Source organism: Strigops habroptila, chromosome 8 (assembly GCF_004027225.2).
Source record: "Strigops habroptila isolate Jane chromosome 8, bStrHab1.2.pri, whole genome shotgun sequence".
NCBI classification, from domain to species: Eukaryota; Metazoa; Chordata; class Aves; order Psittaciformes; family Psittacidae; genus Strigops; species Strigops habroptila.
In genome coordinates, this window is record NC_044284.2 from 28155942 (window position 1) to 28300120 (window position 144179).

Sequence of the window (144179 nt, forward strand, 5' to 3'; positions counted from 1 at the left end):
AGAAATTAAAACCAACAAAATAAGGAAACATCCAGTTGTTGAGATCTGATAGTACGCTTGAATCATGCAGTCTGCTGCCTTTTAACAGCTTCTCCTGGAGGTTCACCATTAACAGCTGAAATTCTTACCAGCAACCTGAAAATATGAAAATACAGAACTTTTAGATATTTGCCTCCCAGAATGGTTGTGTTACATAGCAGCTCCGCACTGCTGCTTGCTGCTGCTGGCACTGTCCCAGTTCTTCTCATAGCAGCTATCTTCGTGCCAGAGTGTCACCAGTCAGCATCCTCAACACATCTTCCATGCACTACTGTGGCACTGAAAAGCATCATAGGGTTCCTGAAAGAGCTTCTGGAATATGTTGTCTGGTGCTGAGTTCCCACTGAAATGACTGAAATGAAACGCTTCTGAGCTGCATTTAAGAATTACCTTCTTCATTAAATTCCTTTCCTAAATTGGTCCATAATCTCAGTTTAGAAACCTCCTGGTAAAAGCTCATGGCTGCTATTGTCTATGAAATTATACAATTCTTTGTTTAAATTAATTAAATAGTTATGTGGAAAGGGGAGCACACCATCTGTAATAAGCTAACCTTGCTGACACAGTACTCATAATAGGTTCTTTCCCAGAGGTTTTTATTGCAGTTATGTAAGAAATCATCGATTTACGAAGTTCAAAGAAACTTTCAAAATAGATCTTCTTTCGTTATATTTTTGAGCGATGTAGCAGGAGACCATGAAGATATTGTTCATAGTAATTAGTTCTGTGAAACCTTGGGAAAATATGCCTAGGGACAAGGGAAACTTTTATTTACAGCAAGTTTGAAGAATACTTTAAAATGAAGGAATATATTTAAAATCCAAATTAAAGTAGCCGCTGACTCTGGAGATCACTGCAGTTAGGTACGTGCCTATTCTCTCAACAATAAGTCATAGAGAATAATATGACCTCAACTACAAAATCATAATGCACTTGTGTAACGCAGTCTAGATTTTTGGATCCTCTTTCATCATACACCAGGTAACTCCAGAATGAAACCAGTGGGATTTACGACATGGGTAATTCCAGGTTGTAACTAAAGAACATGGATTTGCAGTCTGGAGCAGGAGATGGCTTCCTAAGCCTCCAGTGTGGGCACTATGTCCCAGTAAATAACACAACTGACAGTGTCTCACATGTTGGAACAACAGAATTATTGTGCCAACCAAGACCGTGGAAATGAGATCTGGGAGCAGAAGAGGCCTGAAGGGTTTATTGGAGTTGTTTCAACTTGGGATAGAGGACAACACTTGAAATGAGCTGGGGAAATGAGCTGTTTCATAATGCTTTACCTTTCTTAGGGAGCTAGCCATAGAAAAAGTACCACTCGGGGGGGGTTGATGTGCTTTTTTTCATTACTCTTGCTACGACAAACACTTAAATAAATGTATTTTTTTCAATTCAGCTATCTCCCTGACTTCAGGCATTTGTTGCCTTATGTTCTAGTCTGTACTTTCTAACCTCTTGCTCATGTATCTGTTAATATTCATGCTGGACCAATGCTACAATTCAATGTGAATAAGTGCACAGAAAAATGATTTCTTTTGCAGTCTGCTCAGTGCGCTCCAAGTGGCATCCTGACCTCTAGAGCAGCAGATTCATTAACTTTGGCAGAAAATCACAGTTTCTACTTTGAAACTATTGATTTCCCAAGAAAATACTGAAATGCCTTGTCATTAACACCTATTTAGACAACTACAGCAGTGGTACATCCAGGTCATACAAGATTAACCAATTAATGCTGCCTTTTTTTTTTTTGGTAAGAGGAGGCCCTGTGAGCACTTACTTACACAATAACCACTGAACAGTTAATTTTTCATTTTTATTTTTTTTCACCAGCATCTATAAATAAAACTCTCAGCCTCAGGGAAAAAAAAATCCTATTTTCTCTGTTTCAGGAAAAAGTCTGAGTAGTCAATGGATCTTGCACCATGCCAGCACACATTCAAGATCAGTTAAAATCCAGTAAAAGTTGTGTTAAGGGAACTAGAAGGATCCGTAGTCATTTACAATTGTAATATTTTTGAAGATTTAACACAGATACTTTTTTTTTTTTTCTTCCCCCCCCCCCCCCCCCCCCCCCCCCCCTCCGGATTCTTAACACAGGCTTGTGTTCAGAAAACTGACAGGATTGAGATTCCGCCAGGCACTTCACTGGCCTGTCTTGTAAAATCTGACAGGTATTTTTTGTCTGTAGCTTTTGACTCTTCTATGTGACCAGGTACTTACATCTTGACTGTTTAAACTTGATTCCATCCCTGCCTTGCTGTTAACATCACTTGTGGGCAGACTTGCTGTAGGAGTGGCTGTGCTTCTGCTGGTGCTGTGTCCCTTCCATCTCCTTGCTGATCTAACTGCCAGCCTCATTCCTGTGTAAAATCTAATAACTTCGTATGTGCATCCTTTTTTATCATGCTGCTCTTCACTGCCTGCCACTGTAGGTTTTTGATTTAGTGTAGACATCATCACATTTATTTTACACTGAACATTGGCTAGCTGCTGAATGACTTTACCCCTACTGCTTGATACCCAGGACACTCAGCAAGCTTAACATGAACGCAGAGGCATGACGGATTTAGTTGAATACTGTAAGCTGTTTCACTACAAGCAGTAATGCTCAATGTTTACTATGCTGTAACAGTGAATTAGTTACAGTGCTTTTGTAGTCTTGAAATTATTTCTGGTTCCATTCTGTAATGAAACCGTAGGTAACTTAGTTTTAACCAGATCTTTTTTTCTTTTTTCCCTCCTCTAACCAGTTTTAGTTATAGTTTTATCTAGTTCTACTTAAGAAATTACGGGGTTTAATTTTGTACAATTCCAGTGTTTCTGAAGTTTCAAGTGTGCCATCATTTAAGCGTTCTGTAATAACAGATGAAACCTGTAAACATGTGCTTGTTGGTTTATAATTGTATTTGTATTAAGAGTTCAAGTTTAAAACACAGTCGTAATCAGTGGCACGAAAGAGAAGAGGACCACCGACTTCATAACATTTGTCATTTGAAGAGGTGAAAGTCTTTGAATAATTGGAATTGAAGTTAACAGTAATGTGCATGTCCTGTCACACTTGCTGGTGAGCGAAGATTTGAAGGACGGTTTTCTTATCTGTGACTCCAACAGTTATAAAGTGTAGGTAGTTAAGGTCTGGCGGCTGGAAAATATCGCGCTGTACGGAAAGAGAGAGCCCCTCCCCGGAAACTTTTACAAGCCCCATAGCATGGAGAGGGGAATTGTGGGGCAAGGCCTGGCGATACCATAAAAGGCAAAAATTGTTAACCTGCCTTCTGATTGGATCAGCATAGGTACTTCCGCGTGGCCGAAAGGTATATAATGCTTGCTGTTGTTCAATAAAACGCTATTTGATCATCCTCCATATTGGTGTCTGTGATCTCTAGCCCTAAGCCAGGGGGTTGGCTTAGTTCTGCAAGTCTTGGCTGAAGCAACGCAGCAACAATAAAGAAACTGCCATTTATTCTTTCCAGTATCTCTTCATACCAACGTCTGACATTCTGTGAGAGGGAAAGCTCTTTCTATTCTGCCTCTCCCAGTTCCACAGTGAGATTGTGTACATATGTGAAACAAGCCATGGGTTCACGTATCTTTCTCAATACTCTTACACCAGGTGTACAGACTTCCCCCCTCTGCAATTCAAAGCTGTAAAACCAGAACAGCCATGGTGGGGGTGCATGGGATTTTGAAGCACCAAAAAGTGGCTGATTTATCTACGTTAAGGCATGGAACAGTGTAGTAATTTTAATCCTTACAACAGTAATGCATGAGGTGTGTAAAAATAACATAGAGATAACTTCCTGAAATTATTACAATCCTGCAAAGTGAACACAAGGATTCATGTCTGACTTGTGGGGAGTGTTGTACACAGCCAGTGCCAGGTGACATGATGTGAAGTGCCTTCTTGAGCAGAATTTGAAGTCTTCATAATCCATTATAACAAAGATGGTCTGTAGTGATACCTTCTTGAAGAGTCATGCTAAAGAAAACTGTACCACATGCTAGTGTATTTCTTTCAGCTACATGTTTTTTCAGAAGAGATATTTTAGGAATACTGAAACTAGCAAAATCTACTTTAGGTACCTGTGCTAAATATGTTTAAGTAGCTTTACTTGTTAAATGTCTTTTTATGACTGAAGATGGAGAACAAAAAAGAGAAAGGCTCTGTTAATTCTGTAACATATCTTGTTGAAAAAAGTGAACTTTTTTTTCATAGACATATTCAAATTACTGAGAAAAATGTTGTCAATTTCACTATTTTAAAAAAGGTTTGGCAAAATATACAAGCAGAACTATCCAAAATTAGGTATAACTTTCTCAACTTGTAAGTTGAGATGGTATAGATGGAAGGTCCAGTGTATAAATTTGTCCACAGCCTGTATCTCATCACTCGCTGGGTCATAGACATATTCACGTAGTAACTCATGAAAGACGAGCCATTTTGTTTTGCAGAGAATATTGTTATATTGAAGCATACCTATAATTCCAGACTGAGCAAATCCCAATTTTGGAGATCTTCGTGGAAGATGAGGAAGGCCTTGGTCATCAGTGGCTGAAGCTGGCTTATTGGTGGGAGAGGACCGTTGCTGGGGAGCTTATCAGATAAATTGCAGTGTGAACTCTGCCAGCATCAAAGATGCTGAAGTATCTCCGTGTAATAGAAGAGGTCAGTAAACCCCAACAAAATTGCTTTATCATAATTTTTCTTACTTGCTTTATAGTCTTGACAGAAAAGAGGTTCAAATTGCTAGATCTAAGGTATTATCAAATAGAGAGATCACTGGTTTAGGGCCGCACATTGTAGTCTTTGTGCAGGTGTGCAGTAATAGTATTAATGCAAAATATAGTTCAGGCTGTTAGTTAAATTCCATCTAAATACGGTGTGTTTATGTTAAAAAATGTGAAGTCAAATAGGAATGTGTACAGAGAATGACTGTTAGGGTGACAGGGAAAACAACCTCATTTATCGTTTGCTTGGCATACTGAAATTAAAAGTGAAGAGGGTAAGACTTTTATCTCAAATACCTTAAGGGGTTAAAGTTGGGAGAAAATAAATTATGATCCTGTTTCTGGCACAGTAACCAATGGGTCAGGAGTAAATGGAGACTAGAAGGAAGATTAATTTTAATAGCCTGGAGAGACAGGTTTCAGATCTGTCTCCCAGTGATTGTGGTATTGTAAACGTCTCAACGTTTTAACTCATATGTTTAGCAAGCTTATGAATGCAGTTGTACTGTAACTGCAAAGTTGATGTGGGGTTGCAGATGCTGATATGCAGCAGGAAGAGGGACAGGCCACACCATTTCTCTGGGCATGGAGTTTTATTTGGCATCTGACAGCAGAAACAGCAAGGTGATGTATTGCTCGTAGAAAGCCCCAGCTTCTCCTGTGATGAATTCACAGCAGACTGAGAAGCAAATTCACCTAGAAGAGCCACCACAGAGAACCACGCAATGGTTAGAGCAGGGCCATATGGCCCTGATGGGAACACTGGCCCATGGGCACTCCTTGCTAGTCCTGGCATCTGGAGGGATAAAAAGATTTCAGGGTTGCTGTGTTGAGCAGGAAGAGGTCTTGGCTTGCCAAGCAGGCCTTGTGTTCAGAGGGGAAGGCAAGACATAGATCATGGGGGTGAAGAACGTAAACTCTGATGGATTTATAGCTCAGATAAGGAGAGGGAAGCTTTGCTTTGAGAGAGAGATGGATGCAGATAGCCTTATGGATCTGTGTGGCATTCCACGTATGCTGGCACCCGAGTTCTCATGTAGGGCTCATATTTTGTGGCTTGCTGACTAAATCTAGCTTTGAGCCCAGCCCTGTTCCTACAGAGAACACCAAACGGGTCATCTACTATTATTCCTGTGTGGTCTATCTCCTGCTGTGGATAAGAGCTGTCTCAGCACTGCAGTGAAGTCTTGGTCTTATATCAGTCTAGAAAATAGATATAGTCTCATCCAATTAGTAATGAAGGGAGAAGCTCTCTAAAACTGTGCTGTCATCTAAATACCCCATTCATAGTGTTTCTTCCCTTGCAGAAATATGCCTTTTGCAGTTCAGAGGGCTCGCGGTGGTTATCTGTGAGGTTTTGATACTGTGAGAGCCACCAGATTTCTGGTGGGGATGTAGTGACAGCCTGCACATAGCTGAAGAGGCTGTGATTAGTGAATGTCACTGTGGCCTCTGCTGTTCATAAGTAGCTTCTCAGATCATCACCCAGATGAGTTGGGAGCTCCTGAGATCCTGCTCATATGCTCTTTTGTATGCTGAATATAGTCCTACAGGAATTGAGGTCAGTGATGAAGCCTGAAGCATCAAAGTGAAATTGTGGTATCATGCTCAAAAATGGCACTGTAAAAATGAAAATAACATCACAACAGTCTGTATTCCATTTGTCCATTTCAAATGCAACCACTTTATAAATTAAAAAAGTTATTTCACTAAAACCAGTCCTACTAAATCAAGCTTAGATCTTTAGCTCACACTTGGATCTGAAAGTCAGAGTTTTCTTTTTGATGCCCTGTCATCAGTAATAAATGTTTTGCAGCCCCTAACTTGCACCTTTCGTGGCCTCATTGCCTTCAGTGGGTTGATCAGATGTAATTAATTCACTCAGGAGTTGTTTAATGATGCGTAAGAAGGCATAGATTCTAGTTCGATCTCATAACTGCTTTGCCTCTGAAATCTAACAGGATTAAAACACCATTTAAAAATGTGTGAGCAGTGAAGCCAGGATCCCTATGGATATGTGTCTCTTGGTTGATTGACTATTTAATTGATTTATATGAAGATCGTGTTGTCTCTACGTATACCTATAATCCCTTTCTGCTGAATATGTTGGCAGTTACATGCTAGTTGCTGCAGAAATTCCCTGGTAGGAGCAATAGCTGTTAGGACAAAATTGTTCAAAACTTGGTTTCTCTTTTACCTAGTCTCCTAGTTTTATGAATTCTTTTCTTTGCATCTTTTGCATTTTGTTGGGGGAAAAAAGCACGGAGACATAGTCATGAGCTTGATAAACTATGATACCGTAAAATAAAATAAAAAAGTAAGACCAAAAAAGTAAAATAAAGACTATGCCCTTCAATATAATTTATAGGACTGTGAGAATAAGAAGAAACAATCCAGAGATGTTCACAGAGCAATCTTGAAAACTGCCGAAAGGATAACAGTATTACGAAGGAAATGCTGATGACTAAGACAAAGAAGATTGTTGGCAGTCAGATCAAGGATTTGGGCTAGAGAACCACACTTTTATTTTTACAAAACGTGTTTTAGTTATTTGGAAAATAGTTGTGGTTAAATGGAAGAGTAAGGTTTGAGGTTACATTTGTTCATGAACAGGGGACAAGTGTAGGCGTTCTCTTTTTTTCTTGAGCTACCCACAGTACAAAATACGTAGGAAAATAGTTACTGGATCTTACTTAGCTGTCAGATTTGGTTCAAATTGTTCCATGAGCTCCAAAGCGGTTATCAGAATACTTACTCATGTGTTGTTCATTGAGGGAGTGAGGCTAAATCCAATCCCCCAAAACCTTTGAAAAGACTTACTTTCACTGTGCCTTTTGTCACACTCTTTAGACTTCATTCATTACCTAGTCCATGCCTACCTGTCACTGCCTTAGTGTTTGAGGGAGCAACCTCTTGATCTCCAGTTTGGTAATTCTTTATTTTAAGTAACTATGATAATTTCTTCAACAGAGTGATTTTTAGTAAGGACTGATTTTGACTAATTTCTCATATGCGCATATTCAATTAGCTATCTATAGGTCCTAGAAAATATAATACTGTATCTGACTAAACAGTTACCCAGGGTGACAAAAGCTCTATTAAATCTTTGTGGGTTTGCCAGTTGTAAAAGTGATGCATGTGTAATTCAGGAATATAATAAATCAGATCTTAAATGTCATGTCTCTTACTGCTCACTAAGTTTTAGAAAACTCAAGCTGCAGTAATTAAAAATTTTTCAAAGCATTATAATTTATGAAAACCGAGAAACAGGGAAGTCAGGGAACAGTGCAATACCTGGAAGTGAAATTAATCTACCTAATTTTACACAGTCAAGAAAAGGAATAGCATTCATGTGTGTGCTCATTACAACCTTTCAGCAAATTCTCTATTATTATTCTTCTCTGTGTTAAAACCTTGTGGGTTTTGTCTGAAAATTTTGTAATTCTAGAACCAGTCTTAAGCACTAAGAATCCCAGTTGCTGCTTATTCCATAACTCACTAAAAGAGACTCTCCAAGTGTAACCGTAACTATAAAATTAATAATATTAAAATAATATACTTTGTCATGTATAGCATGGATATTGCTGCTGCAGTGCACTAACAGCAATACGTGCATTCAGACTACGTACATCTAATGTAATTTGGGGAATATGATTTTTGCAATTATAGCTGAGATTAGAACAGACAACCTATGTTAAGTTCAAAGTCATGTCCATTTTGCTGCTTCTGAATCTTCATTGCAGGAGAAATTTAGATTGCATTAATGTGCTTTCTGTTCAGCTAGAGGAAAATTCATTACAAAAGAACTCAATCAAAATGGGTAATTTTAATCAACTTGGTATATTTCTCCTAGGCTACTATATTATGAATCAATAATAGTAAATCCATAGTGAAGATAAACTTGCAAACTGTTGCATGAGAATCCAGTGACTTCTGTGTCTCAGGGTCTTGAAGAAAAATGCAGAGAAAGAGTAATGAAAGTTTAATGTCTGAAATCCTTACCATGAAAATGTATTTTCTGTTTCTTTTCAAAATCGGTGATTAATTCAGAAATGTTGTATAGATTTTTTTTTTTTTTTTTAACTTTAAATATTCACTGTAATTCATTTCTTTAGTCCTCCCTGATTATTTCTCTGCCCCTCTTTTGAATGCCCTGTCCATGATGCGGATTTCTGTGAATGAAATGTGGCGGCAGAATTTGTAGACAGGAGGTGGAAGGTGAAGTAGTTCTGGAAGGTGGCTGCATAATCATGAGTTCATATCTTTTAACTCCCCTGTTTTGGAAGCTGTTCACTTAGGAATCTCAGAAGAGAGATGTGTCTTCCTGCCAGACAGAGGATTTGAAGGCATCTTTCAAGATAAATGTAAATATGTAAAATGAAATGTTTTATCTACAGCAGATGATTTCTGGGAGAACAAGTTGAGTATATTTCTTTGGTTGATGTAAAGGATAAAACTCAAGGTGAAACTGGGAGAACAGAAGTTGACTAAAATACATCTATCTCTTACAGAGAATTTCCCTAATTAAATTGAAAAGTTGGCACATTCATCAAGCCTTAAACATTAAAAAGAGAATAATTTATGAATCATGCCAATCCCTGTTTAATGGTACAAGTTTCAGATAAAGAATTTCGTAGACCTTTTGGGATCAGATCTCAAGAACTAGGACCTGGAATTCTTATGAACAAGTCACACGAAGTTATTTTAAGGTTGGCAGCTTGTAATGATGACAGTCAGGACAGTAGAAGGCAGACAAGTTACATTCCAATCGTGCATCTCTCTAGGAAATACTAAATGAGTTGGATTCATTGCTTTATTGCTCATGTGTCTTTCTGTGTGAGCTTATATAAGTAATAGATACATTCCCAGTTATCTTGAAAACACAAGAGAGCCAGATTTTGCATGCTTTACATACGAATCATCAAAGTTAATTGTGTGAAGTGGAATATCACCTAGTTTAATCCACATGCTGAGTTTATTTAAAACAGAGAAAACACATGCACTTGTGAAATGTGAGGTAGTTTAAGATTTTTGTATTCATTTCCTTAATACTGAATACCAAAAGAATCAGTGTACATTTTGGTTTTGGAATAAACCCCAAAACAGTTTATGGACAATAGTAGAAATTTGCTTTTTTTCCTAATCAGTGAGTACACTCAAGAGAGTACTAAAGTCAGAAACTATTGCTGGTAATTAAAAAATAGACAAAGAATCACTGGGAGGGGAGGAAGTGGAAGAGAGAAGGGGAAGAAAAATAATAATTAAATTGAATCAGTTGTTAGAAAATTGAAGCCACCCTGATTTTGGTGGTATTGGCTTAACTGTTTACTCAGCTGTGAGAGGAGACACTAAACATCCTCTCCAATATGAAGATGAGTCACTTGGTTTTCAATAGCTGGCCAATAGTTATTTCAGGTCAAAATTTTTCTTCTTGTAAAGTGAAAAATCTTAACAGATTCAAAAATCTGTCTTCCTTTAAATCTATGAAACACTGAGAACTTTAGCCTCTTTTCTTCACCACCTATGAAAAATGTATAATAGAATCATAGAATAGATAGGGTTGGAAAGGACCTTAAGATCATCTAGTTCCAACCCCCCTGCCATGGGCAGGGACACCTTCCATTAAACCATGTCACCCAAGGCTCTGTCCTGGACATGAAGCCTGAGAAATTTTGTTTGACTCAATACAAGTAATAAAATTACAGAAATAGGAATATTGCTTGGCAGCTAACAGAAAAGGAAACTGTTATGGTCATTGTTAGTGTGCCTGAATATTGTCAAAATTTTGCTTGTGGTATTAAATATGATATATAGCAGGACTGTGTCATTCCATAATTGAAGAAGTAGCTAGTATGGGTGAGTGTAAGACAGATTTATTTGGGTTACCTCTGAAGTGATTTTCAAGGCAAGCAGGTGGTCCCATACCAAAGAATCAGATAACGGTAGAGTCCCAATGCTCATCCAGTCCTTTAAAGACTTGTTGGCTAAGGTGAATTAAGACAAGCAATATTGTTTTCAGCCTAATAAATCATTTGTGGGGCAAAAATGTTGAGATCACAGTTTATCAGCAGAATTAGGTGGTAACAAAAGTACATACTGGTAAGTTTATCAAACTCCAAGTAATTGGAAGGAGCAGCGGTTTGATAGGTTTGATAGGCAATATTTCACTGCAGCTTTGATACAAACTCAATTCTGCAGCTTGAGTGGTAGTGATTTTAACAAGGTTTTAATAAGGAGGACCTCTGTGACTGTAGCTTTAGTAGAGTTCATGTCCTTTATAGCATCAGTAATTTAAGATAATTTAATAGGGACTTGCAGAATATCAGACAACCTTAATGGTAGATGACATTATTGAAACCATCTTCTATAGATAAAGATTCTTTTAAGTATCTAGTTTCAATGAGACACTAAATATATGTCCTTTATACTTTTATTATTGAACAAGAAAGAAACCTTGTTCGGCAATCTTTTGGTGAAGAGAGTTGTTATGTTTCACTTGGTTTAATGTGAGGAGAACAATTTCTCATCTTTGGTCTGCTTCTGAAAAATTGTTATTATGACTTAAACAGGAAAGCGTTTAATAATTTATGTAACATGTGATTTAAAACATGTGCCTAAAGAAGTGGTTTATAGGTTGTTCACATTGTGTTCAGTAAAATGCATAAACCCATTTCTAATCTTGGTCACATCCTCCATCCTTCTGAAAACATCAGAAAACTTCTAGTGATTCTAGTAGAACAGCTTTACTTGGAAATGTCATCTGCATTACAGTACCTGGTATACACTGAGGACATGTCATGGCTGGAGGGACAGCCTGTGTATTTGAATCTTAAAAGTGTTGAAACCAGTGCTGTAACATCATACTGGATTTTATGCTGGTTCCTGAAGATGTATATGACTGTTCTCTACAACTATGTGCCTCTCTATATATGTTAACTCTCTGCCTTCCACGGTTTTGAATCTGTTTATTAATGTTGTCTCAAAGTAAGCAAGCTATCAGTGTTTTCTAAAAATAAAAATCCGGATAGAGAAGTGAAATCCTTTTATAGATCCCACAGTGATGAAGGCTGTGGTTGCATTTACCCTGTTTTGCTCATCAGATAATCTGCATGGGTGATCATCCTCAGATAAATGCTTGGACATTAGTTTGTGTTATTTCTACTGCTCATACAGCTCCTTGTTTTATGATTAAGAACTTTTTTTTTTTAAAAATAGAGTAATATGCAAAAACAAGCAAAATGTTTGCTGTGGTCATATTACTGTTAGTTGTTAGAGATCCTCATCTATTCTGGAGCTCTTTCATCAGCTTATTCAATAAGGCAATAATTCATTTGTCTCTGGACCATGTAGCATTTCAAGAGGCTTTTTTGGTGTCAATTCCTCTGAAGTTGACTGAATTTGTCTAGGGAATTCTGAAGGTTACAAACCCATATCTGGTTTCCTGGAAATTTTTCAATTTTCATTGTTGTTACAAGGCTTTTTCTATATTACCATTACATAAATTGAGAACATAGGTCTAGTCATAGTCATAATCACTTTTCTGATTATCTAGAGAAGGGAAAAATGCTTGAGCATTAACAATTTTGAAAAGTACATTTAAGTCATTATTCATTTATAGGGTTGCATTAATTTCTGAATAATGCATCACTGTAGATGGATGATTCACAGCAATATAAAGTCTTTTGTAGTCATTTAGAACCTCATTATATGAATCTATCACTCACTGTTTCCACCCACTTCTTGAACTGATGAGGCAAAATCAGTATCATGCAGATAAAAGGGAGAGCCTGAAAAAAACAAATACAACAACAATTTTGATTGGGCTAATGTTTTAAAATTCCCACGAGGTTATACTTCCATTTTAAACACAAATGGATCAGGGCTGAATTCTTCCCAGTTTGAATAAGGGGTGGCATTCAGCTGCAGCACTCAGTAGTGATCACAGCTCTTCCTAAAATGGGCCTCTGGTCACCAGTAGCAGGAAAAATGGCATCTCCGGGTTGAAGAATATGCTGATTTAGCACATGAGCCTGCAATGAGTCTTACTTAGCCACATAAATACATCAAAATAAGCAAAACCAAAAACAAACAAAAAACCCCAAACAACCAAAGAAAAAAATCCCACAATAAAAAATGAACCCAAAACCAGAACAGTAAAGACAGAAAGAGACACCTGCAGGCACCAGAAACCACAAAGAGATGGAGATTTGGCTCCAAACTGCTGACTCTCACGTTGCTTTACTTTATTTCCATTTGATTAGTGGAAAAGGTTTTTCTATTTACTTCCTCAAATAATGTCACCTATGCATTGATTTTTTTCTTCTTTGTTTTCACTTCTGAAAATATAATCTTTGTTAGAAGTAAGACTGTGTTATTAATGGAAAGATGAACTTGTGAAGGGAGGCTAAAATGCTTCATCAGCCAGAAACAATGCATTTGGTTTCATTTACCTCCCCACAGATAAGATTAGAAAGATGAACAAGTTCAGGTGAAGTACAATCAAGGGCTTTGATGAAAAGAGACAAAAAGTCTGCTAAATTTAATATGAACATTTTTAGATTTTTATGAGTTATTTTATGAGCCATTTTTTTTAACTTACTAATTTGCCTGCAGTTATCAGTTTTCACATTGAAACTATAGAGAATAGGAATTTCTATGCAAATACCTTTGGGCAGTTCTTATTTGAAGGAAATTTTATATTTCAAACAGATTTTTTTGTTTTCAATCTTGTGCATTTTTTAAAAAGGTGAATGATTTAATTCTTTTATTTCTGAGTAGACAATTCACCATCCCTCCTTTTTACATTTAGAATATCCTGATGCTCAGAATCTGTCATGGTCTCTGGCTAGTGCTTTTTTTTTAACTATATTTAGTTTTATATAGCCCCTATATCTTCTTGTCTGCAAGGTTTCATACCTTCTGTACTTTCTCTCCAAACAATCATGTTAAGCAGGAATGCACCAGTATCTTTTTTTTCCCTTTTCTTTTTTTTTTTTTTTTTTTTCTTCAGCTGGGAAACTGAGACAGGAGAGATGCTGGTGGTCAGAAGTGGCTGGGTCCCTAACCACTGAGATAAGGAGATGGGTTTTTAGGAGGCTGAACTCTGCAACTGGAGGTGTGGATGGAAACATGTTTGTGTGAGGTATCCACAGTAATGGTCTTGTCTGTGTTTGGTATGTTTTCTTGTTTTGAAAGTGTGCATCTAGCAACAGTTGCAGCTCCTGGCCAGAAGGGTATTCTGGCCAGGTTCTGGTCTTCTGATATTCTGTCTGATATTCTGATATTCCATGTTCAAAAACATTTTCCATGTGACAAAGTGAGCTGGCAATTGTGTAACTAAGATTTCACAGCATAAATTCCTCTTTGGATTAACCTTTGCTGGACAGAAGCTCTTTCACTGTTTTGCACTTCAGCACGTCTCTCCATTTAAAGCCCACTTTGGAGCCATGTCTTCTTATATAAGAAATCCTTCCTCCAGGCATTGTTTTCTCCTAAGTACAGAAAGGATATGCACTAAAGCAATGTGACAGTTTGTGGTGCCTTGAAGTGACTGCAAATTTACCCAAATACCCAAATTTACTCCACAGATATGCTTGAGAACCTGTTTGACATCTGCTTGCAGTGATTGCTGTGAGGACTAACTCCCACATCCTTGGGCAGTCACAAAAGGCTAAAGTGAAAAGATAGATTGGTGGTGTTACACATGCTAGTAGTGATTAAAGAGAACCTCTTAGGAGCCTGCTTTCTTGATATTGTGACCTTTTAAGATCAGGAGAGATCAAATCCACCATGTGACTATAAGATGTGGAAAAGCAAACAGTGAAGGCTCCCTGGAAATAGCTATTGGTACGTTTGTTCTTAGTATTATGCATACAAAGGGCTCACATTGTTTATTTATTTATTTGCTTTTAAGTAATGGGGCACAAATATGAAAAGGCTGCATAGTACAACTTGCTTTTAAATTAGCAGTGCTCTGAGATCAGCACCAAGGACCCCATGTATTAATTCAAAGGTTCTCATAAATAAATTTCCTGTGTGTTTATAATTTTCACTGGAAGTTCAATTTTTTTAGAAAGACAAAGATATTTTTGGTGGCTGGACTGAAATTAATATAGTACAGCTTGTGCATTCAGGATGAGTCTTGAAGGCTTTGTGTAATGCTGGGCAGAGCCTCTTCTTCCTTCCCACAGTGAGACTCCCAGCATGACATTTTGGGCTCCAGACAAAAAGGACAAATCTGGCCCTTTTAGCCCAAACCTTGCTGCAGCATGTACTGTAATCCATAGGGAGTATGTTATCTGCTTCATCAGCAAGACTGTACTTACTCAAGAGATTACCAGCTGCGTTGCAGATTGATGGAGATGACAGAAGTGCTCTCTGCTAGTAATTCCTCTCCGTTATTACCCATATCTGCCATTTTTTCACTTCTGAGCAGGAGGGGACAAGCAGTCCGTATGCGAAGTGGCCTCCTGCATACCTCACTATGAACAAGCCAATTTCTCATGTTTTAACCGAAAATGGTCACTGAATGTCAACCTTGACATTCCCCATTGAGATCAGGGAATATGAAGCACTATGCAATTAACTGTTCCTTCCAACGGTCTCCCTCCTAACTGTCATCGTCTTCTAAAAATTTTTTAGAAGTGGTTTATGAGTGGTTTATGAAATAATACTACAGGGGGTGGCATGGCTGATAAGGTCTGCATGGTGTTTTTACCAGTTACTTCAGATTATTGAATCTATTACTGTGTAAATGAGATTATTATTGCTCCTCCAAAAATAATCAAATGTGCACAAGTCAGAAGCAATACATGAATATGTAAATGATGCAGAAGGCCATTAATACCATAAAATTTTGCAGCTTAGTGCTTTACTTGGAAACCACAGTGGTTTTATTTTGTACATATCCAAACACAGACAGCAGATTCGTTTCCCTAACGAAAGCCAGGTTATGGAGAAATTATATTTCTATTACACAGCATTTGCATAGAAATGATTGCTTCCTGTGGGGCTTCATGTAGTAAGAGAGCAAGAGAAGGAGGAAGTTCAATGCTAAAACACCATGATACTGTGATTCGTTTTTAAACATAGAAACGGGGGGACTTGTTATACCTGCTCATAGTGGTAATGATGATATCAGTATGAGGCTCCTTTAAAGCTAACCTCAGATGTAATCACCTTGGAGTAACACATGTTATTTGTTTGCCACTTTCCAAAACCTGATAAACTGATAACTGCCCTCCCCCCCAAAAAACAAACACACAAACCAGTCCCTCACAAAAGTCTATTTTCTAGTTGCTTTGGAAAAATAAACTTACTTTGCATCCTTGATGAAATGTGCAGTAGAGAAGCCAAGAACAGAACTTTCACACTTGGGAGCCACTGTTCTCCTGGGCATGTTTCAGGTACATCAGTAAGGACATGCTGGAAAACTTTATGGAATTCAAATCATTGAGCATGTTTTTAAAGGGTTATTAAGTACAGAAATGCCAGCTGGGACTCAGGAAGTCCTTGGTGGAGGTCATCAAAAGCTGGGCAAGGAGGCTGCAGAAGTCGCTGTGGTGCTTGCAGGTTGGTAAGTGGCAGCTAAGCACCCATTTGGCGACCACTGGAGTGGAATGGAGCCACTCTCCCAGCACAGCCCATCCCTGGTTCTGTGGTGCCTGTGCAGGAGGGGACGGGACTGGAGTCTGGGGATCTTTGTCCAAGGGTGATCTGTGTTTTGGAGTGTTATAGAGGAAAAATGAAATCTTGTTCTTCTGACAGTTTTGCTAATGGGCATGCTTTTAATGGTGGATTTAAAATCTCATAATTTAGATAGGCCTGCTTAGCTTTTATTTGTAATTGTTCATGCTTCTTTCCTAATTACTCCTTGCCCACTAGAGAATTTGGATGTGTGGTTTACAAATCAAGTGGGAAACGGGGGTTGAGGCAGAGGGCAGTTGGAAGCCATGCCAGGTGATTCAGCATAGTTGCTTTTGAATGGAGAAATGACAGGCAAATCAATTCATCATGCAAAATTTCTTGAGATGTATAATATGCAAACACGAATCAAATCCTTCGTGGTCCCGGTATAAAAGCATATTTTCTCTCATTAGAGAGATTTTAAAGAGAAGGAGAATATTCTCATTACAATTTTTGTCGTGAGGACAGATTGCTTTCTCTTTTTCCATTCTCATTAAAACCTCTGTCAGAAAGAATTCATTTGGAATTTTAATGCTTTATATTTCTTGTAATTCACGATGTTTAGACTGTAAGAATCTGACCTTTCTACTACTCTGTGATTTGACTGATTACTTCTTCTTCAAGTTACCACCCATTTTTTTCCACGTTACAAAGAGAGGTAATTAAGGAAGATTTACATGTCTGTTCATCATTTCTTTCAGTGGTGTAGGTCAGACGTCCTGTTGTTGCATTGAAGTTAAGAGGTATTAATCACTTTGGGTGAACTTACAAAGCATCTGTTCCTTTTTTTGGTGTTTATTGTTCTCAGGTAGTCTAAATGAGAATAAAATATGCAAGACTACTTTCAGGCATGAAAACTAATGATTAAGACAGAAATTCACTATAGTGGAGACTTTGCGCGGAGCCTGGGTGTTTGCTGTGATTTCAAAATAGCTGTTTTTAACAACTTCATGGTCTTTCCACTCCAACAACAAATTCCCTCTATTTGCTGAATAACTCACAGAGAAATTGAATGTGTTTTATAAACACTTTCTAACCAAGTTTTCAATTTATTAAGGTTGCTTTTCATGATTCTCTGTTGCAGGTGTTTATATAGCCATTTTACCAGCATTAACAAAGTATCTCCATTAACATATTGGCCTAAGCTTTGAATCTTGCTAAGGTGAAATCCTCTCCATAGCTGACATATTAAACTATTTGCAACATGCATTACTGAATGAAAGTCCTGAATAAAATCTATGTGCTTTGGAAACCACAGTAGCCTAATTATAATACTAATCCAGAAAGGAGACTATAGTTTACATGCACTTTTTTTTGAGCTTGCCAAGTTTGTTAGATCCAAGTGGTATAAGTTAATGTAAAACATTACAAACTTTCCATGTGCACACAGTTTTTATTAATACAGAGGAAAATTTGTTGTTAAGCTTAGTTCATCTTTCATTTGTCTGATAATGTCCTCTCTTCAGTGCTTTTTGTTTGGTGGAGAAACGCTTTCTTTTAAAAGAGGTTCTCCCCTGTGTTTGAACAACCTGATTTACAATTTTCACTCCAAAGTTATTTTAACTTCTTCTTTTTAAAATTACGATTTTGTTAACATTTTGGTACTAATACATTTGCATGAGACTAGTAGAAATAAATGTAAGCAGAATGGTGGCACTCTGGTGTCAGAGGTAGAAACCCCATTTACTGTTCAGCCCTAAGGCTGAGTGTGAGACCAACCTTTCTTGGTAATTAAGTAGGAAATTTTGTTGTGTGGGCTGGTAAATATGTATAAAACCATTTCTGTGTATAGCTTCTCAGACTGTTACTGAATCTGAACCTGTGAGCTCCACACAAGTGCTGTGATGACCACCACCACAAAACTCACAGCTGCACCCAGCATTTTGGTTGAAATGGCTCATCTGAGCTTCAGCCTAGACCAGCCTCACATGTCTTACATCTTCGGCCAGAATCACATTGCAGAGCTACTTCTGCTTTCTTCTTACCACTTTCAAGATTTGGTAGAGAGGAGGAACACTTTTTGTAGGCTGCTGTATTGCTCTGCCCGCAGCTTCTTGAAAACCGTGTTTATTCACATTTGAAAACTAAATTATCTGTATCATGCTTTCTTCATCTTTTCCCAGAGTTGTCTGACAGCTTCCTTGAGGTGCTGTTGTCCAGGACTGTGACCGTAGGTGGACAACCTGATGCTAAGCTGTTTGTCAATGCCCTGCCTTCACGCCCGATGTGTAGGTCTCCTGTGTATTGGTACCAGTGCTCAGTGACACTTTATTGGCCATAAAAACTCTGGAAAGGCAAATGGTTCATATGCAGAGGTAGGAAGATCTTCAGTCTTCCTTGTGTAGGATCCTGTAGGTTTGTAAAAGTCTGTTAACGATAAGGCTGCATTTCAATGCATTTGGAAGACTGCAGTTGTGACATGACATTTCTTTTCCCATGACAATCACTGTCTCAAAAATAGCTATTTTTAGCTATATTTTTAGCTATAGCTATGTAGTATCTGCAGAGACTCGCAGGATGTGTTTTCCTGTGGCTAGCTGGTGACATTATTTATTACAGCCAAAAGGTTTAATGGAGCTCATGCCAAACACACACTTTAATGGAAACATTAATTGAATAATCGTTAAAGTTTATGGACCAAATTCCTAACTGTGCCCACGTGCAGGGGAATCTAAACACAAGTAGCGCTTCTGTTCATGCCTTCCACTAATTCCCTGGTGCATATGAGATGTCAGCTTCTGTTTTCATAGACAGGTGTGGACACACTCTCACCAACACAAAACCATATTTACAGTAACCTTTTTTGCCCTCTTATGCTAAAATAATCCAGATTTAACTCTGCTTGAATATAAAAGGAAGGAGCATAGTTGCTAAGGCATTTGAGTGTGAAATGTTTTGAAATTTTAAATTGGTTACTTTTAATGTAACTTGTGCATTGCTCTGCTCTGCAGCATACAAGTCATGGCTCTTTTGCATTTGTAAAATGCCCACATCTCTGCTGGTTTAAAGTTAGAGAAAAAGGTGAAGTGTTGTAATTTGGTCTTAAATTTGAAGGTTTCTAATTTCAGCCACTTTACCTTATGAATTTATTTCACTTTATAACTTCCTTTCAAAATTCAGCATAGGAGCTCTGAGACAGATAACAGGAATGATCAATCAGTTGGTCAGTTTGGGAAGGAAAATGCTGTTTGTGAAGTAAAATCACAGTCTATATTGAAGAGAATAAATTAGAAATTAAACAAACTCATGGACTTTTGTTACTGAAAGAAAATGTTTCTGAGGGACCACCTTCTTTGGACACATTAGATTGTGAAAGTTTCTTTTAATTCCTCTCTGACTGAAAAGGTTAGGGAAAAACTGAATTAAAAGACTGTTTTGGATAAGAGATTTGCTTTGGACACCAGAGCTGTGTGTTGTAGGTGCCACTGTCTTTGCTGCTTACAGGGGTGAGGCATCTGCTGGAAGGGGCAGCACAGAGAATGGCGCTGGAGCTTTTTACTTGGGATAGGAGATTGGGTTTTAAATTCTTTAGATACACCTGTGATTCTAATTGACCTGAGCCATCCTCTACCTCAGCTAAAATCCAGAAATACTTGGAAGCCAATGTTTCCAAGCAATGTTTTGTTTGCCTAATACTTCCCTTTCTCTCTGGTTGTGCAGCTTTGATGATAAGTCCTCTTTGTGTTGCCCTAGTAAGTATGATCTTTTGAAAGTCTTCTGGGAAGAACAGGCTAGATCACTGTATCATCTGAAAATTACAGAAGAATTCAGAGAAGTGAGATCTCTTGTTTCTGCTTTTGCTCAGGAAATTCCCAGTGAAATCTGACTGGGGCAGGTTTGTCACCTGCACTTGTACTGAATCTTCCTGATAATTTGAGAAGCATCAAGAGAAATTACTTACTATTTTCATCTAATTCTCTTGAGCATCTGAAGAGAGTTAGATTAAACTGCAGAGGGAAAACTCTGCGATAGCCAAGAAAAAAACAAGAAATAGTACCTGGAAAAGGTGAATCTTTTGGCAGATGGAGTTTCAGAGACTTATGAAGTGCGACTGATATTAAATTTTTTTGTAAGATCAGGTACAGTATGTACTATTTAATTCTTGACTTGGTGTAGCAGTAGTTTTCTGAAAAATAGGGTAAGATTTTGTATTTTCATTGGCTTGCTTAGACATTGAAAGTAATCTATTGTTTAAATGGCTGTTGCATACATCTTTTCTCCCCTTGCTGATTTTCTTAAATTGCTAGCTGTTTTTGGAAGCCCGTGTCTTCACGTTTTTCTTTAAAGTTTATATTTCAAATCTGTGTGGAAAATTACCAATGAAGTAAAGATATTTTCTCTGGAACCTGCAAACTTTGCTGTGTCTTGATTCCTGCAAGCAGCAGCAAAGACTGTTTCCCATATAACTGAACGAGAGAAGTCACTGCAGAAGATTTATTTCTGCTGCCCCATTTTTCTTATTTATTCCTAACATTCTGCCCATTTGCCATGAGCTTCTTCACATTTCAGAAACAACTAGTCTTCTGTGAGAACAAATTGTGCTATTTACTTCTGTCCTCAGAGGAAACTAATGGTTTTGTGGGTGAAATGTCCAGGACAATAAGGAGAACTGGTGCTGTGTATTCCCAGCCAAAGAAATACATCTTAAGTAAATTGCTCTCAGCTGAAATCATGGGATGTCATGGAAGTAGGAACTGATTCGTATTCTGCTCTTTATGTTTTTGAAGCATCAGAGCCTGCCCGTGGGGATGAAAAGGACAGCCTGGACATCGCTGTGCAAATAGTTTGCTTTTTGGGGGAAGGAGGGGAGAGAAATGGCAAATGGATGTTTACTGCATGTTTTGAATGCAATGTTTATCCTTCATCTTAAAGAGGATATATCTCTGTTACGAACCAAGAGGGAAACAGCAAATTTAAAAGGAGGTTAAAAAATAGAGTTGTTTGAAATTGCAAGTATATCTGTGCTGTCAAAACCACACTGAGGTGTGGTCCCAAGCCTCAGTCCTCCACACTTACCTGTTAATATTTGTGATTTTGCTCAGTGAGGCTTGGCTTCTTTCAAGCTAAAATAAATTCCAGGATTTTTTCCCTCCTAAGTTTTTTTTATTGACTACATAGTGCTTCAGAGCTGCCCCAAGACTCCTTGATGACACTCCATGCTGTTTGACCCATGCTTAGAGCCACTCTGCCCAGCTGCAGTACAGTCCCCTTGGTTTAGATCAAGCTGAAAAATTAGAGAACCCTGTTCTTAGAAACACAGGAATGTGTTAAGGAATACCTGGACCCTAGAAATGTGGTAAGGCAGATGGCTTCAGAGGAGACCAGCTCTGAGCCCTGCTGCCTGGTGTCAGAGATCATCTCCTTTAACTGCTGCTTTAATCTCAAGACAGCATTGCTTCTTGGAGTCGCATTGGTTCCTTCCACAGCTTCAGAAGGGTATTTTTCAATTTGAAAACAGAAACATCAGAGGATCATTTCAAATGTAGGTAGGTGCAGCAAGCCACCTCCTGACATGTTTCAGTACTGCTAAAAAAGCAGTTTTAAATATCTCATCAGGCACCTCCAGGCCTTTGAAATTCAGGCTTTTAGCATTGCTATGTGTATTTAACATGATTACTAATGTCTCCCAAATGATCTTTCCCTACATTTATTTAGCACGTTGAATAATTTCATTTGACACTTTGTTGACAGTCACTGGTATATTCTCACACTGAGTTTGGCAGCAGGTGAATCCTGATTAGAAATTTGCCATTTCCTTTGCAAATATGTACATCTGTACACAACATAAAATGATTCCTGATGTCACTGATACATAAAGAATCTGATAATCAGGAAAGCCATTTCCCCCATGAGGTTATTATAAGACTTTTATTTTTATTTTTATAATTCTGGGAATAAGTTGTGACTGCAGCTATAAAGACATTTCTTTTGAACAATTTCTGTTGGCCTCTTTCCTTCAACTTTCTTTGCAAGAGAAGTAACCTGTGTGGTAAATACAATTCTGTTCTTTCCGCAGAGCAGATACCCTGTAAGCCTAATGTGGATTGCCTGGATTTGAGGACAGTCCAGGCAAAATTCATTTCTGAAATCAAAATATACTTCTAGGTGGCTTATGGTATCACTCTATCTTTGAGAGAAATTTGAAAGTTGAGGAGCTGAGTTTTGCAGAAAAAAAATCAACTGGCTTTCCTTGACGGGTATTGAAAAGGGAAAAATTCCATGTTGTTCCGCACAAGAAGCGTGATTTACTGCCAAGCCAGCAGAGCAAGAGCTTACAGTAGCTGGTTACTGTGCAGTTCATGGTCATTACAACTTTGGCCATAATTTGAAGAAACTTACAGAAAGTATAAATAGCAAATTCAAGTATACTATTGAAATTTCCAGAACTGTGTAAGTCACAGGAGTTCATTACATCAGATGCTATACTTTTCTCCCAACATTTAAAAAAGAAAAGGCTCCTGAAAAGTAGCAAAACCAGAGTCTTTTAATTAAAGTTGTGAACAGCGTAATTAGTTTAGTTCTCACAACATTTGGGAGAGAGCTAACGTGAGATATTTATATATGTACATATATATATGCACACATACAGATGCATATATAATCTAGCCTTTTCAGTTTTTGGTATCATTCATCTGCATCATTTGAGCTGATGCAGGTATATTTAGAAAGCTGGTGGAACACTTCTGACACAGCCAAGGTTCACATTTTCGTGCTTGCAGAACAGTGAGAGTTCATATCTCAGTAGTGTTGGGGTCCTCAAATCCCATGCCCTCAAAGTTTGCTCTGATACATACACTATGTTGCTAAGGCCAGTGTTTTCTGCACATGCCTCTTGGGTAGCTGATATTTGCAGTGCTCTCACTGTTTTAAATATTGGGGGTTAAGGTACCTGATTAAGTAGAGAGGTCATCTCTGTTACCCAGACATTGCAGAGCACAAAAACACCACTCCAAGCTCTGGCTTTGCTATTCAGAACAAAGTCAGAGTTTCACTGGGTCTAGGTAAATCAACTGATAAACTGTCCTGCTCTACCGCAAACAGCATCTTCTGTGCTTAGTGTCTTCTGACTGTTACCCTCCACCTCTGATACTTGCACCGGGAGCTGTGGCTCCCCAGCTGAATGCATGAAACCGACAGCACTGACCTTGTCGCATCAGCCTGCTTAGTAAACAGTGAAGAGGCCAGTGAGTTTGCCTTGCTGCTTTCCCTCAGATCAATAACAAATACTAATAGACTTAGGGTAATAGTTGGAGGCAGTATCAAGATGCATCCAGTGACACTCAGAGAGTCATTGCCTGATACACTGTGACCTGCTTTAAAGACCCAGGGGATTTTTTTTAAGATCTAATTCTAATTCTGCTTCCTCATGAGGTGCTGCTTCCTTCATAACTTGCACTGCAACAACAGATTGCTGCTGTCCCTGGCACGTTTCTTGTAGGGCTGGGAGGAGTGAAAGCCTAAAGATAATTCTCATTTAGAAAGATGTTCCTTTACATTAAACCAAAACAGAAAAGCATGGGTTAACTGGGGAAGTATATTTCAACAGGGAGACTTAAAACTTCTCACCAACCTTTTCTAACAGACCACTCTGTTGCAACACACTGGCGGGCAAGGACAATACTGCAGACCTTGAGGCCAGTGCCTGCTGTCGAGCATATCAGCAGTGCTGCTGGCCTGCAGGGGATCAATAGATATTGCTTACAACTGGCTTATTCTAGGGCTCTGCTTCTTTGCACGGTGGAGCCAGATGATAGAGAAGTAGCAGTGCTGGGGTTTCAGCAAGCTCCTACTTTGCCCATCCAGCTCTTGGTCATGCCTGAAAGCCCCATCCACTGCCATAGCTTGGTGGCAGTGGGGTTGCATGAGGCTTGCAGATTTTCTGGAATGTTTTACCCTCTTAGGCTTAAATATACAATTAGATGTGTACAATTAGTTCTCTGTTACTTATGTTTCCTGCAGCTAGCTATATGTAAAATGGCTATAGTAAGAAAGGACAACTAATTGCTTCATTGAGCTATCAGACCCATACTCAGCACTCTCAGTTTCATTTTTTGCTCAACCAGAAGCATCTTTTGCCACTTTTAGGATGAGAAAATAGCAATTCCAGTTGTTCATCAATTTTTTTATTTCTGTTTAAATTGCAAACTGTGTGGAACAAAGACTGTCATTTCTTATGTGTTTGAAGACTTGCTCCTGTGATAGAGTCCTTGAACATTTTTGGGGGCTATTTAGGATGTAAACCATAACTATACATTAGGCGAAGGGAAGAGAAGGTTTTATTTAATTTTGCATATCCACAGATCTGTAAAATTAAACAAATTGGAAAACAAAAGCAGCACAAGCCTTCTTTTGATATTACAAAGCAGTGAGCATGCCAGCTGTTACCCAGCACTTCTGTCTGCTGGAGTCCCACAGCAGTTAAGAAAAATGGGCTTTATGAGACCCTCAGAGAAATATGTCCTGGCGACTTCAGAAATTGAATCAGAATAATATCTGAATGTGAGGATTCTGCCATGGAAATCCAATTATGGTCTGTTAAAGGATTTATTGTGTTGCCTTGAGAAGTTACTAGCTCTATGGAAACATGTCCTTCTCAGAGAGCTCTCTTGTTGGCCTGGTTTCCCCTTCACAGTGTAAACTCTCCATACAAATGCCTTAGGTATGGTTTGAGGCTTTGACCTGCTGTAAAGACACAGTTATTTTTTTTAAGGTCTAATTCACAGATTAGACTGAATCTTACAGGCTTGAAGGAAAGTGTATTGCTTAATTTTTCTTCTCTAGTGCAGTCTGCTGTTAATTTTGTTTCTGTTTCATGTTTTCAAAATAACTGTACCACTCTGGAATTTGTTTTCTGTTTCTTAGATTTGGTGAAGCACATTTATTTGTTTCTTAGTTTTTATAAGGTTGGCTGGTTTTTTCCTAGAATGGAGTTCTCACTCCTTAATGCATTTATCCTTCCTCTAGCAGGAATGCCTTTTTTCCCTGTTTGACTTCCAACCCAATAAAAGAAGAGCTTGTAACAAAAGGTTGCTGTTAGTTCTTAATCTGGCACTGCAAATACAAAAGCATCCTTTGGGTGTGGCTTCATTCTCAGGCTTTTTTCAGAGAATATGTATGCTAGTGGACTAACTTTATGAGGTTTGGAGAAATGGTTTGAAATTATATCTATCATTAAGCGGGAGTCACAAGGATCAATCTGTCTGATGACGGTTGCTATAATTTTGAAACAATTAGCTGTTAAAAACAGAGATTCTGTCCAAGCAGCTTCTCTGCTGATGGCTAGCTAGAGTTCAGGCAAAGCGACATCTTCCAGGTTTTGTCCAAGTGTTTTGCAGGGCTTGTGAACTCTTCAAAACAAACTCCGCATGTTTAAATTGTGATCAGTATGGGAAAGAAGGAAAAAAAAAAGATTATTGGTAGTACCCTATAAATTCCTGTGACATTTCTTGAGAAATTGTCTGAATGGAGATGACTGATTGAATGGTTTGTTTCCCTTGTATGAAAAGTAATAATTCTAAAATCTGCTCTGTTTCCCAAATATTCTTGGGTTTCTGGTGTGTGCCTTAAAAGTGATGAATGGTGGGATTTGTACCTCCAAGGTAAATGTTTAGAAACGATGCAACAGAAGAGTTTCTTACATGCTGCCTAGCTGAGGAAGACAGCTGCATCTCCTATGATCAAGTCAGACAGGCAGGCAGACGCCTTCCAACAAACAGGTAAGCTCTTTCTTTTGCAAATAGGTCACAGAATCTTAAAAGTAGAAAAAATATATAAAAGGAAAGGAAAAATAAAAAAACACCATTTCAGCTCTGAAACTATGCTATCTAGATTTTTGTGACCAAGCTAGAGAAGCAAGCAGAAGCTTCAAAACTGTATACTCATTCTCAATACTTCGATGTCTTCATATAGAAATGTTTGTATGAAGGGTGTTTAAATATATATATAATACACATACAGAATAAGAAATATGCAATGGTCAAGTAGCACATACAGCTGCACACACACACAGCACACCAGAAGCTCTTAACTTCCAGAATATACCAGCAGGCTCTTTGCATGGAGTCTTGTTGACTTACTTCATACCAAATCTGTAAAAAATAAGAAAAGGAAATGAAACTTTATTAATAGCATACTTTGAGGAATGGGAACACATACACATTATAATATGGTATGACCATTTGACTGTATTTTATTTATTGAGTGGTGGGATGTTGTTTCGTATAGTTTCATAATTGAAATGTGAAGTTATGAAATTATATGGTTAATGATACTTTTTGCTAGGTGAGCCAGAAATGCCTCAGACAGCTAGTGGCTTGTTTTATGTTAGTCTAAACTATTTTCATTAGCTTCCCTAATAAAACAAAAATCTTGAAAGTGTCTTTTGCAATGAAACATTGAAAGTAAGAAATAGAAACTATTTCCTTTGAAATGTTAAAAACAAAAAACCCACTTTGATGTCTACTAAAACTTTTTTCTCAGGTGAGCCAATCTCGTGAATTAGATATAAATAGTTCTGTTGACCTGAATCTGCATTTTCCAAAAATGCATACTTAGACCAACACTTTGTCCATCATTAGCAGTGTTAAGAGTAACACCTAGCACAGAGAGACTGACACATGAGTTTATAAGACCATGCATATCACTGTTAGTGGATCAGATCTTCTAATAATTGTTTGTCTAAATATATCTGAACTGCTAAATCTTCATGTTCACTGCTAGTGAATTGGTTTTCTACTTTTTCTGTTAACTTTACATTAGAAGTTATTTTGAAGACATCTCAATAGGCAAATAAAATCCTGAAAATTTCTAAATGTCCAAAAAGTATTCTTTGTTCCCAATGTCAGTGTGGAAAGTGATTCCAAAAAGTAATAGAAAATATTACTTTTTAATTAACACAAGCAACCTGTTGGATTTCTAATACAGTACTTCCAAGAAAATAATTTTCCATCGTATTTTGTGCCCAAGGATTTCTTTCTCGCTGCTAGTGATTTCCTTTCTTGCTTGATTCTGTTTTCTTTCGTGCAAAGTCACCCACTGAGCTCTAACAGCAATATTTTGTGATTTTATACTGAAACATCTCACATGCTTATAGTTACATTAGTCACTGATTGTTAGATGATCATTAGATTTAATCCTGAGTTTTCAAGCAGTCAGTGGAGATGCAGCTTCAGATGTCCAGTTTTACTTGAAAAAACTAGTCTGGAAGGCAGGAATATGTTTGGATCAGTTGTATGGGTGTGCTTTCCTCACTAACTTTGGCAGGCAGTGTTTTCAACCTTATGAATTTGAAGTCATGGGAGGTCTAAGTAATCAGGGGTGCTTGGGCTCCTGTATTTTCCTGTTGTTTTTTTGTTTGGTGGTTTGGGTTTTTTTTTCAGTTTGGTTGGTTGGTTGTTTTTCCCCCTAGATCCTCTGCAGTAGCACTGTAGCTGAAATTAGCAATGTAGCTGAAATATCTCTGCATGTTCTGCAGCACTCTGCAAGTCTTCTGGTTGTAGGACTGTGTTCTCAAATCAGAACGTGTAGCGATGCTGCTGTCTGTCTATCCTTCCTTTTCCGTCTGTCTTTCCCTCCTTCCAGTCCCATTGGGAGATCAGTGCCAGGCTGTGCAATACCTGCATGGGTTTTCCCAGGTCAAAAGAACCAACCAGCTTCGTAGATGTTGAGGGATATGAGTGTGCCAAAGGATAAGAGTCTGCCAGGATGGTAGACTTCTGCTTAGATGCTGCACCAAGTTGCAGTATTGATTGCACTTTTTGATTTTTAAATTTGTTTTTTAAAAACAAAAGTTATAAATGTATTGCTGTAAACAAGCCTTCCTGTTGTTCTGCAAGAGACATTGCTGCACACTGTAGTTTAATGTAGCATGACTATTCAGATGTACATTGTGAAGTATATTGACAAAGCCTCTGTAGTTTTTTGAAAAATCCCGTACATGGACCTCTAATTAAGAGTACATACGCCATGAGTAAAGAATCATTTGTATTTATGTATATGAAAGCAAATCTCTTATTTCAAAGCAAGATATTTGATTTGTTTATTTTCTTCTATTTTTAATACCCTTTTCTTTTGGTTTTATATAATGTATGTATCCAACAACATACTCTGGCTGAGACTAATTTAGTGGGAGAGGCAGACATTTTTATTTTTAGATACTTGATCTGAGTAAATGTTGAAAAATATACAGTAACCCAAAGTTTTCTTTTCTCTTTCAGCATTTCTATTTCCTAAGGTTTTTCTTTTCCTTGCTTGTTGTGAAGTCAACAGACCTTGACATTTTGACAGCTTACAGGGTTTTATTGTTAAGGGGGACACCAAATGACAAAAATACACACATAGATGTATCTTCTAGTACTCCTGTTAACCTCACAAAGCGTATTTTTAATCTGTCACTGATTTTATTAGAAGATTTTGATATGCAGAATTTCTTTTCAATATATGTAATATATTCAAATACAGATTCATCAAAATAGCCAAAGTCATGCATAACTATGCATGAAAAGCTTGATTTGAACTGAAAAGAGACGAGGGATCACAGTTAAAGCAGCTATAGATTTTCTTGGCACATCTGTTTCTGCAGCCATTACACATTTCTGGCCCCGTAATACCTGTCCTAAGTTGGATAAACATAAAAAAGAATGACAGTTTTGTGCAAGTGGCTCCAAATAGCAAAATTTTAGTTCAGCTGAAGCCATGTCTTTCAGCAGCTTTGAGGAGTCAGATTTTTTGGAATCCAACTATGTTACTCAAATAGTAGAGTTATTTAAAAATATTTCTATTAAAATACTTCCTTTTACAACTTTTTTGTACTTTAAGGGTCCTCAGTAAAGCACATTGCATTTTTTTTTTTTGCATGCCGAAATAGAGAGGGAGCAGATCATTAATTTTATATCTGATTTGCTATGTGCAAACACTTGAATTCACAACGAACTAAGGAGTGAACAAAAATTTTGTTGCTTTATCCAGTAATGTGTGTTTGTTTATTTTGGAAATATATCCACTGTCATCCTATTATGCTGTCTATTTCATATTTTATAATAGAAAAGACATGCTAAATCCATTTCAGCCCATGTTGGGCAATGTCAGTGTGAACTATCCAGTGTCACACATTTTAGTACTAAGGTATAGGGAACTAGAATAAATGGGATTCCTTACCTCTATTCCTTTCTCTTACAAGTTTTTCCATATAATTTTGTTCAGAATATTGTGCAGATTTTAGAGCATCCAGGCACAATCCACTCCATAGCTACTGCCATTGGAGTAAGGGTGGGGTTCCCTCTGAGCAATGTGGAGAAGACAAGCCACCATCAAAGAGAAGGTGGCTCTGTGTTAGATTTAGCTGATAAATAATTTTAGATTCTACATTCTTATCATCCATGTATATGCACGTATTTGTATGATATTCATGTTACCTCTTATTTACTTGTATAGGTATAGGTTACATGAAATAAGTTGTCCTTTCATATATTTAAAAGATCTGTCTAACCCCACGATTCAGCATTTCAAACTTGCTGCAAAAACTACTCGCTTATGTTTTTAATTTCCTTAAGATGTGATTTTTTCCTAACAGCAGGAGTATGCTAAAATGTTTATCAAGTCTTGCTCTTTTCCCCAAGAAACTCAAAGTATAATTACATTTCATAATTATCTGCCTTTGCCTATAACAGCATTGTTCACCCTCTGGACCTGTTGTTCTGTTGCTGTTCTTGTGCAGTGAAATTCTCTTCAGCTTACTTAACATTAATCCCATCAGAAGTGACTCAGATAATGTCATCGGCTATGACACAGCATTCTCAGAATTTCTTGTTTATGCTGTGATATAATGTCCTCTTAGGGGTAATTAAATTATGTCAAGAGGATTTTCTTAGTGTGAATAGAAAGAGAGCATTTAAATGCAAGATTGTTTAATTTCAGCCTAAGCCTTGACTGCTGCCATTAGATAGATGACTGTTTATCTTCACCTCTTTGTTCATTGTTTTGTGATAGCTCTTTCCAAATTGAAGGTGCTGATGGCTGGGACAAGGGTTAAGGGCAGAGAGCAGTGGCTGGAGCCTTCTCTTGCCAGGACGAAGCTGTCCCAGCTGGGCAGGGAGGCTCCTGCGGGACCTGCAAACATGTTGTGCTCTGAGAACATTTGGTGCACCATTCCAAAAGACCTGACCATCTCTCCCCATTCACAAAATCAGTTATTCTGCACAAAGGAGAGTAATAGTGTTTTGGCTTATATTTAGCTCTAATGGTCCAAAGTTTGCTGGTGTCTTGCTAATGGGAGTAGCCCCACAAATTACGGTGGGAGAATAACACCCAGTGGAACCAATGGTGTGAGTAAAAGAGCCATAATTTAGTCATCTATTAGTTTTTTATTAGCATGCTAATTTATACTGCAGTAATCTGTTATTTATGTATGAGTGCATTAACTGCTAGATATATTGCATCTAGTTACTTCATTATCTATTTGAGCTGCAAAGCAAACCATTACATTTGTTGTATTATCTTCTTCAAACTATTACTTTTGTAATTTTGAAGTTAAATGTGTTACACCAGTCTCTGTTAGTAGTAATTCTTCATCTACTTTTTCTGAAATGATGTGGAAGCATAATAGCAGCAATAGTTGCACTTCCTAAATAATGAATTTGATCTAAAATATGGTAGAAAGAATATCTTCATTTTGACACTGTCTTTTATTCTGTAAGCAGATTTTGTTTAAAAGCATTGCAGAAAAAAATACTGAGACATTTATGAGAAATTAGATCTGTTTAAGCTTCATTCTGCAAGTGAAAGCCATCTTCTGCTCATTGTCTTTAGATGCATCCAAGTAAAAAAGATAAGAGGCCATGAAATCTACATGTGATGTAGATAGATAGGTAGCCCCAGAATGTGAGGTGAATTTGGAGGTTGAGTTCCTTCCTATTCATGTTACGATTAGTCTGTTTAAGTGAAATGAGTCTGTACCTGTTGTGTTCACCTTCTCAAAGCCAAACATGATTTCTGCTTTGATAGCAAGTTTTTGAATTTGCAGTGAAGGCAAACTAAAGTTCTTGGTGCATGATAGACTCTGTCCATCTTCTTTTTGAAATAGATGTTTTTATTCACCTAAAGTATTCAAGATCTACCTGAACATCTGTGGGTAGCATTTAAAAACAATGTAATACAACGCTGAAGTTAGCTTTGTTGTTAATTGCCTCCCACAGAAGTTCAAGTGGGTTTTGAATTGTGTGAAGAAGCTACAAGAATATCTGAAGTGTTCTGGTACTTAAAAAAAAAGATTGACAAATTGCATTTGTACATTGAAAGCCTTAGCATTTCTTCATCAGTCATGTAGACTTGCTCACTATTGTGCTTTTCAGAAATGGAACTTGGTTTTCAACTGTGAGTGGAATATTGCTTCATCATGTAAGACAATTCGTAATTCTTTCCTTTCAGAATAGTTTATTAGAATGATGGAAAACAGTCAAACACTTATCATGTTAGGACTATAAATAGGAAAAAACTATTAATATTTAGTGATAGTATTTCTGCAGCAGACCAAACAAAATTCTCTGTAAAGTGAAATAAAACACATAATAGCTGAGCCTGCAAAGGAAATGTCCAAAACTTCAGACGCAATTATCTTTATTTTTAATAATTTGTTAAATTGTGTGATCACTATAGCAAATAATGTACATGGCAAATTTTAATGCTCCATACATCATTTTTGGATGCAAAATATATGATCTGGTGGCCTTTTCCTTATGGTTTCTCATAACTCTCATGGTAAAATCATCAAAACTCCTCGGTGCAGCTGTGGTCTACAGAGATCAGAGGCACAAAAATAATGTGTCAGCTTTCCCATAGAAAAGATGCATTTTATAGCATTCCCTTCCATAAGGGTTGGTTGCAGCTTGAAACTTAGCTTTAAAGTTTCAGTCAGTGCATTTTGTTTTCTGTTATTGTCTTCAACAGTGATAAATTCCTGGAGGATTGGTTTTGTGGTAGGGAGAAAAAAAGTATGGAAAAAAGCACCACTGGACCAGTGTTCTTGCATGTAAAAATAAAATTTTTAAGAGCCCTCTCGATACAGATAGCAAGGTATTATTGTTAAGTTCAAGGAAAAGCAAGCAGAAGAGCACAAGAACACTTACTTGTAAGAGGAAGTTGTACAGATCTAGCTCATTAAAAAGTTTGAAGAGAGAAAATACAAAAAGAGCAGAAAATGCAAACTGATTCAGAAGGGTCTGTACACAAGCATCTATGCAAACATACCACTGCTCAGTGGCTGTGAGAAACAGTCCAGGTCACCACTGATGGAGCAACTTCACGCCTTGCGTGCATTTCTGCTCAAAAAAGGGCTTTTTGCTTATAGATTTTCTCCACTCAGACTAATAAACATCACACTTTTCTCCAGGAGAATTATTTCTGCACCAGCAAAGACCCTCAATATGCCAAGTGAGCTATCAGTCTCATGGCAGAAGCAAGTCAGGCAGCAGAGCAGGAACACAAAAGTGTCCTTGTGAAGAACTCTGGCAGGTTTTGTACATATAAGGTCTACAGGATGGGTAAAAATTCAAATTTACTTGTAAAAAAATTTTCTCATAGTGGAATGATTAGAGAGCTCCATAGTCAGCATTGCCCTTAGTTCTTGATTTCACAATACTGAGAAAAAGAAAAAAAACCACCAGAGGGAAACCTAGTATGATTTATTAATACCAAAACCAATGAATCAGCGTGATAAGTCTGCATAGATCTCTTGATCACATCACGCAGTGATCCTGTACATAGGTGTGCACTCCGAGGTCTGCATTTCTTCTCGTGATGCTGCTTCAAACTGCGAGTTCAACGTTTTTGTGAGATTGAATTTAGGTTTATGTTATTAATTTGTTCACTGATTTTCTAGCCTACTGGAAGTGCTTGGCTGCTGACTTGGCCCTCACCAATAGGCCAGGAGAACTGCTTAACTCTTCATCCCAGCGGCTGCCCAGCAGGCCTTTCTGCAACAGTTTCAGGGAATTGACGGAGGATCTTCAGCACTCTGAATGAGGTTTATGTAATGTATATAAGGCAATATTTGCCTGCACATATTAGAAATGCTTGAGGACAGACAGGCTGTGTAATGGATTTTGCTATAGGGGCTAAGCGCAGGTCCTCACTTGTGTACATAAGGGATTTGAAACTGTTCTGCAGTAATATGTGTGGCTTTTTTCTTTATTTTTCTTTCCTATATTTAGTGTTCACTGATGTTGGCAGTTATTTATTAACTCTGTAGAAGTTATTTGGGAAAGAAAAGTGAGAAAGGGATAGAGTATCTCAAGGCAGGCTACTGCTTAGCCAGTGCTCGGGACTTATTAAGGGACAGTGGTGGAATGATTTTTTCCTCCTCCTTTGCCAGTGGAAAATACCATTAAACTAAAAGTGGAAAATTCCCACAAAAGAGAAAAGGAAGTTATTTGGAAAAGGTTGATGGAGACAGAGGGATGTGCGATATTCATCTAGAGAAACTAGACCAACTTGCTACCATCAAATGCACATGGTTTTCATTCATTCCTGTAGAAAGCTTCATCTCTGCTCCTAAATTATACAGTAATTCTGTTGTGGATGGTTTTTCCATTAGGCTGTCAAAGGGGCCAAGTGAAATGGCATTTGCTGTTGTCTGTCCTGATTGCTTGATGTGGTTAATTTTCTAAAAAGTATAAATTTTGAAGAGAAGGCAATCTCTAGCGATAGAGAGATATTTTTAGATACACTCATATTGATATTGGTTATTTGGTCTGTGCTCACTTCTGCTAAGAAAGGCTCTGATACAGCTCTGTGCCATCTCTGACCATGGGCACATGTTCTCAGTGATCTCTCCATCCCCTGGAGGTCCATGATGCTGATTTCTGCTAAGCCAAGCTCAGCAAGACTTCACTTTAGTCTCTGCTCATCAGTTAGCCTATTCAGCACAGTTGTTTGAGTAGCCTCTTGCGGGAAGTCAGCTTATTACCTGTCCAGGGAAATAACTGTTGTGGTAAAGCAGTGCCTGCTGGAAAGCAGAGATGAAACTGTTCTCTTGCATGGGCTTCTCTGATCAAAGGCATCTCTAGTTTTAAGCAGCAAATTGTACTTCAATGCTTTGCTTGGTGAGCATATCACCATTAACTTGTGTAAACATGCATGAAAGTCAAGAGAAGATTTTTCTTTTTAAGGTGTATCAGATCCTGCAGTATCACAGTGAAGGTTATTGCTGAAGGAAATGGAAGATGTTCACCAGTCCATAAATAAACCAGGTGCCTCCTGACTTTCAGTACTATTTTAATACCATCTAAGCAAAAAAAAAAAAAAAAAAAAAAAAAAGAAAAAAATGAAAAAAAAATTTAAAAAGTGTAAGATATATTTATTAACATTAGAATTGAATTGTAGTATCATGGTATAGAAATGAACAATGCACCGTTCAGGTTTTGACCATTATTTCTCAAAATCAGATGAGAGATAGATACCATATATCTGCAGTTCAACAGCAGAAGACTATCCACTAAGGACACTGTCGGCAATACAACAAATGCTTGAAACCCATTTTTTTTTGTTTGTTTAAATGCAATTATAGACAAACAAAAAGAAAAAGAAATTTTGCTATTCTTTACGATTTAGTGGTAAATTTCTTGAAAGTATAGCTCAGCTGTCAAAGTCATGCTGTTGGTACAGTTCCTTTTAAAATAAGGCTAAACATTCATATATGGTTTCTTCATTTCGAACACTTTATTTTAATAGTATTATTATTGTGTCACAATGTTTTTCACTTCCTGAAAATAAAAACTTGTTACAAAACTAGTGACATTTAACTGGAGTAAAGATCCTGGACTTAGTCACTAGAAAGGTTATCTGACATCAGGAATGCTGAGGTTTCACCGCCCCTGTCTGGGCGGTATTTGCAAAAAAGGAAAAGGACAATTACATTGAAATTTTGTCCATTCTTTCTGCACATTTATATAAATATGAATCAACTATGTGCAAAGTAAGTAATGCAGCTTTTTTAGCATTTTAACATGGCATTTTACATTTATTGACTTTTTTAGAACTGTAGAAGAGAAACATGGAGCAGGAAACCACTTTCACAGAAAGTCTTACCTTCCACACTCCTTTCTCTGTATTTGCACTGTAGACCACTGTAGTAGGGGTCTGCAAACCAGGTAGTTAATAAAATTGAATTTAGGAGTGAATTTGACTGGATGCTGAATGCCCTAACATCTGTATATTTGACTTTGGGTTGGGAGGGTGGTCATAAAATTGTTAGGCTGTGCTTGAAGTTAAGTTGTTACACTTTCTTCTCTGCACTTTTAAAAGGGGTCTTATTATATTCTTTTCCTTCTTTCCCATTTCTATCTTGTAGTAATACTTTATCTGTTTCATTAATAAGTTTCTGGATATCACATTTATTGCATTCTTTTCCATTTTCCCTAGCTTCTTATCTTTGAAAATGGGTGTAGTGGGAGGACTTTCAGAGCTGGTAGATTTTGTTACGGTAAAACTGCTAACAATGAATGTACTGGCAGCGGCTAATACATTAAAATACAGGGGTTTAGTGGTTTGGGGTAGGCTTGCATCTAACGTGAGCTATTCAGGTGAACAGCACTCTGTTTCCTCCTGCTGCTGGATGGCAATTTTGGAGATGATTTGGAAGATTCCCAGCTCCATGTTTCCACAGGACTACCAAGACAGTCAGACAAGGAATAGTTTGATGTAACATGGTTGGGTCTGAAATACTGGACATCTAAAGTCGGATTTCTGGGTTTTTCTCCAAACACAGCACTTGGAGGTGGCTTCTTTTCTGATTTACACTGTCCTGAATCCAGAGTCATTTGAGCGGCTGAGTGATGTCTTTTAACGTACTACTCTCCCAGCTTCCCATCTTGAAGTTATTTCCAACTTGCCTGTAATATATGCAGCCCTGCTAAGCTGTTAAATAAGAAAGAAGCCGCAGAGCACTAAAAATATTTAAATTGCTGTCTTTTCAGATTCTCTTGCTGCTGTCTAATGGGCCTTCAAATGCGCCTTCATTGTTTCTCCAAACACATTGTGCTGTGAGCCCTTGCAGATAGATTCCTTCTGCTTCCAGAACTCGTCTCTGTACCCTGCCTGAGATCAAAATGAATGCTTATTTCAAAGTAATAAACAGGCTGCATTTTCTGGCAGGCTGTATTCACTAGAGTAATATTGTAATGTAATTCTTTTCATGTGTGTGTTTCCCAGGTTGTCAATTAGTGGGAGAGAAATTGTCACTCTCCCATTAGTGGGAGAGAAAGTGTCACTCTCCCCACCATCTTTATTTCTTTGACCAGGTTTTTTTTGGTACACTGTTTGTCAAAATGTCGGTTGTGTAAGCTTGCTGGGGGGTTTTACGTGTCTGAAAATATTCTTAAAATATGTTCTTTCATTATCTGGTGTACATTTAAACCAAATGTTTTGAAATAATGTTGTTAGGTTTTGGGAACTTCTGAAGCTGACAACAACAACAACAACAAGACTGGGAAGTTGAAATTGCTTGGTTTCAACAGCAATGGCTTCTTTCCTATTGTTAAAATATGTGACTTAGAAATAAAACCAAACTATTTTTACCCCCTGTCTGCAAGTGTCAGGGTGCAGGGCAGTGCCACATCCCCCTGTCTGCCCTGGGGTGTAAGGTATGCTCAGGATTTCGGGGGGCTCCACTTGGGCTGAACTTCCTCATCTCGTATATTTTACTGTGTCTATGCTCCTCCAGTAGAATGGCAATAAAAGTTTTAATTGTACCTGAAAGTTAAACTAAATAGCCACTCGGTCACCTTGTGCTAAAAGCTCATTTTATTCCATGGGTCCTCTTAAAGTTAAATATTTATAAGGTATCTATGAAGCAAATAAGAATAAAAGCATGATACTTGCAGTAAAGGGACTGAGGGATTAAAGTTTCTCAGCAGCATTTTCTCACCATGTACAATAGTTCTGTCTGCTGTTTGGCTGCAGTGGTTTGAAAAATGCTGCAGATTTGCTGCAGCACAACCATATTTTCATTTAAAGCAGATACCTAACACTATCTGTGGTGAGCACTTAAGCACGACAGTGATATGCTCATACACATTTTGCAGTAAGTGCATAGCTGCTACTTTTTTTTTTTTTTTTGGTAGTGAAACAAATGGATTTTTTAATTTTTTTTTAACTAAAAAAATAAATCTAAAAACTGATAAAATATCAGGTTTGAGAAATGAAGTATTTATTTTGTCATCATTCTTGAAGATAATTACCAAAATATTAAGCATGTAGTATTTTAAGCCTTGCTACTACAGATGTACTGATTTATTAACTTTCATGATTATTTAAAGTTATCTCACAAAACCAAAGGAAGCATGCCGAGTATGAAAACAGTATTCTTGGTAGATTCTGGAAAGAACACTACAATATATGTTGGAAGTTTTTATATGCATTATATACTAAAAAAGAGAAAAAATATACATTTTATCAGGTAACTTAATATTTTCCTGGTAGTATAATCAGTTTGGTAGAATATGGAAATGCATGTCTGTGTATATAAATATTTCTCACAATAGACACATTCTGTATGGGTATATGCTATACATAGAATCATAGAATCATAGAATCGTAAGGGTTGGAAAGGACCTTAAGATCATCTAGTTCCAACCCCCCTGCCATGGGCAGGGACACCTTGCCCTAAACCACGTGGTCCAAGGCTCTGTCCAACCTGGCCTTGAACACCGCCAGGGATGGAGCATCCACAACCTCCCTGGGCAACCCATTCCAGTGCTTCACCACCCTCACTGTAAAGAACTTCTTCGTTATATCTAATCTAAACTTCCCCTGTTTAAGTTTGAAGCCCTTACCCCTTGTCATACCACTACAGTCCCTAAGGAAGAGTCCCTCCCCAGCATCCTTGTAGACCCCCTTCAGATACTGGAAGGCTGTTAGGAGGTCTCCACACAGCCTTCTCTTCTCCAGGCTGTGAAAGCCACATTTTTAGCAGCTGAAAATATTTCCTCTCCGCATTGTTGTTTCTACACAACAGCAACGACAAGAAGAATATTATGATGCATTACCCAATATGTAAAGGAACTTTGAATCAATCTATGTTGTAAATTTATAGCCTCAAAGTTCAACATTTTCAATGTGTAGTCATTAAAAAAAAAAAAGCTGCTTTTGGTTTTGGTCCCCCTTTATTTAAGGAAAAAATATAATTACTTTTTGACCCTTACGTGTATTTGTATTCTCATAAATATGCTTTATGGCATGGTGGAAAGTATATTGCCTATGAAGCATCTATTAGTAATAAATTAAAAAAATCTCATAGGAATTATCTAGCAGTAGGCAGAGAATTCCAGCTCTGTTCTTCTTTTGCAAGGGAACATTGAATAGAAGGAAAGTATGAATTACCTCTCCAGAACTGTAATGGAAGACTCAATAAGAAATGCATTAAAATGCATTATGAGAGGCAAAAAGCCTGACCCAGAATACTTCTCATAAGATATTAATGAATGGTTCTATTTTCTAGGTACTGGGTGAGTAAATAATCACTCTGGTCATGCATGTGGTGCTGCCAGCAAAAGCCTGCCCTGGCTGATGGCAACATTCATTTTTTGAAAGTTGTGTAAAAGCGTAAAAATTTCTGAATACCAAAAAATTAAGCTTGTTGGAAGTCAGTATAACAGGACATAATATACATCCATTAAGGGGAATGCTGATCCGAAACATGTTTTCACTATACATGATGAGAAACAACAAACTTCGAGAAACAGTCAGAATAGTCCATTGCTACAAAAGACATGGGCATCTTCTGGTAGTTTTCTCTCTGTGTGATTCCAGAAATTTCAGTGAAGGCCTACCTGACTTACACCCAATGAGAAAATCCAAGTCCAAAAAATGCTGAGAAAATGTAGTGATTATTTTTACTGATCCCATGAAAGAGATGTGTTTAGCTGGTCATTAACACCAGGAAAATTGAACTTGCTGAGGATTTGGGGAGTCACTTCTGGTGCATGTTTGCTGACTTTTCTCACTAGCCTTTCTGAACTACTCTTTACAGCACCTTGCCCCAGGTCTTTGCCTCCACCTCTGCCAGTGCAGGGAAGGAAAGGAAACTATTCCCACAATATTCAGCCATTTACCCTGGCAAGCGGTATATAAATGCACGTCAGCATAGTTGTGTAATATTTATGTGGAGTAATAATATTGATATATTTGTATATCAACATGGGATGTGTGTGTATGTCTATATATGCATAATTATTTTAAATTATTTTTTTAAATTATTTGCAAATTAGTTTTTTAATGGAACCATCAAAGCAAAATAAAATGCACTGAGACTTAGATTGTCTCATTAGTTTGAACTACGGGAATGTTTGTTTTCTCTCCTGGACGTAATATCCAGTGCTATAAATTATTCTCATATGTTGAATGTCTCTATGCTGCAGGTTATTTTGGGGTTGGTTAGTTATCCATGATCAGAGAATTCCTACCAGTTTCATCTATGCCTTTGCTACTTTTGCTGCCTCATACAAGAGCCATAGGTGATGTTCTGCAGCCACCTCTTGATGCGTATAACCAGCTCATGGGGACACTGGCCAGATGTGTCTGTACAAGGTGACCCCACCTCCTCAAAGGGGGTGCTTCACCCTCCACATGCCAGCCAGGCTGTCAGTGCCAGCCCACAGCCCTTCTAGCTCAGGGGTGTAATGCAAACATATGGGAGATCCCCCTTATCAACATGCTTGACCCATCCTGTTCCTGGAGCATTCACATAGTTAGGAGAAAAAGCTTTAAATAGGATATTTTTCATCTTAGAGAATAAAGAAAAAAATACCAGTTATTCTTCAAGCACTCTGTTATAAAATAGTACACAGGGATTTACGGCCTGGTTCACCTTAGCACATAACTTTTGTTTAAAACAAGCCTGGCTAAATCATGTTTACAAGCAGATCTGCAGGTCTAAAAATCACTGGGTCAGATAAAATATTTTAACCATGGATATTTTTGTAACTGCAAACCAGCTTTCCTCACGCACTTACGCACTTTTTACAGCCTAGAGGCACGTGACTGAAATGTCACCCACTGCTGCCGTACTTGAGCAATGTTAGTGTACTTGATTCAAATTTATAGCATACTATAAAATACTGCCTGAGCAGAGAGGTGTTGCCCCAGGGAAATAAGGCACGTGAACGAGCAGGCTTTGATGTTTTGATGCCCAATAGAACTAGCATAGAGATGCTCAGAAAAGGGACTTAATTGGACTTTGCAGTCCCAGACTCTTCTGAATCTTGCCTCACTTACCCTCTCAGCAGTATTATTTATCATGGTTTTTTAGTTTCAATAAGATGATCTTTCTTTATGTTCATCTTAGTAATGCTCTTTAGTTTCCGAAATCTATTAATTCCAGATTATTTTATTAAAAACAATTATTTTTGCTTTATTCACTGGGTGCTGCCATGCAGAACGTGCTGAGATGAAAAGAGCCTGCAAGAAGCTGAGCATCTGTAGGAACCTGCACAGTGAGGAACCAGTGCAGCTTTCCTTGATGGTGAATAACCATGCCCTAATGCTGTCTTCTTACCATTATACATTAATGTTACGGTTTCCTTGGGAACATGCCACTCCATAGAGGAAAAATTAGGTTAATCTATGGAGAAATAGTTCTCAAAATGAGCCAGACTGTTGGGTGATTTCAGTGGCAGAACTTCTCCGTGTTCCTATTTCAAAGTTTGCTACCTTTAAAGTAAGCCTCTGTGCCTTAATGCTGCATTAAAAGAAATGGTCGGGGAATAAACTGTCCTTGGGAGTGTTCCAGAGGCTGATATGCATTCATGTAAGTGGGGAAAAAGCAAGATACGCACAGAAGGAATGGTGGTATCTCCAGCTATATTCAGTGTACCTTTTGAAATTAAATCTTTAGCCTTGCCTGTAATAAATTCAGTGTCAAAATAGACTGTGAACTGAGACCCCAGTCACTAGTTTCAGTCCACTTCATCCCTCTAGGTATCTTGCCCTTGTGTGCAACCTCTACTCTCTGATTTTCTAAGACCTCCAATGCGGAAGGATTCATTATTAATTTTATAATCAGCTTTTTATTAATATCTGTACGCACACTAGCTAAGAAAATATTTACTTTTCATGTGGGATATGATAGTGAAAGAAGTGGGGTGGGATGTGTGGTGAAAAAGGGTATTTCAAAAGAAAAAGAAAAACCCCACATTTGTACATGTGCCAAGTCTGCAAGTGCTATATGAATTATAAATCACTCAGATCTATATAGTTTGAAACTATTTGGGGAAACGGGGATTGATAACTCTTTACTAGTTCATGCATTGTGATTACAGAAATTGAATTCTCTGTTCTGAATTGATTTGGAGACCAGTATTAATGAGGAAGATTGTTACCTGTGTCTATGCTGAAGCAAGAAATCATCTAATGCAAGTATTTAAACCAAGGTAATTAATAGTTTAGAATGTTCTAAGTCATACAATATTACAGAAATAGAAAAATTCAGACCATACCACAATTTTTAAGATGTTAATTTTAGATTTATGTTAATCTTAAAAAAAACCCCATTGTTTGTATAAACACATGTTCTTTTGAGTGATACTAATAACATGGGAGGATTTGATGATACGTTTCCAAGTACATAACATTCTGAAATGTAATACTGAAAATTTCTTAACAGACGCTCTCCAGAAGTGCCAGGCACATGTAGTTTAGGGCTGGTACCAGAAGTTAGGTGACCAAGGGACAAAATGAGTTGCATGTTGCCTTACTGCAACCCCGAACAACCCACTTGTCGCTTGCTTCCCTCCTGCATTGCCAGAGATGGTCTGTGTGATCAGAAGGAGGCAGAAGAGAGAGACATAAGGAGGTGTAATTCTGAAAAAAGTGCCTATCAAATTAAGCAGTATGTCATTGCTTTCTTTTTAGTTGGTATTGCTGGTTTATGTTATCTTGAGTTTTCTGAACCCTAGCAGGAAAGTGGAACATCCTTAAGGGTATCTATCCATCACCTGAAGGCAGCACCCACAAGCACAGGCAGTAGAAGAATGCTCTCTCCCTCAGCTCACCTTGGAGAGAACTATCCCTCCTGTGTCCTGCCCAAGCAGGTTGACATTCCGCTTGTGGTACATCTCTGCGGGTGATGGGCAAGTGGAGGAGGAAGGTGAATTCAGTGAGTGACCATGGAACTGGCAGGGCAAAGGCCATCGTAGACAAGTTGATTCTTCAGACATAATCTGGAATATTGGTATGAGTTTCAGAGTTTATGTATTTTTTTCTTGCTATACTGAATTTAATCTAAAACTCTACAAACATCTTACAGCATTGTATCCTAGATCACTATTGTTATATTCAAAAACAAAAGGACAAACCAAGTGACTGAAACTGTCTCTGTGACAAAAGAAGAAAAAAAAAAAGAAAAAAGTAATTTCACCAAAGAAAACTTTATCTTGATTTATAGGGTGCTGTTATGCAAGGGTTATGGAAGAAATGGGACGAGGATAACAAGAAGGGGGTAGTTATCCGAGAGTTCAAAGGTAGGTAGCTGATCAAAGGTTAAATACAAGAAAAGGAATTATTCTATTCAAGTTAAAGGTAGGACTTTGTAACCTAAATAGATGTGTAGCTTCAATTAAAACTTGGAAAAGGCTTTTGTACTGTGGGTAAGAAGTTCTCAAAGTCAGGCAAACTTTTTTTTTTTAATTGCTTGAAACATATGGGAAAAGAGTGAGAGATGAGGCTATCACTGAAGGATGGGATATCTCAATTTTGATTTGAAAATGTTTCTGGTTATAAAAAGTAGAGGGCAGAACCAGTTAGATCCGTTTAAAATTGTGGCGTGTAGAGGTGGTATGAAAATACTTCATTTTCTAAAGTTAGAGATGGAATAGGTAGAACCAGGAAAAGCGTTTTCTCAAGCCTTGTAGCAGCACAGAGCGTTGAACAGAAGGCAAAGGCTGGCAGTGAAAATGAGAAAAGGAGTAGCTGAGGGGGAGATTAGCTCAATTATGAGAGGTATTTCATTAAAGGAATCAGATGGAAACTTGTAGAGGAAGCAAGAGCTGCCTGGTATGAAAAATAACAAAACATGCTTCCCAAGCGTCACTGCCTGCTGCAATGGGAAATGAATCCAAGAATATTGGATAGGAACAAATTAATCTAAAAGTTTGCATATGCAGTGCAGGAAATTCTATTTTCATTCATTATTAATATATATAATATATATAATAATTTAATGTAATATATAATATATTTAATACAATATATTGCCATCCAGAGGGACCTTGACACGCTTGTGAGGTGGGCCGATGCCAACCTTATGAAGTTTAACCAAGCCAAGTGTAAGGTCCTACACCTGGGTCGGGGCAACCCCAGGCACTGCTACAGGCTGGGCAGAGAAGAGATTCAGAGCAGCCCTGCAGAAAAGGACTTGGGGGTGTTGGTTGACGAAAAGCTTAACATGAGCCGGCAGTGTGCACTTGCAGCCCAGAAAGCCAACCGTATTCTGGGCTGCATCAAAAGAAGCGTGACCAGCAGGTCGAAGGAGGTGATCCTGCCCCTCTACTCTGCTCTTGTGAGACTCCACTTGGAGTACTGCGTACAGTTCTGGTGTCCTCAACATAAAAAGGACATGGAGCTGTTGGAGCGAGTCCAGAGGAGGGCCACGAGGATGATAAGAGGGCTGGAGCACCTCCCATATGAAGACAGGCTGAGAAAGTTGGGGCTGTTCAGCCTGGAGAAGAGAAGGCTGTGTGGAGACCTCATAGCAGCCTTCCAGTATCTGAAGGGGGTCTACAAGGATGCTGGGGAGGGACTCTTCCTTAGGGACTGTAGTGGTAGGACAAGGGGTAATGGGTTCAAACTTAAACAGAGGAAGTTTAGATTAGATATAAGGAAGAAGTTCTTTACAGTGAGGGTGGTGAAGCACTGGAATGGGTTGCCCAGGGAGGTTGTGGATGCTCCATCCCTGGCGGTGTTCAAGGCCAGGTTGGACAGAGCCTTGAGCCACATGGTTTAGTGCAAGGTGTCCCTGCCCATGGCAGGGGGGTTGGAACTAGATGATCTTAAGGTCCTTTCCAACCCTTACGATTCTATGATTCTATGATTCTATAATATATAATATATATAATAATATATTTAATATGTAAACTTAGAGGGAAAAAAGAAGCTTATAGAAGGTGGAAGCGAGGACAGGCAGCCTGGGAAGAATACAGGAGTGTTATCCTGGAAGCTAGGGACCAGCTTAGGAAAGCTAAGGCCCAGTTAGAATTAAATCTGGCAAGGGATGTGAAAGATAACAGGAAAGGATTCTATAGGTACGTAGCAAATAAAAGACAGACTAGGGACAACGTGGGCCCTCTCTGGAAGCTATCGGGAGAACTGGCTGCCGTGGATTTGGAGAAGGCTGAGGTTCTTAATGACTTCTTTGCCTCAGTCTTCACTAGCAAATGCTCTGACCACACCACCCAAGTCTTGGAAGGCAGATGCAGGGACTGTGAGAATGAAGACCTTAGGCCAACTAGGGGAGAGGATCAGGTTCGAGACCATATTAAGAACCTGAATGTGCACAAGTCCATGGGACCTGATGAAATCCATCCACGGGTCCTGAAGGAGCTGGCGAATGAACTTGCTAAGTCACTGTCCATCATATTTGAAAAATCCTGGCAGTCATGTGAAGTTCCCGATGACTGGAAGAAGGGTAATATAAACCCCATTTTCAGGAAGGGGAAGGTGGAAGACCCAGGGAGCTACAGACCAGTCAGTCTCACCTCTGTGCCTGGCAAAATCTTGGAGCAGGTTCTCCTGGAAAACATGCTAAGGCACATGAAAAACAATGACGTGGCTGGTGACAGCCAACATGGTTTCACTAAGGGAAAATCCTGCCTGACCGATTTGGTGGCCTTCTATGATGGGGCCACAGAACTGATGGACAGGGGCAGAGCAGTTGATGTCATCTACCTGGAGTTGTGCAAAGCGTTCGACACTGTCCTGCACGACATCCTTGTCTCTAAATTGGAGACATCAATTTGATGGATGGACCACTCAGTGGATAAAGAATTGGCTGGATGGCTGCACGCAAAGAGTTGTGGTAAACGGCTCGATGTCCAGTTGGAAAACAGTAATGAGTGGTGTCCCTCAGGGATCAGTGTTGGGACCGGTCCTGTTCAACATCTTTGTAGGCGACATGGACAGTGGGATTAAGTGCGCCTTCAGCAAGTTTGCCGACGACACCAAGCTGTGTGGTTCGGTTGATACGCTGGAGAGAAGGGATGCCATCCAGAGGGACCTTGACATGCTTGTGAGATGGGCTGATGCCAACCTTATGAAGTTTAACCAAGCCAAGTGCAAGGTCCTACACCTGTGTCGGGGTAATCCCAGGCACAGCTACAAGTTGGGCAGAGAAGAGATTGAGAGCAGCCCTGCAGAGAAGGACTTGGGGGTGTTGGTTGATGAGAAGCTTAACATGAGCCAGCAGTGTGCAGTTGCAGCCCATAAAGCCAACCGTATTCTGGGCTGCATCAAAAGAAGCGTGACCAGCAGGTCAAAGGAGGTGATCCTGCCCCTCTAGTCTGCTCTCATGAGACCTCACTTGCAGTATTGTGTACAGTTCTGGTGTCCTCAACATAAAAAGGACATGGAGCTGTTGGAGCGAGTCCAGAGGAGGGCCACGAGGATGATAAGAGGGCTGGAGCACCTCCCATATGAAGACAGGCTGAGAAAGTTGGGGCTGTTCAGCCTGGAGAAGAGAAGGCTGTGTGGAGACCTCATAGCAGCCTTCCAGTATCTGAAAGGGGCCTATAGGGATGCTGGGGAGGGACTCTTCCTTAGGGACTGTAGTGGTAGGACAAGGGGTAATGGGTTCAAACTTAAACAGAGGATGTTTAGATTAGATATAAGGAAGAAGTTCTTTACAGTGAGGGTGGTGAAGCACTGGAATGGGTTGCCCAAGGAAGTTGTGAATGCTCCATCTCTGGCGGTGTTCAAGGCCAGGTTGGACAGAGCCTTGGGCGACATGGTTTAGTGCAAGGTATCCCTGCCCATGGCAGGGGGATTGGAACTAGCTGATCTTAAGGTCATTTCCAGCCCTAACTATTCTATGATTCTATGATTCTAATATGAGGGAATGTATAATTTTGAAACATCGGAAAAACCTTTGATTCCCTGCTGTAAGAAAGTGTTTGGCTGTGGTTTAGCCCCATCCCACTGGATGGGGCTGCCCAGTGTGCCCCCACACAAGGGGTCTGCCCAGCCGATGGCACTCCCTCGGTCTCTGCAGGGACCCGGCAGCCAAGGAGGATGAGGATGGGAGCTGGGATGCCAGGGACTCCTGGGAACTAGAAAGAAGAGTTAGCGGGGTGATACAGCACAGGAGGAAGAGGGGAAAGCTCTCCTGTTGCATGCCAGCAAAGGATCTCTGGTTAGACTGGACTGTGGATTGCTCTCCTTTTGTCAAAAGAGCGAATCAGCAGCAGGCAACAGAAAAATACCCAACTCTGCAGTCCTGATTTGTGGCTGTGGAGGACTCAGTCTGCTGCTGTCCAAAACCAACAACTAAAAACCATCTTAAGACAAGAGGCAGGAAAGGCATGTGTCCTTTCCGATACCGCAGAGATAAAGCACAAGAAAAAGACAAAAAAGTGTCCTGGAGTAAAAGCAGTTACTGAACTCACTGTGAGTTGCTAAAGAATCATTTTAATATTTTTCTCCTAGAGAATCATTTTAATATTTCTCCTAAGATTTGCAAATGTTATTATAATGTTATTACCCAAGGAGATGATATTTTTTAGTGGTATTAACACAGGAAGAAAATCTTTACCTGCCTCGATTAGCTTTACCCTTTAGGAACATCTGGTGAATGCTAGCCAAGTCAAGTCTCTTCTTGACATTGCTCCTCCCCAGCATGGGAAGGGAGGGAGTGGAGCACCCAAGTCCCAGTGCAGCGATAACAGTGTCACAGTTAAACAGCAAACCCAATAGTGTTTCCTACCAGGACAGATTTATTTTTTCTGTCTGTTCTAATCCAAACATCCCAGCACAAATGCTAAGATACAGATGTCAGGATGGTGCGAGGAATTGCATAGATCAAATAGGAGACAACAGAGAGAAGGAAACAGATTTTGCAGCTGTTACTTTAAATGAATGTACTGAGCTGTGCAGTCTTTTCAGAGGAGACAGAAGGTCTCATTACAGATAACATTTATTAAATTTGTATCTGGCAGTATAAATACTGTTGAGAAATGCTGTTTATTTTCTCATGAATCTGTTAAAAATTATAACCAGTAGAATTAAATGTATTAGTGAAGCAAAAAGGTTGAACTAAAGAAAAAGTCCAACTGTTTCTCAAATTTCTGTTTGCTGGCTTCATTTCAGACATTACAATCAATACAAGGCACAGTGTCCTGTACACAGCTGATTTAATTCCATCTCCTGTGGCTGTGTTTGGAATATTCAGATCTAGATAAAGGTTGAGTATTCCCAGTGTTATACAGTAGATCTTCTAGCTCAGTTCTTTGCATGCTACAGACCTGGAGGGAGTCATCTGGACCAGATTATTTGCTCCATTCCCATGGTATTTTTAAAAGGCAATATATGGCAAATAATGTTTTTAACAAATACTTTTTTGCCATCCCACCTGCATGTCACTTTTATTTGCCTTTACTGCAATGAGTGCTCAGTGCAAATTGCTTCAATTTTAAAAAATATCTGGTATCTATTAGTATTAGCTGCTTTGTGACCTGGCTCTGAATATAGGGTTTATAGCAGTGGGAGTAAATGGCGCACTATATCCACCTGAAAGGTCTCGAGAGATTATTAAAAGGGAAACACTGGTCAGAGAGCATTTCTAAATTGCTTATTGCATAATTATTATAATGTGCATAATGGCTTATGTGCATTAAACATTCATCTAAAATGACTGAGAATAATATAATAAATAAAACCCACTTCTTTTACATCATAATAGACTTTAATATTAATAATGTGAGAATATATATATTGTCTAAGGGTACACACTTATACATGCACTTAAGTATTATATATATGTAGCATATACCAAATGTGTATTTAAACACTTAACCTTGCCACATAGGATAATTTTAAGTGTTGTATCACACTGGATTCATTTTTAACATTTCCATTTCAGTTTATCATCATTCAAAAAATTCGTATTTCAGTATTCATATTACTAATAGCGGTGAAAACACCATCAAGCTTGACTTAATCCTTAGAACAATGTAAGATTGGTATTTTCAGCAAATGTAAAGAGGAACATACCAACTCTTCAGTCCTGGTGCAACTTCTTATCAAAATTTCCTGGATTAGCTAAAAAAAAAAAAAATAAAAATACAACACCAAAAGTTCATCAGCTGATAGTACAAAAGACCCTTGCATTTTTTATAAAGTAGAACTAAAATATTAGTGCATGTCACTGGTGTTGGGACAAGCTTTAAAACATATGACCATGTTAGTTTGCTCACCACCTTGAGATAAATACAATGTAAGGAAGGAAGAAAGAACTCATCCCAGTGGGGAGGTAGAGGTGAGCTCCATATACCACAGCAGAGAAGGCATTTGTAAACCTCACACCCTGCCTATGCTTTTCTGAATGGTGAAATACTGCTCAAGTTTTGCAAGCCAGACCATGCTCGCACTGCCTTGCCAGATGCTGCCTTCCAGCTGCTTATTCCAGGCTCCGAGGAAAAATCCAATTAACTGTGCATGTGTGGCAGCTTCATTAGAACAGGCACAGCCAATTGTGGCACAGTTTTGTCTTTTACTTTAGCTGAATAGTAATTTCAGGGCCATCAATGTCTCTTTAGCACAGTGGTGTCTGCTCCTGTTCAACAGAGGTACTCCACCCCCAGACAGCCCATCCACTCACTCATGTACGTTGTACCCAAGAGAAGTCCTTCAGCATAAGTAAGTGCATCATTTGGAAATCCTTTGGAGTCCCACTGAAGCCAAATGTGAGCTGATTCTTTATAATTTCCTTCCCACACCAATTAGTGGCAGTTTTCATTTAAGTGGGCACTTATTTTTAGCAGTGAAAGAGCTGCTTTCAAATTGCAACAGTTTCAGGGAGGAAGATATAAGCGAAGGGAGGTAATCTTGTGTTGAACAGCTCGCTGCTAAGACCCTTCAGCCGCAACATGAGACATGAGGAAAGATCACAACAGCATAGAATCATAGAATAGTTAGGGTTGGAAAGGACCTTAAGATCATCTACTTCCAACCCCCCTGCCGTAGGCAGGAACATCACCCAAGACTCCATCCGTCCTGGCCTTGAGCACTGCCAGGGATAGAGCATTCACAACTCCCTTGAGCAACCTGTTCCAGTGCTTCACCACCCTCACTGTAAAGAACTTCTTCCTTATATCCAACTTAAACTTCCCCTGTTTAAGTTTGAACCCATTACCCCTTGTCCTGTCACTTCAGTCCCTAATGAAGAGTCCCTCCCCAGCATCCTTGTAGGCCCCCTTCAGGTACTGGAAGGCTGCTATGAGGTCTCCACACAGCCTTCTCCAGGCTGAACAGCCGGCTCCTGGGCAAGGCCTTTCAAGGACTTGAGCCTCCCTCGGTGGCTCTCACTGCTCAGAACTGAGGCTCCTGGACGCGGTGTTTCCCTTCACTCCAGTGTTGAAGGTGTCCTTTCTGGAGCTGCTTGCCTTGGCATCTTCTAAAAGGCAAAGAATGCAAGCATTCCAGCTATTTTTTAGTTTGTGAGAACCAGAAATACTTATAAACCCCACTATTTCGGTGGAATATGCTGTAACAATATTATTGCTGAAATCTGTAGTTTCCGTCATCTTCCCAGGTAGCAGTAGTGCCAGATGTGATACTGCAGGAATTAATCCTGTGGCCTGGAGGCTTGGGTTCTAACTCAAAAGCATTGTGGAAATGCTGGTATGTCATTGTTGTTTCCATAGGTTTTCAGTCATAATCTGTTCAAGGTAAGTCACCCTCTGGTTATTACAGGACAATCCTCTGGAAATGTCCTCCAGCTATGCATCTGGTGGGGCTGTAATTTAGAGAACTGTGCGTCGATGGTGCTCATCACATTGTGCTTGCTAGAAAGCAAACTTCTAGCTATTTGCAGGCAGGCTTGTGCTCCAGGTGGGTGTGGTATGGAAGGATTCTTGGATCCTTCCACTTATCAAGCATGAGAAAGGTAATTAAATTTGAATATGACATATTGCTGTAGCCACTACTAAATGGTGCAGGAGGCTGCAGAGAGGTCTGATATACTTGCTGTTTATGAAAAGGAGTGAAATGAAATAAGTTTCATATTTTTTCTGATTTCTCTCTTTTTAAGACCAAAAGTAGAGCGTTCCTAGCAGAGGACACAGAGGCCAGGTAGGAATTCACCAAGAAACCCCACCTTGGCCTTGCAACTCAAAATGGCACATTTCGTCAGAGCATGTTCTCCTTTGGGTTGGCTGTGTGGGCTCCATGCACAAGGGCAACCGCTGTGTTTGCCAGGCTGGTCGATGAATTAATAATAATGGGCTGTGGAGTGCTTCTTTGCTATGAGGTGTTGGAGGTCATGCTGCCTGTCATTGGAAGTGTGGTTTTCTTGCAATTTGTGATGGAGTTATGGACCTGGCCTCCAGCTGTCCTGTTGCTGGCTAGCCAGTGGCCCCGCAGTGGGGAGCTGGAGCACAGCTCAGCTTGTGCAGTATCTTCACTGCTGCAGCAATAAGTAACTGCAGCATTAACCATTCCTTATGTGGCTAAAGAAACGTATATTCCTTAAAACAGGTGGGATTATCCTCTGGTATCTGAAAAACTGTCATCTGCAGAGGGATTCATTGGACATGTTTTCTGTATCTGCTGCTCTTTTATAGCCATAACACATTTCTTTGCCTTGCCGAAGTATGTTAGCCAAAGCTGGAGGGATCTGCACAACCACCATTAGCCTTTAAGTGCAATCGCCGTACATTTCTATGTTTTCCAAGCCTTTGCATGCCAAAGTTCAAACAACTGGAATGCCAAAGTTCTTGTTTAATTACAACTTCTAATTACATGGCGAAGTGAGACAGTTTTACAAAGTTCATTAAGCTGTTACTTGACCTTGATTTAATCTCTAGGCTGTGTTTTTGGTCTGAACATGTATACATATGTATGTATAAATACACACACACACTGACAGTATATCCATGTGTCTGTCTCAAAGGCCAATTTCAGCTTACATATGACATGAAGGACCCTGCTGGAAGTTGTCAGGCTTAAACTTCCATTTTGTTACAGAATTAAAAAGACACGATGTCTCATTATGAAGTGAGCTTTCATTTGGTTCATCCATCCAAACAAATGGATATTGGCTCAGTGCAAAAAGCTATGTCTAGTGGTCCCTGCCTCTGACTGTGCTCAGTACCAGTTTCAGGGCAGGATGCATGTCAGGCAGTGTTTTCAATACACTCTCCCCATTTTCAGCAGTCTGTTGGGTCTGTAAGACTGTCTTGCTGCCTTCTGGTGCAAGCCCTCAACAGTGTACTATTCATAATGTCTTCATAATCTGCTATCTTAATACTAGAGGAAAGTTAACTGAAAACTTTAATATACCAAACAAATATATGACTTTTTGCAAATACTGTTTTCTTTGAATTTATTTTGCCCAGGGAAGCAGCTAATAAAGTTCTGAAAAAGGATATTGAAAGCAGAACTTCATGGCTTTCAGGGAAGGTATTGTGCCTTCAGTGAGAATCTTCTGGTGCAGTGGTCAGCAGAATTGTGTCAATCTCTGGTGGTGTTATGCTATTTTATGAGCAATTTTTTTAAGTGCTAGAAAGTCAAACTACTGAGAGAGCAGTAGTCAAAAAATCCCATCCTGTACACAAGTAGTATGTTCGTTGCCGCTCACTTCCTTCTGTTGAAAACTGCCACACTACTCAGCATGGCTTGAGGACTTTAATGGGATGTCATGCAGCAGGAGAAGTCTCCCAACACATATAGGTATCAGCCGCAAAGACAAGCATTACCTGAAGAGCTACTACCAGCCAGCATTGAAATGCCCCCAAGTTCAATGTTCTGCTTCTGTGGTCTCCAGAGAAGGACTGTGCTGCTGCACAGATGTTCCAGAAGTGAGTGGTGGGCCAGGATCTGCTGGACTGCCTGTGCTTCTACAAACCACAGGAGGGAAGAGACATGCCAGGGAGCACTCCCTAAAGTGGCCAGCCCGTGTCTGAAGCTGTGATTTCTCAGCCTGTGTGAGTTCCTCATGAATTACTATTCTGAAGACTTGGTAAAAGCCGCCTCCTGTGGCAGAAACGCAGACAGCTCAGCTGAGGTGCTGACCCTCTCTAAGCCAAGAAAACAGATCAGTGAGGTTCCCCAAATAAATCTAATGAGAAAAATTCTGAAAATAAGTCGGGTGGATGTAAAGTGGTAGGAGTTGACATGAGAAGGAATGGGTGGAAGGGTTAGTAACCTGCAGTTCCCCTCTCTGCGGTGATGGGACATGTCATTGCGTCAGCTTACTTAAGTAGCTGTTCACCACTAGCTCCAGAGAAACAGTGTAGTGTGTTCCTTCAGACAAAAATGTTTGTCAGAATGGTAACTTAAATGATCATTTTCTCTGGATTGCCAATTTCATTATTATTTTATGGGGAAGTTTCAATAAATTCAGCCCTTTAATGACATTGATCCACCTATGAGATGTTTGCTACTCAGCTGTGTTACCACAAAATTTTAAAGCAGAGGGGAATCCTTTAGGTAAATCTTAAGCACAGTCACTAGAGATTACTATTACCTTCAACAGCAGTTTCTTCACATTAAATTTAATTGTAAACATGCTTTACCAATCTGTTTAGATCACATGTTGCACTCTTGGGATACAAAGAGTCTTTAATATGAACTACTATTATAGTAAACATACAACAGTATTTCCTTCAGCTAAATGAACACTCAGAGACCAACATTTATTAGTTAACCTTGAAACTTCAGGTTTAATCTTACATCTTCAGATCAAAACAATGGGGAATACAACTGTTTGGCTAAAGTTATACAAAAGCCCCGCTGACACCTCCCCCCCAAAAAGAAAAAAACCCTATGACTTCTGCAAGTATCTTAGTATTTTATAGATCAACAAATTGAAACATCATTTCATGCTAAATCAGTAATCTGAAAACATTTGCTTTGTCTGGCCTTAAATGCTTCTCTGTAGTAGTGACTTACATAGCCATAATTAAAATTAAGATGAATTAAATATATGCAGACTTATGGCCCCAAATCCATTCAGGTAACACCAACTGTATCTTTTTTTTTTTTTTTTTACAAAAAAAAAGATTTAGCATGCATGAAGTCAGCCAGAAATTCTATTCCGAAAAAACATACATTCAGTTCTCAGTTTTGAAAGATGAAGTTATACAGAAGCGCCATGCTGTTTAAATTGTAGATTTTTGCATCACATCAATACCTTGTAGTTGGCCTTCAGCAGTACTGAAATGTGACTGCTTTGTACGCGTAATACGTGAATATGAACTAACTGTAACTAGTATGTTTTTATAGTAAAAAGTATTCTAAGATGACAGAAATGCAATATGAAAGTTGGAAAACTGAAAGATAGTTTTAAAATAGTGAGAAAATTCAGTAGTATGGATGATGTTATTTTGCAGGCATTTTAGCTCCATTGCACGGTGTAGCTTTTGCCTAATTCAAGTTGAAGGTTTGTGATTGTCAGGAGCTGTGAATAAAACAGACAGAATGAGCAGTTAGCAACTCTGCCCTGAAGATCCACTGCTTTTTCTTGTTCATCAGAGATAGTGGCTTCTTGGTTTAGGTAAGAATAATTTATGCCTCTTCATTTGCTTTTGTGTTTGTATCACTATAAACGTAGTTTAACTAGCATAGATTTCTGGATTTCTAATCATGAGGCTCCGATCCCTTCCCTTCATTCAGAGGCCCTTTTAGAGTTGACATTCCTGTTCCTATTTTTTTTATTTTTTTTTTTTTTATATTTAAGAAATTTTAAAAAGCCAGCAAGGCAGCAAAACTTGGAACATCCTATAATTCAACTGTGCATATGAATTACCCCCTTTTTTTTTTATCCAAAAGTCAACAGCAGAATGAAACATTTTCATTTTCTTTTGCATTTTTAACTCATCTTTTTGGTTATGTACAAAACTCACATAGTTCCAGCTTTCTGTGAAAGAGAAAGAACTAAGACTTAACAGAATACTGAATTTCAAAGGAAGAGCAGTAAGATCCCAGCAATACAAGAGGTTAGGCAGACTCCCTCAGTAAGAAAACTGGCAAGACTGAATGCCTCAGCCGTTCTGTTCATATCTGAAGGATGCTTCACAGAAGCACCATCTCAAACAGCAATACAGTTATACATATTTATTTCAGCTGCTTTATGAGTGCCTGACTTTATTGTCCAGGGAGGTGGGAGGGGGAAACGTCCTGGACAGGTATCACCCATGCATGTGGAAGTCCCAGGGCTCTGAAGTTGGTAGAAAGTGTGCCGATAACTTTAGAAGTGGGATTTGACTCATATGTAAGAACCCTGTGCTGCAATGCCTACAGCCAAGATGTGATATAAAAGACTAGGAAATGATCGTAGGCAACCAGGGCTGGGAAGTGAAAATGCTGTCAGACAAGACTAACAACAATAGGGTCATGTTGAGGCAATGAAAATACTTATAGTTGTTTTTCCTTCCTTCAAATTTCACAGGTCGCAAGTGAGCTATTAGGAAGAGTGGAAACAAAGCATAACCTAAAATTCACATTTCCACTGTTAGAAGCAGTTTAGGTTCCTAACAGTAGTTTCTGTGCTTAAAAGCTCTACCACACCTACTGCAGAATAGGTACTGAGGTACTGTATATTAAACAGTGTATGGTATAATCATCACCTGATGTATCTTGTTAAATACACTTGAAATATGGTATTACAGCTGAGAGCTGAATCTCCAAAGGTTTAAGAGCACATACGCAGGCATGAAGGTGGCATTACCCTGCAAATGGCACCTCACCTGCTTGGTGTCATTGTAGTCCACGGAATGAGATGATGCGATTGTCCCACCATTCTGCGATATGGTCACCTGTATAACGTCGAAGGGCACCCCCAGGACTTTAATTTCAGTAAACATCAGGTTGTTTGGATCAGAGTAACCGTGATGCAAAACCGTAATATCTAAAACATTCTGAAAGGAAAGGAAAAACCAAAAGAGTGGAGATTGACATTGGACTGGTACACATCCACTTAAACTTTCCACTTGTCCTCTTTTGGTTGGTTTTTTTTTTTCTAAATACCAATATGTTGCTACTTATTTTCCATATGTTGAAGGCTTCCTTTTTCTTCACATTGTTAATTTGGCTAGGTCCTGGGCTCTGCTGTGTCTTTAATTGCCACTCTTTCCCTAACACAGCCTCATCTGCTAGCTTCTGTGAGACTGATTGAGGCTCTTGCTCTTGCTGCATTATGCCCTCCCAGAACAGCTCCTCCACCCCTCCATCACCTCCCTCAGCCCTTGCAGGTCCCCTCTCATTTCAGTGGCTGTGATTTTAAGTAGATTACTGGCAGCTGGTTTCTTTGAGATGTACCCAGGTCTGGTAGCTCTCCAGAAAACAAATGCTGTGTTGAGCAGCCCAGAGAGGTACTTGCTGGTTCACAACCCACGTGTGAGCCCATGCAAATGTGCTGTGATACAATTCTGCATATTTAGTGCTTAGAGGGTATTACTTTAAGTGTGAGTATTTTTCATTGTTGGTTGATTCAAGACCTCTTTAATTAGGCTTTTCTTTACAAGCTTCTCTTAGGAGCAGGAAAAGATACATTTGTTTTATAATCTCCTTGCCAACTGCAAATACTGAATATTAGCAAAACAAACTTCTCTTCCTTAGCAATTAACATCCAATTATTTGACAAAGACAGAATTAAATGAGAAGAAAGAAGATTAGAAGACATTCTGGCACCCTGGAAAACTAATGAAATAACAAAGTGTTTTTTCTATTACAATAGAAAAGCATTTCTTTTAAACCAAAAGTCATTATAATTACAGTCTAATTTAATTCCAGATATTCAACTGGTTATGATAAAAATTGAAACACAATATCCTAGAAAAGCCAGTACTTAAAATAAGCACTCCCATTCATTGAATCTGTTACCCAGGAATGGATGCCAGATTTTCTGTGTTGAAGAATAAAGAGAACAAGCAATACCAAACTGAGGCAGTGATCCACACCAGCACTGTGCAAAGCTGTGCTGGTGCTAAACCACGTTCTTCACTCTCCTGTGAGGCTGTTTCTTGCAGGCTTTGCGGAGCAGTGTGGCTACAGCAGCAAAACCCACCACCTCCTGCAGGACACTGAGCTGTTCCTGTAGAACGGGGTCAATGCACACATCCTAGGATGCCTGGAGAACTGGGACTCAGGTTTACAACTCATAACCACAAACGCATCTTGGCTTTGTCATCAATGGGAGGGCGTGAGTAGAACTCATTAATGGGACAGGTCTTGTTCCTCCCTCTTTGCCATTTTAGAGTGATTTATTTTGTAGTTGCCAATGACTGTGTAGTCTGTTGCATCTCCTCAAAACTATAAATAAACACAATAAAATTCTATGGTGCACTACTAGGAGAGATGCCCTCCTTCTGACCCTATGAACATTTCTTTCTTTTGGGAACAGCCACATAGCTTGAACAACAAGGTAGAGAACAGCAAAGAAAACCCTGAACTTGCAAAATGGATTGGTAACAATTTTAGGTGTCCATTCTTGACAAGAAAACCAAATTCTTTGCTAGGCAGAGGTATTTCTCTGTAGCTTTAAGCCAAGGTCAAGGCCTTTTGACCTTAAAGCCTCCTGTCTGCAACCTCCAGCTTCTTTCTCACCGGGAATGCTGGTTTTCCTGGCATAGCTGTTCTGACCCCTCTACATGTTCCAGAGGTTCTGCACTGATATGTGCTTTCACTGATAGAACTAATTTATGAAATAAACTTGTACTTTCAGAACTATATCAGAAATTACAATGCCATAAATGTACACTTTGTTTAACAATACACTATAGTTGATAACTTCAGAATCATTCTTAAAGTTGTTCTTAATGCAGTTTAATCATATTACTTGTAGCCTATTCCATTGTGAGTACAAGTTAATGTTAGGGTGAGCTATCAAGATATTATGAAGTTCCAAACTAAAAAGCCCACAGTTAAAAATATAACATTAATCACCTAAAGTGATCATTAAAAGAAATGTGAGCTAACATTACTTACCTGATTAGCAGTAAATGACGTTAGCAAATATACACCATCTTCGTATGCATCTGACAAAAAGAATAAAATAAAATGTATTTGTTATTCACCTTAACACATTATCAAAATTTCAGTTCAAAAATTGTGTCCATATACTTTACACAAATATATGGTCTGTATCCACACATAAATAAACTTTTGTATTTCCAGAAGACATATGCTTTTAGACATAAAATACGTTCAGTATAGGACAGTGTGCTAATTAAATGAGGACGAAGGAAGAACGTTTGAGAGGTATGATACAAAACAAGGCAAACAAACAGCATTATAAAGATCCAGGGTGTTAAGACCAGAAAGACAAAAAGTGTTTCTCACTGAGGAAGGTGTGGAAGTAATTTCCCACACCCAACCCTATTCCAGTGACACGACCATGGTAGAAATTGCTGTTGTATATTTTACCAATCCTGTTATTAAGCACAAAATTATAGAATCATAGAATGGTTAGGGTTGGAAAGGACCTTAAGATCATGTAGGTCCAACCCCCACTGCCATGGGCAGGGACGCCCCACACTAGACCATGTCGCCCAAGGTTCTGTCCAGCCTGGCCTTGAATACTGCCAGGGATGGAGCATTTTGGGCAACTTGTTCCAGTGCCTCACCACCCTCAAAGAAATTCTTCTTTATATCTAACCTGAACTTCCTCTATTTAAACCCATTACCTGTTGTCTTGTTGCTAAAGTGATGCTGATAATCATGAATGCTGTGGGTTCTTGCCTTTCTGCCTTACCAAAACTAGATCACAGGCATCCTGGTGAGGGGCACCTTGTAATCTATGCTGATTTTATTTATCATCAGAGTTCCATAAACCTAGCCATCATTTCTGAATTCTGGTGCTAATGGGCAGTGGTCTAAGTGAAGCAGCAAAAAATATACACTAACAACATCCTGCAAGCTTCCCTACACATCATTATGCAAAATAATACCATTTTCTGCATTCCTTGCAGTAATCTTGGATGATTGCTTATTGTTCTTACAAGGGTAATACACTGGATGGAAAGGATAAATGACTTTTAAATATCTCTTATCTGAAGACGATTTAAATTCAGTAATGTTGACAAAATTAGTTAAAGCTTCCCACATAACCTGTGGTTATGGTTCTCATTGGTTTGAGAACAAATCCTTATTATCTGTGTTGCCTTTACATCCCGGACACAATTTCCTTTATATAACATATTAATTCTATAAATCATAGCATTATGCAGTTTAAATCAGGAAAAATAATTTTCTGTAATGCTAATCTGAAGGTTTAATTTCAATTTTGCTTCTTGAAGGCATGTTCAGATAAGTCCTCCAGAAATGTGATTGCTTTGGCCAGAGTCCATCATTTCCGTCTGCTCCTAATGCTCCTCCCCCAGTACCCCACTCTACACTGAGGACTCCTAAGGAAAAAAAGTAACCACCAGCACTTCTTTCCCAAAGCAAAGGGTTTGGGATGCAACTTCTTACAGCTTGGAGTTTCCACTAGGACAACTGAGCTGTTGTTGAAAACCACAGACAAAAAAGCTCATACATCAGCTACTGAGCATTATTCAGTTTTGAAGGACTGCTGTAATTTGTATCATCTCTCCCCAGTTCATATCTGTTTTTTTTGTTTTGTCTGTCTTAACCTGGGCTCTGAATATCTCCAGGGTGAAGGCTCCACAGCCTCTCTGGGCAACCTGTTTTAGAGCTTGACCATCCATGCTCACAGCAAAAAGGATTTTATGAGGCAAAAAGCATCATACATACCAATGCGAACCCCATCATCCCAATAAAGCTGTCCTTCTGCAATCAGAGTGTCATTCAAAGCGACAGTGAGTCCCATGGGGTTTTTTCGGCTATAGAAAACACAGTATTTTTTTCTCAGTTTCCTCAGGTAATCAATCACATTTCATATTTCTCAAATGTTAGAATATTTTAAATGTATGCCACTCAATTTATCTCCCATAGTCATCTTCCTAAACCAATCCTATGAAATTTAAAGGAGACCATGAAGAGGAAAGAAAAACCAGCCATAAAGCTCCAGTGCCATCATAGCTGTTATCTTCTCTGAGGACTGGTAGTATTTAATTTATTTGTATTTGTGCAAAACTAAATTTTAAATTTCAGTCAATCTTACCTGTAAAAAGTTGTATTAGCAGGCTTTTGCCAAGCAAGGATGTATCCACCCCGGATATGCAGATTGATATGTTCCAAAGGAGCTGATAAAAGTCTGAACTGTCCCCTAAAGCCAGTATCTTCATCCTATGTACAAAATAGTAAACAAATCCTCTACTGAGTTGCTCCCTCTTTACTGGTTTGTTTGGGTTTTTTTATGATGAAATTATCATGTTTTGCTAGGCTGGTGAAGTAGGACTTTTTACTGCAGAAGTAACTACCTAATGCTTTTAAAAGAAACTGAAATTCTGGATCTATAAAAGACTGCCTTGTGCATAGGTCACAAGAGCTGAACTAAGGGGACCTACCTGGTGAAATACAAACTTGTGATTAATGAAATGGTCTGTGATGCCTGCTCTTCCAATTACCAAATCTTTTCTAATTTTCTGTGAAAGATGAGATGGCTAAATGTATTTTGTATTTCTCCATTCCAGTATTCCTTACAAAGTCATTATGTATATCATTTGAGGCTTAAAAAAGTCAATAGAAGGACCTCAAATTAATTTACTCTAACTATGGTCATGTTATTATACATTAGTATGGGATAATAATTACACGAATCAAGGATTTTTTTTATTAGCTGAGTAGATGTTAGATTGCTAAGAAGCAATATTGAATGTAACTTTGTAAAAGGGAGGGCAAGGGTTCACACCTCACCACCACTCTCAGCACACCCTGCTGCTGTCTGAGCAGCATTGTGAAGAAGGCATATAAAATACAATTTTTAAAATTACTTACTGTGTAGTAATCATACCAGCGGGCATTGGGGAAGTAAGCGTTCACTGTTACAGCATTCTGGAATTAAGAATACTTCATTTAGGTACCTTAAATGAAAAAGTGAAGTTTAGCTAAAGTGACATTAGTATTTTCCTAAGTGCTTAAAAATGTACCTGTTGCATCACAGGACTGATGAGCAGTGCAGGTCCCCAAAGGAACTGCTCGTATATTTCCCAGGTTGTTCTGTCTTCCACAAACCTGCAAGTTAGCAGAATAATGATTAGACATTGCATGCTGAACTTTTCCAAAGTGTTCCTTCTTTAAAACATTTTTGTCAGCATTTGAATGTACTATTCCTAGTGTCTAATATTTCCTCATCTTTATTCTAGTATTAATAATTCATAAATCAGTTAATGCTTGCCAGGAATGCACAAAGGTCCTAATGTGAAACTCATTAGAGAAATGCAAGCTATTAGCTTGCCTTTTTTTTTAATTTCTTATTAATTTGCAGCAGCTTTTCAGTGTATTTAGATTAGAAAACTCAGAAAGTCTGTTGTGCTTGACCAGGATTAGCAATAATAAGATTAGGTAGTGGACAGACTGGGAACCACTTTCTAATCTGTGCCACTTTTTTCTTAGGCAGTTGCTTTGAAAAGAGGAAGTCAATACATGCAAACAACTCAGTCTTCCTCAGCTAAGACATGCATGTAGATGCAAGAGCACATCTAACTCCACAACAGAAGAAGTTAAAGTTTTTGCAGTCACTGCCCCCCTGACAAGGGACAAAGAAAGTTTGTATGTATAGCAGCGTTAGGAAAAAAAAAAAAAAAAAGATCTGCTATATAAGCTTGGACATAACAAAAAAACCAGGTTTTTTTTCCCTGCAAAACTCTCATGATTTAAGAGGGCTGGAGCACCTCTCGTATGAAGACAGGCTGAGAGAGTTGGGGCTGTTCAGCCTGGAGAAGAGAAGGCTGCGTGGAGACCTCCTAACAGCCTTCCAGTATCTGAAGGGGGTCTATAGGGATGCTGGGGAGGGACTCTTCGTTAGGGACTGTAATGGTATGACAAGGGGTAATGGCTTCAAACTTAAACAGGGGAAGTTTAGATTAGATATAAGGAAGAAGTTCTTTACAGTGAGGGTGGTGAGGCACTGGAATGGGTTGCCCAGGGAGGTTGTGGATGCTCCATCCCTGGCGGTGTTCAAGGCCAGGTTGGACAGAGCCTTGGGCGACATGGTTTAGTGCGAGGTGTTGGAACTGTTTAGTGCAGGGGGGTTGAATCTTAAGGTCCTTTCCAACTCTTACTATTCTATGATTCTATGATTTATGGCAGAATTGTCTTTTTCTTAAAAGTTTTTGTCTAGCTCTTTTTTGCAACAATTTTTCCTTTTTTCTTTTTTTGTTTTTTTGATTCTACGTACGCCCATCATTCTGTTCCTTGCCCCAGAAGAGGTTAAAGGTGAGATTTAAAATTTAAATTTTACTTCCAGAAAATAAGATGTTCAATTTTGAAAAATGAAGAACTAGTGCTGATCAAGTGAGACTTGATAGTGAAAGCTTATACTCTCAATCTTGTGGGTTTTTTTTTTTTAAATAATAATTGCTGTAACAAAAAAGAAAACTTTAGTGTTAGGAGGGTCATAACAACAGAATTTTCAATGGAAATTCCTGATAAGAAGAGCAAAGGAGTCCCACTTACTCATGGAGCATGGGGCGGACCACAGTGCTGCCATGGGCATGGGCATCATACATTAACGTGTACAAATAGGGTAACAAGGTGTATCTTATATTCAGCACATTCCTGGAAATCTCCTCAAATGTTGCATTCCAAGAAACAGGATCTTGCCTCTGAAAGAGAAGAGACGTTTATTGATCAAACTGGGTTGTTTTGCTCAGAAAAGCTATAGAAAAACCCCAAACCACCCAAAATCAACATAGCAAGAGAAAGACGAGGAAATTTCTCTGCCAAATTAGAGCACCTTCATTTATGCTTCAATTAAGGAGTAAGTGACATGAAAACCAGCAGGTATCACTGTCAGCCCTAAGAGGGGAAGTGGAAAAGAGAAAGGTGAGAAAAACCTCTGGGGAGTACTGTAAAAACTGTTTAATGCAAAGTGTCCCAAAGGCATGACACATCCCAGTGTACATAATTTATTATCCTTCTTTTCTGCAGGGCAGCACTCAGGACTTGCAAGCAGAGAGCAGAGCACTAATGACTGATGTCAGGGAGCACTTCCAATCTTTAATAAATGTATTGAACAATACCTTGGCAAATTGGGTAAGACTGGAAGCAACATGATAACCCTGAATCTGCATTTTTAAAGGCTTTAAAAGACCTATCGAAAGGTATGCCGCTGCAAGATAAAGCACACAGTTTCTGAAAAGGAGACTTTAATCCACTAGATGTATGCTACATAAATAGCTCTACTCTGCTAGACCTGGAGCTTTAACTGGAATAGAAGTGTTGTTTCCATATTTATTTATTTTTTTCAAATTTTTCCAGTTATCTTGTTTTACAGCTTTCTACAATATAGTCCTTAGCCAGCAGAGACTGACATTTAGGCAATTATTTTTCTTTACTCATAAAAGAAATACAATATCTGATGGTGGCAAATGTGCAGAGTACAGAAATTGCCAATTCTTACTCCAAAATCTTATTACACTGTTCCATTTTCTCATTTGGTGTATAATTATGGTCAATTAGGGCTGAGAGCACTAAGATCAGCTTTGCTCCCGTAAGTGTATTTGCCACCAAAGCGCTCTATTTTAGTCTTGCCGGTGTAGTGCATTTAAATGAAAACAATACGCAGGGTAAAATATGTAGGAATTGGATTCAGTCAAAGCAAACTTAGAATATGCTTACTGCAAGTGGTCCAAACCCCAGAGCAGCATAAAGCCTCCCAGGTGAGGGGGAGCCTTATAGGCAAGCTAGCATATAAGTAAAGACAATTTTTATTTGATAGAGACCCAAACATCTTTTTGTGTCTATTTTACTTGGAATGTAATTTTTTAGCCACGTGAGCTTGTGCGATGTTCTGGCTGGTCTCTACATTGTGTTGCAAAGGCCCAGCCGTTAACAACTGTTAAAAAATTGTGCCTCACCCTTGTTCCTTTCGTATTGTGATTCCTTGAATATGGGTAGAATGCGCCTAGTTCCATCCAGCGAATACACAGCTGATACTCTGAGTCTTCGAAGAAGCCACAGATATCGGCTCCTGTCTGAAAGTTTCAAAATGACCCGATTGGGATACAATAAAATCATGTACAGCATCAAGGTGATTAAATGTAAGGTAAGAACTCATTAGCTTACATAAGATATTCCAAAGAGACTGAACTCCATCATACCTGAAAGGAAAAATAATTCAATATTACTGGCAGTTGTTTTGGGGTTTTTTTGTCCCCCTTTGGTATGCTAATGCTCACATAGATAATGCTTGTTGTAATGCTGAATGAGAAGAAAAAAAAAAAGCAGCACTAATCCCAGTATGTCATGTTTTTCTGCTACTGAGAGAAATGGGAGCTGATTGGTTAGGAACACAGAAAAAAATGAGGGCAGGACACAGGGCACAAAAGTGGTTGGTCCCAAGGAAATAGAGGAGTTCCTAGCACCTGATGCAGAAGTAAAGAAGTGAAAAGAGGAATTGACCACAAATTATGGTTCCTCAATTAAATTGCTTACTTGAGATAAAACCACATAAATACTAAAAGCAAGCAGATGAAGGAGAAGAAGTAACTGCATACAGTAAATTGAATACAGATACTTTTCTTTTTCATACCAATAACAGATTTAGTTAGCTGATTCCAAGCTGCAGTATTATCACCGAGCCAGTGTCCTGCCCATCTTCCACTGCTGGGATATGTGGAACGGGTGATAACGACCCCACGCTCGTTGGTGGCACTCTGCAAAGCTCTGACATTGAAAATAGAGCAAAACCCAAATTACATGAGAAATATTACATGGGAGTTTATTATATAAGATTATCTGAAACTAAAGGGCTTATATTTTCATAGTGGAGGGCATTGCTTTGTGCATGAATATGCATACATCCAATGCACGTGTGCTTTTTATGGCCATTTACTGCAATTCGCACATCGACAGTAGCTCAGCAGCGTCAGCCAACCTGTAACTGGAAAAAGAACAGGCAGGCAAGGACATGTTAAAATCATAGAATTATTGAACGTTTTGGGTTAGAAGGGAAAAGATCATCTAGTTTCAACCCCTTGCCATGGGCAGGAACATCCTCCACTAGACCAGGTTGCTCAAAGCCCTGTCCAAAATGGCTTTGAATGCTTCCAGGGGTGAGGCATCCACAACTTGCAGATGTAGCCCAACTTGCATTTTTACTAAGGTCTCCATGATGTGTTCCAGGGCACATCATTCCTTTCTTAGCATACCTGAAAACTTGCAGCAGCAGTTAAAAATAATTCAGCAAACATCATATCAAAAAGATCATAAGGGGCAAAATAGAGGTGCCGGGACTATTGGACCTGCCAGTTGCCAACCTGTCCAATTGCCAAAAAGATATTAGAACAATAAAATAAGTAATAGATCTGTAATAACTTCAGAAATACCAAGATGACATGATATCAATATGGAATGACCAACATGGATTTGTCTGGAAGCAACATACTAAACCAGCTGTTTTCTTCTTGTGGCAAGTAACAGGCCTTACAGTGAAGGAGTGACTACCAATGTGTGCGACTACCTTAGCATTAGCTGACCTCTCAGTCTGATCACATTTGGCTTCCTTGTAAGCAGAAGGGATTTCAGCCAGAGATTAATTAAATTTTGAGGATGGTGGGACTTATTTTTCTTTCCCAAATTAGAGGCGAATACCTACAGGGTGGGAAACATGCAGACACTTTGGTTTGGGGTATAAAAAGAAACAGCTAGCACCAGGCAAGGGCTGCCATGTACTTCTAAGGATGCTCTGGCACTAAACTGCTATGGCCTTGCTAAGGATCATTGCTATAGGGAGAGGAGACTGTGTCTTGCTGATGACTCAGGAGAAGAGCTCTTGAGGTCTGGGAGGTGTGGGTGTGAATGAGCTGAATGGAGAACCAATTAACCAAGTAACCCCATTCCTCAAATACTTAAAAAAAAAATTAAATTTTCTTAAATAAACCCTTGGTCATTGCTGCAAAGTACCTGCAGACACAACCAAGTAAGCTTAAGGGGAAAAAACCCCCAAAATCTCTGAGTTCAGGGGAATTTATGGTTCCTGGTTGCTCCACTGAAGATATGAGCACCTTTCTCTGTAGCATATGCTGTTGGTCTATGCTGTGTGACTGGCATGGATGTATTACTGCTCCACTTTCTTAGAACTCCTTTGCAGCCATGCACGCACTGTGAATCATTACAGCAAAGTACTAAACCACAATACTAGTCAGAAAGCTTCACTGTTTAAATCACACTGCTTTCCAATGCTAGCTCCACAGTAATTGTCTAAACAGCTGCTTCAATAATGCACTATTTACTTATTTTTCTACTGGATTTGCAGCTTTAGTGACACTATAATTACAGAAAAAATGCACAAGTCACTTTAATTACTGTAGTAATTGAACTAATGTGCTGTAATTATTTCTTCCAAGACAAACAGTAAGTTTTCTAGTATCTTTTATTTCTTTGTAACATGCTATCCAACATTTTCAGCCTCTGCTTAGTTTGCTCTACTTCAACAATGCTTTGGAAATTACAGATAAAATTTCAAATGTAAAGGAATTGTATATGATGCATAGAACTGCTCAAGGATGAGCATGGCCTGAGTGTTTTGCTGACACAAGGTGCCAACTCTGTGCTCCAGGGCTGAGCCAAAGCTGTATCCGTGAAAAGCAATTACATGTCTTCTGTTGCACAAGTACTCCTTCAGTTACTACCAAAGAATAAATTGGGAACTGAGATACATATATTTTTTGTAAATAACATTTTCTATAAATTTCAAGTGTGAGAATATCTGTAAAAGGTGTGTAAGTTATAATAGTTTCTCTTATGGTACCTCTCAAAACAGAAGGAAATATTCCACTACATTTCTGTTCATACTTACTTAATACAGAGAAATGCTGGTAATTTTCCTCTTACTGTCAAATTATTGTCTACTTACAGTGCCCAAATTGCATGTGATTTGGCTGGCAGCAGAAGTATCAGATATTCCTTCATGTCCTGTCAGCAGTTTCACTTTTGCCTTGACTGGCAGTGCTGCAATGGCATGGTGCCACATATAACATCCACTTAGTCAAAAATTCAAGCAGCCTTAATATTTTATTTCTTTTTGGTAAAGGTAGGAAGGTCTATAAAGTTGTTCAGACCTCTACAGAAACACTGTTCCTTGCTTACTCATTGAATTGGAGATGAAACAGCAAATATATTATCATTAGATCAGATGTTATCTATAGCAGGCTGGGGTACTATTAAAAAAGGAACAGATAATGAGATTTGCCTTGGAACTGAGAAAATAAATTCTTAAAAGTCAAGCTTTATTCACACAGCTTGCAATTTAAAAGACACCGTTTCCCCCTTTCACTACTACTCAATTTGTTTTAAATAGAGGACATAATCAAGCCCTTTTTAAATTAACATTGTTAAAAAGCTATATTCGTTTTTCCTCACTGGTTGTACAGTGTAAGGTGAAAACAATGGCAGTGCTAGGAGTAAACCAGGCCATGCCAGCCAAACCTAGAAACAGGAAGTATGTTATATTTTAATTACAATAATGATGTGAGACTGTCCTGGAGTAATTACTGCTCCCAAGAGCTGATCAAAATGTTCAGACCTGTTCTCCATTCTGCCTTCTGAATGAATACCTCAGCAGTCTTTGGTTTGACTGCTCCCATTTACAATGCAGAGCATCACCCTGGCTTAGCCTTGGTGGCTGCCTCATTATAGAAACCTCTGCTGAAAAGGCAATATCTTGTGTTTGAATATGTTGGGACAAGGAAACACTCGATGGCGAGTAATTACACCCAAATTAAACTATATGAGAAATAGCACCGTAGCCATCTTATTTCATAATCCAGGTCAGTAATTAAGCTTGCACAACATAACGTTTATACAGATGAAGTCCTTGGAACAGGTATACCAAGAATTGCTCCCCAGCTGGGCAAGCAGTAAGTTTCTTTAGTACCAGACTTGAGTAAACTGTCTTTAAAATGTACCTTGAAAACTGTATCTGCTCAGGATCAGTAATTTTAAAGCCACTAGACTCAAAACAAAGACTTTGCCTGCTTGTCCTGAGACAGTCAGTGATGCAGCTCCAGGTGTAGACATGCTTGACCAGGTATGGGGTTTTTCTTCTAGCTCGCACCAGTTGCAGAAGGTATTTATTGTAGTGAAATCACAGAAGCACAACTTCCGCTCAGAACTGTGCAGACCCAGTTCCCCTTCCGCACATCTCTTCCAGCAGCTCAGGTTCATACCACCCTGCCTGTACCATGGGTGGGATCGCTGTGCTAACTGGGCAGTAGAGGGACTGAAATAATCGCAACTGCCAGAGATATGAAGCTGCTGCTTAAACTTTTGAACATCAAAGTCCACTTCTAGCTGAACTGAAGAATCAAAGAGATTGGAATGCAAAGAAAGATTTCTCGGGCATGTTAAATAAACTGATGAAAGTTTGCCTCTAAGAAATAGACACAGAATATTCACGTGTAACACATTTTGGAGACAATGAAAAAGTATGCAAACTTCACTTACTCTAGGGTAGGTTTTGTTTGTGACCATCCATAAAGACAGTGGACATCGTAGTGTCTAACTGGGGTACCGTCTGGAAGATATTGTTGACCTTCCATGCATGGAGTTTTGACAGTAAGTCCATCTGACCGATATCCCAAATCTAATGGAAACAGAACAAAAACACTTACTTCTTAATAATGAACATGCAAAATGTTTATGAATGATTAGAGTTACTTTTTCTTAATTTTCATCATTTCATAGCCAGTCTCTTTTAGGCATGTATACTGCCAATTATTTATTTATTTATTTATTTATTATAAAAATAGCATTTCCAAAATAGGATATTTCTAATGTTCCTATGTAGGCATCTAGTTCGGTAAGTATTTTAATAGATCAGTTACAGATGTTCTTACTAAAGAGGTTCAAAGAGTACAGAGTAGATCCAAATGCAGAAGACATTGCAAATCTTTGTAAACATCTTCAGATCATCCATATGTACAGAGAAAATGGGTGTGGCAGGGAGTATGGTCTCTGTCTGAATATTGACTTCCTTACAATTCCTTAGAAACTATTCATAATAACTGAAAACAAGAGTAAGCATCAGGAGTACGTTAATAAACCATTAATAAATAATTACTAATTAGTACATAAGTACATAAGTACATTAGTACATAAATACATAAGTACATAATGTACACTATGTACATTAGTACGTAAGTGTAAAGCACTTATGTAAAGCCAAGCTAAGAATGCTAAGTATTTCAAGTATTTGACTGTATAGATAATGGTAATTATCTATTTTAGCTGTATTATATATATATTATCTATTCTAGCTGAATGATAATGAGAGGAGACACAAGGATATTTTCTAAATTTTAATTAGTTTCGTTATTCATCTGAGAAAACTGCAAAACAGAGAACTGCATTCTTTACCATGCCTAAAGCAAAGAACCTAGATCTAAATCAGGTATCAAAATCCATATGCAGGCAACTAACTGAGAATAACTTTATTTTTAAAAATGCCATGCAGTTACAGCTCCCACTGAAATAGATGGGGTTAAAATGTATCCATACTCTCAGAACTAAAGGGCCACTTTCAGTTAGGAGTTGTGGTCTTATATACCTAACTTCATGTATTTACGCCACATACACCATATCAGAAATTATGTAGTAACCATAGTGACCTAAAACTTTTAAGGAGTAATCAGACTTACGAGGCACATATGGTGGCATATTTAAGAGCTCATTTCTACAGCCGCCAATGGCACCATTCAGAAAAGTTGCTGGTTCATTCATGTCCTAAAAACATAGAGCAAAACCTGATTGATCGTATTTGCTTCAAACCTACAAAACACACCAAATTCTAAATTACAAACAAGCAGCATTGTAGAAGAAGCCCTTGCAGCTGTAGTTTCAGTCTGCCATTCCATGTTTTCTTGTCAGAATCATAGAATCATAGAATAGTTAGGGTTGGAAAGGACCTTAAAATCAGCTAGTTCCAACCCCCCTGCGATCACATCTAATGTGATGCCACACACTAGACCATGTCGCCCAAGGCTCTGTCTAACCTGGCCTTGAACACTGCCAGGGATGGGGCATTCACAACTTCTTTGGGCAACCTGTTCCACCGCCTCACCACCCTCACAGTAAAGAAATTCTTCCTTATATCTAACCTGAACTTCCCCTGTTTAAATTTGAACCCATTACCACTTGTCCTATCTCTACAGTCCCTGGCATGGTGCAGGGACAAGGAGCCACAAAGCGTTTCAAGGGAAGAACTGTGAGTCTGTGCTGTTTCCCCTTTGCACACTGTCACTGTGGAGGAAGAAAGTCACAATATACCAAGGCAGTGCAAGTGCACAACCTAAAGCCAAAATGGTGCCTTTGGTTGAGGGATCAGGTTCTGCCTGGTGCTCTGATTGCTTTCCCTCCAGCCTATATTTTTTATTTTACCTAATGGCAATTCAACACCAGATACTCTCTGAGCTTCATCAGTAGTACATGTACTGTGTAATTTCTCTGCTAGTGTCTGGCAGAGAAAAAAAATAAAAACCCAAACAGAAATTGAATGCATTTCTACACTTACAATCCACAAGCCATCAAACTTGATGCTTCTTGAGGTGTTGGTGGGATTGTTGTAGAACTCCAGGATTTCTCTCTTCCACCACTGTGCTGTGGAATTGCGCAAGAAGTCTGGGAAAGCAGTATGTGCTCCGTAGATCTGTAAAAATAGTAGGAAAACAAAACAGATACATGTTTGAAAGCATCCTGCTGTTACAATATTGGAATTTGTTTAAAAAACCAAATAAGTTATTTCTTCACTAACTTTTTTGGCTCTATTAGGAAGTCTAGCAAGTTTCTGCACCTTATTCTTCTTACCAGATTCATGAACTAATTTGCTGCTATTTTCCTTAATTCATGTGCTGCTCTGTCTATATTTGAGTCAATAAGCAAACCATAGCAATATTTACCTCTATTTGGGTTTGCTCAGGCAGTGACTCATTGACTTCTGAACCAGGAAGAAATGGCCAGACCTAGTAGGACAAAGGACATATTATTATAAAATAATCAAACCACACGGAATGAGCATCAGCAACAGACAGATATAACCATTCTTCCCTGATATCTATGTGAATGACAACACAAACTGAAGGCAATTAGTTTGTAGCATTTATTACATGTGTCATTTACAGCCAGGTCTGAATATGCCATACACAAACTTAAGGCAATTAGTTTGTAGTATTTATTACATATGTCATTTACAGTCAGGCCTGAATATGCCATGAACAAACTTTCTCACTAAGGATAGCACTGAAGCCTAGCCTGTCATGGTGTTTACTTGGATACAGCATGCCTCTACCATCACCATTTTTTAAGAACAGTACCTTGGAAAATATAATGTCATCGGTATTGGGCCATTTTATGAAGACATCATCCTCCACACCTCTTGAGAAGGGAGGATAATTGGTTTCATTTCCAGATATGGTTGGATCCTATAATTAAAAACATTTTTACCCATATGCTCAAAAAACAATTTTACAAGTGCTGTTGAATATATTCTGCATTCTGCAATGATATATTGAAGTTAAAGGTAGTATTCAAAACTGACCAGGATAATGATAAATCTCATTCCTTCTTCTTTTATTTTGTTAACCAGAGCTGGTAATCCATCAAAGTCTGTGCCAATGGTGAAGTCCAGTTGCCTTTCCATATAGTCAATATCTGCGTATTGGATATCCTGCAGTTAATAAATAAATAAATAAATAAAAAAATTCTACTTTGCCAAATATAAATTTATTGAAAATCTGCCAAAATAAGTTACATACTGAACTTCTGAACTGTAAAATTGGAAGCAGCTGTAACTTTAAGCTAAAGCTATTAAATGAATATTACACATCCTATCAGCAAGTCCACTACAAAATAAACCCTTCACTGCTGCATCTAGTCTGAGGGTAGAAATTAATACATGACAGAGAAAAAAGTCCTGGATTTGTACATACGGGTATGTACACAGAAACTGTACATATGTTACCACATCTGTAAGGAAATGGTTTAAACAGTTGTTTTGTATTGAAATTATGATGTTTATTACATTTAAAATGAAGAGTCATATTCAATTTACAGTATAATTTTGTTAGATATAGGTGCTATTCCACCTTTCCCAGCAACAACCTGTGCCAAATCATAGCTGATAAGACACAAAGCAATATGCTACAGAATCATAGAATCGTAGAACCATACCACTGAAATGATGCTGATTCACTTTTTTTCTTGCTTGTTTTTCTTGTTGATCACTGCTGTTTCATAGCCAGCATGGCTAGAGCCCATGACTGCCTAAGGCATCTGGGTGCTGCTTTGATATGAATGATAAAGAAATTACAGCAGCCTGTGGCCTACATTTAACATGGCTCAGAGTGTGCAGAGATGTATGAAGGTAATGGTTTTAAATTAAAAAAGGGGAGATTCAGGCTGGATGTGAGGAAAAAATTCTTTACTATGAGGGTGGTAAAATACTGGAACAGGTTGCCCAGAGGGGTGGTAGATGTGCCATCCCTGGAGACATTCAAGGCCAGGCTGGATGTGGTTCTAGGCAACCTGATCTAGATGAAGATGTCCCTGCTCATTGCCAGGGATTGGACTAGATGATCGTTGAAGGTCCCTTCCAACTCAAACTATTCTGTGATTCTCTGTTTAGCTCTGGCATAAAGATAGTCTGTTCTACTCTACCATGGTGGGGGTTTTGATTTTGTGTTTTTAAATGGTCTTTGTTAATACTAAGAAGCCAAAAGTTCAGGCGTGAGTTCAGATGTTAACTGCTACCAGCTTACATAGGGAATCTCAGCTGCCTTCATGTCCTCCACCAGCTGGGCAATTTCTGAGTCATTCTTGTATCCATAGCGGCACAACTGGAATCCCAAAGCCCAGTAGGGTGGCATCACTGGTCGTCCAATCAGCTAAAAATAAGAAAGAATATTTGTGGTGAATAGCTGAGATGAGTAGAACAAACGAAACCAACCAACTAAACAAAAAACAGTTTGTAACAGAGTAAGAATCCTACTGCAGTGTACTCCTGGACAACAAGTTCTGGAGTTGGGCCCAAAACCATGTAGAAGTCAAGGATTCCTCCTATGGTGCGGTATGTCAGGGCAGGTGCTGGCTGGAATGTCACATCTGGAAAAGGAGGAAGTGAAATGAGAAAAGGGTTCCTGGTCTTGCCACTGTTGCAAAACACTGATCATAAAAAAACACTGAGAAAATAAATCTAACGTTTTCTTACCCATTGCATTGCTGTTAAGCAAAAGAACTCCATGGGCATTACCATCTTCTTCAAGAGCCATGTAAAATGGCTGATAACCATAGGAATTCAACTTGTACTGCAAACAACATAGAATACATTTTACTAGGGAAATATCAAGCATTCACTAACTTACATTTATTAATACATTTCATATAAGATGAGACATGACTACCAAACATACGACAAGTAAACTCAAAAATTATATATTTATACCCTACACACCTACAAAGCATACCTACAGAACACCACTTTCAACTTCACAATTTGAGTCAGTTTTCTTCAGACTGACCAGGAAGAAAGGAAAGCAAAGATATTACTGCCTTTAACACTTGCTAATGAGAAAGTGCTTCCCCAGGAGAAAACTTTCCCTTCTTTTCAACAGTTCCAGGTATCTGTATAATCAGAAGGTGCTGATGGCATTCTGTTCACTTTCATTTACTCAAAAATATATTCAAATCTGAACTGGAAATTCAACTATTTCATTGGTCATTCCCTCAAAACTGCAAACATTGTGCTATCTCATAGCCAATAACACAGGTATAAACATAGACACAAGATTTCTGATTTACCTCTGTAAATACTAAATTAATCCCAAAGTAGTAGGAGTTCTCCTGACTCATGTCTAGCTTTCAGAATAATTAGCTGAGAAGAATAAAAAAGGAGGAATGTGGGTTTATTTCTAAGCCATTTTTTGTCTTCTGACATCTGACTCCACACATTGGTCTTGCTGGTCACAAAGAATATGTTTAGAGAAGACCACTGCCATTGAGACACCATCCAAATTATAAGCCATGATAAATACAATCAAAGCAAATATATGTATCCAGTACCAGCAGGCATCCACTGGACTTTGAAGTCCTGCTGGATATCTGCATACCATCAGCATCATTGGTCCAAAAGTCACATTTGCTTCCACTTACACCAGGAGGCTGATCCCTTGTGAACATTCCCCAGGTGTGCCAGCTCATGTTACGTCGAAACATGGTGTGCTCAGTTTCTCCAAATCCATATATATATTGGGATGCTAAACGGGTGGAAATCTGAATGAACATGTCACTGAACGTGAAGGTGGGTAGCTGCGAATCCCAGCTAAAATGGAAAGAAGAAAATAAAAGCAAGAATACAGTGATTTCAGGGCTGTGTTTAGCTAACACTTTTTTTAGGCTATTCTTTTGCTCTGAAAATCTCATTCTTCAGTAAAGGTGGAATAAAGCTGTTACGGTTATGGAGAAAACTTTAAGCACATGAAATGGGGATGTCTAAGAATTCGATACACAGTTTAGAGACACAAGTCCTATGTGTTTCTCAGAGAGATATATATTATACACAGGCATCATGCATGCCAAGTTGCATCATATTTTGGCAATTTAGTGAAAAAAAAAAGTTTCAGGAGAGTATAATCCTCTTTTCCTCCCAGGCTGATCCTTGGTGCCAAATGGAATACAGTAAATAAGGTGCTTTTTACAGTTCACTGCACTTTTTGTGCAGATTACACTGAAACTGTATTTGTTGTAAATCAGCATGTTTACAGTCAGAAACCAAACTGCAGCCTGATGGTGCTCTGCCAAATAATTACATCATTCTAAGAGGTTGAATTGTAGTTTGAATGATTACTCTGGTTGGCAAAAAGAAACTGAGCTTGCAATTAAGTTTTGGGTACTTCTTTAAAAAATTACATAAGATTTTTTTTTTTTTTTTAAATAAAAACCATAGCACATGCAACTGCTAACATCATTGTTCTCTGTTTTTTAGCTCCGACTTCAGCTTAATCAAGGAAAAAAATGAAGCTCCTATCAGACTTATTGGCTGTCATGTTACCAAAATCCATCTGCAGGTTAGTTAAGACACTAGTATTTTTTTTCCAAACCATTCATCAAAACCAAGCCAAATGATCAGTCCTTAATGATCAGTGCTGTGGTCACCTGAGGAAAAATTTAGGAAGTGTGGAAAATTGTTGTGCCTCTCAGACAACTGGGAACTGCACAAGAAATGGTCTTTGGAGTTGTCTGTGTTCCACACTTCAACATGTTGTAGAGGTCTTTTAGCAAGTGTCAGACTATGAAGTGACCAGGGAGAAACCTTAGATAATTATGAGAAAAAAACAGGATATTGCTTAGGGCACTTTCTCTTAACTCTCCCTGGTCAGCATTCTCACACAATGCAATGGTGAAACCACCTCCACTGGAGCAGCATCTGGCATTTGGCAGACAGAACCATTTAATAAGGGTACAAGAGTCAGTCTTAAGGTAGTTAGAACATAGTACACAAGGAAATGGTTTGGCTTGAAAAGAGCTAACTAAACGAAATGAAATAAAAGAAAATTACTATGGCTTACATGACTCTTCCTGTGCTTTTGCGACGAACTTGTATACCAAATGGTTTTTTCTGAAGTGATACTTCATAAAGTCGTTCCTCATCCGTGCTTGTTGGGGAGCTTGGGAGATTTAGTGGTACTGGAACCTCATATCGTGCGTTTTGATAATCATAGATCTATAAAGTAAAAATCAATTCATTTCAATAAATGAGTTGTTTGAAATCTTATCTATAGTAATAGAAATCTGAATCTGATAGGAAATTGTTGAAAACACTTCATGAGTGTTTTCTTTCAATATGCATTCTTTGACCAATTCATTCACAGTAATTTGGGGAAAAAACCCAAACCTTAAGGATTTATTTTGGATCAGGAATGGATTGTCTAATTATTTATATGAATTTAAGGTATATACCTGTATTTAAAATATAGTTATATATATGTATATAAAGTGAATATCTTTCTGATTCATCTTTTAAACAACTTTGATAGATTCTTTTTAAAGTTTACTGTATTCTGAAAGCTGACAGAAGTTAGTTTTCTATGCCTAGCTGCTTTAAAGCATCATAATTATTTCAGTATTATTAAATGCACAATAATAAATTATGGTCTAAACAATAGTGTATTACAAATTTTAGAATAGTAGAATGATTAACTTAAAAATAAACTGTATGGTCATGATAATGCTTATAGATGAATTTACCTGTATATTAATAAAATGTCTTCAGTTCCAGAGTTTGTGGCTGACATTTTAGATATACATTGACATTATACCTTTGATTGATATAATTTCATTGTAAAACTGAGTACAAAATTCTAGGACAAAAAAATATGCAAGCTAAGAGCAATAACAGTTGATTAGAAGGAGAAACATATTTAGGCAAGGGTGTTACAGTCTGTGTAATATAAAACAGACTAGACAAAGCCCTTATAATTTCTATAAATAAGGCTGTTTTTAACAGTGGGACATTGCATACTCATAGAAATTCTGGAATGACATTACCTTAAATTGCAGCATGTGGTTGAGATGATATTTCACCTCCAAGCGTAGTGTACTTATTGGGGTAGTGTAATCCTCATTAGCTTTGGTATTGGCACTGTTTAAGATGAGGTTGGCTGCCAAGCCTGATGAGGTGTATTCTACTTGATCTACAGAATAAGCATTGTCGGAGCTGTAATAGCAGAATGGACTACCCGAGTCTGATGTTGTCTGATGCAAATAGAAATAGGTTACAGGTTAGTAAGCTACACTGTCCTGCTGCATTTTTTGTTAATTATTAACATGGAATCCAAAGCTCCCATTTTTATTAGATATCTATCAAATGTAGAATTTGTGGAAAAACTTATTCAACTAGTGAACAGAACCCATTGATCTCTACACTAAATCAAATATAAACAAACAATCCAGTGAAGGCTGTACAAATAGTTCAGTCAGGAAACTGAATGCTTGTAATATGAAGGTGAATTTAATTTCCCTGTATCTGTGATCTTCAGCTCAATCCCACAACATAGGTTAGTGTTGGCCGCTTACAATTCCTAAAGCTTCCTCCCTTTTAATCCCATTGCTCTCTGGTCCCTGTCTGCCTTCAAGGGGATGTGCCCAAAACTCATTTTGGGTATTCAGATGAGACTTTTCCATTGGCTTTATTCACACAAATTACCCTTAAAATATCCACTGAGAGTTACATCCTATTTATTGAAGATCTCCTGATAGCAAGATCAAAATTACTTTGTTTGCTGCTACAGTTGGACATAAACACTCAAACTAGGTATTCTGAGGACACAGGAGCTGGTGTACATTAACGCATTCGCCTTTCACCTCTGGATATTTGCCATCAATCCTGCCTAGTTTTTCACATGAAACTAGGTCTGCTCTGCACATTTTGTTAATGAATATTTATTCATCTGCTTTCACCAAAATCAAAGCATCTTTCAACTAGAGCAAGCATTCAAACCATACTCGGTTCATAACAGGACCAGAGTTTCGTTTCACAACAGTCATTTCCAAATGTCCAAAATTTAAAAAAATATTCCTAATAGTGCAACAAAACCAGGGCAGTCCAACAGCCACTCCAGCTGTTGCTGATTCAAGAGTAGTTAGCAGAGAATGTTGGTTTTCATAGTTAGGAGGTATGTCCAGGCTGTAAAATTTAGATTTAGAGGATCATGGAGTAATTTAGTTAGAGGGACCCTCTAAAGTTTAACCCTGCCAGGGCACACAGCTCCCATATAATATCCCATTAATATCCCATGGGATATTAATAAATGAAGCATTAATAAATGTTAAAGAACTGCATGTCAGAGATTATGATTTCAAAATAGCTACTCAATATGGATATACGCAATTAAGTTCACTTAAGAATCAAAACTTTTGGTGGATTTAAGGATTTCCTCCCAAACTGAGATCCAGAGGAATCAGTTTGATTTAAAATATACTTGAGTGACTATGAAGATGCAACAAAGGCGATACGCTTTGCAGGCCACAGTGCCAGTGCAGCAGAAGAGGTAGCTGAAGATACTATTCTATTTTTTCATAACTCTAATAAAACTTTTTTCCATCTTTCAAAAAATACCACATTTTAGCTCGATTTCTGAAAGGCTTCGGAAGAGCTTTCATAGTTGGCAACTACCTTAGTTTTAGTGAGGTAAATAACATCTGCTAGTACAGCTGATGTCTGTGCCCCCATTTTATTTAAATCTGACAAATCTGCCAGACTGTTTTTCTTTCCACTGTAACAACTATAAAGAGAAAGCTATGATCCTGAAAATGTTTCTGTCTCATTAATTTAGAGAAATTATTTTTGCTTACATCCCAGACACAGCCAAGTTGTTCACATTTTTCTTGCGTTGGATCGGGACTGGGATAACAATCAAACCTTTCATTGACACTCAGTTGTTGAGTCCATTCTACTATGTAAGATTTTCCTAGTTCAAGCTGAAGTCCTGTTATATGAGCAACCTGTAAATATTAAACAGTAAACAGTTAATAAATCCCACAGCACATCCATTTGCCCTTCAGTCAGCAGAGAACAATACATTTTGTTACATGTCAATTCACAAAAAAACTTGTAACCTTTGATGTAGTCTCATTTTTACAAACACACACAACTGATATGCTTGCAGATAAAATCTAAAAAATTAAGAATCTAAAAAAAAATGAGTCAGTCCCACAGCTTCCATAAAGCAGGAATAAAGATAAGGGCACAGCTCCTTCATGTTTGGAAATGTGAATGCAAGAAGTAAAACGAAATAGTTTATTTTGATTCAGTAACTGAGATAGCATAACAGGTAATTCAGGTGCTTGCAATAATTAAGGAGGGTGTACAATGCAAATTCAAAGCAATGCCGGAACTATCTTTGGTGTGGGAAAGCACTTGCATGAAAGCTTCCCACTAGCAGCAGCGCGCTTGCTTTGCACATGAATGCACTGTGTTGCTGCTTTCCGGATTCACCTTGTGAAAAATTCTGCATAAAGTGATAAAGGAGGTTTAAACAGTGTGCTTGATTTTGTTTTAAAAATCAATGCATAAATATTCATTTAAAACATAAGTATTTGTAACCCTCCTCCAATATTAAAATGAAATCATAAAGCCATTCCCCCTCTTAGACACCAAATGTTGCTACATGAATAACTGCATGACAAAATTTCCTGTTGCACCGAGGGTCTGAGAGAAAAATTTAGATGCGCTTTCTGTGCAGCTGAGTTGAATGCAATTATACTTTTGCTCTATAATAAAGTAGATGTCATATTTCATTGAATCGACATGACTACTGAGTGCTGTCCTTTACAATGTATAAAATAAAGTGATGCAATTTCATAGATGTTTACTTTCTGTTTTCCTGTTCTTTGTGTTACCTTTTCTGAAGGATAATAGGTGATATTATGTGGAGAATATTCCACAACATTGTTCTGAGATACAGTAACTGCCGTTATTTCCTGAAGCGATCCCAATATCTTGATTTCTTCAAACATCAAGTTGTTTGGATCAGCATAATTGCTGTTTATAGCAGTCATATTTAGAACATTCTGGAAAAAAATACAGTGAGCACATTTTTATTAAAAAAACTCCTGTCAAAATACTCCTGATTTAACAATTTTTTCTAAATCTTCATGTTGCAGCACAAAGTAAGCCAACAGTTTTTTTCCCTAAGATATTAATTATTACCCTGCTTATTATCACAGTAATGCTTCTCACCATGTATATAGTATGCTTCATAGTTGTGTTCCAGCTTCCTTTTTTAACTTGTTTCAGAAATAAGGCTGTCAGATGTCTGTTACAGGCAGTTAACCTCTACTCTGCTGTGATCTTGTGGGGTTCTAACAAGTGAAGGTTCATATTCACTTTTCCTGATATAAAAATACCCGTTCCAAGTCAATTCCATTCCTTATTATATTAAAAGTCGAAACAATGGAACTGTACCATGGCTGGCACATGTGCCAGTGTGTAAGTAAGTTCCTTATTACTCTCCATGTGAAAGTTTATGTTAATTTTTAATTCAACATCATTACAGCCAACTAATGACTTTGTTACAGGAGTTTCAAACTCCAACAGTAACTGAGGTGTCCTATCTACCAATGATTACATGATTAAAGAAACCCCCACTAACGCGTGTGCTTCCACTCCCATGTTCTCATGCATTCTTTCTCAGTTGCTGCCCTGGTGTTCCACCATGGCAAAGGAAAGAATACCCTTAGCAGACATTATTGCTATTATTATACTAAAAATATGCTATTGTAGCACTTGGAGTCCTTGTTATATGGTATCTTGGGTCAATATTGAATAGAAACACTAGTTGGACTTCACTCGGCCATAAATTAACCCTGCCAAGGACATTTCAGTTTAAAAAAAATCAAACCCCTAAAACACAGTCTTGAAGTAGATTCTGTGGGTACAGACAAGGCATACGTCTCCCTCACTCTTTGGAAACATTCAGCTAAATTTTTACCGTATATGATTTTTTTCAGTATTTTGAGAATCATAAAGACTACATTCACCACCTTCTGGACTCTGTTTTAGCTACCACTGATGCTTAATATTCCTCTTGTTCAATAAACATGGCTGCTGAGTTTATTATTATTATTATTAAATAGGAGTTCTTTAGATTCTTATGTTAACTAGGAGAAGAAAAACCAGCAGATTTTCGTCCCAGTTACATGACAGTGTTTTGAACATGACTTCTCTTTGATTTTGTCAAATATTTTGCTTCTCAGTAAATCTTATAGGAGAATGAGGAGGGAGAAAAGAATGGTCTTTGGAGGTACTACTGCTAACATTGAAAATGATTATAAGATCTTTTAAAATAAAATACTTACATTGGAAACTGTGAACTCATAGTAAATGTAGGCTTTACTGTCAACTGTTCCTAAAAGATAAAGAAAGAAGTTACACTTGTAGTGCGGGAAGGAACAGCATTAAAAACAGGACTGTGCCACTACTAGAGACCCATGTATTTCCAATTATTATCATTACTGCATTCAGAGACTGCACTGAGCATTTCAAATATTTACTAGTGTTTCTTTGAGGGATGGAAATGTCTCTTCTATTTTTTTCCTTAGGCCAGCCTCCCAGGATGTCTAATTTTCCACATTTTCCAAAAATTCATTGAACCCAGCTTTTCTGAAATGTACTGTTTTTTTATTTTACTGTTATACCTTCTTATACCTTCTCTTAAATGTAGATGAAGGGCTCAAATATAATCCTTTAAAATGCCCTAAATAGTGCTTTTTAAGCAAAAATGACAACAATAATAGTAATAATCTCTGCCACAGAACTGTAAGAGAGGAAATAACATCCAGCTGGGAAAAAGAAATAGAAAAGTTGAGTCAATCTGGCATTTTTTCCACCATGTACGTAAGGCAAAATAATGTCATTGCAAACAAATTGTAAACAGTTTCCCTGAGAGAGTGCAACCTGTAAATTTTGGTCAGGAAATAAACTCATAAGATGTTTTATTGTTTTGTTTCTTAACAGAAGTGAGTACAATAATAGCTTTGTTATTTTAGGCCTTGACAAAGGAGTACGTATAGCTGTCGCCCATACCTATAGCAGCCACCCAATGCCTTCAATATTTATGGCAGCAATAACCAGCCAAATCACAGCTCTATTTCTTAAAAGCATCCCAAACTTCCACAAAATTAAAAAAAAAAAAAGTAGAGGCTTGACTATTTTTCCGGGTGATATGATTGGTACAGTGAAAATAACAAGAGAGAGATCCACAGGTTGAATGCATAATGTAGAGGACAATATAGGTATGCAGTTAGGAAAAGGGGATGCAATTTTGAGTGCCAAGACCTGACTGCTTTCATGGAAGCTGAGTTGGAGCCCTGGTCCCTACACGAGTGAAACAAATATATTGTGACAAAGGATAAAGGTAGCTTTTAGCAAACAGAGAATAAGCCAGAGAAACCGGACTGCTTAAGTGTCTAGAAGAAGGTGGTTAGTTGTATCAGAAGATGTTAATCTTCTGTTAGTTGTATCAGAAGTAAGAATGTACGAATTCAGATACCGCTGTGGATTTACAGCGGTGAGGTTAATTTACATGGGACAATCTCTGTCATCTCCTGAATATCTGAAGATCTCTCCTGAAAAGACGCATGCATAGGCACACACCTGGTGTATAAAATACCTCCATGAATCACTGCCTGCAGGACCTCTAGTTAATTTTCAGGATTATGAATTAAATGCACATAAAATTGCGTGTCATTATTTGCATTAGCAAAATCATAAGCATTACTTATTTTTACCTCAGTGGTAATATGACTCCAACTTCATTTTTATCGGTACATTCTTATTGTTGCCAATTTCCTATTTTTTTAAACTACACTTTTTTCAATGTAGCTAAAGGAAACTCTGGCACTTTTGCCGCTGACAGCAGTCTATGGATACACCATGGATACACGAATCAGAGGAGATCGGCTCTACTTGAAATGCAACACTATGAACTGGCATACACCATAAACTGAAGTCCTTAGCTTTGAATGTTACGGTTTGTTGCAAATAAAACAATAAAATCTGTGAAATGCAAGTCCTTAAGTCATTTTATACAAGCCTGAGCATTTTGTAAAACTTCTTCAAAAAATCATTTCAGAAGAACCCTTTGAACTGTTTGCTGGCTTTTCTAAAAAGCATAGAATAAAATACAAAGGCTGCAAGAGCAGCCTAAAGTGTTTAGGTTTAGACACTTCATTTTTCAAAATTTCCTTCATCTCAAGATTAAAATGAAGTATATGTCTATGAGTATATAAGGGAAAAGTTTTTTCCATTGCTCTAGAATGACCTCTGCTTTCCTCAGACATGCATGTTTTTCAAGAATAAATTTGATCTGATATTAAAGCCTTGTTTGTTTGGTTTTAATTTTACCTTCTGTTGAATTAAGTGGTGACCTTAATTTTACAGTAAGAAAAAGGAATGTATGTTGTAAATTGCTGGAGAATGAAAAAAAAATGGTGAGGTAAGTGCTATCATTGCCAGTTCATCATGATAACTGCCTTCTCTGAGCAGTAGAGAAGCCAATGAGGAGAGGTGCAATGCTGGACCTTGTTCTCACCAGCAAGGAGGGGCTGCTGGGGAACGTGAAGCTCAAGGGCAGCCTTGGCTGCAGTGACATGAAACGAGGGAGTTTAAGACCATTAGGGCAGCGAGGAGGGCACACAGCAAGCTCACTACCCTGGAATTCCAGAGGGCAGACTTTAGCCTCCTCAGGGATCTGCTTGGTAGAGTACCATGGGATAAAGCCCTGGAGGGAAGAAGGGCCCAGAAAAGATGGATAATATTCAAGGATCACCTCTAAGCTAACGAACAATGCTGAAGTAATCAATGGTTTTTTGGCCTTGGTCTTCACCAGCAAGTGCTCCAGCCACACTGCTCAAGTTGCAGAAGGCAAAGGCAGGGACTGGGAGAATGAAGAACCACCCACTGTAGGAGGACATCAGGTTCATATCCATCTAAGGAACCTGAAGGTGCACAAGACCATGGGACCTGATGAGATGCATCAGCAGGTTAAGTGTTCAAGCCACTATCCATCATAGTTGAGCAGTCGTGGCAACCCAGTTAAGTTCTCGTTGACTGGAAGAGAGGAATCTGAAGCCCCATTTTTAAAAAGAGAAAAAAAGGAGGACCCAGGGGACTACAGGCTGCTCAGTCTTACCTTGGTGCCCAGCAAGATCATGGAGCAGATCCTCCTGGAAACTGTGCTAAGTCACATGGAAAATAAGGAGGTAGTTGGTGAGAGCCAACATGGCAAAATTGTGCTTGACAAATTTGGCAGCCTTCTGTGTGGGGTGACAGCGTTGGTGGATAAGGAAGAGCCACTGATGTCTCATCTACCTGGACTCATACAAAGCATTTGACACTGTCCCACATGGCATCCTTGTCTCTAAACAGAAGAGACATGAATTTGTCAGATGGACCACTTGGTGGATAAGGAATTGTCTGGAGGATCACAGTCAGAGTTCCAGTCAACAGTTCAATGTCCAAGTGGGACCACTGACAAGTGGCAGGTCCTTGTTGAGGCCTGAACTCTTTAGCATCTTCAACAAGCTGGAGAGGTGGGCCTGTGCAAACCTCATGAAGTTCAACAAAGCCAAGTGGAAGGCCCTGCACCTGGGTTGGGGCAATCCCAAGTACAAATACAGGCTGGGTGGAGACTGGATTGAGAGCAGTCCTGAGGAGACAGACTTGGGAGTATTGGTTGACAAGAAACTCAACATGATCTGGCATTGTGTGCTTGCAGCCCAGAAAGCCAACCGTATCAAAAGGAGCATGACCAGCAAGTTGAGGGTGGTTATTCTCCCCCTCTACTCTGCTCTGGTGAGACTGCCCCTGGAGTACTGCATCCAGCTCTGGGGCCCCCAGTATAAGAAGGACATGGAGCTGTTGCAGCAAGTTCTTAGGAGGGCCACGGGGATGATCTTAGGGCTGGAGCACCTCTCCTATAAAGACAGGCTGAGAGAGTTGGTGGTGTTCAGCCTGGAGAAGAAAAGTCTCCAGGGAGACCTTAGAGCAGCCTTCCGGTACCTAAAAGGGCCAACAAGAAATCCGGAGAGGGGCTTTTTATAAGTGATAGGTCAAAGGGCAATGGCTTTAAACTAGAAGAGGGTAGATTAAGATATTGGGAAGAAATTCTTCACTATGAGGGCAGCAAAAAACTGTAACAGATTTGCCCAAGAAGCTGTGGCTGCTGAAGTGTTCAAGACCAGAATGGATGTGGCTTTGAGGAATGATTCTGAGATTCTGTGATCCTGGTCTAGTGGGAGGCGTCCCTGCTCATGGGAGGGGGTTGGAACTAGATGACCCTTAAGGTTCCTCCCAACCCAAACCATTCTATGAGTCTGTGATCACAAGAGATGACGTTGACAGGCCTTGCATATTTAGAGTGACTGTACAAGGAGGAAAGAAGTTCTCTGGCATCTTTCCTAAAGGAGAGATTGGTAACATGACAAATATAGCCCATACATGCTTACTCACATGCTTATACCACTATGCTGTGGAAAACACGCGGCGTAAAAAAAGTTGGCTGCAACAGCATACTTTGGAGGTAACAAAATTTCTATTGTTTTCATGAGCAATTTAAATAATTCCAGAGGGTGAATAAAAACTAGTGCTAATTTTTAATCTTCTACCAATTCTTAGCGTCAACCACTAATTATGTGCATTCTTGCACCCATTGAAACCGATCTGTATGTATGCCAGAATATGGCTTGACAGCATGGTTTAACAGTCAGCATGCTAATATACCAAACCTTTACGTATTTAAGGCCATAGTGAAACCTGAACAAGTGAAAACTAAATTAGTAACCATTACAGCTTCCCAATTAAAAGTGGTGAAAAAGTAATGCTCAAGTATTAATAGCATGCTACAATATTCACAATGTCTTATTCTTGCTCCATGAAATCAGCAGGATGATTGAAACTTGTACGCATTAATGTTTTGCTAAGGATACTTATTTCACAATTGTTTACTGCTCACCTGTAGATTCTCCATCATCCCAGAACAAGTTCCCCGAAGCAGCACTGTTGTCATCCAGGGCAATTATAAGTCCCATTGGATTCTTGCGGCTGTTGAAAGAGAGATTTTCTATCTTACATCTGTAACAAATATCAAACCAGTCTTAATACATCCTTTGTGTTCGTGTTAAGAACGCGACACTCAACAGGGCTGCAATACTTTGGGAATTACCTTAGATTAGCCCTTGGCTGCCTTTCATTTTCATGTCAATGGATTAAAACACATGGCAAGTTTACAAAATGCTATGCAAATAAACCTGGAATTAATCACTGCACCTGTAATGTAAACAGTTGTGGAAGTGAACTGTGGCTCACAATTCTCCCCATATTTCAAGGTGAAAATGCTAAATACAATGGGCTGCTACTGCTTTGTAACCTGAAAGTCCCGAGTAGAGTCTTGAAAAAAAAAACCCATAAAACCACTCAGTTTTACGGCATACCTTGCAACTGTTGTGTTAGCTGGTTGTTGAGTAGGGTAGATATAGCCCCCTCGCAAATGGAGTCCCAGTTTGTCTGCTGGCAGGTACATGTCAGTCCATTCTTTTCTCTCTGAGATTTTTGCTCCCTTATTGACAGGGAAATAAAAGAGAATGGGTACGTTGCATTACTCTCTGCTGTGAACGTTTTCTTATGTCCTGAGATTTATTTTAATGCTTCCTTTTAGAAAAGGTTCAAATTATGTAAATATCTACGTGCCAATGGGCACATAAATGCATTGATTCGTGCACTTAACCCACCACCCTTCATCCCTTGTCTCACCATTTCCTTCCTGCAGGGTTTACTTTAGGTTTCTGTCACCAAAGCAGGGCTGAAAATCTTATTTCATGACATCATCATTTACAAAATCTCCCCACAGTTTCCACTGCATTTACTTACCGTATCATACTCATACCACACTGCATCAGGAATATATGCTTGAATTGAAACCACACCCTGAAAGATGAAAAAGAAATGATATCCAGAAAGGAAGAGAACAATCCAAGCACAATTTCTGCAAAGCTACTGGGAGACCACTGAATCAACACTTTACAATGCAGCAGCTCATTGACTGCAACCCGAAGTCACAAAGCTTCAAATTCAGTAGCTCAGATCATACCCACAAGTATCTCTGCATCTTCTTTATTTTCCCCTTTTTTGGGCTGGCATCTTTCAGATCCTTACTTTCATTTTATGTATTTAATAAATATTTTGGTTTTCTCCATGCATATGTGTTACTGGCATTAACAGTCACTAGTTACAAGATTCTGCCACAGAATAAGCCACAATCTGTTTTCTTGTTGCACCTCAGACAAGCTGAAAATCAGCAAGAAATGCTGATTCTGATGGAAGTTCAGAGATAAAACAAAGTTGAGGTGAATCAGGATATGAGACCAGATGATTTTGACTCCGTGGAGAACTGGAAAATAGGAGCTGGGTTTTATAGCACAAAGTGCAAGATTTTCCATTCCAGCAGTGATAAAACTGTGCTGTGGGCCCTCTCACTGGAAGTAATAAATGAAGAAGGAAACAAAAAAGGAAAAAGAAGGAAAACTTAAGCTTGTTAGGAATCCGTCCACAGGCTTAAGTCAGTAATGTGATGTATCCATGAAAAAAATAAATACAACCCAAGGATCTAGGAAAAACCATGTTTGCACTGGGGATAGAGCTGCATTAATGCTATTGAATGAGGCCCTCCGCGATCACTTTGCTAAAAGACTTTACAGGTCTGGTCAAGACAAAAAGCTGAGACTAGAACAGGACCAGAGCAAATTTCCTGGGATCCTTGGGGCCTACTTTTGTGGTTCAGCTTGTTCAGCATTAAAAAGGAGGGGGAGTGTGATTTCAGCAGGAAAGGCATGTATAGTAGAGGAGCTATAACCTTTAAGCTGAATAACAGAATTGTCACAAGACTAAACAACAAAGGTTCAGAACTTGAAGGTGGTTTCTAATCAGAGGAATAACATAAATAGTGTAACTCTGGGATTTTACGCTGCAGCCCCCTGCCAGAGAAAAGAGCTGGAGCTGGTGCCTCAACGTGTCCGTGTGCCCTGTGAAGTGGTTAGGAGATAGGTACCAAAACAGCCAAACCTACCGGATCAAGTACAGGGGAAATAAGCAGCCCAGGACCCCACAGGAACTGCTTATCGATACTCCATGTCTCTTCATCAGAGTAGAACCTGGGCAAGTGGGAAGTATATAGCAGTAACTGTGTTTAGGAACTACACCATCATCAGCAACCCCAAGATTTCAGGGCAATAACTGTCTAAATCATGACTGTAGAGTGGCATATCAAAATTGCCTTTTTAAAAAAATCTTACTAGTTTAGTTGGTATTCTTTACATATGTGTGAAAGTGTAGGTGTGCGTGTGTCCTTGATATAGCTTATTTACGTTTCCAGGCAAAGAAACTATACATATTCTAATATGTATATTTATATATGCATACATATAAAATATATAATGATTATATAAAATACATTTAATATTATATATTAATAAATTATGGTATAAATTATATATCTAATATTTTATTATAATGAATAATTTTGTTAGCTGACAATAACATCTCATAGCAGCTTGCAAGAGTGACTGACAATTACATATGCATAGATGGAGAAATTACAAATAATTTCTGATTACTTCAAAATGGTATTTCATGAACTGAGAAGTTCGCAGAATCACAGAATAGTTTGGGCTGGAAAGGACCCTCAAAGATCATCTAGTCCAACCCTCCTGCAATGAGCAGGGACATCCTCACCTAGATTAGGTTGCCCAGAACCACATCCAGCCTGGCCTTGAATGTCTCCAGGGATGGTGCATCTAACACTTCTCTGGGCAACCTGTTCTAGTTGTCTATATATATTCCAGTGCACATTTTCATAGTCTTCAGGAAGTCCATAACAACATTTAATGTGTCTGATTGTTTTATTCCTCATAAGACTATCATAAAGGCTGATGAGTAAACTTACTCATGCAAAAGTGGCCGTACAACTGTGTCTCCTTGAGTATGAGCTTTATAAAACAGTGTATACAGGTAGGGCAGCAAAGTGTAGCGAATGTTCAAGTAATACTTGGAGGTTTTCACCAACATTGAATCAGGTCCAAACGCAGCCGGATCCTGAGACTGAAAACAAATATCGTGTTGTGGTTGTTATTATTATTATTTTCATAATGCAGAAAACTTTCTGACAAACATGTGATAAGTGGGTGCTGTTTCAGAGAGGCAGAAACACAAAGGTGCACAACTGCACAGTGTTCACCTTTTTGGTGCTGTGACCTAAGGGCCTAATCATAGAATCATAAAATCACAGAACCATAGAATCACAAAACAGTTTGGGTTGGAAGGGACCTTAAAGATCATCTAGGTCCAACTCCCCTGCCATGGGCAGGGATACCTTCCACTACACCAAGTTGCTTAAAGCCCCGTCCAGCCTGGCCTTGAACACTTCCAGGGATGGGGCACCCACAACTTCTCTGGCAACTTGTTCCAGTGCCTTACCATCTTCACAGTGATTAACTTCTTTCTAATATCTAAATCTACCCTCTTCTAGTTTAAAGCCATTAACCCTTGTGCTATTACTTGTAAAACTCTCCTCTCCAGATTTCTTGTAGCCTCTTTAGGCACTGGAAAGCTGCTGTAACGTCTCCCCAGAGCCTTCTCTTCTCTAGCTGAACAACTCCAGCTGTCTCAGCCTGTCTTCATAGGAGAGGTGCTCCAGCCTTCTCCAGCAGTACTCCTCTTAGCTGCCCATGTTTTGCATTGCATGTCCCTCCTACCAATCTGTGAGGAGGGCACATCAGAGTTAGCCCAGTTTTCATCCTGGTGTGCAATTAGGTGCACACTAAAGGGCTCCTACAGTCCGTCAGATGGGTCTCACAGCAGTGAGTCCTTGCCCTTGGTGGTAGGCGCAACCAACAGTGATGAAACAGCTGCCTAATAAGTGTAGTCCCAATTGACCTTTATGAAGCCAAATCTCTCAGATCTGACATTTAATAGAGAGTTTTAGGTTCTGCCATTTTCAAACTGGTCAGCTACATCATCATCAGTGACAGATCAATGATTACTAGTGATACTATTAAAGGGAATGTGGTATTGTAACACAAAGCACTTTGTAAGAGAAAGCACAACTTACTATGAATCCGTCACTGTTGTGATTCCTGGAAAATGGGTAAAATGCTCCTACTTGCATCCATCGTCTGCAAATTTCTTCTGTGGTGTCATCAGAGAAACCACAAATATCTGCTCCAATCTTCAAATTAAAACGTAATATGTTGGCTATACAGTATGTTGCACCTCTAATCTCTACACATAACTTCTAGTTTTCAGACATGAATTAACTCAATCTTAATTGCTAGCCAGAGTGACTGACCCATCAAACAAATCCAAAGATTTGTGCCTTTCTTCTTTCAAATTCAACTATGTTGTACAAGAAAAATTAAACTATTAGCTAACACTGCCCATCATTCCATTTCTTTCAAATCTTTACCTTCCTGTTTGTTGCTAATATGCATACATTGAGAAAAAAGCTCAAGAGTCATACAAGTTTAAATCATGGAAAGGAATTTTGCTATTCTCTTATAAATGGATGTCTATCATTTGAAATTATAAGAAAAACAGCAAAGTTTTTCACATCTATCACTAGCATTTAAAAATTACTAGAAGTAACAGGTAGATTGGGATATATAAGACAGTAAGTTTGTTACCCACGTTTGTCTCACCATACACACACAGCCACACTAATAAAAATAAGTGGCCTAAACCAAAAATCAGGTGTTGGATTAAAAAAATAAAAAAGTTTAAACCGGATTTCTAAAGGGGATTAATTTGGAGCTGAAAATTGAAGATGGTTCTCTAGATAGCATTTGATTAGATAATCTGTTATTACAGAGGTAGAGTTACTGTTTGTCTATATGTTTTGAAAGGACGTCACAAACTAATTTCATACATAAGGAATTCCAAAGAGGTTAAATTCCAGCATTCCAGGTATCGCCCATTTTATGTGATCCCATGTTGCTGCATTATCTCCCAGCCAGTGTCCTGTGTATTTTCCTGATCCAGCAAAAGTAGACCTTGAAAGAAGGAAGCTTCGTTTTCCAGGAAATAGTGCTTCAATGACTCTTAAAAGGAAATGAGACTGGTATTATGCAAACGAAAAAGACAACTCAGACATCACTAGTTTTATATAAGACAGATTTACAGTGACTGATTTACAATAATTATTCATCCCAGGGATTTGGACTCCTTTACAGTTAACCAGGCATACTTTAGCAAAGTTCAAGACATTAATTTTAAATAATCTTTCTAGATAGCTTTGACAACCTATGCATGGCTTTTACTGCCAACTTTAGTTAGTAGATTTTGCCTTAGCTGCATTGGTTTAAATATAATACAGTATTTTCCGGGAACTGGGTTCCTGTAGAAGTGAAATCTTTTGCTGTTTTGGGAAATGCAGACCAAATACTGTTCTGAAATCTATTTTGTAAAGATTTTAGAATGCATTCCTTACTTCCGTGTTGATATGGACATGGAATATCCATAAAGACTGTGGACATCATACTGCTTCCCCCACTTCTGTACTGCATCCATACAAAGCGTCTTGGAAAACATGAGCTTATCAAGGATACCTTCAATAAAGGAATATGAATATCTCTTTTAAAGCACATTATTATTATGAATGCTTCCAATCGTTTCTTTAATGCACATTCATGACATTTAAGTCTTTTTTTTGTCTTTAATGTTTGCACTAAGGCCAGTATTACTACTACAAAAACAAAACGCTACTCTTGGCTGCTGGTTTGATTCGTCTTTGCTCTGTGACATTTTCTACTCCTGAGCTTTGCACCCATGCAAAGAATAACTGAGAACTACACCTTGAATTTCTGAATCATTATCTGACAACATGTTGGCAATGGTTACTTAGACTTACTACTTAAATACAAACTATGAAATCCATTTTAGTTTTGCATACATCTTGAAAGCTAGTGATAGTGAGAGGAGATCATTACATTATCAGACATAATTGAGGCAACAATAATATTCAGTAATAATCTGAAAAGGGAAAAAAAAAAGCCAGTTAAATAAACAATGCCATTGATGAGGGCCAAAGTATATCATCATTTTCATAGAATCATAGTATCATAGAATCATAGAATGGGTTAGGTTGGAAGGGACCTTAATCATCTAGTTCCAACCCCCCTGCCATGGACAGGGACACCTTTCACTAGACCAGTTTGCTCAAAGCCCCGTCCAACCTGGCCTTTAACACTGACAGGGATGAGGCTTTTACCTGTCAATAGTAATGTTCAAACCCCACCTGTAAGAACTACACTAAAATCACTTTGCACACTTGTAGCCAGTTGCACAGCAATTCATAAACCTTTTGATACTTTGCTTTCTAGTAGATGGACTCACTTGGAGTGAAAGGAGGATAGTTTAAGTCATTCTGCTCACAACCATTTCCTGAGCCTTGAACAAAATTGGATACTTCATTCATATCCTGAAAAGGTAAGATGCAGAATGTAACAAAGTTTCCTCAAGTACATTTTCCTAACAAAATCCAACATTCTATTCTCTTATCCTTCAAGAAATAATTGCTTAGAACTAGTACCATTCAATTAGGCAAGAATGATATAACTCAGATACTGAGTTATGATATAACTCAGATACTGGTCCATTCCTATATTAATATCGGTGACAGTGTTGGACAGACTTCTATATGCAGGTGAGTGTCATGTCGCAAATGCTACATCTTATTCCTCCACAGAAAGGAACTGCATTAATTGCTCATGTATACATTGTCCCTACCTGTGACCAACTCCACACATCTCTCAAGGAAATGTCTTTGGTATGGAGTGTGTTTTGGAGAGAAATGCAGAACCAACCAATGTACATTGTTATTTTCTGTCAAAATGCACAAAGTGACTATTCTTAAACATGTCCTTTGTAATATTTCCCAAGCCATTACACTTTCAAACTTTGCTGTCTCCTTCCATGATTATATTATTCAACAGTGCTGTAAGTGCATTTCTATGTGCATCCCTGAACGTGCTGCAAGAAAACATGCATGGAAGAAGAGAGCAAATTTATCCTGAAAGCACTGTTCTAGTGAACAATTTGCTTCAATCAAATAATTTGCTTTCTGTAAGAGAGCTGTGCAGTCTTACATTTCATTGCTTGACTTGATGGAACCACAGAATCAGCAAAAATAAGTCAGAAAATCTTATTCTACCACATTGTATTGGGTTTGTGTCGCAAGGTTTTGGTAGCAGGGAGGCTACAGAACTGGCTTCTGTGAGAAGGTGCTAGAAGCTTCCCCCATGTCTGATGGAGGCAATGCCAGCTGGCTACAGGATGGACCTGTAGCTGGCCAAGGCTGAGCCCATCGCAATGGCAGTAGTGCCTCAGGATAATGTGTTTAACAAGGGGGATAAAAACCTGCACAATGGCAACAAGAGAGAGAATTGAGCATGTGTGAGAAAAAGAATTTTGCAGATACCAAGGTGAAGAAGAAGGGGAGGAGGTGCTCCAGGTACTGGAGTAGAGATTCCCCTGCAGCCCATGGTGCAGCCCATAGTGAGGCAGGCTGGACCTCTGCAACCCATGGAGGTCCACGGTGGAGCAAATCTCCATCTGTAGCCTTGGGAGAAGCCCATGCTGGAGCAGGGGAATGCCTGAAGGAGTCTGTGACCCTGTGGGAAGCCCATGCTGGAGCAGGGTCCTGTCAGGACCTGTGGCCTTGTGGAGTGGGAAGTCCATACTGGAGCAGGTTTGCTGACAGGAGAAGTTGGTGGAGGACTGTGTCCTGTGGGAAGGACACCATGCTGGATCAGGGAAGAGTGTGAGAAGTCCTCCCCTGAGGAGGAAGGAGCAGCAGAGGCAACACAGGATTAACTGATTTCAACCCTTGTTCCCCATCCCCTGTGCCACAGCAGGGGAGGAGGTAGAGAATGCAGGAGTGAAGTTCAGCGCAGGAAGAAGGGGGGGGGGAGGGGAAGAAGGTTTTTTATTGGTAATAAATTAAATTAATTTTTCTCCAAGTCGAGTCTGTTTTGCCCATGACAGTAATTGGTGAATGGTCTCTCCCATCCTTATTGTGACCCACGAGCTTTTCGTTTTATTTTCTCTCCCCTAAGCAGCTGAGGGGACGAGTAACAGAAAGGCTTAGTAGGCACCTGATATCTAGCCAGGGTCAACCCACCACACTCATAGCAGCTGAAGGACTGTATTTTGCCATACAGGTTAATTTAAGATTGTTACAGCTTTTTAAAATACATGGCAAAATATTCAGTAGATTCTTGTTTTCTTTAGAATTTTTTTTATTGTTATTATATTTAAGTAAAAGGAAGTAGGAAAAACACAAAAAGAATAAAGAGAAGAAGGTGCTGAGACAGGGAATGAGAAGTTCAAATACAGATTTCCTTCGTGCACCTACTTTTAGAAGCTTTATTACAGGATATTCCTTTAAAAAATGAATCTGGTCAGTTAAAATGGTTCTTAATCACACCTGATTTCCTTGAACTGTGCCTAAAATCTACTGTGCCAAACTGTTTTTTAGTCCTTTTGTGGGAGAACCTGATTTTTTCAAATCTTTATCCAGAATGGCAATTTGAGGTTTACTAACCAGAAATTCCATGAGCTGCTTGGAGCATACAAACACAGATTTTATGTATTATGCCCTATATTCAGGACCTATGTATGTAGCACATATTCACTGAGCAGGTATGTACGTCTCCAAATATTACCATTCTGAGTACAGGAGTGTGCTAACATTTGCTTTTAGCAATGATTCATCAGTTGAAGCACTGAACATCCAAAATCCAGCACAGTGATCATTCAAATGTCATGATTAATGGTTCAATTTAAAATTTTAAATTCAAATATGAATTGCAAATTCAATAGCAGAAGAAATACACACCCTTCACTGATTTCAGGTCAGTAATAATAAACATCCCTTTCAAATTCGATGCAAATTGAATTTGATAAACATCTATTTTCACCTATTTTTTTACATAAAAATGAAAATAAAAGTTCTGAATTACTTACAATCCAGATCCCGTCATATGGTACTGTGTTATAAAAGAGCGTGCATTCTTCCACCCACCAGCTAGTGCAGTCTGGGTTGGTGAAGTCTGGGAACACAGTTTGCCCTGGCCACACCTGCCATATTAAAAGGGAAATAACTAGTTAAACTTTTAACGGTATTTAAAAGAGTTCATAGAATCATAGAACAGCCCAGATTGGAATGGATCTTGAAAGATCATCTTGTCCCACCTTTCTTGGGAAAGGGAACCTAGATGAGATCACCTAGCAGCCTGTCCAATTACATCTTGAAAACCTCCAGTGATGGGGACTCTACTGTGTTTCTGGGGAGGTTGTTCCAGTGTTTGATTGTTCTCACCATAAAAGCAACTTGTACCCATTGCCCCTCATATTCTCCATGTTGCTCCTTGCAAAAAGAGAACCTCTGTCTGCTTAGTAGCTGTCCTTTCAGTACTGGAATATAGTGATGAAGATCCTCCACAAACCTACTCTTCTCTAGGTAGAAAAGACCTTACTCCTTTCTTAATAGAGCAGGTTCTCCAGCCCTTTGATCATCTTTGTGGCCCTTCTTGGATCCTCTCCAGTCTCTCTACGTCTTTTTTTCAATTGTGGGGACCAGAACTGGACACACTACTCCACGTGCAGCCTGACAAGCGCTGCATAGAGTGGAATGATCACACCTCTGTCTCTGCTAGTGATGCCCCTGTGGATGAAGCCCAGGATGTGATCTACGTTCATTGCTGTAGTGGCAAACTGCTGACTCATGTTCAGCCAGGACCCTCATAGTTAGCCATCAGGGCAGTGCTAATTGTTCCGATCAAAACTTTTGAACAACAAACTCTGAGTGACAAAAGCTTGCATGCATGAAGAAGACAGAAAGAGTATAAGTTTCTTAACTTTGGAGTTTTCTATTGCTTTTCTTTGAAGTCATAGAAGGAACAATATACAACAGAAAAATTTCTCAATGAAAGTTAAAATTATATATGAAAAGGAGAATGTGGTAGCTGGCTTTTCAGTCACTACTGAAGATAAATGTGAGGTGGCTGATGAATTGTCCCTTGAGCCTTCAAACCATCTTAGTTTTCATTTTTGTTGCATGTAAAAAGTTGAAAAAAAAAAAAAGGTTAAGAAGAATCATATCCTGAGTGAGACCTCATAGGCTTAGTTCTCACTGGCAGGTAATTTTGCTGAAAGAAACAGCTTAGAAAATGAGAGTTTAAAAAGGAACCCCCTGACCTAAAATAAACCATAACAGTGACAACAGATCAAGTTTAGTTGCATAAAACTGTAATTACCTCCCCAATTAATGCTGTTACTCCATCTGATTCATTAACCCAGACTTTTTTGCTCTCTCCCCTGACGTAACTTCCATATGGATTACCATCAGCTAGATTTTGTATGCTAATAGCAGGATCCTAAAAATAAAAAAGAAAGAAAAAATAAGAAGAAACCAGGATACATAAACTCCATCAATTATTATAGACTACTAGAATGTTAGGCAATAAATATAAAAATTACATAGAATAAGTAAAGTATAATAGTAAACAGTTATCATTATAACATTTACAAGGGAAAAATGAATAGTTAAATGCTTACCAGTATGATAATATATTTTTGTCCATATTCATGCATATAAGCTGCAAAATTAGGGAGATCTTGAAAAGTCACTTTGTCATAAGTAAAATCTTTCTTTTCTTCCATATAGTCAATATCAGTGACCTGTGCATCCTGAAGGAGAAGGGAGTTCAGCTTTAACATGAGAAGTGATGTGTAAAGATACTGTCTGTTAGTCAAACACAATTTCATCTGACAATTCCCATTTGTCCTGTAGTGAATTTACTGTTGGGACTTTACTGCAGTCTGGGAAAAAGTATGCTGTCAGGACCACTTGCAAATAATGTGTATCTCGTCTCATCCTCACAGCCTTTATTAATGATTAATAATTACTATATTATTAAAAATAATATTTTAAAAAATAATAATTAATTAAATCAAGACACATCTTTGTGCCTAAAAAAAAGTTGCATTTAACATTAGCGGAATTTAAATGAATTGCATCCTTTCAAATAGCCCCTGGACATGTGGCTATTTCATTGCAGTTGCCTGACTCAAGAGCTATCTGTTTAAATACATATATTCCTTCCTCAAATCTTAGCTTAACATGAGGGTATTTTTATTCTATTTAAACCATCAGGCTAATGTAATCTGAAATCTAATTTTAAAAGTTAATTGTATTTTACTTTTGACTATCGAGTAAGAATAATATATGGTTCCATAATTGTCCACAGGATAATTAAAAAAATACTTCATGAATTAGGTAACATAAGAAGATAAGTGGATATAGTAGGAAAGCATAACTGAAGAAATATCACAATAAAGTGCTTAAGTAAATAAAACTTACTGTAATTAAACCTCACTATTTCCCATATTCTGATAATGGGTCTACCATTAAAATGCACAAACCCCTTTGACACCAGAAGCCTATATATTAGAAATTCACTAATTTAAGCTGATGTGAAATGAACCAGTTGCAGAACACCATGGCCTGGATCTCTGGGTAGTTCTCCTGCAGAGCTCTGCCTGCCTTCACAGGGTTGCTGCCCTCCTCAAACCCCATACTTACATAAGGGAGCCCAATTGCCCTGTTCCTCTCCACAACTGTCTTCACCTCGTCCAGAGACCCATAATTCCAGCGGCTGAGCTGGAAGCCCAGGGTCCAGTAAGAAGGCAGCACTGGCAGGCCCACGAGCTGCAAGTGGAGAGCAAAAATCCCATGCATCATTAGTAGACACTGTGTGTGTCACCTCAGTGCCCATTTAACTAGATCCATATTCCTTAAATCTATTTGAATAATACACACTAAGCTTTAGTCTGTGAATTGAGCAGGCCACTCCCAAATGTGGTATTATTCTATGGTTTGCTGTTTTTTTTAATTGATCTCCAGAATTACAAAAGATATCAGTGATATCTTATGACCATAAAATCATTACATACCTGTAAGTACATTATCTACCATATAATATTGCTGCATGAACAGGAATTTGTCCTTAGAACAAGAGCAAGCCCCAGCAAGGAAGCATAAGTTATTCCATGTAAACCATCTGTGGCTCCAGTGACCACTGTGTAAATCAGTCAGGCCATACAGACTAATGAATTTAGCAGCTACAGACTTCTTCAGCCTCAAGCTGTTGCATGGTCTCTGCTCCAGCATCTCCAGCAAAAGTAGTGCTTAGTTTTCAGCTGCCTGTAATAGGCCAGCTAAAAATACCTACATCCCACCTTAACCCCAGCTAGTGATTACTAATGACAGCATTTACATTAGGGACATACTAACAGTTATTCTTAGTTAAATATATATTGAGTCATATTTTCAGTTAATAGATAACATAGTTGAAGACATATTGTCATATAAAGAGGTAGAAAAAAAAAATAAAACCCCAACAAAATATCCCAAGCACTTTTGAAAATCTGCAATGCATAATCTCTCTAGCTAAAGGTACCTGCAGGTACTCCTGGACTACTTGCTCTGGAGTGTTCCCCAAGAAGATATAGAAATCAAGGATCCCACCAATGGTTCTGTAGGTCACAGCTGGAGCAGGCTGCACTGCAAACTCTGCCGGACAAGAGTGCACAAAACCAATTCCGAATACTGGTGAATTCTAAAATAACATTGCAATTTTCTAATTGATTATTAGAAACTTTACTAAGAAAAAAACACAACCAAAAAATACTTAATGAACCCCAAACCATTAATTAAACTTGCAAAAAGGGGGAATGTATTCAGATTACTCTTTTAAATGTTCATATTTCCATTGCCTCGCATCCTACAGAGAAGAGCATCAGAAGAAATCCAATGGTTCAGTCTTCTATCTTTAAGTTTTTAGTACAACTTTCCAAAACTCAAGAGATGTGAAGAGCTCTGTAAAGCATACATATATGCATGCTTATCAAAGAGACTAAAGGGCATTTACTTTCAAGTGTTGCTCACTCCAAATTTAGGCTCTGATTCCAGAGTCCTGCACAGCTGCACAAAGCTGCACACGCTTAAGATATAGTTCTGACCCTCAGGTTTCAAGTGCAATCTAAATTAACTGTGCACTACTTACTGCTTATGTTGATAAGTGAAACATTACAGTTTTGATCCCAATTCTGCAGATCATTTAAAAAGGTGCTCAGAGCTACAGAGAAAGATTTCTTACCCATGGCATTGCTATTCATTAGGAAAACACCAAAGGAGGCTCCAGTGCTGTCTTCCAAACACAGGAAGAAAGTTTGAACTCCATATAAGTTATCCATTGACTTAAAGGATAAAAAGGGAAAGTAAGATGATTAAAATCTAATAACGGTATCTGTTCTGGGGTATTTAAGAATGTACCACAGGTAGAACTTGAAACTTCTGAAAACATAGCCAACAACAAAAATAAAAATCCTGACATCTTCCTACAGATCTGTTTTTTCTTCCTGGCATTCTTCTCCTTTATAAGAACATTTTCCATTAAAACAAATGCTTCCCCAAATATATAGGTAACATAAACAAGCAGATGTGATGGGTCTTCAGGCAAATCTGCATATAACAGTACTATTTCTGGGTAATATCTACACGCATCAAGCAAATAATAGAATTTGAAGGGTGTTTTCATCACCTTTCACCATAGATTAGATTTTACATCTAATCTATATTTCTATTATTTCTATTAATCTTGCAAGGTAATAATTTTTATGTCTGATCTTTGGAAATAAGAAAGTTACTTGCTTCTTTTTTATTTCCTTTCTATTTTTTTTCCATTATTATTAGCAACAAAAGCCTTAGAAATTTTAACAACTGTTGTGCTTCTTCCCCTGTAAAAGAAAACTTGGAACAATTTCATGAGAAACAGAACTTGAGCAATTTGAAATTAGCCTAACTTGATTCTGTTCACTGTTAGTTTAACTTAATGAGTTTACATTCAGTAGAGCTGTTCAGGTAAAATCTTCAAAAGAGAGAAGATAGGCATCTCAAGCCAAGGGGTACAAATTCCAAATTATTAATCAATTACATATAGTGGTCTCACCCTCTAGTTTCTAGTTCAGAAAAACACTGAACTGCTCTCTTAGAGTACAGCATATGAGTTGTTGCTTCATGAAACTGAGGTAATGGCCACAAATATTCTTACAATTATCAAAAAATGGGTGCCCCAAAAATTGTTTCATAGAAAGTCAGACAAACAACAGAAACAAATAACTGCTGACAGACATATTTTATCTTGTAAAGGGGCAGCTGTTAAGGGGAACTTTTCCGTCATTTGCCGAGTTAGAAGGGTGTTAACTGAAGCAGCATGCTCATCTGTACTGAATGCTGCGCACAGCAATGCATCAGGACATATTGGTACTCATTTTCTTCATCAGTAGAAACTGAAGACTCTCATACGTTAATGTTTATCAACTGGTTTTCAAGTGCACATCATCACAAAAATCAGAAATCAAGGAACATTCATCAGTACCATCTAGCTTTTAGTAATAACATCCCCAACTGTCTTTGGGGAAAAACACAGTAAATGATATTATTAATGTGTCTACTGCAAAATAGGCTAGGATTACAGAATCCATTTGTGAAGAATGAGGTGTAATAAAACTAGTCCTTACTGCAGAGGGGCCGGTATCCCTGCTGAACATGGGCCAGGTTTTCCAGTTAACATCGTGCCGGTACTGCTTATGCACATGCTCTCCCACACCATAAATGTTGATGCTAGGTAGTTTGATGGATAGCTGTAAAAACTGCTCAGCATACTGCAGTGGTCCTATGGTAGTATCAAACCTGATGAAACAATTGAAGAAAAAAAAGATTTTGTTTTGTTTTGGTTTGGTTTGGTTTGGTTTTTAACGAAGAACAGTAGCAATAACTGTTTCTGCTCCTTTTAGTTAGAGCTGGATAGCCGGTTCAGTGCTCTATCCAGAGAACTGAGGGAGAGGGAGGTGGATGGTGTGGGGCTGGAGCAGAGTAACCCTTGCACAGATGAGATGAGCAGTGCCAGTTGATCCCACAGAAACCTCTCATACAAGTGGCTCATCTGTTTTCAGGGGTACATTTGTACTCCCATCTTCCATCAAAGCTTCCCACCCTGCATCTGTTGCGCCAAGTCCTGAATCCACTCTCCGTGGCCACTCACAGAAACTGGGAAGATGTAAAATTTCCACAGGTGGACAGAAACAAAAAAATAATCCACTCCATTAGATTTTTCAAATCAATTGCAGCTTTTGCTTGCCAGAGAAAATGAACCAGACCTGCTCTTGAGTCCTGCTAGGCCAGTCGCTACAGGGAAATGTAGACTATGACGATGTGCTAGCTGTCAAGTAAACTGAGCATAGATGAGTGCAGATTAAAGTAATGACGTGATCCTTAGCATGGTTCAAATCCCATTTGATGGCTATCACATCTCCTGTGGCAAAGTCTGTATAAAGCAACTGCTGAGCTTTTCAAGGAACATGAAGTTGGTGCTGTTGGAAATACACACAGAGACTATTGTATACATCTGTACAAACAGAACAAGCCAGAGATCAATATTTCTCCTTTGCATCTAATAGCAAAACAGACAGTAAAAGTCAATTTCATTAATGAAGTTTCTTCTGTTGATTTAATTTTGTGCCTTTCACCATTCCCTTTCATTACAGACAAACAATTCCTGTTCCAAACAAGGACGACGAGAGCTTTAAATATGTATGCAAAACCTAATTTTATTCCTTATTTCTATGGGAAGGACTTCGGAAACAGTGGGGAAATCTGAGCAGTGCTGAGGCAGAAAGCAGTGGGAAGCAGTCCGTTTTCTGCAATAGAGTGCACCAAGGATCAGCTCACTGCAAGGCAATGGACACATTGAGTCACTTTCCTTCCTTTAGCTCTGCTAAGCTATTGCAGCTGTAATGGTCAACCAGAATCTAGACTCCCTTGACCAGCAATGCTTCAGGTTGTGACCCCGCCTGCAGTCCCCAGCAGTGCCAAAAAGGCTTCCTCGGGCATCTTAGGCATCCTGCCTCTTGATGGATAGAGGGGACCATCTGTAGGGATGTTTTTATACAGCTGGGTGTGTGCCCACACCACCACCAAAATGTGGTCATTTCCTATTGTGTACATGCTGGGATTTTGGTCACATTGATTTTAGTGACGCAATTAAATAGCTCCCTAATAAGCCAAGTGCACCAGAATGTTTGAACTGCTTTGCATTTCCTAAGCAACACTAAATATCCTGGGAAAGGGTCTCCCAGAACTCATGGAAGCAATCAAACCATTCAATTTCATTCCTTTTGAAATTCATCATGTTCATTTTACTCTTTCACTCGTCCAAAATTCTGAACATTTCCAGTTGGCAAATGTGTCAAAATTGACCCCTACCTGGAAGTAGTTTCAGTTTCAATCAGTCATCACTCTTAAAATGAAACAATCATAAATAGAATGTACTTGTGAATTAAACCAGATTTAAAACAGAGAGCAACTGGAATGAAGCTAATCCTCAGATTTGAATGTTGACTTCAGGTTCATTAATCCAAGAGTTTTCAAGGATCTGCTGAAATGCCATCTTTCCTCAAAAGCAGAGAAAATTACTTTATTTGAGGTAGCAAATTACCTCGATGTGTATTAACATCACACACAATTTCAAAGGAATATACTTTTATCTACTCACTTTATCTAGTTTTAATTAGAAACTCTTTTTACAAGTTTATTTTCTTGTGATATTTGACTCTTAACAGTCATGATATTCATACAGAGGAGAGTAATGTAACTTCTTGACTTCATGCAAACTCAGCCACATTTATTCTAAAGGACTTTATCACTTCAGATGTATTAGTACACTGTAACTACATTTATCACTGTGAGTATCTCATTATCCCTAAAATCTTAGATGCATAAAAAGGCCCTTAAAAAAATAAATACGCAGTGCAATAGCAACTACAAACACTCTACAAACAAGCAACAAAGATTGGGGAGTTTAGTCTTCTTGCAATTTTTACTCTGCTCATTTACCTTTACTTTTTTTTTTCTTTTAATTAAAACTGATAAAACTTGAGAGGTATTCCAAAGGTCAAAACCTCATCTGATACATTTCTGTCCACTTTTAATGATTCCAAGGACTATCTTGCCCGTCTGCTCCCATTCTGAAACTTGTTTTCCCGAGGAAGGAGAAGTTTGTATTTCCCATGAAACCATGTCAATCTCTCAGGTTTTCATGTAAATTATGATAGCAATAGATCTATCAGAATCCCAACTCTCTTTGGGGGCTCAAGTGCAATAAATTATGATGGAAGGTCATAGACTTTATAACTATCTGGATGATTAGGATTTTTACAATGAACTGTAATAACACATTGATCCCCGCTTTTCTGAATAAGCCTCCTTTTTGTTTGGTTTTTTAAGAGTTAAGGGAATGCCTCCATCTTGTGTAAACAAGTGTATCAAGGATTTATCTCTGAGGGGCTTATCCCATGCTAAAAGCAGCTGTCTTCTAAGATGCTCAAACTCAGAGTCAAGCATCATTGTCATTTTCTTCTTTCGAGACAAAATTGCAACCACTTTTATCAAATTAAACAAAAACCTAAGGAAAGGTAGACAGTCATCAGAGCACTGTTTCAACATGGTTCTTTTGGACTAGGTTGCTTATTCTCCCTCAATATACCTGTTTAATCAGTCATGCATCATGGAATACCAAGTCCATCTTTTGTGCTCTCTATAATTGCAAATCAATCATTAAAGAAGATTCTAAGCAAGAAAACAATTCTAACAAGAGCACAGAAGTAATCACTAATTAATTAAACTTGAAGCGTTGATAATCCAACTGGCCTTGCACTCTGACAGGTAATCATTCTTGGACTGATTTAATAAGCACGCTCATCCTGACACTTGCCCTTTCTAACAGGTCTTGGAGCTATGCCATTAGGTTTGTAGGTTTGTTTTATTTATTCCTTTTTAGAATCTACAATCAATGTACAAATCCATCAAATATTTTACTTGGAGTGTTACATGACCAGCTTATAAGGGGCTTGCTCCAGCTACTCTTGGATATCGTAGGTCCAAAGGGCAACCTGGTTTTGGTGATCCAGGGCTTCAGCATGATTGCAACAAATAAGATTAAAGAAGCAATGAAGAGTATTCCCATGAGATTTGAAGCACTGGCAAGGAGTCCTTGGGATAATAAAAATCCCTGTATTGATGGTACAAAGTAGCTGTAAAGATTTCCCTAGTATTGTGGGAAAGTGAACAAAAAGCCAGACCTAAATCTTTTAGGCAGAGCTCTCCTTATTACAGAATTTGTTTCCAAAGGAACAGCTAGAGTCCTTGCAGAGCATCCATCAGTCAAATAAGAGAAGTACACTACATGTCCAAAAGAGCACCTTGCACCTTGGGCATACATTACTTGCATGGCAACACGGGCTTTCAGAGAAAACAGTGACATATGTGTTATTCAAAAAAAGCACCAAAGCTACTTACAGCACTCTACCGTTGCTCACTCTAGTCACCATGATGCCAAAGGGGTTCTGCTTCACATCCACTTTGTAGTTTAAATTGGAGGCTGCAGATCCAGTGAAAGATCCCACATGTTCATGAGGGACTTCAAATCTTTGTGTTCTAGGATCAGTGATCTGCACATATTTAAACAATAGAAGTGTTGGGCCTTTAAAAACTCATGTCTAATTCAAACATTTTCCAGTGTTAACACATGGTTCTGTCTTATGATATTCCCATCCCTATCCCAGTCTCCTGTTCTGCCTTCATTCCTGTTCACTTCCAACTTTCATCACGTATTTTCAGGCATTTCCCTCACGCTTGACTCTGTGTTTCCCTAGCTCAGCAAGAACCCACTAGAAGAGGAAGGTCTTCTACAACTCATTGATACCCCACAGTCATGGCATATACTTTTGTGTTTTCCTTAGAAAACAGAAATAATTTAAGAGCTAACACTGTCTGTCAAAATGACTGAGATACATGGCCAGGCCATAAATAAAAAGTGAGTAAATAAAGCCCCAAAATTTTCCTATGATGAAGAAAAAAGGCAGATTATACAAAAGCTGAGCTTTTCAAAGGTCTCAGTAATTTTTTATGCAGAAATCCCACCATGCTAAACATTCATTAACCTGACGTATTGCAACAGCAGAGAGGACAAACAAAGAAGGAGCTGAGCACTTCAGTGTGATCCATGAAAGTGCATCGGAAGGATTAATCCAGCCTTCCTAATCTCACTGCCCAGTAACAGACAGCCTAAAATCTTGCACTGGACATGAACCTTAAAACAGCATAGAAAAAAGATTAACCTTGAAGTGGAAGCGATTTGGTGTCTGATACTCTCCTTTGAGATGGACAGTGTTGATATCATTTCCCAAGAGAGAAGGTGATGGCAGCCTTGTTAACGTAGTCTCAAATCCTTGGGGAAAAATGCACATGTTGCAATGTTATTGTGTTGAATCCGACATCAGCACATGCCTAAATTGGGGCGTACAGCCTGTAGCTTACCTGTCTCTGTTGTTCTTGTTGACCCATCCACTTTGTACCCATGGTTTGAAGAGAAAAAACACCAGGGCACACTGGTATCGCTCTGAGGACTCCAGCAGCAGCCACGCAGATTGCAGGTGCTCTGACATGAGAGGCAAAAATAGGCTGATTTTACACAAATAAATCCTTTATACTAAACCAGTTAAAACTCACATGGAGTGCATTTTACCTCAACACCAGAAAGTTTAATATCTGAAATCAGATCAACTCCTCTGAAACTCTGATGAGTGAATTCATTGGCATCAAACACGATACATGGAAAGGATTTTTTACTGGATTTAGAGTAGAAACTTGCTTATTAGACATCCATTCTTTCTTCAAACCACTAGATCCACAGGAAAAATGTACTTTTTAACATCTGGTAAACATCTGGTTAAATATCTACATAAGCAAAATAGATCATTATGTACAATATCTGCATTTAGTGTAATTTTCCAATAACAGGTATGTTCAGATTGGTTTTGCAGAACCTCAAATTGAGATAAACCAACATTTTTCCCCAAAATGTCTCAAGCAAATGAACCTATTGTTCAAAGCGTATATGTCAGTGTATTAGCACCAACCTTTAAACTACCTTTCAGTAGTTTAATAAGCTACAGTACCTTTGCTTTGCTGTTAGAAATTAACTTATTCATGCACTGTCTGCGTGACTTTTATGTTTGAAGATAAGATATGGGTAATACATCACTAAGTTTCCGTACATTTTCTCACCTTAAAAACCCAATGCCTTACTTAGGGCAAAATGCAGTAGTAATACAACAAACTTCGCTGATGGCAAAGGGCAGTGTTCATAAGTGATATCAAGTATCCAAATCCAACATGCAGATCTTCAAGGCTTTTCCCTTCACCTGCCCCCTAACAGCTGTTTCTGCCTTCATCTGACTGCATTCAAACGTTTTTGGTGTTTGTGTCATGCTTATTTAAAATATTCTGCAGCTTGAAATAGGTGGAGATGGTCCAAAAATCTCCATTGCTGCTGTCCTTTGTGCACTTGATTTTGAGTTGTAGAACCCAACCTGGTCAGTGCAGGCCAAATGCTTTTCTCAGCCACAGAACAGAGCAAAGGTAAGTCAGCTCCAGCCTAGAAACCATGCAAGTGCTGAAGGAAAGCACAGAGGGGGCTCGCAGAGCCACTTGGGAAGTCTTAGCACATTTATTTGGTATTTTGATTGCATGGAGCACAGAAATCTGCAAAACCCACTCAAGATAAACCCCATATTCACCAAATCGATAAATGTTTATCTCTCTGCCATGGACTCATCACATCAGAAAACATGTCTGCTGTAATTTTCATTAGTTTCCAAGCAAAAATCATGGTTGGATGAGAGATATTGTGACTCATTTTCCCTCACATCAATCCACAAATGAATGCACTTTCTAAGGCTTTGAAAAACCCATGCTTACTTTCCACTTTTCCAGCTACCACCATGAGAACTCCATATTTCCTATTTTATAAACTATTTCAGAGTAAATGGGCAGAGCCAATCCCCTCCAAGACTGCAGAGATCACAGCTTTGCTCCCTTACTTCAGTTACTTCATACATAAGGGAATACCCTAAGTACATAACAATAGAGTTGTTATCTCCATCCTCTTATCCCTTCCTAGACCAGTGACTATCCCATGCAACACAGAATAGCTTGAACAACCAATTTTCTTAAAGCCTGGAAGTTCAAGTATCTGCATTCCCAACTTCATAAGCACACTTTTCTTTTTCCCCAGTTACTTCTGATGAATTTTTGACTATTTTCAGCAGTTACTTTCCAGTCCGGTGATATTCTTCTAGCTAGATCTTACTCTAGTGGACTTGCAAGCTACACCTCTGCATTTTCATGGCACATGCTTGCTGCATAAAGAAGTAAATACAGAAGTGCAAGATCAGTTATGCCTAACACCAGGAAAGGAGCAGAGTTCGTCCAAAGACACCGGAGAGGCTGTTATAAAAGCTATCATGAAGTGTAAATAAAGACATGAGCTGGTCACAGTCTCTGAGCTACAAACCTAGCATAATAGATACCAATATGCAAGAAAGCCAAAGAGAAAGTCAAAGCTTAATTAGAAATAATCCTGGATATGAGGAAACTGTTTACACTGGGGTAAGTATGAGATAGCTTTTGAACACTGAACTGAGCACCAAGGATTAAAAGAATAGATTGTCTATTTGCTGAACTAAAATGTTTCTCTCCAAACAAACCTCTGCCAGCAGGAAAAAAACACACAAACCAAACCAAAACCAACAATACAACCTTCCCTCAAGCTTTCAGAGGTATCAGTCCAATACACCAGCTCTGCTTATGGCAGTTCATTTTTTACTTCATGGCAATTTTCCACAGCACTGAATAGTTAATCAATATCTACTTTCTTTCAGCATGCCTATCTTTATCAAGTCTGTAATTGGTTAGTAAATACCTATTTGCTTTCCATACTTCTATTCTCTGTAATCCTACTAATTTGCTGGCTTCATCTGGGACATCTTCAGTGAATAAAAAAATTAAGACAGATGCTAACCTGCTATATGAGCTTAGGCAAATCATACTTTTCCCAGCTGTTGTTTATTCTGTAAACCACTAATGGAAACCACGACAGAAGGTTTATTCTAAGCAGGTACCTGTAATTTTACAGCTCTGCTGCTTGCTGTATTAGAATAGCCTAAAGAAGGACAACCAAACCAAACAAAATGCTTTCAGGAGAAAATTTATATGGAATGAATGGACACACTGGTGTGGGACTCTGGCTTGTGTCAGCCATAAACATAAAAGCTTTCATCAGGTCACAAGTTAAAGGTGATATTTATCTATAATCTGCTGAAATTTGCTGCCTGGTCTTCACTAAGGAAAGAACAGATTCAGGAATCATTTATTTTACCTCTAATTCCAGAGCAGCTACCTCGATGTTCATATTTGCATCTGGCCCTTGCTGATATCTTGAATTTGATTTTTTTTCAATTCTTTCCAATCAGTGATGGTAAAACGCAAAGGCAGACTTACAATGAGGCTTATAGTTGCAACCAGAGCAAAATAATTTCCTGCACTGAATGAAGAGTGCAGCACTTAATGTGGGGTGACTGGTAGCAATTAAAGATTAAAGTGATATGCATGGCTGCTTCTGCCGTGGTGTGCTTGCTCCTAGGGGGTGAAGGAACCAAAAGAGTAAAGGAATAAGCTATGTGATCTGAGCTTTTGCTAACTTGTTCGTCCACAGGACTTTATTGAGCTATATATCATAACAAAACCCATGGCATGACAGAAGCTTTAACAACTGTCGTTTCTGAAATTAGACTGGGAATTTCTTCAGAAATTGAGACGGTTAATAATTTTTTATACCCATGTGAATGGCATAAACATCACACACTGTAGTATATTCACTATTTTTTCTCCTAAGCTGCCCCCCTAAACCAAAGAAAGATGCCAGGTATCCTCCAGCTTCCATCAGAAAATAAGAATATGCATCATAAAGATGAAAAATAATAATGATAATAAATATGATAATAATAGCAATTCAAGACCAACCACAATAAAAACATTCTAAATATGAAAGCACTGAAAAATTAAGATGATACTTTTCACTGAGAATCTTAACTCATAGATTCTTAAGCCAAAGGCTATTTCTAAAGTCTGTGCTCTCACGGATAAAAGGCATCACAACCAAGAAAGGAAGACTATGACATTCAAGTTGGTTCTGAAAGGAAACTGTGACCATGTCTCTTACATTACAAAAGTCTTGTGCATCTGGGTAAACTGCATCTTCAACCGTTATTTCTGAATGAATATAAATGCTAGCACTCGACCATCAGACAAAAATAAACTGTTCTAAGTTGTTGAAAGTAAAGAGTGACTTTTTTTAACTCTTTGGTATCTGACTGATTTTGTTTCCATCTATACCAAAACCAAACTGCCGGCATGTACTTTGGAGTGATCTTCAACTTTTGACAGCAAACTGCTGCAGTGGCTAGAAAGATCGGACCTTCTGTCAACAGGCTGAAGTGCATTATACAGGAGCTACACTTCCCTGCAAAGTGTTCAGACAATCACACATTAAAAAAGGTTAAGAAAACAACTGACAGGGACAAGTTACATTTTCCGTAATTAAGCATGAGGTTTATGGGAAAATCCCTATTTTCTAATTTTTTCTAGAATGTTTTCAGACCTGTGTTGCTACTTGATCCGGGATGCAGTCAATTCTCTCTGATATTAATATGTTCGGACATTCTGGCGAAAATTCTGTTAGGGAAATAAATTAATGGGTTATTACCAGGGTTTCCAAAATATAGTAATAACTTGACTACATCCTCACTCAGTAAATGCTTCTACTGGTTATTTCTCAGCATCTTGAAACTCTAACCATTAATATTGATTCAAATGAGTGTAAATTGTTGTTAATTGGATTTATTCTTACCTTTGAAAAATTGCATGCAACTATTTCAGATAAATGTACAACAACTTCACTTGAAAGTTCTTAAAAATATGGATGACTTTGATAAGTTTATTTCTTAAAGTATGCCTTAATCCAGTTTTCAGTAAGTCTTGTAGCTCAATATTCATTGCTGCTTGTAAAGATACATGACAAATTAAAATCGAAAGGGCCTTGCTTTTTCTTAAGTGGTACTGTGCTGCTGCTCTCGCATGTGCTCCTTGCCCTTAAATACTGTGCTTCCACCAGAGCTTGAATTAGAGGTCAAAGCACCATAAAGCTCCATTAAGATGCTCCATTATATTTCACTAAATTTAAAGTGACCTCTTGGCAACTTTAGCTGACAAAAGGGGACCCAATGGTGGATTTTAGTTCCTCCAACCACTGAAAGTTACTTTACATGTATTTTGGAATACTGTATATGTTTGGAATAAGAACTACAAAGTGCAGAAATCTTGTCTCAGACTGAGATGCACACAAAATGCATGGAGTCACCTGTTTGCTTTGCCTGCAACATACGCATTTGTACTTTTTTCTCAGGCAGACTCCTCCTCATCTTGTGACAGAAACAGGCAGAAAATATGCACGTATTAGTCTGTATGGGCAGTGATACTAAATAAACACAAAAGTGTTTGTTGTGTTTTAGCAATTATTTTTATTTTACTGCTATTTCCACCTCCAAGCTATTTGCTTCAATCCTGACATTTAAGTGGAATTAGTCATATATAATGGAACTGTATTTAAATCAGGGTGCTTTATATCACACCCCTGTAAGACAAGTGGTTTCTAATGTACTAACATATTAATAGGAAACAATGCACATTGTTATGGTTATAACGTGTGTTCCACACAATTTGGCTGCTTCTACAGAGTCTCCCAGATCCCTTTTCTTTTTCTTAGTGTTGTCTTTTTTATATTAAAATAGTCATACCAGTTCTATGTTTATAAGGCAAGTCCAGTCTTGTGAGGATCAGATATAAGGTTTTTTCACGTCAATAAATTCTGAGTCATGCTATTATCGTGTTCATATCTGGTAAGTTTACTCATATCGTCTTTCAGTAATGATAAAAACATAACAGTAATTCTGAAAGTCAGTTCTTTACAGTGCTTATAGTGATTTTTTTTTTTCCTCATTTGAACATCCATGTTCCTTAACAGTCTGTATCCAACAGTGACGGAAATAATGCCACCAGTTAGTTCCTGAAGTTCTATGGCATTTACAATAGTCTCAGGAAGCACAGCTGAGCAGTTCTCACTTAGGAGCTTTGCTCTAGTCCCACAGCAGCAATGGGAACCACTTACCTGTTCTTTTGACTCCAGATTGTCCTGATGCTAAAAGCCCAATGAGGACACAGGCTATGATCACCACCAGGCAGAAGAGGGCAATCAGAGTGATTTCCAGTCCACTGAACTTCCTCTTGCCCATCTAGACCCAGAGGAACAAAAGGAAAACACAAGCAACAGCTTGGAAAACTCAAAAAATTACATTACTACTTACTAAATTAGCAAAATTTATAAATTATTCAGGTTTTAAACCATGTCCCCTGATCCTGGGGTTTAATTAAAACACTTTGTAAGGACTATGTGCAGTAAATCTCTAATTCAGGATAAATCACACAGCATAGATTACTGCTATTTAGTACACTATTGGGCAATCACAGAAATGTATTTTGTTGCCTGCAGAACACTTTACACACAAAAAACAATTTTCTCCTGAGAATAACTATGAAATTTCTTACATGTTATTGATATTCCTGAAACTGAAAACTATCAGAATCCTCTTTCCCTGTTTGGGTTTTTTTAACCCTAAGTTTTCTTTCCACCCTGTTTTATAAAGGAGGATGTAGATTTGTTAAAAACATACTTGACAAAAGCCTCTAATGAGCTCTGGTACCATGCTTGTGACATTTGGGAAAGGCAAGACATAGATAACAGGGTAAGTCACTTATTTGTAATGTGGAAGAATATATCATATCTGAGGCAGTGGTACACTGGTTGTTACTGAAATCACAACTGAAATGAGGGAGCGTATGCCAACAAACTTGTTTTAAAATCCTGTGTAAATGTAATCTTTTTACCAGTATTGCTCTTTTTTAATGTGAGGCACAGTGGAGCAAAGCATGCAGCACAAAGGGGCTTGTTCTGGCTGCAGAGGCAGCTGCTCAGCCCCATGCAAAGAACAATACCATGCTGTTAACATTAAACTGAGCACCAGCAATAAAACTAATTAAAACTAATCTCTAGCATCCAGAGCACCCTATCTAAAAATCCTCTTCTGCCATGTTGCCTCACAAAATGATATCATCGTTTTGTGTGATATCACAAAATGATAACATGTGCAATGTACTGCACATGTTCCAGAGCTTCCCCCTATTCCAGTGCAGTCTAGATCAGTCCATGGCAGATGGTAGGGCTGTGTTTCCACCCCTGGTACAGTCAATTCTAGGTATACTGGCTGCCCCTTTAGGTGAAAGCGAACTCTGGCCTGCACTCTGCTGCCAAAGGGATTGAGAAAAATGCATTGGCAATACCAGTTGTGGCATACCACTTGGCTGCCTTTGACTCCAGCTCACATTGAAGTTCTAGCATGTCTGCCATGGCCACACTCCGTGGCAGCATGACTTCATTCAGGCCAGAAGAGTCCACTGTTAGTCTCCACTCTCCGTTAGAGTTTCACATTGGCCATATGGGACTGTTAGAGGGTGAGCGGGTCCTGCTGATCACTCCTTGACTCTCCAGTCCATAAAGCAGATTATGGATGGGAATCAGGGAGTCTCGGTTGGTAGGATATTATCTCGAGTGTACCATTGTGGTAGTGATCAGCACTTGATGATCTTAAATGTCTTTTCCAACCTAGTTGATTCTATGATTTTATTTTCTTCAACCTTCAGCAATCCCACAAGAGTCCTGAAAGGCCAGGCAAGGTAGACAGCTGCTTAATTTCCTCCATCTCCAACGCAGCTATACCAAAAGCCCACCAGTACCCTTTTCAGTCCTTGAAATACCTTCTCCTGAGATAGTCTATGCCAAGGATGCCAGTTACAATGGGGTGCTTTTGCCACTCTTTCCCAGCAAGGCCAATTTCAGCTTCTAGTACAGTTAGCTGTTGGGATTCCCCTGTCAGTCCAGAAATAGAGATGTGTTCTGCCCCTAGATATCTTGATGGCATCACGGTACACCATTCACCAGTATCTACTACAGCCTTATACTCATCTTTATAGAGATGATGGCAGTGCTGAGTACAAATACCAGATCAGTCTCATGACCTATAATTTTATCATATCATAAGCCAGTGTTACACAGTACACCAAAATGATAACCTTGGCCCAGCCTCCAGAGGTAATAAACAGCACAATAGGGAACATAGGCAGCAAGTAAGGTGTTGCATAACACAGTTTTGAGAACACGTGCAACAACTGTGACCAGCAACTATTAAACCAATACAATGAACGCTTATATCAAATTTAATTTAACACTCTTTGGTCACGTCTGTCATTATCTCAACCTTTCATGTTCCATGTTGGATGCCAAAAAGGACTGCCACAATTTAACCCTGCAGGCAGCTCAACACCACACAGCCGCTCACTCACTCCCCTGCAGTGGGATGGGGGAAGAGAATCAGAAAACAGGTGAAACTCATGGGTTAATATAAAGACATTTTAAAAATGACAGAAAAAGAAGGGAAAAGAATAATAGTGATAAAAGAATATACAAAACAAGTTATGCACAGTGCAATTGCTCACCACCCGCTGACTAATTCCCAGCCAGTCCCTGGCCAGCAGGCTGCCTTCTGCCGGCCAAGTCCCCTCCATTTTATTGTTCAGCATGATGCCATATGGTATGAAATATCCCTTTGGGCAGTTGGGGTCAGCTGTCCTGGCTGTGTCACCTCCCAGCTTCTTGTGCACCCCCAGCCTACCCGCTGGCAGGGTAGTATGATAAGCTGAAAAGTCCTTGACTTGGTATAAGCACTGCTCAGCAACAACTTAAACATCATTACGTTAGCAATATTATTCTCATCCTAAATCCAAAACACAACACTGTGCCAGCTACTAGGAAAAAAATTAACTCTATCCCAGCTGAAACCAGGGCATAGCCTATCAACAGTCCCCAGAACAGTAAAGCTAGTACTTGGATAACTAAGTGGTTTTCAGTATGGTAATTAATAAAGAAGCTTTTGTAAATAACATAGTGCTATTTGTATTTTTCCATCAATATAAAAATTTGCAGCCATTTTTAATATTATGTTTATTGTTACTTTCCAGGGAATATTGTACTTAAAGTCTACAACTACACTGTGTATTGATAAGCATACATCTTAAGGCCTGTTCCTTACAGTGAGGAAATGATACTCCAGCAGTTCCTCTCCTGAGTTCCCTTTAACATTGCCTGACTATATGTTGACTAAAAATACCCAATTTACATTAAAAAAATCCTGCAACATTATTTTTTCTAAAAATTAGAGCTCTTGTCATAAAGCTTTCCCCTCCCCCAACTGTAACATCGAGTTTCACTTCTTTCCTTCTCATGGTCTTCTCCAAGATCTAAGACTTTGGAAATAAGATTTTATAATTTATATATATAAGTTCTGTTGCATGATGTGCACTCAAAAGTGAGGAAAAGGTGTCCAGAAACTTGGATGCAATAAAATGAATGACATACCTTAAAACTCCTCTGGTTTCTTCATCTGCTGCTCTTGATATGTAAAGCTCAACATCAAAACCAATGCTTTATCCTTTGTTGTTATCAGTTCATTGCGTTGTTTGCTAACCAATCTACCAATGGCAGGTACATGCATAATTACAGGCAGATTGCAGAAACTCTTTGGACTAAACATAGTTACTGTGATTATTGCAGCCAAGGAATGGCTAGTTGATTAATAACACTTCGGTTCAATATGACACATGAGATTCTGCAAATGAGAGAAAAGTAGGCATAAAATGCCAATAAGCTTATCCATTTTTCATGACTAAACAGGTTTTATTCTTCTTTCTCCATATCTTTGTTACTAGGACCTTCATTGAACCTTCACATTCTTTGTCTAAAATTTCTGCTTTAAGCACCACAAGAGGTCTTTAAAAGTTCCCAAATGAGGAAAAGAGCTATTAAAATAGTTGTAGGAGAAAATTCACTTTAGGACCATTAAAACTTTTTAAGGAATTAATTATAAAGTATTAATTTCAATATAAAATATTAATATGCTTCACTGTGAGGGCAGTGAGACATTGGAACAGGTTGCCCAGAGAAGCTGTGGCTGCCCTGTCTCTGGCAGTGTTCAAGGCCAGGTTGGACGGGGCTTGAAGCAACCTGGTCTAGTGGAAGGTGTCCCTGCTCATTGCGGGGGAGTTGGAACCAGATGATCTTTAAGTACCTTCCAACCTAAACCATCTGTGACATTATGATTGTATGATTAATATAAACAGATTTCATGTGATACTAACAATAAACATCAACAGCAGAAGAAAAAGATGTAAGAGTTTAGAGGGAAGAGGCTTCAATCATAACCTTAATATGAAACCTTCATATATAACTGGGTTTTGTTTTTTTCTCAAAACAGATAGATAGAATCTTAACATTAAATCTTTATTTTCTGAAGGAAAGCTTCCAATTCATACTATTAAATATTTACAAGTTATTTTTTAGTAACGTAGAAATGACTGAGAAATGTCACTTGTATTTTTTCAACTGTTCACAAATTTATTCAACTTCCTCAATATCTCATCTGCAAATGTGAAGTGCAGGAATGAGATGCATCCCCTTGAGCGGAAGGGAATAGTCCTCTTTTCGTTAGTCAGCACATAAAACAGAGAAAATCAACCGTACATACAGAGCACTGGGGCTTTCCTCTAACCATCCATCGTTACACAATTCAATGCCACCACTCTCAATGACTCTAGTTTTGAAATGCAGCCTGTTATTTAGTTATCTCACCTTCTCCATTTCACTGTAACATCATGCATATTTACTTGTGTGCAAGTAAGCTCTGGAAATGCAGTTCTAACATCCTTCTCAATATGGCTAAATATGTCGCTTTATGAGTGCATATTAAGAAATAATGGTTTCATATGGATTATGAAGATATCAATGGTTTGGGAGGCCTGGGAGGTTTGTTTGATTTATATCTCTTTTCCAAGGTTTATATGTTCATTTAACTGTTCCAGGAAAGTACTCAGTCCATCAAAGCATATGGCCATGTGTTTCATTTAAGCATGTGCACAATCACCCTTCCATCAATATAACCATTTGCTTAAGTGCTTTCCTGAATTCACGGTGCTACAAACTTACATTATCAATCACCTAGTGAATGTTTTCAGTGCAACATGAGAGCATAAAAACACTGAACAAAAAGGTCTCACAAGAGGGTTAACCAGCAGGTTTTCTAGCTGAGTATATTTTCATCAGTCTACAAAGGATATCGACAACAGGGCTTTCAGGTCAAGATGTGATATTGAACTCCAAGAAGGAGGAATGGGGAAGGCTCTTCAGTCAGGGACACTGAGAGGCCATAAAGACAGCCAAGAACTCTATTAAAACAAGAAGGGGAACAGCATGGTCTCTGCTGTGTCCTGCTTTGTTTTCCAGGAATCAAGAGGTGATTCGTTTCTCACAGCTAGTAAGCAGAATTATTATAAGCCTAAGAGTATAGACTAGAGTGTAGAGAATAGGGTAGGAAAACAAGCCAGGAAATTAGCTACTGTTAAAAACGTAGTAATTTAAAGAGAGACATTTATCTCTTAGATTTTAACAGGCTAATTTTTAACGAAATCACATACAACTTGAAAAACTTGATAGCTGGTAATAGTTAGGTCCTTGGTTGTATTCATACAGACAGTCGTGCTAATAATTGAGTTTTCAGCTAAGGGACCATGTTAGGAAAAAGAAATAGCTTACACTTTTTCTATTTTTTCACTGTTTTTCTTTGGTTTAGTATCAAACATCTAATTGAAGTTACACTTTAGAGCCCTTAATTCCTGCAAGAAGCTGCTTGCTGATTACCAGTTCAGTCAGGAGCATGATCATTAACTGTCATGGAAGGACATCCATCACAGATGTGATGGGAGCACACTCCTGTACTCCACACATGCGATGTTTGCATATCTGAAACCACCGTGCAATCACAGTTCAGCAAACTGGGAGCATTTCAGTGCAGCTATGATCATACTCAAGGAAGGAAGAAGGCTGAGCAGTTTTTAGAGGCAGCTATGGGGAAGCTTATGTGCAAAGACTCATCTCTCAAGCCTGGGAAAAAGAAACTATCTTGATTTATGTTCTGCACATGACAAAGCAGCTGCCAAATTACGTCTCCTCCTTCTCTGAAATGCTAGATTCAGCCCTCATTCCTTCAGGAGAACAAGGAGATACCAGCCCTTATCACCTTTCTGTGTACTGAAGTGCAAATGATTGTTCAGTGCAAAGAACCATAGGTCTGCACTCCGCTCCCAGGTCAGCTACTCATTAGCTGACTGTCATCTGCACATCACGCACATATCATCTGCTTGCTTCATGATTTTTCCATATGGGTAATGAAGATGAGAATAGTTCTGTGAATACTTCTAAAGTCTTTAGATGAAAGGCACTGTGTAAAAGCAGGATAGTGGTCTTACTAAGACACAACATAAGACAACACCAGACAAAGAGGGGAAAGCTTCAGTGAGAGCTATGAGAAGATTCTGCTTCAACAACTTACAGAGTTCAGATCTGAACCAGTTTGCATTACTCTGGTGTTAACAGAATATTGCAGGGCCTCAGCAAAACATGCATGTCACTGTGAGGTCACATTAAGTGAATTATTAGGTTAGTGATATACAGAGATTTTTACCTAGAAAACAGAAGAGGATCCAGCCTCTCCAAGGACTCACTGGATTGTTACTCCTGAGAGAGCCTTACAGCTCCTGAAATTTCTGGCTGCTATGCCCTGATGAACAAATGCCTTGTGATCTGTGACCTGAGATACTCGTCCCCAGTCACCTGCTCTAATAGAAGCACCCCGTGGCTCCGCCACACTCGGGCTCCTTTCTCACATATGGGAATAGGGGGGCCAGGCACAAGTCCCTCCCTAGCAGTACAGGTACAGTTGTACTACACTTTATATCTAAATATATCTTCATATATCTGAATATTACAGATCCTGCATACACTGAGTAATAACTTACATTTCTGGAGACAAAAGAAATATTGTAATTGGGCAAAAGTTAAATAATTGGGTCAAATTAACATTTTGGTGAGAGTCTCAATTTCAATGCGATATGACCTGAACGGGTTGTTGGCAGGAGACCAAATATGTTCCTGCTGTAACTCTGCTGCCATAAGTCAGTTTATACTGGTGTTGAATTTGTTCCCAAGAATTTCAGGACATGTTGGCAAACTAATGAGGCAGATGCACACAAGCAGAAAAACAGTCCAAATTCAGCATAGCTCTTAGAGGGCTCCTGGGAACCCCTTGATAAAATTCCATCATCAAATAACAACCAGTAGATCGCATGGATGTTACTCCTGCCACCAAAATGTTCCTCTTTTACACTGAAATGACAGAAGATTTGTTCCAGTTTTCAATTAATAAAACCCCCCAAACCTTTATAAAACAGAAGCACAGCTCTTCTTCATACTGGAAAAGATCAGGTTTTAGAAACTCTATTCGAACAATTGCAGCCTTTAGAGAGAGCTAAGAGAAACTATAACTACACTTTTCCCATTCTTATATTCACTGGGAGAAAAACTGGGTGCTTTCAGGGTTATTTCTCGATTTTACATAAACAGTAAATAAAACACACAGTGCTGAAACAGAGTTTGGAGACTAGGACTCCTTAACTTGAAGGGAGTATCTTAGTCTTTTAGCTGAAGTCATTGCTCGTTTTCTCTGGCTTGATCAGCACTGAAATATTAAACTGTCCTGGCACTTTGCTAAACAGGAGCAAAGGGAAATGTAGGTTGATACCTCTTCCCCTTTATTTTTCGTAGATTGTATCGTATTTTCTTTATCCCATGAGTAAATAGAAACCTGAATAAAGTCCTCAGACTTGTGCAGGACACTGCCAAACATCATAAGGTGTGTTGTGATGAGTTTGGTGGAATTCAACACAAAGGTGTCTCAGCACACACCTTAACCACTTCTTTAGTACTCTCCAAGAATGCAGTGAACATCTGGAATGAGCAATGTGGTTCACAGAACAGCTTTGTCTGCTGCATCAACCCTCTCCAGGGTTTTCCAACACCTGTGAGCTTTGTAAGGAGACGAACTGCAAAGAAAACACCTTCAGAAAGTTTGTTAATGGCTATAACAAAGTAAATGCTTGCCACGCTATAAGCATCTTTTTCCTCTTTTAAGCTTCAATAACCAGTGTTCAGAATAGAGCTTTGAACACCAGTGTGAGGCAGCTTTTTTATCGAAACTTCTAGACAGAAGCCTTATCAGAGCTCCCTGGGAAATTTTTATCGAAGCTCTGAATCTGCGCATGAAGGCACACTGTTGTTCAGCATTGTAACATACTACACGCTGCTGAAGATGACACAGAAGATTCCTATGCTTAGCAAAAAAAATCAACTGTGAATCAATTTTAAGGAGAAACTGAGGAAGAGAACTCCTCATGAAAAGAAAAAAAAAAAATATGTACCTGTCCTGGAGTCTCCTTTAGAAACCAAACTGAGATTAATGTAAATCTGGCCAAGCAAGACAAAGAACTGGGAAGCCTCACAAATGCATTGCAAACATTTTTCCACCAGACTCTGGAGAGAATTAATTTGAATTCATTCAAAGTTGTCTCATTTTCCCAAAGCACCTCACAATCAAGATCGGATACTGTGAGCTTGGTGTCAGACAAAAGTAGTTTTCATTTTATAGCAATCGACATCCAAAAGATTTTGATTTTGTTTACTAACCAGATACAGAAATAACATCAGTTGAATAATTTCATTGTCATGGAAAAGTAGAACGTTTGAAGTTCATTTTCAAAGTATGTGTAGCTCTTCTAAAAGAAATGTAATTAGACATTGTATAAACTATCTTTTTGCAGATAAATAGGTTTCTATGTCTAAACCATGGGCTTTGATCCTCATTCAAATAACACTTCTGAGCCAACAAAGTATGGCAGGGGTAATGAAGATAGTCTAAAATTGAATACCAGTGTTATTTATGAATTTTGATTAGGTCAAGTTAGAGACCAGTACAAGCCATGATAGTGACTACAAAGATAAGAATTCCACTGAACATGCACTATACTGAAAGGGGAAAAATTTTTCAGTTTTTAGTCTAAATGAGGAAATTACTTGCTCTGAATCTCTAAAGTATAGCTGTCATTGCTGGAAATCTTACTGTAGTTAGTACAGTACATATTTCTCAGGTGCTTGTCATGATTCAGTAAAGACCTGAAATAAGAGCAAAAATGTTATAACAAGGCTTCTAAAAAACCCCAAACCCTTTCACATTTTTTTTTTAATAGTTAGTGAACACAAAAAGCAGAAAACGAGGTGTCTAATGTAGAAGGAACAAGCATCATGACGGTTTGAACCATAATCACAAATATAAATCACTTGATTGTGTTTGTAAATTAGTAACTGCTGTTCTTCAAGATAGCAAATGGGAGGTCTTAGTAGAGAAAAATCTTACATACTGCCAATATTTGCCTGCCTTTTCAGCTGAGAAAGGAATTACAAGATTGCTTGAAAAAAACCTGTATTTTTTTTTCTTTAGCCATTCATGCATCAAGATGTGGAAATATCAAAATGTTTGACACTGTTACTTGATCAAAATCTATTGTCTACTTTTTTTTTAAGCTGTAATGAGATAGCCTGAGATACTGAAAAATTTAGAATTTTCCACATGCAAATGATTTGAACCTGCCATTTGTAGTGGACAATGTTAACTTTAGGGTAGACTTCACTGCCTATAGATGAAGGGGGGAAAGGAGAATTAATATTTGCTTCCAGCTAATTGCCTGCTCCTGATAGTAGACAAAGTTCAAAAGTATACCGCTAGTAACTCTCGGCTACATCCTCACAGCTCTGCTCTGCCATCTCAAGCATGCTCCAAAGAGGATAACATTGTCCATGTCCTTAAAGCAGCATTGGACTGCTGCACCACATTCACACTGAAGCTTATTGAGGGTGTTTGCAGGGCTGTAAGGCCCAACAGCTGCCTCTGTGCCACATCCCTTAAACGTCTGTGTGGATCCCCTCCTTCACCTTGACCTTCTTAGGAGTCAGACAATCTCTTTAGCAGTGACCCTGATCTTCCTGCTCTGTTTCAGACAATGTGCAGAATACGGAAAGGTATTCTCAATATGCAGGGGAAAAAGAAAAAAGCTTAAAAAACCCCAAACAAACAGAAAGACATTTAGTTCATTAGTACTTATTCCTCCTCAAATATCTGAATGCATAATCTGAGAAAGCTAGCAAAATTACTTCAACAGAGCTCAGATGCTTTTTCAAGAAATACTGACTTTTCAGAAAATGAAAGCATTATTGAAGGGTGGAATTTGGCAGCACGTTAAATCTCAATTGTTCACAAGGCATGTCATAAACTGACAGACCAAGCCCATTGTGGGTGCTTGTTTTGGAGTCTTATAGTTGGGAACGGCTGTTAGGTTTTAGTCCCAAGTCTTTGTTCTCTCAAGTTCTTCAGCTTTATGTGATTTTTTTGTTCATGTTCCTTCCTACCTGCAAAAAAGAATTTTCACTTCTACTAGCAGATCTAGAGATATCAGACGCATTTTCTGAACATGGACATGTCAAGGTTAACATTCAAGTTACAGTTTATTGCTTTGTATACAAAAAGTGTATTACATCATATGAAACCTAATTGGTGAAAAATTTAAGAACTGGCTTCAGGAAAAAAACCTACATATCTCAGGTATTAAACGTCTTTAAAAAGAGAGTTCTCCCCCTCCTTTAATTCCTTTCAAAGGGGGAAAAACAGTCTTTTAAACCTCCCAAGGCATATCGTTATCTTTTTGCCTTCTAAAAATTGATAAATTCATGTATGTATGTGCTTAACTAAAGCACATACAGTCTGATAATTCAACCATAGGCAAAAGAGACTCTTGGATTTAAGACCCCAAATCACCCCAGTCTGTATTCAGGCTGTCAAAATGCACACTAACAGAAAACAAATATTTATACAACTACCTACTTGTGCCGGTTTGAAGACACATATGCACAGACACTAGGAAGCAAAAGAGTCTGCCAACTCTGAAGATTCTTGAGTCATACATCAGGCAGATCCAAAATAGCATTTGATATATTTTCTAATGCTATTTAAAACACTCCCCCCTGCCCCAAAAAAATAAAACCCCAACCCCCCCCAAAAAACCCAAACCCAAATAAAATAAAAAAGAGGACTCTCTCCACTTTCTCTAACTTTCTTAGCTTGTGAAGTTGCGAAGTTGCATATGCACATTTACTCTTTCTTACAACCACGAAGGCCAGAAACTTTGGCTATTTTTTTTAAATAAAGGTTAATATGTTTACTTCATTAGACAAAAAACCTCCAACAAACAAGTATTTTAAGGTGAAATAGGGACTGCAATACTGACAACAACCTAAAAGCAATAAAAAACTCGAGTTAGTATCTGGAACTCAAAACACACCTTATTAAGTCCTATTATCCAAAACTCATCACCTATTACTGGTTTTTTTTCCCATATTGTTATTGAACAAAAACTGAAATTACAGATTTTCTCCTAGCTTTTGGAGTGAGCAAGAGATAATTCTGAAAGTAGCTGCTTAATGAAATAACTGTTTTGACCCTTCGCATTTTTTGTCAAAGCTTGTCTGCTGACTGTTTCTATGACTTTCCTTGTCCTTGCTGCAGATGGTCCTCCAGCCAACGCCTGTGGTTCTTGCTGCTACTGAGCAGGAAACAAAGCAAAGCAACCATAATTATATACTGATTCCTCACCAGCTTTTTACTTATTTACACATTTTATTACAGAGTATTATTCAGCTTTGTATTTTTTCCCAATAAAAATAACAGATGTTCATTGTAAGAAACCAAAAATATTAAAAGTTTGGGAGCTTTTTAAAGAAAGGGTGATATTTAATAGTCACATACTTGTAATAATAACTAAAAGATGTAATAACATCAGTGGCAAGGATCTAATTTTCTTATGTCTCTGTTTTTGTATGGCAACCTAGTGACCACTCAGCAGGTGGACCAGTCTGCGTAAGTGACATTAGGGTTCATGCAGGCAGTATGGATCATCTCATACTTACAACATTCAAGATGTGGGAAACCTCAAAGTTTGAAGACAAATGATGTCCATTTACCATAGTCCCCTCCATGTTGCTACACAGCAACTTCTTAAACTGTAGTCTTACACATAGTAGCAATGTTTGTATCGCTTCTATGAAAGATTAAAATCCTGAAAAGTTCAATATTCCCCTTAGATGCTTCTGGTTTACAGACACATTCCTCACAAATTCTTAAATATTCTGATTATACTGATTTCAAGGTTTTCTCTCTAAACACAACAGCTGTAAGTTTGTTTCTTTGTTTTTGGGGGGATTTTGGGGGTTCTTTTTGTGTGGGTTTTTTTTTACCCCCTAAAAAAACCCAAAACTAAAACCACAAAAACAAACAAACAAACAAACCTGAAAAACAAAAAACCAAAACAACCCAAAACAACTGATATTTTTATAGTCACTTGTAATCTCAAGTGGTAGTCTGAATGAAAACAGCATATAGTGCCAGAATTTGAACAAAGCTTTAGGGGCTAGCAAGGCTGCAAGTATTGTTATGTAGGTACCGTGCATCACACCTCATACAACTGATAATGCAGAAAGAGCTATATTTACACCCAGTGCACCCAACCTTCCTCTTGCGCAAACCTGCATGCATTGGCTGACTTTCCTCAACTGAATTGCTTTCTACTCACAAAAGACATGGTGTGTACAGTAGGTGACCACTCATCATTTCCTCTTCCAGATGTCAGGATTAGAAAATATTATCCTCTTCTTCAAACCTATTGGTTCTTCCTCTGCAAGCTCCATAGGTACGATTGTCCTTCCTTGAGTCCTAAGTGAGTTCGGAGGCAGAAGCTGCAAACAATACAAGGATACATGGTGCAGAACGTTTGCTGGTCTGCCATTCTCTGTTGATAATATTTATTTCGTGATGTCTGGTCACATCGTGGGTACAGCAAACACCACAGAAACCCAGTCACGTTACAGTAGCTGAAATTGTTAGAAGCAACTCCAAAAAATCACCGGGTACACTTTTCACATGTTCCATCTATACGTTGAGGTATTAACACCGTCATTCATTAACCAGAACGTATCTTGCAGCTCATTTGGGGTTCCTTAATACCACTGTCACTGCAAGGCTCAGCACCATAATTTTTTGCATTGCTCTATCCCATTAATATACATTGGGGTTTTTTTTACCTTGTCCTTAAATTACACTCTCCACATGACAAATCTCCCAGCACAAGTATATTGCCTTGTGGCCACCTCATTTCCATTCTAAGATGCTCTCTCATTCAATATCCTCTCCTTTAAACCCCACCACAAAATCCTTGACTCCAGCTCTTGCCATTACTTACTATAATCAAAAGGGGAGGAAAATACCTTAGTGCCTCAGTCTGGGGTAGAAAGCTACTAGGACCAGGCAATACTCTCCTTGGTGGCTGCTGGAAGAGAAAAGCTCCCAGTCCATCCTGAAGCTAAATGATTTTGCAACTTGAGTGACTCCATGATGCACAGGAGGGTCTGAACAGAGTCATGGTCTGTGGAGAATTGGACACTTGTGTGTCCCACAGGATCAGCCGTAGACAACGGCTCTTGAAAAAGAAAAAGGTGGGGAAAACACAGTGAGAGAATGGAAAGGCAGGAGCAGGGAACTTGCCAAATCAAATTAAAAAAACCTGATCCCATCATTTTTGTAGCTTAAAATTGGTGTCTCTACAGGATGCAGAAATGGCCATGGAGCATACTGATAACTTTTTTTCCCCAAGAACAGGATAAGTTTTATGATAGGTGCTTAGGCAGCTCCCCCAAGGATCCAAGGTTTCTACGCTGCCAGCGGAAGAAATGAGTGTAATATTCTTGGGCAAAAAGGAAAACTATGGGTTATGCCAGAGCAAAGATGTGTTGGCAGTCACTTTCATAGTGACCAGCATACAAGAAGCACCTGAAGAAATACCTCTTAAATTATTTAATTATAAAGCATTAGCAGCATCTATGCACTTCCTTTGTAATTAGTTATCCTTACTGTTAATATTGAACTCTGTTATTAAGGAAATGTTGATAAAGAAGCAATCTTTTACTAACTCTACAGATTTAACAATGCATTATGCACTCTAGAAAAAGCTTTGCTCCAAGGAAGGAGTAGATTGATTACCAGAATGACCTTGTACTGTCTGTAAAGTTTACTAAAATTGAATAAAGAATTTAATTTCAGTTGATAATATACTTTTGTGAACACATAATTAACACAAATTAATTTTTAAATGAATAAATTAATTGTGAAATTAAAGCAGATTAAGTTGTTACTATAGTAATATAAAATTTCGCATAAGAGTCTTAATTTATTATGAAGGAATTATGAATGCTAATGAATTAAGTACTTGACATCTTTTCAGAAAAGAGTATCTTTACCTAATTTTAGCCTGAGAAGGCTTTTTTGTAACTCTCATTGAAATCCTATTTTCTGCTACGAAGGGCCCCCTAGGTTGGCAATTTTAGCAGAAAGATTTTCCAAATAAGAAATTCAGTATGACATTTTTCTCCCTGAAGCATTACCAAGAAGATCTCCTAATGTTAATGTGTTTATATTTTGTCATATGTAGTAGTTAATGGTGTTGCTGTGTCACAGGAAGGATGAAAAGAAAAGGTAAGGAGGTCTTTTAAAATAGGTATGGTATTTTAAAATAGGTATGGTATCATACATATGTGCACTGTAAGATGAATCAAGTCTTCTGTAACTTTTTTTCATTGTCTTTTTATGTATGAAGGAAAAACGTAAACTTCAGAATACATGGGATCACTTTTAGTACTCCATCCAGTTCAAGTTCTGTACAGTGATATAATCCCAAAGCTGTATTCCAGTAATATTTATCTCAAATCAAAAACCTGGCTGTAACATTGGACACTTCCTTGAATTGCCGTTGTCAGACACAAGGCAAAGGAAAACAGGCTTCTCCAAATGGAACTATTTTAAAAAAATAAAGACTACTCTCAAAGGAAAGTACTACCTGGAGTAATTGTGTTAATTCTGAATTCTGCAAGATAATGCTTTTAAAGGAATGAGCATATCCATTGAAGACGTTTCTACCTGTTAAATAAGATGTAGATTACTAAAAATCTACATCACATAAAAAAAAATCAGTTTGCACAAGGGCATCTGAAAGTGTACTTAGTTTACTGACAAGAGTTTATTAACAAATAATGGTAGGAAAAAATACAAGCTCTCCAAATATATGTTATAATTTTTTTTTTCATTTTTAAAATCCATGAAATCCAGAAATTCCTAAAATTTTTCCAAAGGTACTAGTTTCAGGGTTATGGTTGTAAAGATCACTCTATCCTCCAGAGGGATCTAGGGAAATCTTCCACTTTGTTAGAAAAAAATAATAGTCCGCTTTGCTTACTGACTTTTGTTCCCAGGAACCATGCTACCAGGACCTGCTTATGGTGCTGCACCTCAGTCTGACTTTGTTTTCTCCCTGGATTTCCTACCGGAGCAATCCTCTACCTCTGCCACCTTCCCTTCTATTCCAATCCAATGGTTGCTACTGAAATCCTTACTGTCTCATTGCTGTAAACACCAGCTCATGTCTAGACTCTCAATTACAAAAGACTAGAAGGTCAGTAGTGATGGAGGGATATGTGTTACAGGCTTAGATCTAAATTAATATTAAATAAGGACCTTGTTAAGTGCAAGATTGTTCTGTATGAATTAGAAGTGCAGCTGGTGACACATATACAAAGGGAATAGAAAGCAACCTCAGTGGCAAAATAATGAGTAGAATGCCAAAACTGGTGTGATACTATTGACATAAAAATTTTTATTCACCCATAAGAAAACATCTCAGGATCATTGAAAGTAAGCTGAGTATTTGTAGTTACAAGTGTTCAGGTGGAGATACAGAGGTGATAAAAACAAGAGAGAGGAAGAGAGGGCAGGGCAGGGCAGGGAAGGGAAAGGGGCAGGCAGCAAAACATGTAATTCAACTGTGCATAAGAATTCCAAGTTTTTCCATCCAAATTCAACAGTAGAATAAAACAGTTCCATTCTCTTTTACATTTTTAACTCATCTTTTTGTTAATGTACTAAACTTATGCAGTTTCAGCTTTCCATGAAAGAGAAAGAGCTAAGACTTAACAGAATACTGGATTTCAAAGGAAGCGTAGTAAGATCCCAGAAAAAAAAAGAGGTTAGGCAGAGTCCCTCTGTCAGAAAACTGGCAAGACTAAACACCTGACTGAAATTGCTATTCATATTTGAATGATTCTCCACAGAAGAGACATTTTGAAAGGCAATACTGTTATACATATTAATTTCAGCTGCTTTTAGGAGTGACTGAATTTATTGTCTAAGTGGGATGTGAGAGGGGGTAAGGCACAGGCACAAACCATGCAGATATAAACCCATGCTGATAACTTTAGAAGAGGTGGGATTATCAAAATTTCAGTTCAAGAATTGTGTCCATATACTTTAAACAAATATGTCTAACCATATATAAAGAAAACTTCTGTATCTCCAGAAGACACATGCTTTCAGACATAAAATACATTCATAGGATAGTGTGCTAATTAAATGAGAACAAAATAATAACATTTTAGAGGTACGATACAAAAAGCAAACAAACAGCATTAGGGAGATCCAGGGTGTTGAGACCAGAAAGAGAAAAAATGTTTCTCACTAAAGAAGGCATGGAAGTAATTTCCCATATCCGACTCTGTTCACTGTCCAATGACACATGACCATGATAGAAATTGCTGTTGTAAATTTTACCAATCGTATTATTAAGCACTGAAAGTAATGCTGATAATCACGAGCGCTGTGGGTTCGTGCCTTCCTGCCTTACCAAAACTAGATCACAGGCATCCTGGTGAGGGGCACCTTGTAATCTATGCTAATTTAATTTATCATCAGAGTTCCATAAACCTAGCCATCATTTCTGAATTCTGGTGCTAATGGGCAGTGGTCTAAGTGAAGCAGCAAAACACTAACAACATCCTGCAAGCTTCCCTACACATCATTATGCAAAATAATACCATTTTCTGCATTCCTTGCAGTAATCTAGGATGATAGCTTATTGTTCTTACAAGGGTAATACACTGGATGGAAAGAATAAGTGACTTTTAAATATCTCTTATCTGAAGGTGATTTAAATTCAGTAATGTTGACAAAATTAGTTAAAGCTTCCCACATAACCTGTGGTTATGGTTCTCATTGGTTTGAGAACAAATCCTTATTATCTGTGTTGCCTTTACATCCCGGACACAATTTCCTTTATATAACATATTAATTCTATAAATCATAGCATTATGCAGTTTAAATCAGGAAAAATAATTTTCTGTAATGCTAATCTGAAGGTTTAATTTCAATTTTGCTTCTTGAAGGCATGTTCAGATAAGTCCTCCAGAAATGTGATTGCTTTGGCCAGAGTTCACCATTTCCATCTGCTCCTAATGCTCCTCCCCCAGTACCCCAAGCTACACTGAGGACTCCTAAGGAAAATGTAGCACTTCTTTCCCAAAGCACTTCTTTCCCAAAGCAAAGGCTTTGGGATGCAGCTTCTTACAGCTTGGAGTTTCCACTAGGACAACTGGGCTGTTTTTGAAAACCACAGACAAAAAAGCTCATACATCAGCTACTGAGCATTATTCAGTTTTGAAGGACTGCTGTAATTTGTATCATCTCTCCCCAGTTCATATCAGTGTTTTTTGTTTTGTCTGTCTTAACCTGGGCTCTGAATATCTCCAGGGTGAAGGCTCCACAGCCTCTCTGGGCAACCTGTTTTAGAGCTTGACCATCCATGCTCACAGCAAAAAGGATTTTATGAGGCAAAAAGCATCATACATACCAATGCGAACCCCATCATCCCAATAAAGCTGTCCTTCTGCAATCAGAGTGTCATTCAAAGTGACAGTGAGTCCCATGGGGTTTTTTCGGCTATAGAAAACACAGTATTTTTTTCTCAGTTTCCTCAGGTAATCAATCACATTTCATATTTCTCAAACGTTAGAATGTTTTAAAAAAATATTGTATGCCACTCAATTTATCTCCCATAGTCATCTTCCTAAACTAATCCTATGAAATTTAAAGGAGACCATGAAGAGGAAAGAAAAACCAGCCATAAAGCTCCAGTGCCATCATACCTGTATCTTCTCTGAGGACTGGTAGTATTTTATTTATTTGTATTTGTGCAAAACTAAATTTTAAATTTCAGTCAATCTTACCTGTAAAAAGTTGTATTAGCAGGCTTTTGTCAAAAAGGCTGTATCTGCTTCGGATACATTCAAAAAAGCTGGTTAGAGTTTTAATTGTCCCTAAAAGCCAGTGTCTTTATCCTATTTATGACAAAACAGCCTTCTACTAAATTGCTCTCACATTACAGGGTTTTTTTCTTAGAATGGAATTATCATGTTTTGCTAGACAAATTAATTAGGACTTGTTATTGCAAATCCTCCTCTTACTGCGGGAATAACTACCTAATAATTTTAAGAGTACTGTTCAAGTGAGATGATCCTGAAAGCTCATATTCTTAATCTTGTTCTATTTTGTTGAAAATTGCTCTAATGAACGGAAAGAAAAATCTTAGGAGGGTCATAACTACAGAAGTTTTAGTGGAAATTCCTGATGAGAAGAGCAAAGGAGTCCCACTTACTCATGGAGCATAGGGCAGATCACGGTGCTGCCATGGATAGGTAACAGGATGTATCATATTCAGCATGTTCCTGGAAATCTCCTCAGATGTTGACTTACGGGAAACAGGATCTTGCCTCTGAAAGAGAAGAGACCTTTATTAGCCCAGCTGGATTGTTTTGCTCAGAAAAGCTAAAAAGACCACCCAAAAGCAAAAAGCCAAAAAAATGGGTTAACAGATTTGTTAATGTTTACACAAGACTTCACAGTTAGCATCTCTTTTCATTTATGTTTGTCTCCAGACTTCATATTACCTATTAGCAAGTACCAAACATGCATTAAAATCAACATAGCAAGAGAACGACAAGGAAATTTCTCTGCCAAATTAGAGCACCTTCATTTATTTATGCTTCAGTTAAGGAGTAAGTGACATGAAAACCAGCAGGTATCACTGTCAGCCCTAAGAGGGGAAGTGGAAAAAAGAAAGGTGAGAAAAACCTCTGGGGAGTACTGTAAAAACTGTTTAATGCAAAGTGTCCCAAAGGCGTGAACACATCCCAGTGTACATAATTTATTATCCTTCTTTTCTGCAGGGCAACACTCAGGACTTGGAAGCAGAGAGCAGAGCACTAATGACTGATGTCAGGGAGCACTTCCAATCTTTATTAAATGTATTGAACAATACCTTGGCAAATTGGATAAGACTGGAAGCAACATGATAACCCTGAATCTGCATTTTTAAAGGCTTTAAAAGACCTATCGAAAGGTATGCCGCTGCAAGATAAAGCACACAGTTTCTGAAAAGGAGACTTTAATCCACTAGATGTATGCTATGTAAATAGCTCTACTCTGCTAGACTTGGAGCTTTAACTGGAATAGAAGTGCTGTTTCCATTTTATTTTTTTTAATTTTTCCAGTTATCTTGTTTTACAGCTTTCTACAATATAGTCCTTAGCCAGCAGAGACTGACATTTAGGCAATTATTTTTCTTTACTCATAAATGAAGTACAATATCTGATGGTGGCAAATGTGCAGAGTACAGAAATTGCCGATTCTTACTCCAAAATCTTATTACACTGTTCCATTTTCTCATTTGGTGTATAATTATGGTCAATTAGGGCTGAGAGCACTAAGGTCAGCTTTGCTCCTGTAAGTGCATTTGCCACCAAAGTGCTCTATTTTAGTCTTGCCAGTGTGGTGCATTTAAATGAAAACGATACGCAGGGTAAAATATGTAGCAGTTGGATTCAGTCAAAGCAAACTTAGAATATGCTTACTGCAAGTGGTCCAAACCCCAGAGCAGCATAAAGCCTCCCAGGTGAGGGGGAGCCTTATAGGCAAGCTAGCATATAAATAAAGACAATTTTTATTTGATAGAGAGCCAAACATCTTTTTGTGTCCATTTTGCTTGGCATGTAATTTTTTGAGCCAGGTGAGCTTGTGCGATGTTCTGGCTGGTCTCTACATTGTGTTGCAAAGGCCCAGCTGTTAACAACTGTGACACAAAAAATTGTGCCTCATCCTTGTTCTTTTCTGATTGTGATTCCTGGAATATGTGTAGAATGCATCTAGTTCTATCCAGCAAATACATAGCTCATGCTCCGAGTCTTTGAAGAAGACACAAGTATTGGCTCTTGTCTGAAAGTTTCAAAATTACCTGTTTGGGATACAATAAAATCATATACAACATCAAAATGATTAAATGTAAGGTAATTAGCTTACATAAGATATTCCAAAGAGACTGAACTCCATCATACCTGAAAGGAAAAATAATACCTTACATTTTCCTCACTTTGGTATGCTAATGGTTACATAGATAATATATTTTCACCAAGTAACGCCATTTGTCAAATGCTTAAAAAAAAATTTAATTTTCTCAAATAAAGCTTTAGCCATTGCCACAAAGTTCCTGCAGACACAACCAAGTAAGCTTAAGGGGAATTTATAGTTCCTGGTTGCTCCACTGAAGATATGAGCACCTTTCTCTGTAGCATATGCTGTTGGTCTATGCTGTGTGACTGGCATGGATGCATTACTGCTCCACTTTCTTAGAACAACTCCTTTGCAGCCATGCATGCACTGTGAATCATTACAGCAAAGTACTAAACCACAATACTAATCAGAAAGCTTCACTGTTTAAATCACACTGCTTTCCAATGCTAGCTCCACAGTAATTGTCTAAACAGCTGCTTCAATAATGCACTATTTATTTATTTTTCTACTGGATTTGCAGCTTTAGTGACACTATAATTACAGAAAAAATGCACAAGTCACTTTAATTACTGTAGTAATTGAACTAGACTAATGTGCTGTAATTATTTCTTCCAAGACAAACAGTAAGTTTTCTAGTATCTTTTATTTCTTTTTCAGGCTCTGGTTAGTATACTCCAAAAATGCCTTGGAAATTGCAGATAAAATTTCAAACGTAAAGGAAGTGTATATGATGCATAGAACTGCTCAAGGATGAGCATGGCCTGAGTGTTTTGCTGACACAAGGTGCCAACTCTGTGCTCCAGGGCTGAGCCAAAGCTGTATCCATGAAAAGCAATTGCATGTCTTCTGTTGCACAAGTACTCCTTCAGTTACTACCAAAGAATAAACTGGAAACTGAGCTTTATATATATTCATTGAACCATGGAATTATACAATGGTTAGGGTAGGAAATGACCTTAAGATCATCTAGTTCCAACCCTCACTACCATGGGCAGCGACACCTCAAAGTAGACCATGTTGCCCAAGGCGCTGTCCAGCCTGGCCTTGAACACTGCCAGGGATGGAGGAGCATTTACCACATCTTTGGGCAACCTGTTCCAGTGCCTCGCCAGACTCACAGTAAAAAACTCCTTCCTTATATTTAACCTGAACTTCCCCTGTTTAAGTTTAAACTCATTACCCTATGTCCTATCACTACGGTCCCTGATGAAGAGTCCCTCTCCGGCATCCTTGTAGGCCCCCTTCAGATACTGCTATTTTCTATAAATTTCAAGCATGAGGATGTCTGAAAACAGTACGTAAGTGATCATACTTTCTAGTTACAGTACCTCTCAAAACAGAAAGAAACATTTCACTACATTTACATTCATACATAATACACAGAAATGCTGGTAATATTCCTATTACTGTCAAATTATTGTCAATTATAGAAGTAAACCAGGCCATGCCAGCTAAATCTAGAAATAAAAAGTATTTTATATTTTAATTACAGCAATTATGTGAGCCTGAAGTAATTACTGTTCCCAAGAGCTGATCAAAATGTTCAGACCTGTTCTCCATTCTGCCTTCTGAATGAATACCTCAGCAGTCTTTGGGTTGGCTGCTCCCATTGACAATGCAGAGCATCACCCTGGCTTAGCCTTGGTGGCTGCCTCATTATAGAAACCTCTGCTGAAAAGGCAATATCTTGTGTTTGAATATGTTGGGACAAGGAAACACTCGATGGCGAGTAATTACACCCAAATTAAACTATATGAGAAATAGCACCGTAGCCATCTTATTTCATAATCCAGGTCAGTAATTAAGCTTGCACAACATAACGTTTATACAGATGAAGTCCTTGGAACAGGTATACCAAGAATTGCTCCCCAGCTGGGCAAGCAGTAAGTTTCTTTAGTACCAGACTTGAGTAAACTGTCTTTAAAATGTACCTTGAAAACTGTATCTGCTCAGGATCAGTAATTTTAAAGCCACTAGACTCAAAACAAAGACTTTGCCTGCTTGTCCTGAGACAGTCAGTGATGCAGCTCCAGGTGTAGACATGCTTGACCAGGTATGGGGTTTTTCTTCTAGCTCGCACCAGTTGCAGAAGGTATTTATTGTAGTGAAATCACAGAAGCACAACTTCCGCTCAGAACTGTGCAGACCCAGTTCCCCTTCCGCACATCTCTTCCAGCAGCTCAGGTTCATACCACCCTGCCTGTACCATGGGTGGGATCGCTGTGCTAACTGGGCAGTAAAGGGACTGAAATAATCCCAACCGCCAGAGATATGGAACTGCTTCTTAAACTTTTGAACATCAAATTCCACTTCTAGCTGAACTGAAGAATCAAAGATATTGGAATATAAAGAAAGATTCTCAGGCATGTTAAATAGAGTGATGAAAATTTTGGCCACATGAATGTAGAGATAGAATATTAATTTTGAAAGTATTGTAACTATAGAAATAGAGTATATGCTAATTTAGAAGAAACTGCAAATCTTTTTAAATGCTACCACATCATCCATAAAAACAAAATCTGAGTGGGGCAGTGGGAAGGTCCATATCCAAATGTTATCTTCCCAAGAATTCCTGAGAAACTCTGCGTAATAACCTATTACGACAGTGAGCAACACCAGTGCTTTAATAAACCATTAATAAATACTTCCTCATTAGACCTTAAATATAGCCAAGCTAATAACACTAAGCATTTCAAGTATTTTTAAAATGTTACTCTATAGATATATGCTAATTAGAGGATAATACAGGCATTTACCCAAAACCCATTGGATATTCAGGCAACATTAGATGAGAAATTTCCGTTTGCTTTATTCATACAAGTTATCTTTAAAATACCCACTGAGAATTGCAACCTATTTCTTGAAGATCTCCTGACAGAAGGTTAAAAATTACTTTCAGTTTCCTGCTCAGTTGAATGTAAACATTCAATCTAGATATTCTGAGGTTAGATGAGCTCGTGTATGTTAATGCATTAGCCTTCCACTTCTGGATATTTATCATCAATCCTGCCTAGTTGTGCATATGAAACTATGACTTATCCACACATTTTAATTGTTAATGAATATTTAATCATCTGTTTTCACCAAAATCAAAGCACCTTTCAACCCGAGCAAGTGTTCAAAATATATTTACTCCATAACAGGACCAGAGTTTGACTTCACATGAACAGTCATTTCCAAATGACCAAGATTACAAAAAAGATATTTCATAGCTGTGTTCCAGCTTCCTTTTTTAACTTGTTTCAGAAATAAGGCTGTCAGATGTCTGTTACAGGCAGTTAATCTCTACTCTGCTGTGATCTTGTGGGGTTCTAACAAGTGAAGGTTCATATTCACTTTTCCTGATATAAAAATACCCGTTCCAAGTCAATTCCATTCCTTATTATATTAAAAGTCGAAACAATGGAACTGTACCATGGCTGGCACATGTGCCAGTGTGTAACTTCCTTATTGCTCTCCATGTGAAAGTTTATGTTAATTTTTAATTCAACATCATTACAGCCAACTAATGACTTTGTTACAAGAGTTTCAAACTCCAACAGTAACTGAGGTGTCCTATCTACCAATGATTACATGATTAAAGAAACCCCCACTAACGCGTGTGCTTCCACTCCCATGTTCTCATGCATTCTTTCTCAGTTGCTGCCCTGGTGTTCCACCATGGCAAAGGAAAGAATACCCTTAGCAGACATTATTGCTATTATTATACTAAAAATATGCTATTGTAGCACTTGGAGTCCTTGTTATATGGTATCTTGGGTCAATATTGAATAGAAACACTAGTTGGACTTCACTCGGCCATAAATTAACCCTGCCAAGGACATTTCAGTTTAAAAAAAATCAAACCCCTAAAACACAGTCTTGAAGTAGATTCTGTGGGTACAGACAAGGCATACGTCTCCCTCACTCTTTGGAAACATTCAGCTAAATTTTTACCGTATATGAAGATTTTTTTCAGTATTTTGAGAATCATAAAGACTACATTCACCACCTTCTGGACTCTGTTTTAGCTACCACTGATGCTTAATATTCCTCTTGTTCAATAAACATGGCTGCTGAGTTTATTATTATTATTATTAAATAGGAGTTCTTTAGATTCTTATGTTAACTAGGAGAAGAAAAACCAGCAGATTTTCGTCCCAGTTACATGACAGTGTTTTGAACATGACTTCTCTTTGATTTTGTCAAATATTTTGCTTCTCAGTAAATCTTATAGGAGAATGAGGAGGGAGAAAAGAATGGTCTTTGGAGGTACTACTGCTAACATTGAAAATGATTATAAGATCTTTTAAAATAAAATACTTACATTGGAAACTGTGAACTCATAGTAAATGTAGGCTTTACTGTCAACTGTTCCTAAAAGATAAAGAAAGAAGTTACACTTGTAGTGCGGGAAGGAACAGCATTAAAAACAGGACTGTGCCACTACTAGAGACCCATGTATTTCCAATTATTATCATTACTGCATTCAGAGACTGCACTGAGCATTTCAAATATTTACTAGTGTTTCTTTGAGGGATGGAAATGTCTCTTCTATTTTTTTCCTTAGGCCAGCCTCCCAGGATGTCTAATTTTCCACATTTTCCAAAAATTCATTGAACCCAGCTTTTCTGAAATGTACTGTTTTTTTATTTTACTGTTATACCTTCTTATACCTTCTCTTAAATGTAGATGAAGGGCTCAAATGTAATCCTTTAAAATGCCCTAAATAGTGCTTTTTAAGCAAAAATGACAACAATAATAGTAATAATCTCTGCCACAGAACTGTAAGAGAGGAAATAACATCCAGCTGGGAAAAAGAAATAGAAAAGTTGAGTCAATCTGGCATTTTTTCCACCATGTACGTAAGGCAAAATAATGTCATTGCAAACAAATTGTAAACAGTTTCCCTGAGAGAGTGCAACCTGTAAATTTTGGTCAGGAAATAAACTCATAAGATGTTTTATTGTTTTGTTTCTTAACAGAAGTGAGTACAATAATAGCTTTGTTATTTTAGGCCTTGACAAAGGAGTACGTATAGCTGTCGCCCATACCTATAGCAGCCACCCAATGCCTTCAATATTTATGGCAGCAATAACCAGCCAAATCACAGCTCTATTTCTTAAAAGCATCCCAAACTTCCACAAAATTAAAAAAAAAAAAAGTAGAGGCTTGACTATTTTTCCGGGTGATATGATTGGTACAGTGAAAATAACAAGAGAGAGATCCACAGGTTGAATGCATAATGTAGAGGACAATATAGGTATGCAGTTAGGAAAAGGGGATGCAATTTTGAGTGCCAAGACCTGACTGCTTTCATGGAAGCTGAGTTGGAGCCCTGGTCCCTACACGAGTGAAACAAATATATTGTGACAAAGGATAAAGGTAGCTTTTAGCAAACAGAGAATAAGCCAGAGAAACCGGACTGCTTAAGTGTCTAGAAGAAGGTGGTTAGTTGTATCAGAAGATGTTAATCTTCTGTTAGTTGTATCAGAAGTAAGAATGTACGAATTCAGATACCGCTGTGGATTTACAGCGGTGAGGTTAATTTACATGGGACAATCTCTGTCATCTCCTGAATATCTGAAGATCTCTCCTGAAAAGACGCATGCATAGGCACACACCTGGTGTATAAAATACCTCCATGAATCACTGCCTGCAGGACCTCTAGTTAATTTTCAGGATTATGAATTAAATGCACATAAAATTGCGTGTCATTATTTGCATTAGCAAAATCATAAGCATTACTTATTTTTACCTCAGTGGTAATATGACTCCAACTTCATTTTTATCGGTACATTCTTATTGTTGCCAATTTCCTATTTTTTTAAACTACACTTTTTTCAATGTAGCTAAAGGAAACTCTGGCACTTTTGCCGCTGACAGCAGTCTATGGATACACCATGGATACACGAATCAGAGGAGATCGGCTCTACTTGAAATGCAACACTATGAACTGGCATACACCATAAACTGAAGTCCTTAGCTTTGAATGTTACGGTTTGTTGCAAATAAAACAATAAAATCTGTGAAATGCAAGTCCTTAAGTCATTTTATACAAGCCTGAGCATTTTGTAAAACTTCTTCAAAAAATCATTTCAGAAGAACCCTTTGAACTGTTTGCTGGCTTTTCTAAAAAGCATAGAATAAAATACAAAGGCTGCAAGAGCAGCCTAAAGTGTTTAGGTTTAGACACTTCATTTTTCAAAATTTCCTTCATCTCAAGATTAAAATGAAGTATATGTCTATGAGTATATAAGGGAAAAGTTTTTTCCATTGCTCTAGAATGACCTCTGCTTTCCTCAGACATGCATGTTTTTCAAGAATAAATTTGATCTGATATTAAAGCCTTGTTTGTTTGGTTTTAATTTTACCTTCTGTTGAATTAAGTGGTGACCTTAATTTTACAGTAAGAAAAAGGAATGTATGTTGTAAATTGCTGGAGAATGAAAAAAAAATGGTGAGGTAAGTGCTATCATTGCCAGTTCATCATGATAACTGCCTTCTCTGAGCAGTAGAGAAGCCAATGAGGAGAGGTGCAATGCTGGACCTTGTTCTCACCAGCAAGGAGGGGCTGCTGGGGAACGTGAAGCTCAAGGGCAGCCTTGGCTGCAGTGACATGAAACGAGGGAGTTTAAGACCATTAGGGCAGCGAGGAGGGCACACAGCAAGCTCACTACCCTGGAATTCCAGAGGGCAGACTTTAGCCTCCTCAGGGATCTGCTTGGTAGAGTACCATGGGATAAAGCCCTGGAGGGAAGAAGGGCCCAGAAAAGATGGATAATATTCAAGGATCACCTCTAAGCTAACGAACAATGCTGAAGTAATCAATGGTTTTTTGGCCTTGGTCTTCACCAGCAAGTGCTCCAGCCACACTGCTCAAGTTGCAGAAGGCAAAGGCAGGGACTGGGAGAATGAAGAACCACCCACTGTAGGAGGACATCAGGTTCATATCCATCTAAGGAACCTGAAGGTGCACAAGACCATGGGACCTGATGAGATGCATCAGCAGGTTAAGTGTTCAAGCCACTATCCATCACAGTTGAGCAGTCGTGGCAACCCAGTTAAGTTCTCGTTGACTGGAAGAGAGGAATCTGAAGCCCCATTTTTAAAAAGAGAAAAAAAGGAGGACCCAGGGGACTACAGGCTGCTCAGTCTCACCTTGGTGCCCAGCAAGATCATGGAGCAGATCCTCCTGGAAACTGTGCTAAGTCACATGGAAAATAAGGAGATAGTTGGTGAGAGCCAACATGGCAAAATTGTGCTTGACAAATTTGGCAGCCTTCTGTGTGGGGTGACAGCGTTGGTGGATAAGGAAGAGCCACTGATGTCTCATCTGCCTGGACTCGTACAAAGCATTTGACACTGTCCCACATGGCATCCTTGTCTCTAAACAGAAGAGACATGAATTTGTCAGATGGACCACTTGGTGGATAAGGAATTGTCTGGAGGATCACAGTCAGAGTTCCAGTCAACAGTTCAATGTCCAAGTGGGACCACTGACAAGTGGCAGGTCCTTGTTGAGGCCTGAACTCTTTAGCATCTTCAACAAGCTGGAGAGGTGGGCCTGTGCAAACCTCATGAAGTTCAACAAAGCCAAGTGGAAGGCCCTGCACCTGGGTTGGGGCAATCCCAAGTACAAATACAGGCTGGGTGGAGACTGGATTGAGAGCAGTCCTGAGGAGACAGACTTGGGAGTATTGGTTGACAAGAAACTCAACATGATCTGGCATTGTGTGCTTGCAGCCCAGAAAGCCAACCGTATCAAAAGGAGCATGACCAGCAAGTTGAGGGTGGTTATTCTCCCCCTCTACTCTGCTCTGGTGAGACTGCCCCTGGAGTACTGCATCCAGCTCTGGGGCCCCCAGTATAAGAAGGACATGGAGCTGTTGCAGCAAGTTCTTAGGAGGGCCACGGGGATGATCTTAGGGCTGGAGCACCTCTCCTATAAAGACAGGCTGAGAGAGTTGGTGGTGTTCAGCCTGGAGAAGAAAAGTCTCCAGGGAGACCTTAGAGCAGCCTTCCGGTACCTAAAGGGGCCAACAAGAAATCCGGAGAGGGGCTTTTTATAAGTGATAGGTCAAAGGGCAATGGCTTTAAACTAGAAGAGGGTAGATTAAGATATTGGGAAGAAATTCTTCACTATGAGGGCAGCAAAAAACTGTAACAGATTTGCCCAAGAAGCTGTGGCTGCTGAAGTGTTCAAGACCAGAATGGATGTGGCTTTGAGGAATGATTCTGAGATTCTGTGATCCTGGTCTAGTGGGAGGTGTCCCTGCTGATGGGAGGGGGTTGTAACTAGATGACCCTTAAGGTTCCTCCCAACCCAAACCATTCTATGAGTCTGTGATCACAAGAGATGACGTTGACAGGCCTTGCATATTTAGAGTGACTGTACAAGGAGGAAAGAAGTTCTCTGGCATCTTTCCTAAAGGAGAGATTGGTAACATGACAAATATAGCCCATACATGCTTACTCACATGCTTATACCACTATGCTGTGGAAAACACGCGGCGTAAAAAAAGTTGGCTGCAACAGCATACTTTGGAGGTAACAAAATTTCTATTGTTTTCATGAGCAATTTAAATAATTCCAGAGGGTGAATAAAAACTAGTGCTAATTTTTAATCTTCTACCAATTCTTAGCGTCAACCACTAATTATATGCATTCTTGCACCCATTGAAACCGATCTGTATGTATGCCAGAATATGGCTTGACAGCATGGTTTAACAGTCAGCATGCTAATATACCAAACCTTTACGTATTTAAGGCCATAGTGAAACCTGAACAAGTGAAAACTAAATTAGTAACCATTACAGCTTCCCAATTAAAAGTGGTGAAAAAGTAATGCTCAAGTATTAATAGCATGCTACAATATTCACAATGTCTTATTCTTGCTCCATGAAATCAGCAGGATGATTGAAACTTGTACGCATTAATGTTTTGCTAAGGATACTTATTTCACAATTGTTTACTGCTCACCTGTAGATTCTCCATCATCCCAGAACAAGTTCCCCGAAGCAGCACTGTTGTCATCCAGGGCAATTATAAGTCCCATTGGATTCTTGCGGCTGCTGAAAGAGAGATTTTCTGTCTTACATCTGTAACAAATATCAAACCAGTCTTAATACATCCTTTGTGTTCGTGTTAAGAACGCGACACTCAACAGGGCTGCAATACTTTGGGAATTACCTTAGATTAGCCCTTGGCTGCCTTTCATTTTCATGTCAATGGATTAAAACACATGGCAAGTTTACAAAATGCTATGCAAATAAACCTGGAATTAATCACTGCACCTGTAATGTAAACAGTTGTGGAAGTGAACTGTGGCTCACAATTCTCCCCATATTTCAAGGTGAAAATGCTAAATACAATGGGCTGCTACTGCTTTGTACCCTGAAAGTCCCGAGCCGAGTCTTGAAAAAAAACCCCATAAAACCACTCAGTTTTAAGGCATACCTTGCAACTGTTGTGTTAGCTGGTTGTTGAGTAGGGTAGATATAGCCCCCTCGCAAATGGAGTCCCAGTTTGTCTGCTGGCAGGTATATGTCAGTCCATTTTTTTCCCACTGAGATTTTCACAAAAACCATGTTCGCACAGGGGATAGAGCTGTGTTAATGCTATTGAACAAGGCACTCCGAAATCACTTTGCCAAAAGACTTTACAGGTATGGTCAAGACAAAGAGCTCAGTCTAGTTCCTGGGATCCCTGGGGAAATGGCAGAGCCTACCGGATCAAGTACAGGGGAAATAAGCAGCCCAGGACCCCACAGGAACTGCTTACCGATACTCCATGTCTCTTCATCAGTGTAGAACCTGGGCAAGTGGGAAGGTTATAGTAGTGACTGGTTTTTAGGAACTATATCATTATGTCTAGAATCATGACTGTAGAGTGACATATCAAAATTGGTTTTTTTTTGAAATCTTACTGGTTTAGTTGGTATTCTTTACATATGTGTGAAAGTGTAGGTGTGCGTGTGTCCTTGACAGCTTATTCAAGAGTTTCAAGGCAAGGAAACATACATTCTAATATGTGTGTATATATATACACAAAACCATGTAAATATATATATATGATGATGGAGAATAATTTGATTAGCTGACAATAACATGTCATGGCAACTTGTAAGAGTGACTGATAATAACATATGAATAGATGGAGAAATTACATATAGTTTCTGATTACTCCAAAACGGTATTTCATGAACTAAGTTGTCTATAAATATTCCAGAGTGTGTTTTCACAGATTACATCGGTCTTCAGGAAGTCCCTAACAACATTTAGTGTGTTTGACTTTTTTATTCCTAATAAGAATATCACAAAGGCTGATCAGTAAACTTACTCATGCAAAAGTGGCTGTACAACTGTGTTTCCTTGAGTATGAGCTTTACAAAGAGTGTATACAGGTAAGGCAAGAAAGCGTAGTGAATGCTGAAGAAGAGGAAAGGAGCACTTGGAGGTTTTTACAAAGACTGAATCAGGTCCAAATACAGCTGGATCCTGAGGCTGAAAACAAATATCATATTATTATTACTATTATTATTGTTTTTTCATCATGCAGAAAACAGTCTGCCAAACATGACAAGTGCTGTTTCAGAGACAGGAATTCAATGGTGTATAGCTGCAATGTGTTTGCTATTTCAATTCTGTGACTCAGGACCTGCTTGTACGGGCTCACTGTGCTTTGCACTGCATGTTCCCCCCTGTCCATCTTTAATGCCAGAGTCATTCAACACATTTGTACTTACCTTCTTTTGAATTCAACTATGTGTTAAACTGACTATTAGCTAACACTGCCCATTTCTTCCAAACCTTTACCTTCCTGTTTGGTGCTAACATGCATACATTGGGAGAAAAGCTCAAAATTCATAAAAATTTAAATCATGGAAAGGAGTTTGGTCTACTGCACAGGCACCAGATGGCTTTCTAACCCTCAGGTTTCGATTGTAATCTTCAAGTTAACTGTGAGATACTCATTGCTTATATTGTGTATGTGTAATACCACTGCTTACTGTAATGACTGCCATCAGATATCTGCAGATAACTTTCTTTAAAATGTTCCATGAAGTATTTTTTTAAAAAAAGGACAGCTACATCCACTCAATTTTGATCCTAATCCCACAGATCATTTAAAAAGATATTTAACTGTAATATTCAGAGCTACAGAGAAAGATTTCTTACCCATGGCATTGCTATTCATTAGGAAAACACCAAAGGAGGCTCCAGTGCTGTCTTCCAAACACAGGAAGAAAGTTTGAACTCCATATGAGTTATCCATTGACTTCAAGGATAAAAAGGGAAAGTAAGATGATTAAAATCTAATAATGGTATCTGTTCTGGGGTATTTAAAAATGTACCACAGGTAGAACTTGAAACTTCTGAAAACATAGCCAACAACAAAAATAAAAATCCTGACATCTTCCTACAGATCTGTTTTTTCTTCCTGGCATTCTTCTCCTTTATGAGAACATTTTCCATTAAAACAAACGCTTCCCCAAATATATAGGTAACATAAACAAGCAGATGTGATGGATCTTCAGGCAAATCTGCATATAACAGTACTATTTCTGGGTAATATCTACGCACATCAAGCAAACAATAGAACTTGAAGGGTGTTTTCATCACCTTTCACCATAGATTAGATTTTACATCTAATCTATATTTCTATTAATCCTGTAAGCTAATTGTTTTTATGTCTAATCTATGGAAATAAGAGTGCCTTGGGGTTTTTTTTTTTCATTTTTTTCTAATTTTTTTTCTGTTATTATTAGCAACAAAAACCTCAGAATTTTTAACAGCTATTGTAATAGTTGTTTCCCCTATAAAAGAGAACTCAGAACAAATTAATGAGAAACAAAACTTGAGCAATTTGAAATTAGTCTAACTTGATTCTGTTCACTGTTAGTTTAACTTAATGAGTCTACACTCATTAGAGCCGTTCAAGTAAGAATTATCTTCAAACCTCAGTGTACTAATTATTAAGAAGAGGTAGCTTATAAGAGGAATATTTAGTAGACATAGAAAATAAATGTAATTATTTCTACAACAGTGTTTGTTTATAGTGAGACAAATGTGAGCTAATATACATATTGCTCCTGAAAACAAAAATGAGGTTCATGATGTTTCACCAGGACAAATCATACTCTGCATCATTTTCTTTCGTAATTTTATCTTGACAGCGCATAATTAGTTTTTCTTGTCAAATTCCTCCATAGCAAACAAATTTGAAAAGAAAATAAAAAATATAATAAAACCACAGAAAAGGCAGAAAACTCAGAAGACATGAGAAATAGAAAGAGTGGGTGTGTGTACATGTATGTTTATTTCCTTGTCACAGAGGGCTGCTAATATAGAATTACAGTTGTCATAATAGCAGTTGGATTTAGACAAAAAGCAGAGTCCTGTTGGGCCCCTGAGTGTCTTAACCAGCAGAGCTGGGAACAGCCATGCTACCGAAGGAGGCAGCTGAGGAGCAATTTTTATGCTTGTCCTACAGGTGTGCTTAGCTAGGACCTTCCGCTGTGCGGCCCCTCCTTGCTAGCTGATGGGGGAGGACACACAGGTACCACAAACACAGGAGAGACAGCTTAAGGACATGCAAATTTCCATGCTCACATTCCGAAGTATCTACCTGCATCTTTAGATGTCTAATTAATTTTAACAATTTAGCTGATAACAATGTCCAACACTGATACTGTCATCCCCAGTGAGCTCACTCAGACAGCGCTCACCTTGCCATACATCCAGCAAACACCACGTCTCCTCAGAAAAAACTCTCATAGAAGGTTTCTCAAGGTAAGAGGTACAAACTACGAATTATTAATTAATTACATGCAGTCTCTCCCCCCAGTTTCTATTAGTGTATATCCTATTTCAGCAAAACACTGAAGTGCTCTCTCAAAGTAAAGCAAATGTATAGCTCCTTTATGACGCTGAGGTAATAGTGATGAATGGTGTTTATTTGAAGCTTATCAGCTAGTTCTAAACAAATTACTTTACCTTAGGAACTCCAGTAAAAACAACCCAAAAATATTCATGTTAACAAATATTCTTTCATTCAAGCTTAACATTGATTTCTTTCTCTAAAATGTCCATAATGTGTTGATTATGTACTAGACATGTAATGTTTTTTTGCAGAGCATTAGCTCAAGTGAGTGCTTAGAAGCTTTAGCAAATATTTCCATAGTCCAAGCAAAAGATATTCATGAATATAGCAATAATATTTGATTGTTTCTATCCCCAAAGTACAGAAAAGTCTTCTCTATATATTTTCTGAATACAAAGTCAGAAACAGCAAGAAGAAGACAATGAGTATCATTGTTTGATTCAGCACCTCACCTGATATTAACCCATATGTGCTCACTGTATCTCTGTTAACAAATCACTGAAGCGAGGAACTGACAGAGCAGCACCACGGACCTGTG

General features: G+C 38.5%; 2 protein-coding genes across 6 annotated transcripts; both read right to left on the reverse strand.

The window, feature by feature from the left end:
- Positions 1–53347: 53347 nt before the first annotated feature.
- LOC115612026 (maltase-glucoamylase, intestinal-like) lies at positions 53348–110738 on the reverse strand. 4 transcript variants are annotated; one of them, XM_030495817.1, is made up of 47 exons: positions 110563–110738; positions 108997–109070; positions 104814–104934; positions 104615–104724; positions 103794–103945; positions 99959–100130; positions 98536–98635; positions 97837–97949; positions 96960–97085; positions 95933–96064; positions 95632–95751; positions 94340–94453; positions 91709–91793; positions 90804–90921; positions 90243–90414; positions 89430–89546; positions 88266–88420; positions 87390–87474; positions 86195–86251; positions 85759–85883; positions 85281–85369; positions 80626–80675; positions 79168–79338; positions 78121–78270; positions 76315–76521; positions 75336–75490; positions 73921–74089; positions 72980–73076; positions 72761–72873; positions 72531–72656; positions 71312–71440; positions 71088–71195; positions 70674–70736; positions 70289–70423; positions 69417–69501; positions 68224–68362; positions 64310–64443; positions 63844–63878; positions 63636–63752; positions 62233–62381; positions 60705–60789; positions 60553–60609; positions 59777–59901; positions 59407–59495; positions 57640–57689; positions 55401–55571; positions 53348–54112 (listed from the first exon to the last, which is right to left on the reverse strand). In XM_030495817.1, the coding sequence occupies exons 1-47, from the start codon at positions 110684–110686 to the stop codon at positions 54050–54052; spliced, it is 5433 nt and encodes a 1810-aa protein (XP_030351677.1). In that variant the 5' UTR covers positions 110687–110738; the 3' UTR covers positions 53348–54049. The 4 variants fall into 4 exon arrangements, 3 of the variants coding, with proteins under 3 accessions (XP_030351677.1, XP_030351678.1, XP_030351679.1); XR_003992854.1 differs by lacking the exons at positions 53348–54112; positions 55401–55571; positions 57640–57689; positions 59407–59495 and having other exon boundaries at positions 59888–59901; positions 60553–60624; XM_030495818.1 differs by lacking the exons at positions 53348–54112; positions 55401–55571; positions 57640–57689; positions 59407–59495; positions 59777–59901 and having other exon boundaries at positions 60552–60638.
- Positions 110739–122896: 12158 nt separating this feature from the next.
- LOC115611959 (sucrase-isomaltase, intestinal-like) lies at positions 122897–142015 on the reverse strand. 2 transcript variants are annotated; one of them, XM_030495700.1, is made up of 7 exons: positions 141937–142015; positions 141098–141261; positions 139739–139830; positions 135084–135133; positions 129087–129203; positions 128283–128371; positions 122897–123291 (listed from the first exon to the last, which is right to left on the reverse strand). In XM_030495700.1, exons 1-5 carry the CDS (start codon positions 141943–141945, stop codon positions 129087–129089), a joined length of 432 nt encoding a protein of 143 aa, XP_030351560.1. In that variant the 5' UTR covers positions 141946–142015; the 3' UTR covers positions 122897–123291; positions 128283–128371. The 2 variants fall into 2 exon arrangements, 1 of the variants encoding a protein (XP_030351560.1); XR_003992800.1 differs by lacking the exons at positions 141098–141261; positions 141937–142015 and adding an exon at positions 140216–140370 and having other exon boundaries at positions 139739–139827.
- Positions 142016–144179: the final 2164 nt, after the last annotated feature.

Excerpts from the sequence above, each read along its gene's own strand:
- LOC115612026 (XM_030495817.1), bottom strand. The coding sequence starts at position 110,686 with ATGGGCAAGAGGAAGTTCAGTGGACTGGAAATCACTCTGATTGCCCTC. Across the intron at positions 75,491-76,314 it reads ACCACATGCTGCAATTTAAG|ATCTATGATTATCAAAACGC; the intron begins GTAATGTCATTC and ends TTTACTTTATAG. Across the intron at positions 71,441-72,530 it reads AGGCAGCTGAGATTCCCTAT|GATATCCAATACGCAGATAT; the intron begins GTAAGCTGGTAG and ends TATTAACTGCAG.
- LOC115611959 (XM_030495700.1), bottom strand. Across the intron at positions 135,134-139,738 it reads GGATGATGGAGAATCTACAG|GAACAGTTGACAGTAAAGCC; the intron begins GTGAGCAGTAAA and ends TTTATCTTTTAG. Across the intron at positions 129,204-135,083 it reads ATGAGTTCACAGTTTCCAAT|AGGCAAGATCCTGTTTCCCG; the intron begins GTAAGTATTTTA and ends CTTCTCTTTCAG.